This window comes from Perca fluviatilis, chromosome 12 (assembly GCF_010015445.1).
Source record: "Perca fluviatilis chromosome 12, GENO_Pfluv_1.0, whole genome shotgun sequence".
NCBI lineage: Eukaryota > Metazoa > Chordata > Actinopteri > Perciformes > Percidae > Perca > Perca fluviatilis.
Window position 1 is genome coordinate 11,545,078 of NC_053123.1, and position 144,179 is coordinate 11,689,256.

At 40.1% G+C, this 144,179-nt stretch overlaps 5 protein-coding genes and 2 long non-coding RNA genes across 10 annotated transcripts in view; 5 read left to right on the forward strand and 2 right to left on the reverse strand.

The window, feature by feature from the left end:
• Positions 1-1,225, forward strand: part of LOC120569661 (C-X-C chemokine receptor type 4-like) — a 1,695-nt gene extending 470 nt beyond the window's left edge. The window contains exon 2 of the mRNA XM_039817658.1: positions 1-1,225. This exon is cut by the window's left edge and continues 2 nt beyond it. Within this exon, the coding sequence (XP_039673592.1) occupies positions 1-1,120 (1,120 nt within the window). The 3' untranslated portion in view covers positions 1,121-1,225.
• Positions 1,226-5,837: 4,612 nt separating this feature from the next.
• Positions 5,838-36,276, forward strand: dars1 (aspartyl-tRNA synthetase 1). Of its 2 annotated transcripts, none has more exons than XM_039817659.1 (18): positions 5,838-5,994; positions 9,478-9,580; positions 11,530-11,559; positions 11,918-11,975; positions 13,412-13,504; positions 14,757-14,859; positions 19,334-19,436; positions 20,047-20,127; positions 24,086-24,145; positions 27,009-27,120; positions 28,748-28,882; positions 30,299-30,446; positions 31,759-31,905; positions 32,175-32,217; positions 32,801-32,881; positions 35,180-35,291; positions 35,489-35,560; positions 35,723-36,276. In XM_039817659.1, exons 1-18 carry the CDS (start codon positions 5,972-5,974, stop codon positions 35,812-35,814), a joined length of 1,596 nt encoding a protein of 531 aa, XP_039673593.1. In that variant the 5' UTR covers positions 5,838-5,971; the 3' UTR covers positions 35,815-36,276. The 2 variants fall into 2 exon arrangements, with proteins under 2 accessions (XP_039673593.1, XP_039673594.1); XM_039817660.1 differs by lacking the exon at positions 5,838-5,994 and adding an exon at positions 7,628-7,646.
• LOC120569666 (protein lifeguard 3-like) lies at positions 35,953-41,996 on the reverse strand. The gene is made up of 13 exons (XM_039817662.1): positions 41,925-41,996; positions 40,772-40,949; positions 40,118-40,399; positions 39,955-40,022; positions 39,752-39,816; positions 39,591-39,644; positions 39,377-39,427; positions 39,195-39,234; positions 38,967-39,004; positions 38,755-38,842; positions 38,302-38,397; positions 38,107-38,160; positions 35,953-36,847 (listed from the first exon to the last, which is right to left on the reverse strand). Exons 3-13 carry the CDS (start codon positions 40,389-40,391, stop codon positions 36,698-36,700), a joined length of 978 nt encoding a protein of 325 aa, XP_039673596.1. The 5' UTR covers positions 40,392-40,399; positions 40,772-40,949; positions 41,925-41,996; the 3' UTR covers positions 35,953-36,697.
• Positions 41,931-50,430, forward strand: pnkd (PNKD metallo-beta-lactamase domain containing). The gene is made up of 9 exons (XM_039817661.1): positions 41,931-42,130; positions 42,679-42,794; positions 43,076-43,188; positions 43,950-44,008; positions 45,848-45,940; positions 46,467-46,630; positions 47,112-47,198; positions 47,441-47,556; positions 48,577-50,430. The coding sequence occupies exons 1-9, from the start codon at positions 41,970-41,972 to the stop codon at positions 48,748-48,750; spliced, it is 1,083 nt and encodes a 360-aa protein (XP_039673595.1). The 5' UTR covers positions 41,931-41,969; the 3' UTR covers positions 48,751-50,430.
• LOC120569667 lies at positions 48,104-51,629 on the reverse strand. Its single transcript, XR_005640938.1, has 2 exons — positions 51,328-51,629; positions 48,104-48,714 (listed from the first exon to the last, which is right to left on the reverse strand). It is a non-coding gene; the product is annotated as an uncharacterized LOC120569667 (long non-coding RNA).
• A 1,167-nt stretch (positions 51,630-52,796) lies between these two features.
• On the forward strand, positions 52,797-63,000 carry gmppaa (GDP-mannose pyrophosphorylase Aa). Of its 2 annotated transcripts, XM_039818729.1 has the most exons (13): positions 52,797-52,948; positions 53,889-53,986; positions 54,367-54,470; positions 54,802-54,994; positions 55,494-55,553; positions 55,640-55,770; positions 55,903-55,917; positions 59,160-59,294; positions 59,574-59,671; positions 59,757-59,803; positions 59,882-59,974; positions 60,805-60,973; positions 61,280-63,000. In XM_039818729.1, the coding sequence occupies exons 1-13, from the start codon at positions 52,909-52,911 to the stop codon at positions 61,378-61,380; spliced, it is 1,284 nt and encodes a 427-aa protein (XP_039674663.1). In that variant the 5' UTR covers positions 52,797-52,908; the 3' UTR covers positions 61,381-63,000. The 2 variants fall into 2 exon arrangements, with proteins under 2 accessions (XP_039674663.1, XP_039674664.1); XM_039818730.1 differs by lacking the exon at positions 55,903-55,917.
• A 10,518-nt stretch (positions 63,001-73,518) lies between these two features.
• LOC120570367 lies at positions 73,519-89,715 on the forward strand. Of its 2 annotated transcripts, none has more exons than XR_005641051.1 (3): positions 73,519-73,551; positions 76,794-76,872; positions 81,323-81,457. It is a non-coding gene; the product is annotated as an uncharacterized LOC120570367 (long non-coding RNA). The 2 variants fall into 2 exon arrangements; XR_005641050.1 differs by lacking the exon at positions 81,323-81,457 and adding an exon at positions 89,364-89,715 and having other exon boundaries at positions 73,530-73,551.
• Positions 89,716-144,179: the final 54,464 nt, after the last annotated feature.

A 144,179-nucleotide genomic window follows, 5' to 3' on the forward strand; every position in this document is an offset into this window, starting at 1 on the left:
TGATGTTACATACACCTTTGACAACAGCACTGACAACATGTCAGAGGAGTCTGGAGACTTTGACCTGGACTTCCAGGAGCCATGTGGCAGAGTGCTCAGCACTGAATTCAACAAGATCTTCCTACCGACAGTTTACGGAATTATATTTATTCTGGGAGTCATTGGCAATGGATTAGTCGTTGTTGTCATGGGCTACCAGAAAAAGGTCAAGACGATGACGGACAAGTACCGGCTCCATCTCTCCGTGGCTGACCTCCTCTTCGTCCTCACCCTGCCCTTCTGGGCCGTTGATGCTGCCAAATCCTGGTACTTTGGGGGTTTTCTCTGTGTCTCTGTGCACATGATCTACACAGTGAACCTGTACAGCAGCGTGTTGATCCTGGCCTTCATCAGTCTGGACAGATACTTGGCAGTTGTGCGAGCCACCAACAGCCAAGCCACAAGGAAGCTGCTTGCGAGCAGAGTGATCTATGTGGGTGTGTGGCTGCCCGCCGCTGTGCTGACTGTACCTGACCTGGTGTTTGCCAGGGTGCAGGACAAAGGCTCTTCAAACTTCCTCTTTTTTGACGATAGCATGAAGACTGGAGACTCCAGGATCATCTGCCAGCGCATCTACCCGCAGGAAACCAGTCTCATATGGACTGTCGTTTTCCGCTTCCAGCACATCCTGGTGGGCTTCATACTGCCCGGTCTGGTCATCCTTGTCTGCTACTGCATCATCATCGCCAAGCTGTCGCGAGGCGCCAAGGGCCAGGCTCTGAAGAAGAAAGCGCTGAAGACCACGGTCATCCTCATCCTTTGTTTTTTCTCCTGCTGGCTGCCCTACTGTGTTGGCATCTTTTTGGACAACCTGATGATGCTGAACGTGGTCTCTCAGTCTTGCGAATTGCAACAAGCGGTGGAGACGTGGATTTCTATCACAGAGGCGCTGGCCTATTTTCACTGCTGCCTCAACCCCATCCTCTATGCCTTCCTGGGAGTTAAGTTCAAGAAATCAGCAAAGAGTGCACTGACAGCCGGCAGCAGATCAAGTCAGAAAGTGACCCTCATGACAAAAAAGAGAGGGGCAATTTCATCGGTGTCAACTGAGTCCGAGTCCTCAAGTGTTTTGTCAAGTTAACAAACATTCGAACCCAGAGTCTGTGACTTGATAGCATGAGGAGAGAAAAAAAAACTAAGCTTCAATTTCAAAGAACTTACTACATTTTGTACAGATGTAAAAAAAGAAGAGTTTTTTTTTTTATACTTTTTGATTTGTTTGCCTTGTTTACTGCAATTGTATGTCATCTGATGTTTTTTTATTGCAATTTTAGCAACTTCAATGATCCTCAAAGCAGATTGTGTCCTCAGGCAGTGCCTCATTTCCACTCATTCAGCTTCACAATCAAGATCCATTTTCTCTGTTTTCATCTTTACAATCTGTGTTGCTGCATCAAAGCTCAGGCATACAATGCCTTATTCTGTTTTCATGGATGGTAGCTGCTCTTGTAAACCTGTACATAGTTTGTAGCATTTGTGTGTTCGCACTTAAGTTGTGTGGTTTTCTGAAAGCTATTATTTATTGCTGTCATTCACACTGGAAGTTCTGTAAAAGAAAGAAACTGCATGCTGCTTTTTTTTACCATTTTATATGTGTGTTTTTGTATGTAAAAAATAAAAAACTCAATGCTTCTCATAATGACTGTGTGGTGTGCATTTTCACCTAAAACCAGCTCCTCCTTCCCTCAGGGGCTGGGGGATGAGGTGTGTGTTGGAGGAGGGGCGGTCTCTTAACACAAATGTCTCCACCTGATCTGGCTAGAAAGCAGAGGGAGGACTAAGCAGGCAGGCCCTGTAATTGCAAGAACATCTGTGCACTTTTACATCTTAAGCAGCCATGACACAAAAGCTAAAATCTTTGGTTATAATTAGCACCCATATGGCTCTTCAACAAAGAAAATAGCATGTGAAGGTCCCCTTTGACTCATTTTCTTTCTTTTCAGTTTGCAAGATATACTGCCTTCATTATGTTTGGCTTGTAAACAAGTGTTATCCTCATTCACTTCACAGAGTGGGTCAATGGGTCAATATAGTTATTTCCCAGCTCACAAAACAAAATATAATAGTATTCAGGACAAAGGTTATATATTCTGAAGATGCAAATAGGCAGACATAGTCTTTGTTGAGCTGTCATGCAACATATCATTGGCAATAAATCTGTTTTATTTATTTATTATATAGTGACAAGATAAGACATATAAATGACAATTGCTGAACACACGCTGACATCAATCTTTCTGTGGGCTCTTCTATCTTTAACACAAACAGTACGAGAGATTTAATCTAGGTAGACTGGTGACAGGGTGATGTTCAAATTGGAGACCAAAGGAAGCTGTCGTCAAAATGTCGTCAAATGGCCGCTGTGCAATGTAATGCTGGCATCCATGCAGGACTCCAACGGAGACACATTTCCATTTCTTTACATGTAAAAAAGGTGCAAAGTGCCCCCATCAAGCCACAAGGTTAATGGATATTTTGGGGCTCTACTCTCTCTCAGTGAAACAGGATAAAACAAAAGGAGCTGTTTTCAGTTGGAAATTATACCACATGATTCAGAATTAGCATATGAGCTACGCTGCCTCATCCTGTGCAGGGACAGATCTGTGGTTAACACTTCAAGTGTTCAGATGCATCCTCTTCATTTGCTTCTTTCACCATCATCAGGAAAGGTTGTATGTCTTGGATGCATGGGTAGCTCACCTGGTAGAGCAGGCGCCCATATAGAGGTTTACTTCTCAACACAGCGGCTGAGGGTTTGACTCCAACCTGCGGCCCTTTGCTGCATGTCATTCCCCCTTTCAAGTCTTCATCTGTCCTATGAAATTTCTACTTGTATGTCTACAATGCCCCAAAAAATTATCTTTAAAAATCATATCAACTCTACCATATATACAGAATTGTTGTTGATGTGCACATTTTAGGGTTACAAAGTAAACTGAGATATTGACCTATATTACATGTAAGATATACAAAAAAAAATTATTTTAAACAAGGAAATGGTTCAAATGCACCGATATTATGACAAAATCTTTACGGTTGCCAACTTCAATCCAACAACAGGGTTTAAAGATTATACAGAATAAACCCTCAAATTTCTCAACAAAGTCCCCCGTGATAAATAAAGTTTATCTTATGATTTCAATACTTTGACATAATTTACTCAAAACAGAGGCTGTGTAGCCACAGGAGGAACATGGGTCACAAATACACAACAAGATGAATATTCTTTTAATACTACATGACCTGAGAGTTCACAAAAAAGTGTTTGACGAATTTTACGGATTGTTTGGCTCCCATGGTATATTGCATACCATTTTCAAAATACTTAACCATTATCACCATAACAAAACATAATGCTTTTATCCAAAATGTCCAAAGTGGCCACTTAAAGGAACACGCCGACTTATTGGGAATTTAGCTTATTCACCGCAACCCCCAGAGTAAGACAAGTCGATACATACCCTTCTCATCTCCGTGCGTGCTGTAACGCTGTCTGACGCACCCATCGCTAGTCTAGCTTAGCACAGATCCTGGAGGTAACTGGTTCCAACTAGCCTACTGCTCCGAATTGTGACAAAAGTGACAAAATAATGCCAACATGTTCCTATTTACATGTTGTGATTTGTAGAGTCACAGCGTGTACAAAAAACAGCATAATATGAGACACAGCCATCTTCTTTCTGTAAACAAACCGGGAACTTTATTCTCAGACAGGCTTGCTGCGAGCATATCACTCCGCCCAAGTACTATATTCTTCCGCCTGAGAATATAGTTCCCGGTTTGTTTACGGTTAGAAGATGGCTGTGTCTCATGTTACGTTGTTTCACCATTCACCTGCCTGTTCTGTGCTGGGCTGATGCCGCTGGAGACGTCAGACAGCTTTACAGCACGTACGGAGATGACAAGGGTATGTATCGACTTGTCTAATTTTGGGGGTTACGGTGAATAAGCTAAATTCCCAATAAGTTGGCTTGTTCCTTTAAGTGCACCAACAGTACTCAGGGCCCCTTTGGGAACAAACCCTCGGGTGCAAGAAGGTGTCCTTTCATTCATAATTAAAGCTTTTGCTCTCTCTCTGTGTGATGAGAAAATATACACTGCTCAACAACATACACATCTAAATCCATATACTGCCTCTTCTGTACAATCAAGAAGTGTTTATTTTAGAATGACTAGGCTTTTCTAACATGATAACATTCTCATGATACTGTGGTCATCATATCTTGCAATACATCAATATCAACTTCCTGTGCAATGTTGCAAAAATCCAACCTTTCGGACGTCTATTATATTAGTCAAAACAAACTCATTTGTGTATGTTGAAGTAGTGAAGAGTTCCTTGTTTGCTTAATGGGTTAAAGGGCAAAGCTGTTGAAATGGACAGGAAATACCTTCGACTGGTGATTCATTACCACTGTGCATCTAAGTTTCTGCAACTTGACACCATTGCCATTATGTGTAGGGCCTCGTTTAAGTTTTGCTGTTGAGATGTATTAAACTAATGAGTGACAGTAAGTACCAGTAAGTTCAGATATTATTTGAAAGGGCTGTTGCAAACTAGGAATGAAAGGAACACAAATACCACAGGTTCCTTTTGGGCAGTGGCCTGCTCCATTATTGGTTACATTGTTTTAGTTGGAAAGTGAGCAGGAGGAAGGCTGTTTCCTGCATCAGGAGCTCCTGTGGTCAACAGCCTGAGAAAAGCTTTGATGACCCCCCACTGTATTCAAACCACCATCACTCGCTGTGCTTGACCATTCTTGCAAAGGTCACTGGATACCTGGATGCACTCAGTGCACTCGACCAAAGGCGTGAAAGCAATTTCATGGAGAGTGTCACTTTTACCACATGACCACACGTGGTGATGGATGTGTGCATGTTGTTGTAGTTGTGAAATGTTGATTTATTTACTTCAGATATTTTAAAATGTAATTTTCTTTGTCTTGTACACACCCATTCCTATTGTCGTGGGTAAAGCATATAGTTATAAGGGGTTTCTGGATTAAGGAACCTTCTAATTAAAATCCTTTAGACCACACACTACAATTTGCATAAAGTGATGGTGAACTAATAGCTCTTCCTATTATTTTACTGCCATGCATCTCTGTATCTGAAACATAAATACCCACACAATACTGTACCTCTATATACACTGCCATAGGGTGCATCTCAGTCTACAATACATCATTCATTATCATGCATTACAGTTTTACCTTTGTATTCAATTCACATGCAGTCTGTTGCCTACTTATTTCTAATTGGCATAATATGATAAAATAAGATAATCCATTATTAGTCCCACAGCGGGTAAAGATATAAAAACATATACGTAAACAGTAAAAAACAAACAAAAAACCCAGTTAAACAAAAACAAACAGTAAAAAAAGCAGTAAACACTAAAGGCAAAAAATATAATAAGTAAACAGACTAAAAGGTTGAATACACAGTATTTAAAGTATTGCACGGAGGAAATATTGATATTGATATTGCACAGTTAAGTAAACATCGGTATTGCATTTAAGCGAGTTGTCAGTTTTGGAATGTAGTCTACTTGGAGGTTACTTGGAGCAGTGTTGATTGTAAAGTCCGACAGCAGCAGGAAGAAAGGACCTGAGGTATTTCTGATTTATCCCATTTCGTAGCAGTATCTATGATTATGAACAAGTTGACCCTTGACTCAAAGCCCTTCTCCATTAGGTGTTGCCATTATTTTGTCTACTTCTATTTTGCAGACCTGACAATAAGTCAGTCGGAACTACACTTCATGTCATTTGTTTCTAGCCGGAACCCAAAGCATCCGGTATGCGGTGCTCCGTCAAAACAAGTCCTTCCTTCCTATGTCCGTCCATGCTTTGAACAGCTGATGGTGCTTCTCTCTGTCAGACAGCCGTGAAACGTTTTGTCCTCATTCTCCAAGAATATATAGCTCGCCATGACTAAAGAGGAAGTCCAGGGGTAAGAATGGTGTGAAAGTTGTGCGTGTCATAACTAACGTCTAACAGCCAAGCTATAACTAGCGTGTGCTAGCAGCTAGTAACGTTGCGGATAGCAACTAACGTTAACGTTAGCCAGCATTACCTAAATATGCTGCAGATTGCATCAGCAGACATACATACATAATAAAGTTTTACCCGTGTGAGCAAAATGTTTAAATAGCAAGAAATATAAGGCTAAACACAAGATAAGCCCATATACCGGCTAATTTATTAACGTTACGTTAAATAATCGCTCACTTCATGATGACCTTGCTTAATGTGCGATTTACATAGCTATAGATATGTGACAAGATGTTACATGTCTATTAGGTGTCTGGTGAATTCGTCGTGTAATAACTTGGTTAATATGAAGAAGAAAAAATGTCAGCCTTTATACTTGGTCCACTTTGCATAGATGCAGAACTGAAATCTGGCTTCTTATGGATCCGATACAATTTTGAAGTCCTCTTCCTCCACACTAACTGGTCCACAACATACAACAACCCAACCTGCCAGGTCGTGTTCATGCACATTCCGCTGCCTCTGGTCATGGGCCTACCCTGTCAACAACAACACACATCATTCTTTTTTAAAGTAACTTGTAAAATGATAGGACTCCTGCATTGAATTCTATTTTAATGTAAAGAGCTTTCAAATGCAACTTAGGATGACTAAGCCTGATATAAGGACTGATAACAGGGTCTTTTTAAATGTGCAACTGTTCTAGCCATTTATTGTCTTTTATGATACATCTGACCGTAAAGGCAGTTTATTGTTTTTTTGGTGTCAGTTGCCAAATGGGATAAGCTGTTTATGTTTAACTTTGCAACATATAATCATTTGTTTGGAATTAAATTTGCATCAAAAAGTATGGACAGCCGCAAAGCTTGTCTGTGTATTGTCTGTGTGTAGACAGTACATTGCAAGCGTCTGTTGACAGCTGCGCCAGACAGCCAGACTCATCTCACTTGCCTAAGGGTTAAAAAGATTGTTGTTCCAGTTTAACACAACCAGCTGGTTGGTGGACATATTATAAATATCAGCCAGAGTGCATTATTAATCTACTTCCTTAATCTACCTGTAGTCCAGGTTCATAACACTGCTATAACACAAGGTAGCATTAGGCTACTCGTATGTATGTTTTAGGTTGTTAAAGAAATGCAGAACCTTTGCTTTTTTTTTAAACTGTGAAGGAGCAGACCCATTACAAAAGAAATAACCCAAATTTTGTTTTAGGTGTTAGAGATAAATATATGCAGTGCTGCAATTTATATATACATTAAAAAATGATTTTAATGGGAAATCATAAAAGATTTGCAGGTCGTTGGAACAGTGTTAGTTTTACATTTGGCAGTAAGGGAAGTATTAGGGCTGCACAATTAATCAAATTTTAATCACGATCACGATTTTGGCTTCCCACGATCAAATTTGTGTGATCGAGCGATATTTAAAATGCGTCATTCCCTTCATAGAACAGTTTTTGCAAAGCCAATCTAGCGCTCCATAAACCACTGTCTGATCACATGTCTCCATGAGCCAATCAGAGCTGTTCCCTGCCTGCACCGCGCAGCTTAGTTTCTAGATGTAGACAGTCACAGAGGACAGAGTAACGTGAGGAAAATTCCACAACAGGTAACAGTCGGTCATCATAAGCCGGTCACGATGTTTACCAGTTTACCAGTAAACGCAACGTTTTGTCCCGGCTGTGTTGTTTTTCAGACAACAGCAGTGACCATAGTGCTAGTTTGTGTCTTTTAGCTCATAGCTTTAGCAGCAGACTGTTGGACGTCCCGCTGTTGGAAACCTACAGTGAAATACAGACACACTACACTGTTTAGCAGTCAGCATTTTAGCCGTGTTTAATCCAGTTACTACTGTGGCTAACGGTAGGCTAACGCTACCTGCTGTATAACGTGTCATTAGTGTTTACTAGCGTGACATTCAGCGATGTTTATGTTGCCTCTAACGTGGGTTTCGGAGCATCAGAGCGCAACGCAGACATGTAAGTGGCAGTGTAATGAGCCACAGAAATCCGCGTAGCTATTTCGTCTGGTAGATACCAGGCACCACATGCGCCGTTAACGTGAACAGAAAATTGCGTTGCCTGTATCTTTCACAGCAAACATGCATGTGTGGAAAGCGGTCGCACAACAGCAACAGCATACTCCTTCACAGTATCCTTCAATAAAGGAGGAATGTAGCACAATATGGATGTATTAGTAGGAATGTAGCACAATATGGATGTAAAAGCAGTTATAATTATATAATAAAATTTGTTTTGGCTAAAATCAACAAATAATCGTGATAATTAATCGTGATCTCAATATTGATCAAAATAATCGTGCTTATCATTTTGGCCATAATCGTGCAGCCCTAGGAAGTATAACACCTGTTCTGAAGTCCCCCCCGCCCCCCCGGAAGACAAGGTCATCATCATCTGTTGTGATTTTTGTTTCTTGTTTAGACTTTATTTGCTATGTATAGTTGGTCTTTGGTCCTTGTTATTTCCTGTGACTAAATAGGAGCAGCTCCCGTTTTGCTCATATGCTTCCTTCAGGTCCAGACATCTGGTCATTGGGGAGACCAAACAGCCTTCTCTCATTCACCTGCAATCTTAGCACACTTTTATAACCGTGAATAATGTATGTCTGATTTGAAAGAGTACAACGTTCAGACTGTTTATAATATCAAGATCACCTGATTTATTGCAGCTTTTTTTCTTTTACAGCCTTTTATTATTTGACCTTAAACATTGGCATATCACTTCCCGTCTAACCCCCAGATACTGCCCTACTTTTGCACTGATGTAGGCCAGCATAAATCACTTGCTCTAGTTTTCAGTTTAAAAGGCAGTATTTTTAATTAACTAAATATAAAGGTAAGCATTTTTTAAAATCAACTACATCAGATCCATGCTTATTTCTGCATTTTGTATTGTGACCTATTTATTACATGTACATGTGTAGTGTATTCAGTCTACTGTCCCGTTGCTGCAAACAAAACAAACTTTACTTTATAGGCAAATGTCACACGCTTAGCACTGACATGGTGCTGTGTAGTCTGGCATTGGCTTTTAGCAAATAAAGACACCTTTACGTTCAGATAAAACTAAATGTTATCATAATCGGATAATCTGCATTCTTCACAAATTCTATAATGGATTAGAAAGTGCTGCTGAGACTAGTGTCCTCTTAAAGCTGTAGTGTTTATCTAGCTAATCTTACTTTCTGACATCTCTGCTTTTAGCCACTCTCCTAACTCCCACCTCTCCATTCACATAGGCTACAGCTGTTTTGTTTGAAGTAACAATGGGATTAAAGGCAGCACAGACTTCGAAGCTGGAGGTGGCGATGGCTCAGAATTCATTTTCCCAGGCGGTCAACAACTTCCTGATGGGATGCAGGAGAAATAGAAGGTGGAAGTTGACTTAAATGTTTATGTTGTGTACCTCTTCCTGTTTCAGGGCGACGGAGGAGGAGCAGCAGGCTCAGTCAAAGAAAGGCCTGAAGAAACAGCAGAAGGAAGCGGAGAAAGCAGCAAAGAAGGCTGAGAAACAGGCCAAGCTGGTCAGTGTTGTTTTTTTTTTTTTTCGGGCTTGTTGTTTCACATCCGTCGCCCCCTCTTACAGCTGGTAAGGCTGTGACGTGCAGTTCTGCAGGGCATTGTGGGTCCAGGAGGGTCGGTTAGCCGCAGGGGGGGCGAGAGTATCCATTGTTTAAGTATTCCTGTCATTTTGGCTTTGTTTATGTCCACCCAAACAAAGTGCTATTTTCCTCTACACTGAGTGCACAACATGGACGTTAAACCTTTTAAACAGTAAGGGTCACGCTCACTACAACGACAGTCTCGTGGAGAAGTGTGTTGGGTCATAATCTGTGATGGTGAAATAACAAAAAATCCCACCAAATTTGTACACACTTTATTATTAATGTTTTGGTCGTCAGAACTTTTATCGGGTAAAATTTAACCTGATGTGTTATTGTCATTAATAAAGTGAGTAAAAAAAAGAGATCAAGATTGCGCAGGATTCTCTGGTCTGGCCTTTTGTACAGTAACGATCTCAAGAGTCCTTCAGGACGCCATGTCATTTCATGAATTCATCCGGTCAGCATGTGTCATGGAAGGAGCAGGCGTTGTCAGCGTTTTAGACGATGGTTACTGCTACCTAGGGTTGCACGATATTGACAAAATGTGATGTTGCGGTATCGATTATCAATATTGCGATATCAATATTAATTTTGATATTTTTAAACATATGTAAAATTATAAAAGTAACGGGAAAACGCATCAAAATAGATTCATAACAAATTTTTCTTACAACACAAGGTTTATTTCCACTGACTGGTCCAACATGAATAAATAAATAAATAAGGACCATGTCTCCAGAACAGGACATGTTTTACTGTTTGGACAGTATAAAATAAATAAATAAAGAGAACAGGACACGACTTTTCTTTCTCTTCTCTGATTCGTTCCGTTTAGTTGTCTCTATCTATTTCTTCACTTACACTGTCACTCTGTTGAAATATGCACACGTCACGTGGTACGCTCCATAGGGTTTGTCACGTAGTGGACCCGTGCGCTGAAGTGCACTAACGTGCAAGTGGCGTCGGTAACTGGCCAATGAAACATGACTATTATAGCGTTTCAAGCTCTAAATCAAACACAACTAAGCCACACAGCCAACGGACGGGACGCAGCGCTCCACAAAATAAACAAAATATTGCATACTTATCGCGACACTTTCGATATATTGCGATAACGATAATTGAGTCAATATATCTTGCGCCCCTACTGCGACCTAAATCAGTGTGGCATAGTAAGCCTTGCCGAGGGGAAGACCTGAAAGCTGAGTTGAATGTTCATTGTGTGAGTGTTAGCTTTGTTATTGGCCGCTGTGTACTTTTTGTGCTGACACTTGTCACGTTAGTGGCCCCGGTGTGGGTCGGTTGCTTCACGGCTGTAGCAGGCCTAAATCTAGTTGATCATCAGCTGCAATATCATCCATCATGTGACTGGATTATCATATCAAGGATGGGCGATTGCAATTCACTCCACCGCCACAAGCCATTTCCATACACCAATATCAATTTGCATAGGAAATGGAATTGTAACTTTGCCAAGACTCGATCTCATCGCACTCTGGGAGTCATTTGCCTAGAAGTCAGTGCAGAGATAAAGAATCTGTCCACTTAGGCTTTTTCTATTACAAAGCAATACCTCCTCCTGCCATTACTCATTGTCTATGATGTGTTAGGGCAATGGGAGCTGTGCAATCCAAGGATCTAAAGCTTGGCTCCACAAGCTATGATATATTAATTGTATTCAAATCCCTGATAGCACAAGATGAAAACACAATTTACATGACTCCTGTAGCAAAACGTTTTAAGTTGCTCCATTTGAAGTTAAATGGTTTTTAAAAAAATGTTATGTTTGAATTGAATAGATAGTCCTCTTGTTACTTCCTGGCTTTTTGCAATGCCCTTTAAATCCCTGTCGCCTGTTTGTGTTTCAGGCTGCCGAACAGCAAAGCACAGAGGAAGATGTAAGTATCCCCTACAGACCACAGTACTCATCCTCCAAGACCAATTCTCTCTGACTTTGATTCTACCTCTTTCGCTCGTTTGCAGCAGTTTGTATGCAAATGTCTGCACGCTCAACTCCATGTCTCTTTTCCGTTCGACAATTTTCTCCGAAGATCGTGATAAGCCTCATTATCTGTTCTGTCTGTTATCTCAGATGTGGTAGACAGTCTGACGCTTATGAAATCAAAGTAGAAGAGTTGCCTTTAAGAACAATGGAGAGTTGGCACCCAATACGCTACAAGTGATGTGATGTTTTGTTTAGCTGTGTGATGAAATGGCTGATATCAACTGCTAAGATTCATGCTTTTGTTCTTTCAGGACTTTGCCAAAGACAGATACGGTGTGTCGGCTATGGTCCAGTCCCAACAGAAACTGGGTTAGTATGAAAGTTACTTCCTTTACTCATCAGCCAACCAAACACCCTCTCATTGCTGAAAACACCGAAAAGGTTTTTGCTCTTAAGAGTAGTTGAATAGAGTTTTTATTTGGTAGAGTTAACATTTTGGCCTGCTCTTGTCACAATTCATTACATTTGACTGATCACTCTCGTTAGATATTTTATATCGGATATCGGAGTAGAGTGTTTTTGTTTTTCTTATCTGTGTGCTGCATTATTCTCAATTTCCTGTCAATCGTCTGACACCTACCAGAAGTGGAAGTCTCTTAAAAACTCACAGTTCTACAAGCTGCTGTGTCTTTTTATTTGTATATCTATTTGGCTCTGCCAATAGGATAGTCATTAATTTAAAGATTTAACTAACAATCTACTTTATTTATTTGAAATTGAGTTAATGTCTTAGGGCTAGGGTGGCAAAGTTGACTCAAGATCACTCCGTCCTTCTTCTTGGGGTAAAGGCAAAAGGACACTACAAGTCAGTAATATGAAAGTCACACATGCATCAGCCCCGTTTTGGGAAACGCAGGTTGAACGTGGATACTTTGGTGCAAAGGGTTAAAAGGCGTATTTGACCTGAACATCCACACGCGAGGCGAGGAAATAAACATTATTAGAAAATATGGCATCCTCCTGGAATGGAGAACGTGCAGCGACTCTCAAATGGTATGTTTTGATACAAGAAGACACCCTGATTCAGAACTTCTCAGATTACCTTAGTCTGGCTGTCAAAAGTTACAGATAACACGATTACAACTGATAAACATCATGAAAAATGCTACTGGTCTCTTCTCTCAGCACCACTGCAGCAGTGATAGTTGCACTAACTAATAGTGTGTGATAGCTCCTGGATGAGAGTAGCAGCAGACGGGCCTGTCGAGATTGTCCATCTGTCTGGAGGCTCTTTTGGCTCCAGTGGCAGCAAACAAACTAGGGCCTCCCTCACCTGCATGCCAAGCCTAGCCATGAGGACGGGGTGGGGCGGTTGGGACGGGGGGGGGGGGCTTTCATGTGGGTTGACGCCGAGTTCTCAGCCAAAAGGGCGACTCTGTTTTCTCTGGTGTAGCCTCAGTGTCTGCTTCTTCTGCTCACTGATAATAAGGAGAAAACATGCCCCTGAGTGACACAGGTGAAACTAGAGTCAATTTGTCATATAGCCCACAGAGAATGGCTGAGTTAGACAGCTTTTCAGCAGCCCTCCTAGTGTGTCTTATTTATTAGGCACATCTGTAATTTGAGCATTTTATTGTGTGTACGTCTGTACACGCACATACTTGCTTATTCATTTTTTTCTGCCTTTGGGAGTGTGCAGGGGGGGAGTAGGAGGGGTGTTAGATTCTTTACACAGAGGTGAGGATAGAGGCAAAAAAAAAGTCCTTTGAAGTAATAAATTGTCTGTGTGTGTCTGTGTGAGCCAGACAGGGTGTTGGTGCGCGTCCAAGACCTTACTCCTGAGAATGCTGACCAGCTGATCTGGCTGCGTGCCCGAGTCCACACCAGCAGAGCCAAAGGTGAGATCACCCTCCCATCTTTGTTCACCTTTTTTCAGCTTACAGTCACTTTCTTTGTGCAAAAAGCACAAACCGCCAAGATTAGATGACCCCTGTGCTAATCCTTGGTGTACTGCAGTGAAATGTCTAAAACATCTGCCCTTGGGCCAGCTCTTCACGTCACTCCCTTTCTCTTCAAGACCAAACCGCAATGCTGGTTGCCTTCGACTTGCTTTTAGATTTCCCATGACGTAGCTGACTGATATTACTCTCTTAAGGCTGATCAACACTAAAGTTGAGAAACTACAAAGAGACTGGCAGCTTTTATTGCCAAAATCAATAATAAACTGTACCCCCGTATGAACGAACAAACAAGATCTTCCCCCATTTTCTGCAATATTATTCCTCTGTGGGATTGTGCAGACACTTGCAGGGCAGTTTTTCCCCCATTCCTTCCATGTTTAGCAAAGTTTGACAACCTGCGGGTGTTTTTGATATCATTGTCAGACTGGCATGTCACCGCCAACTGGAAGCTCAGATAACCTCTATTTGCCGGGTTCCAGCTACTTGCAGCCACAAAGTTGCTCTATTTGAATACAATGAACCTACTCAGCCTTGCCCAGTTATTACATCTCTGTATGTAAAACAAAGCCTTTTTTTTGCTGCTGTGCTAAACTTGTGATTGCAAACAAACTGAAGGTCTCAATGATTATATTCTAGTCATTTCCCTTCAAGATAACTTCCAGAGTCAAGAGTCACTTCCCCACTCCACTTGCGTCTTCATTCTCTCTGCTCGCTGTAAGGATTTCCGTGTGAGCACAACAATATCCTCATTTGGTCTAGGATGAGCTGCATCTGTTGGTGGGATTTTGGCATTGCTATGATCCCCACCACCCACCCCCTTCTCACAGGCAACAAACATCAAAGTGCCTGGGTGGTCTGCTGCCCTGAATTTTTGTTGGCTAACTTGTTTACACTCTTCCTAGGTGTGCGTGCCTGTTTGTGTTTGTTAGGAAGGTAGCAATCACCCTTTCTCCACACAGTGCTCTTCAAAGAGAAGACTCCGTTCACAAATGTTTGACACTTTACCTGCAGATGACGTCCTTACAGCTGGGGGAAACCTTCTTCATCTGGAGTCACACGTAGACTTTTGACTAGACAAATGCACATTGCGTCAGAGAAGAGCGGCCAAGCTTTTATTGTGACAAGCCTGTTAAGCTTGCATTATAAAGATCTTAACTGCCCGGCACTATCTGTTTTGTTTTGTTTTCAGGGAAGCAATGCTTCTTGGTCCTGCGTCAACAGCAGTTCAACGTGCAGGCACTGGTCGCAGTGGGAGATCGTGCCAGCAAGCAGATGGTCAAGTTCGCCGCAAAGTGAGTACCGAGACTGCTCTTCCTGTCAGAGAGGGCACAAACAATGGTGGGAAAATCCTGGGCCCTAATCGTCCACCAAACCATTTTCACACATTCTGAGTGAGGTGGAGGGTGGGGGAATCAATCATTTTTCACTTGACAACAAAAGCTGTCTGTTAACAGGGCGGGATACAACAGCGTTTTAATGGAACGGTTCCTGTCGAGATGGCAGATACAGCAGCTAGGATCAGAGGAGGAAGAAATGTTTAAGAGCCAAGCATCATTATTCATGTTAGCAGCCAAATTGTAGCCCATTACTGGTAGTCTATGAATGAACATGACTATCAGCGGATATGCACTTTATTAAAAGGGCTAAAGGGGGAGGGCTGATAATAATGCCACTTTAGGCGGTTCTTTTGTAAAATAATTCTAAAATTGGACTTTAGGCATAACATAACATCATTCATGTAATGTAAAATGCTCATCAGATGGTTGGAAGCATCTGTTTTCCATTACTACCATTGTTCGATGAATTTAATATATTTGTAAATGGGGAAGACCATAATTATCGTGTATTACTTAACAGGCACCTCTGCAGACATTGCTAAATTAGGCAAAGGGCAACACCCACACGTGTAATCTGCCAGACCAAAATGGCAGTTAAGACATTGAATAATAAAGAAGCAATGCAATGTTAAGCAATGCAGAGATTGCAGCTGTATTTACCACAAGCCTCCTATAAAGTAGCAGCTATAATAGCCTTATAGCCTCACAAAAAGCTATCAGTTAAGACTGAAGAAGAAACTAGTGTCTGCGGTTTCATCCTCCCAGAGAATCTTACAAAAAGTTGAAAGAAAGCGGTTTGAGGGCACTGTGGGTTGACGAGTGTCCCCAGCTTCTCACTTCCCCTGATCATTTAGGACTGAGCGACAAAACGGGTAAATTAGACGGCATCTACAGCTAGACATAGTACAGCCAGATTCATTCAAAAAACATGAAGGACTTAATAAAATAAGTAACTGATGAATGATGGAGTTCATGTACACACCTGCTTGAGTCCTATGTAAACAAGTCCGAGCTACTAAAGGCGCATAAATTACCATTTTACACGCATTCATTCTGCTCCTGTTTCATCAGTGAGACCCTAGGAGCCTCTTGGCGGTTTGTTGCAGTATGTTGAGGTTTACAGGAAAACTCAACCGAAACACAGGTACACGTTTCTAATGAGGGCGAGGTCACTGCTGCTCAGACCCGAGTCTTGACCTCTGCTGCCTGAACACACTGACCCCACTTTGTTAGAAGTGTCAGAATCCCCTGACCGCGGCCGTACTTCCCCCTCAGTCACTCAGCTGACCTGCTCCCAGATGTTTTTGAGATTCAGCTTCAGTTTCGGTTATCCTGCAGTGCTTTTGTAGCTTTGACACAGCCATAGAAAGGACCATTGATTTCAAGTTGTGTGTTATTATATATTATATTTTGTTTAGGACGTCGTACATACATTTCAATATATTTTTGTAACTCTCGGATGATTTGTTTTATCCATAGCAGTTTCTCAATCTGGTTCTGCAATGTTAGCGGTTGGGCGGTTAGATTGTTGTGCAAAAACAGTCACCTAACAACGGAGTAAGTGAAAGTGATGACACGCTTGCCAAGGGAACATGGTCTTAAAACAACACTCAAAAACAGCTAAGTCACGCTAACGATTTACCAAGAGGTTTTCTGAGCATTGCTGCTAGGATCAAAATGTTCTTTTTTTATTTTATATTAAACATTTTCAGAACAGGTGGCAATGTCAGTTCCTGTGGCTTTCTGGCTCACGTCTGGTTTCACACACTGTGGTGTGATGATTGACAAGCTGAGTAAGACCCTGGATTACAAGTAAATCCTCTCATAATCACGCCGAGGGCAGTGATGACATTGCTGGGGAAGTCTTCTTTCATATATTGTATGCCAAAGTCATCCTCCTCTCACTCACACATTTCAATTAAGGGATCTTCAGGCTCTGCAACCTTTGCTCCACTTAAGTACCTCAGGAGTGTCGAGTGTAAAGCACAAGGGAGCTGTGGCCGATTTGGCTCCTAAAACTGGAATGATTTGATTCAATCCTGACTCACCTGATTCAGTCCAAGCGTCTTGAAGAATTTGATGATTTGGATCATTTGGACCCATTTGAAATAATGGCATGCCCTGTGATGTTCGCCTGTGTGTGCGAGACCATCACTAGTCAGTGAGAGCAGCAGCCCTACCACTGTATAACATGTAAGTAGTTTAAAAGGTTTATAAACGAAAAACATGTAGTCTCACGTACCTCTACTGGAATGTAGCCATGCGGATTTGTTGTTGTTTATGTGGAGATTTTGAGATATCTGGCTCCACTCCAACACAAATGGAGGTGAATGAAAAGGCCTGTTTTTGCAGCCTTGGTTTCTTGTCTTTTTAGTTGCCTCAGCGATAAAGCAGTCAAACGTCTTGCTGGGTAATGAGAGTTTGAGTGAGATCTCAGGTGCTGAGGGTAAGGTTGGCACCGGTACTTGTTTGTGGGCTTCGAGGACCAAAAGCGACAGGATGGTGAAAACAGCCACGATGTGTAGCGTCTTTCACCTTTTGAAATTGGGAAGTCAGTCTGGTGAGCTCTGCTTGCCAATTATGTAATGTAGTGATGCATTAGCAGCTGAAGTTATGGCCGTATGTGTCTTTCGTGGCCAGAGTGTTGTGTTCCTGGGACTTTGATTCAGTATGAAAGCAGTCTCTCTCCCTTTTTCTCGTATTTCTCTATGTGACATTGTCAACACTCCGTCTCGAGGTAATCACTCTATTTCCCTCGGTGTGTGCTAAACGTTTTGTCGCCAGCCTCTGGGCCATGCAGCGGAGGTTATTAATGTGGAGGTTTGTTTATCTAACTGATCTCCTACTTTGGGGGGAAGGACTATGGTGGCGGCAGCTGTCGTGGGGCTAAAGGGACAGAAGGACCCCAGTGTTCAGGCCCTCATTACTGCTTTTTTAATGAGGAGGAGCGAAGGATTACAGAGGGTTTCCCATCTGGCCTTGCGCTGCATGACAGTCAGTGTTGTTCCTCTTATCTCTTCTGGGTTTCAGTGAGAAACTTGTGTAGGAAGATGCTGCATTGTTTAAAAAAAAACATGGGGACAAAATAAGAAATGGGTCCCCTTGACATGCTGTAGTTAACTTTATAAACTGTATAATAGGGGAATTCTTACCCCTGGGCTCAACATCAAACTGTTTTTGTAGTAGAGCTTGGTACTTTCCGGGAGCTGTAAAATGATGTAAGCTGCAACTCTTTTGCCAAACGTTTTCTAAAAACACAATCACACTCTTAACTTGCCTGCTTCTGTTTATTTACATCTCCTTTTTGACTGATATAAAAATAATAAGGTGAACAATGTGATTATGCACATTGCTGTAATGTACACAGAAAGGTGCAAAGCAATGATTTTCAAAAATTATATGAAAGAAGGGCATTAACAGCTGTGTGTGTGTGTGTGGGGGGGGGGGGTGTAAGCTGGTGTGTGTGTGTGTAGGTGTATTTTTATGTATTTATGTGTGTTTATATGTATAGTAGATATATAGGCTATATATAATAAGATAATTGTGAATATGACGTAAATATGTGTTAAATTAAATGCAAATTACAATAGTTTGAGTTATGGAAAAGGGTTAGGATTTAATAAGTGTATATTTCCTCCTACTCCTTTTCAGACATGTCTATGTTGGTTTTATTTTTTATTTTTTGTGTAATGTTTTGTTTGGATTATTTTGATATGTCTGAAATACATTTCTTCATTCATTCATTCATTCATTCATTCATTCATGTATCCTGTTATCTGCCTTAAAATTAGCTGGTGCTAATTTAATTGCACATATCCAATTTGATAGACCGTTGGGTCAAGTAGGGCCTTTATACCTCTTAAAATCCTAGTGTGATACCACCGGATGCAGAGATTTATCTAAAAGCAAAAACTAAAATGTGCTCCTTTTTTGAAAGAATAATATGGTGACAGGAATCATTTTAGGGTCCCAGAGTAAAATTGTGGCTGTCTAAAATGAATGTGAGGAAATGGTGAAAGATTTTCTACCCTGCTGCATCCTGTTTATTTGAGCCTTACGTAAGTAGAGGCATATTTGTGTCAAGCAGAGAAATGAGAATAGCGGTTTTCTTTTGAAAGCCACAAACTTGTGGTATCTCAACTTGCCCCTTTCCCCGTTAGCTAATGTCATGTATTTTTAGAATTTGTAGTGATTTTGGAAGAAAAACGGCTTCTCGTTGTCACCCCACCAGCCAACTCAAAACCACTCAACCCTATCCCACGCTACCCCCTGCACATCACACCGTGAAAAATTAAAATGCTTGTCTGAATGCATCAGTCACAGTTTAATGGAAATATTGTTCTCAGGCTGTTAGCCTCCCACACAGATGAGTTTGTTTTCTAAGTGCTAGCCGTTGTTTACACTCCACGCTCCCAACTGTCTCCACCAGCATCACCAAGGAAAGCATCGTAGACGTGGAGGCGTTGGTGAGGAAAGTGGAGCAGAAGATCGAAAGCTGCTCCCAGCAGGACGTGGAGCTGCACATCGAGAGGGTGGGCATACTTTTCACTGCATTCATCAAACACGCACAGAGTTCTTAACACACACCTAAACTCTTCACTCAACACAGTTCGTGATCATTAGTTACTCCAAAACTTTGCATGTGTGTTTATGTTGAAATTGGGACACTATACTAGTTGCATGTAAGCTAGTGAATACCTAGAATTTGAGGGATGGAGGACAACATTTTCAGCACACACTCCAATAGAACACCACAAACCTTTTTTTTTTTTTTTTTTTTTTTAAGATTATTTTTTTGGCCATTTTTAGGCCTTTATTGACAGGACAGCTGAAGACATGAAAGGGGAGAGACGTTGTCTTTAAGACATTGTCTATATGTAAGTATTGCAGGGCTCAGCGAATGTATCGACCAACTGTACATGATCCTTAGCAGCACGTAAACACACATAGTCAATCACACATAAATTGTTGTCACTCATAAATGTTTTTTACACCTTTTGAGGCTGTCAGTGTCTTTCTCTTTGCTTTTCATGCCTGTATGTGGACTCCAGGTACTTTCCATTGTCAGCACATCTAATGGAAATGTTTGTGGTTTGTCACCCTCTGAATTGTTTTTTGCTTTTTGTTTCTTTCCCCTCTCAGATTTTTGTCATCAGCCAGGCAGAGCCTCGTCTCCCCCTGCAGTTGGAGGATGCCGTCAGGCCTGACGGAGAGGGGGAAGAGGTATGGATGGATGGATGGATGGATGGATGGATGGATGGATGGATGGATGGATGGATCGGATGGATGGAAAGCATACTTGGCCCAGAATTCCCACTACTGACACTCCAGTGCTTTTCTCTACTGTGCCTACTAATGTGAATTATTGGCTGACACCCAAGGCTGAGCTTATTCGTTCTTTTCAATGAAGCAATTCACACCGATTGTATGACATTAGGCAGGTGATTAATGGAAGGTCCACTATGTGTTGTGGTTTGGCTGAAAAAGAGGAAATCCAACCACCAACAAGTTAGGACACTTGGAATGGAATAGCAAGTGTGGTACATTCTCAAGGTTTTCATTTTTTTTTTTTTTTCATTTTTTATTTATTAAACAGGAAAAGATTAAAGACAATCGGGCCCGACTCAGTGTAAAACTGATTTTCAGCAGGTTCCTGCTCTGCAGAACATAAACACCATATACACAACAAAAACTCCTAGACAAAAACAGTCACAAACACACAGACCAGGAGAATGAGCAACAGGGCAAAGCCATAAAGCTGACTTAATGGTCGCAGGTAAACCTCTCCATTAAATAGCGAACAAATGTTAATTTAAATGATGTTATTGACGTTAAGGTTCTGATGTGCTGTGGAATGTCATTCCAGACTTTAGTGAGCACATAGAAAAAAGATCTCTGTCCATAACAGTTTCTAAAAGCCGGTAAAGGCAGAAGTCCATTTGTTGCAGATCTCGTAATACGCTTGGACCTTGAACTAGGTTTTGGAACCAACGTAGACAGAGCAGCTACAGTGTGACCATTTAAAATTTGATAATACAGTTTTATCCCAAGGCTTAATTTATAATTCTCAAATGTCAAGGCATTACAGAGAGAGAGTGCAGTACAGTGGTGAGTCCATACAGGAAGCCTAACATGTAGCTTATAGGCTTTGTTATAGAGTCTTATTACTGGTTCGAGAATCTCATTTGTTGTAAGTGACCAAACAGGTAAACAATACGACAAAGTGGACATAATGATGGCATGAAGATACGTCTTTGAAACAGAAAGCAGCAAATATGGTCTAATTTTACTATAAACAAATAACTTTTGGTTTAACTTACTGGTTAGGCTTCGGACATGCTCACAATAAGTAAGATGTGAGTCAAGAGAGACTCCAAGATACTTATAAGTGGATACAACTGAAAGTTTTTGATTAAAAAACATGATGGGATTAGTTATGGATAAATGTCTCCTAGGTGAATAGAAGTACATGCATTCTGTTTTCTTGGTATTAAGTGTTAAATGATTCTCTTCCAACCAGTTATGTAAAAGCTGGAGATCTGTATTAAGTTTGTGATTAATTGTATCAATATTTGAGCCTGAAAAAAAAAATAACAGTGTCATCCGCATATAGCAGAGAGCTAGAAAAATTAAACACATAAGGAAGATCATTAATATACATAAGGAAAAGTAAAGGACCCAAAATACTGCCCTGTGGAACTCCCGTGGAACACACTCGTGGCTGTGATGTTACTAAACCGATTTTCACAGTCTGAGACCTATCACTTAAATATGATCTAAATATATCTATTGTAGAGGAGGACAAATGAAAAGTAGGAAGTTTATTTAACAAAATTTGATGATTAACTGTATCGAAAGCTTTTCGAAAATCTATGTATACAGCTCCAGTAATCTGGCCCTTATTTAAGGACGCACGTATCTGCTCAGTGAAAAGCAGCAGAGCCGACATAGTTGACCGCATAGGTCGAAAGCCATGCTGGTGATCACTGAGCAGCTTCTTGTCTTCAAGGTAATTGACCAGTTGATTATATATGGCTTTTTCAAGTAACTTGGAGATAGTTGGGAGAATTGCAATTGGTCGGTGAAACTTTTTCCTGTCAGGTGAAAAGAATCAGCAAGACTGCTCACTCTCAACCAGACAAAAAACACAGACCCTGTTGACTCTCCTCCAAACTGTGCTTTAATTAAAAGAAATATCTTACATCAACTTTTCAGTGTTAGAAACAAGAACTGACTGTGAGAGAGTCCACTGTAAGCCTTAATGCATCTGTATACTTTTAATTGAAAGCCAAATTCTAGCATATCCATGGGTGAACTTTGTCCGTCACAGAGAGAAGACATTGTCAGTAAGATAGAAGAGAATCGTGTTTTTGGCAGGGTCAAGGATTGGTTTAATTAAACCTGGTTAAATAAAACAAGATGATGAGCAGAATGGCTCGCATTGAGTAACATCACATTCAGTGAGTAACATTACTTTGTTAGACTCGCCCCCAAGTGGTGTTTATAAGAGCTGGCGGGCAGGGTTTAGGGTGCCTACTGAATTCCAATTAAGGGAGATTAGTGCATCGATGCTGAATAATCTTAAAGAACCGTGGTGCATTTAAGAAGTCATTATATTTCCCACCCACAGTTGAGCTGGTTATTAAACTTTATCGCTGGCTTAACAGCAAGTCAGTTTGATACAAGTGTTATTGGTTGGTGATTCGATTCAAGAAACGTAGGTTTTGTTTATTTTGAACCAGTATGTGTAATCACGACATGTATAACCATTAGATAATTATAGATCTGTGCAAATACCTACTACAGTACGCTCTTTGTCTTGTCAAACATGTTGACAACATTGGCAGGTTAGGAGAATTAGCTGCAGAAGTTGCCAGTGGAAATGATGTGTCCCTTAAACAGGTGTTTGGATGCTTTAGTAGTCTTTCTGCAGTACTTGAGTGCAGCTTTATGAACTTTATATACAGCAGAAATGACATGAAGCTGTCCATCTTTGGGAAACTGAAATGTTGCTATTATTCTGACTTACGGTTGAAGAAACATAAAACATGTGGTTGCTCTCATTGGCTGACATGCTTGTTACTAAAATGCAGCTTTACGTTAAATTCTGGTATAGTGACTGTGTAAATAAAAATAGCTGATGACAGATATTGAGCTGCATTTGAGGGAAAATACATGTTTTTCTTAAGAATCTTCATTTGCTCAATTCAAAATAGTTACATAGTGATTAACAATAATGTTGCAGCCACAGCCGCAAACCTTTCTATCCACAGGTTGAAGCTGTCGAAATCAACATCATTTTAAATAGGTGCAGTGAAAGCATCGCCACACCCCAATAGCTATTGTTTTTCTATACCTGTGGATCTACCTTATTCAATATCAAATGTTATATTATCATATTACTTTATATATGTATCATGAGCAAATCAATATATGGGTGTCACTATACCAGTGACAGCTGAGAGCCGGTCCGTGTTTTTCCAGTAAGCCGATCTCTGCAGCTGCAGCAGCATCCCAGGTGCTTTCTGCTGGGATTCAGCATGTCAGTCACACACTGGTAGCAGCACCTGTCTTCCCCAGAGACACGGGCCTTAACAGGCCTGTCTACCCGACTGTATGCCCGTCTAACCTTTTGTCCCTCCGCATGGGGCTGTTTGGAGCAGGATGTGGCTACACAGGCTATTAGCTCAAACCCCAGCGGATCCTAAGGGAAGTCTGACATCCATGACCCTGGAAGCAGTGGTTCCTCCTGTGATGAAACATTTATTCTTTCATTTGTTTTTTTTATTCTTTTCTCTTTTTATTGCCCTGCTGTCCCACGTTGCAGATGTCTCTTGTTGCAGTTGAACCAGTAATGGTTGCTGCAAGGAACAAAGCAGCTGTAAATGTTTTACTTGTTGGTTTAAACTGTATAAGCATTGTCGTTGTAAAGTGTTTCATTAGGTAAAATAAATAGCGTGTGGATTATTAGTTTTGCAGGGTGATATTCTGGCAATAGTTGATAGGTGAACTAGGAATTTTATACAGAACAGGACCGTCTTCCTTTTGAGATTTTAAAAGCCTCTTAAAAGCATTTACACTGGCCACAAACACAAAGAACAAAACAGGAGCTGGGCAGTTCCATTACATTTCATAGTCTTGAGGGTTTTTGGTGATGTGATATTTTTTTGTTTGCCCCCAGGAAGGCAGAGCCACAGTCAACCAGGACACCAAGCTGGACAACAGGGTGATTGATCTCAGGGTAAGTTGCTACCAGAGCTGAGGAAAAACAAGTGGACAAAACACTGAATTTGTGACACAGCCTGCAGAGGATCTGTCTCAATGTATCTAATCTCGCAAGAGACATGTTCACATTTGAGGGTTGAGTGGTTGTCTGGTAGGACGAAAAAAAAATATATAGATATATGAAGCCACACCTATTTTAAATAAGCCTTTTCAGGGCTAGTATTTCTGTCCATTTCTTTAGTTTTATAAATCCTTTTTTATTTTTTTTATTTACAAATGTTACAAAGTCAATCAAATTGTATCTAGTAATATAGTCAACTTGTAAGAGATGTAAAGGATTTGTCCACATTAAAGGGACCTTATAAGCTACTATCTAGAGCTGGGCAATATATCAATATTATATCGATATCGTGATATGAGACAAGATATCATCTTAGATTTTTGATATTGTAATATAGCACGTGTTGTCCTTTCCAGGTTTTAAAGGCTGCATTACAGTAAAGTGATGTCATTTTCTGAACTTACCAGACAGTGGTAACTGTTCTGTTATTTCCCTTTACATACTTATTCATTATATCCGCATCACTGATGATTATTAATCAAAAATCTCATTGTGTAAATATTTTAAAAGCACCAATATCAACACTACAATATCGTTGCAGTATCGATATCGAGGTATTTGGTCAAAAATATCGTGAGATTTGATTTTCTCCATATCGCCCAGCCCTACTTCTATCAGCATTTCAAAATGCAAAGCAAACCACTTCACCTCTAAAGTGAAAAAGAGATAGTCTGTGATTTAGTGGGCTGATGCTCCCCATCTCGCAGTGGGGGAGATGTGCTAAACCAATGCCAGCAGCAGTAGCGACTAAGCCACAAAGCGTCTCATTGTTTTGATCAGCGCCTCCCACGTGTGTGATGCAGCAGGCAGGAAGGCGCTAACACCACAGCACAGAGCCGCGTAGCTCACAAGCCTCACAACAACACCTGTTTGTGTAACACTATGCACTTTGAGCTCAGTGACTCGGGTCTGTCATCAGTTTTGCACTTTAGAGCCCAGTGAAGCTATAAAGTGGTTCCCACACTGGCTGACAGACACTCCAAAAGGTAACCGTAACCCCTCCCCTAATAATAATTTAGTTCCTACGGAACTCCCCTTGTAACCTGACCATCGATAAACATAAGGCGCTAAAACACAGTATAAAAGTTAAATTGAATTTAGTTTGCAGAAGTCAGCTGCACTCACAGGTAGAATTATTTTGGGAAGTCACCCTGACTAGTTAATTGGTGTTGAATAGAGTTGAGGCAAATCCCCAGAAGTGCCAAGTGTTTTTATGTTTAAAAAAAGGATCTTACTTTTTAATAGAAAGGTCGACTTCCTTAGAAATCCTTTCCTGTCCGACACTTAGAATATTAATCTGAGCCTGTCAGTGGCAAAACGAGCACTTTTGTAAAGGTAAATACAAGCTGGACAATTGCCCTATTAACTTACATTGTAGCTTGTTTCGCCGCAGCCGACTGCAGCGATCTCACTTAATACTGGACCAGTGTCAAAGATTCTTGTTACCATCAGTCACTTAGACACACATAGGGAAATAGGTTGAAAAAAAACGGTATCTACCCTTTAAGTTCTGCCATATCGCCACTGGTTACTGTTATCACATTAGACAAACAGAGAAGCTTGACCCTCAAATCGTTCAACTGTTGTTAAAAAAAAAAATACCAAGTGGACGTATTACTAAAAAGAACACAGGTGAGCCCAGGAGTGAAATCAGCCAAACATTTGAAACTGCTTTTGAAACTTGCCTGTGGTGGATCATCACCACAGGCAGGTTTTAAGCTAGCAATATGTGCCACTGAGAGGTATGTCAGGTTTAGGTCTGTTTCATAAAGTTCCCACACTAGAAGGACACCATCAAACGAAGTGCCAGTTTGGGAGTACACTAACCGCTACCCACCCACTTTCACACCTACTCAGTACAGACGCTACAGGAAGTGCTTTCTAATTTGTGAACACGGTCCTGCATGGACTGGTTTTAAGTTGGGGTTCCCAGGTTTAACACGGGCCACAGCCCCAACGTGTAATACAGTACATGACACAAATGAGTCATGTGAGCTCAGCTTGGTTCATTTGGTTCACTGCTTTTTTTTAAAGGTTTGGGTAAAGGTGGTTTTCAAGCAGAAAAGTTTGATGTCTTTCCCCACTTCTTCATTTTTCTTCAGATTTCAGATAGGAACTGAAGGAAAAGTTCTAGCCAGACAGCCCTGAAGCATTGTGTGCAGATTAATGAGCTTGCCAGTATTTGGACATTATCACCTTTCCATTCTGCAAACTGGTTGTCAGACGAGGCCTATTCAGGACTGGACAGGCTCTAGTAATTGAAATGAGGGAGGAGTGAAACCTTTTAATTAACGCAGACCTGTGCATGCCGTTGAAAGGACCAGGGTCTGTCTTCATTAAGGTGTATAATAACTAAAGTTTAAAGCCAGTAAAGCTCAATTGTAGAAATCGTGTGGTCATTTCAGATGAGTCAGTCAATTGAAGGGAGTGTTCCCTGTTGCAGTTTTGGGGCTTAGGTTTTTACCGTAATCTCTTGGTTTAGTTTGAGCTATTTCTCTCCCCGCCTTTGTTTCAGCATTTACATTTATAATGACAGGTTTAAAGTACCTGGGGCTCTCGCTGGCTTTGAATGCATGTCTTGCCCTTGCCAGCAAATTAGAGGTTTCACCCTTCATGTCGAGTGGAGTTGCACGAACAGAAGTTGGCAGTCTTGTTTTCACACATCTGTTATGATGATAATGTGTAATAAATCCAATGGATCACGCTAAGTGTGGTAACGTCTCTCCGTGTGTGGCTGCGTGTTTTTATCCTCCCAAAGACGACCACCAGCCAGGCCATATTTCGCCTGCAGTCCGGAGTGTGCCAGCTCTTCAGGGACACCCTCACCAAAAAGGGCTTTGTGGAGATCCAGACCCCTAAAATCATATCAGGTACAACACACACTCTCTGACCCATTGATCCTGCCCCATGGGAAAACTAAGACTAACACGGCATTGAATCCCACTTGATTAGAAGTTTCAGTAGAGGCACGTCCTATCACCCACCCACAGGTGTCCCGTGAGTCATCATGTGACAGTTGTAAGGCTGACTTCCTGTATGCACTGTCCATTTTTTTTTTTTTTGTTCCCAGACTGCAATTCATATGAAACTTGAAGTTCAGTTGAAGCTCACAAAACGGTTTCAGTGAGTAACGGAGAGTTTCTGAACCCAAACACAGTCACTTGCATCTATGTTCAAGCAAACAACAGACAAGAAGGTATAAACCTTCAACCTATCAAGAATTGAATCCAGCCCTCTGGGAATTTTGATGCATCAACCAATTCTCACATCAGCTCCTCTACTCTCACATTTCCACACAATGCCTTTTTTGACTTGACAGGAGAGGCCTTCCTTAAGCTTGCTCCCAAAAGACCTTATCCCACATCAGTAAAAGAAAGGAGGACTGGAAAAAAAACAACTTAAGATTCAAACAGAAATCTTCCCACTGACGTTTAAAAGACAGCTATTTTGAGCTTTTCCTTGCAAAGTGTCTCTCTTATCCTGGTATCTGTTTCTTAACATCAGGTGTGAGAGATGACTTGGTATTCTACATGTTTACAATTTACCTTGTGAAAAACCCTTTCTACTTTTCAGCTGAAATTCATTTATTGTATGCAGCCTGGAGAAAATGCTCAGGAAGGTATATCATTTATAATGAAAGCTGTACATGGGAACGGGGTTTGATCTAAAAACATCAATTTACAGTAAGCTTGAGTCCAAATAGATGAAAATTATTTGTTTTTCTTCCAACAAAGTATGTTGTCTCGTACACTGATCTCCCGTCCTCGGCCTCTCACGTGCCTCTGAAATTTTAAATGAAGTGTGGCGAAACCTCTCACTTCCTTTTTTCTTCAAGGGCCAATGATATCGCAGTTGCCTGGCACGACTAAATTCAAAACTGCCGCTCTTTTGTTTTGGCGGCATGTAAACCAACGCTGTGCTTTCTGCAAAAAACCGCATGTCCCTGCCTGCCAACACCCAAAGTACAGTTTGTGCTGTTTGAACCCCCACCCTACTGTTGACGACATGAGAATATCAGCTAGTGCCCTCTGACGTGTTTGTGTGATATAGGGAACCACAGATGTGTTATCTCAGTCTGGCCAGAATGAGGCCCGTGTTTTTTTTTGTTTGAAAAACGTGCGAGGCACCTGTCTGTGGTTTTTATCAGATGAGTGTTGAAAATGAATACTTTTATTGACTATTGACTATCAGCATCCAAACAATTGCCATCAAAAAGTCTGTGGCATAGTTTCTGTTGTCGCTAAGCAGTCATATGTACAGTTATTATAAAAATAAAAGACAAATTACAATTAGTTCTAACTGAAATGTCTACTGAAAAGGCAATATATGTATCATCATTAGGTGGGGGGTGTCTGAGTTTGTGAAGTGAGAAACCCCAGTTTCCTACTAAATGTCTGTTTGTCAAAACCTATATCTGCCCTTGCAGTTAATGGGCCTTTTGTGCTGTGGGGCAGTAAAACCCCCTCACTTCTAAAAGTTGTCTTTGTCCACTTCTAGCTGCCAGCGAAGGTGGAGCGAATGTCTTCACTGTATCTTACTTTAAAACCAGCGCCTACCTGGCCCAGTCTCCCCAGCTCTACAAGCAGATGTGCATCTGTGCTGACTTTGACAAGGTCTTCTGTGTGGGTCCAGGTAAGAATGCCCCCACCCCTGACCGTCCACTCATACATTTTCATTCACTTTTTTGGCCAACAGCGAAATGAGCAGCTAGAGTGTCATGAAAACCGTAGACCCTATTAACTGAGACGACAGTTTGATAATAACTGCAAATGCATTTAGATTGTTACGGTTTAAGAGACCTTCCTCTGTTGCTTTCACTGTGGAAAGAGCTGCTGTTAGTGACAAAATGGGACTTGTAATAGACTTTATGGGTAAGCAAACACTGCCACCATCTGATTGAATACATGCAGTATGTAACAACATGCATGAATACAAAACAAACTATACACAACTTCCTTTTGAAATTGCAACTTACATGTGATTTTAAGATGGAACACGATTCTCCAACCAGATAAATTAAACATTTGAGAGAAGGATGCTCATTCAGTATTCTACAGACTGGACCGAGGTCTTTGTTTGCTTCTCTGTAGCTCCACTGGAGAAATCAAAGGGCTTAAGGTCATCAGTGCTTCTAAGGAAACATTGTACTCGCCACTGTTGCCTTAGTTACAGTCGCACCAATTCAGCGAGTAAGGAGAATTGGGATCAACTCTGTCTCGAAATCCCAGCAGCCAGAAGTACTGTGTTTTTCAATGTTGCTTCCACGGCTGTGGGTGCCAATATCTGAAATCGGCTAAAGAGGCTCATCAGCGGGTAAACCGATGTAAACACTAGGCTTAAAAGTATCGAGCAGCAGATGTCGTGTTAGCTATGTTTGGAGTGGTTTCGGTAAATGTATGCAGGGGTCAGATGCATACAACTGTGTAGGTTCTAGACTAAAACTCTTTGTGCATACAAAAGCATAAATATGCATATACCGATTTATAAAGCCATACATATGCACGTATGTCTTTTGGTGAATCTCAATCATTGTGAAATTGTGTGCATGTGCACATACCTGACTTCCATTCCATTCAGCCGTATGTGCGATGTAGACACACCTTTTAATTAACTGCTTACAGTCTGAAGACCTGTCAAATAGAAGAACCCTAAGAAACATTAGTTAGGCACTCCAATTCTGAACTACCATAATGAACACATCTCTTGCTAATTATATGTAGCGCGCATGTTATTCATTTCTCATAAAAGTATCTGCGATCAGTGATGATTTAGTGTCTAGCATTCATCACACAGAGTTAACAAAGTGCTTCACAATAAAGGATACAATGAAATGAGATTAGCATTATAACCACATTCCTAGTAAAATACTACAGGTTTTAATTTAGATGAATGTACTTCTGGCTCGTGACCTGGTCAGGTGCACATTTAAGGACTCGGTGCACCCTGGATAAGATGACGACACGAAATAAAAGGTGTTGCCACCTGTCACTTTTCCTCTACTTGCGTTTACTTTGTTTAGACGTTGATATAAAATCTGCATCATTTCAGTTTTCAGGGCGGAGGACTCCAACACCCACCGTCACTTGACTGAGTTTGTGGGTCTGGATATTGAGATGGCCTTCAGCTACCATTACCACGAAGTGATTGACTCCATCACTGACACCATGGTGCAGATCTTCAAGGGCCTGAGAGACAAGTAAGATTAGGATTCATACAGTAAAGCTCAAACTAAGAGGTTGACATTTTTGTTTTGACTCTACAAATTCTCATGGTAATTTGTTTCACTCAAACTTTCTCTGAGGTGAGGTGAGGTGACGATTGCACCAGCAATTGATGCAAATTACATCCAATAGAGGCTCAAGTCTTGTTTTCCTACACAAGAGGTGAATTTTGACAGGATCTATTCCTCAGGTGGAAATTCAGTGGATGGTAAAAATATAAAAAAACAATTTTGGATGTTGAATCCACATTCAGTGGTGTCAGCCACTGCTGCTGTTGGAACGTTTGTTGATGTGGCCTTATTGCCACCTAGTGGTGTGAATCAGTGCAGCATGTGTAGATAGCTGTTGAATCAGAAAGAATGGATAAATGAAAACTGGGTAAAGCTCTTCTGGCATTCCCGTAGTTTTTGTTTAGTTTTGTTCCAACCCACCATCGTGGCAGCACTGCTGAAGAACAGCATTGTCTGAAATCGACATCGAGCAGGGAGAGCCTTCTTGGCTGCTATACAGGTTGCATAAATGATGGATTTTAAAACTTATTCTGTATTTCAGTTTATCCATATCCATTTTTAATTCTTTTTTTGTTAACATGCTGAGGATTCTGTAGCTATACTGATGTGCTAGAACATTTATTATAAGAAAAGAAAAAGAGGCTTCACGTTGGATAGACACAGGGCACAACTCAATGTCTTTACCACTTCATTAAAAAGCAAAAAAACAAGCCCCCTTTAAATGACAGTCGCTGTTCCTCTTTCTCAGGACAGTTTCACTGTTTATCTTTTCTCATGACTTTCCACACTGTCCCCCGCCTTGACGTAATAAATCAATTTGCATGTACGTTTGACTGATGTTCCAGCACGTCATGCAAGGATGACCTGGCTTCCCGTGGAGACTTCGTGTTGCTTTGAAAACGTATCCGAATACTTGTTGGATGTCTTTTAAAAAATGTTAAATAATGCTTTTTGACATTCAGTCAAATCTCACTTCCCTTTGTAGTAATGTTTCTAATTGTGAATTAGTTAGCATTGTCACTTTTGCATTTAAATGTATTTTTTTTAAGTATTTTGCTCTCCTTCACTCTGCTTATAGTACATATAGGGTGGCCAGCAGGGACAACGTTTGAAAATCAAAATCTGTACAAAACTGTAAGAGAGGCCTATCTTCTATTACCTTACAAAGTTACTGACCAGTGTGGCAAATTTGTGTGGCATCTGGCTGTGTGTGGGCAGGAACTGCGAACTTTGGTTAGTAGTTTTTAATGTGTGTGTCTGTCTGTGTCTGCATCAGCTTTCAGACAGAGATCCAGACGGTGAACAAGCAGTACCCCAGTGAGCCTTTCAAATTCCTGGAGCCCACTCTGAGGCTGGAGTACACCGAGGCCTTGGCCATGCTGCGCGAGGCCGGGGTGGAGATGGGTGACGAGGACGACCTCAGGTCAGAATACATCCTACTCATTTTGTCAGATGATTTCATTTGACAAAAGGGGAAATAAATTTAGACATTAATATTGAAGTAATTCTTGTGACCAGTGCTGTTTTATTTAACTATTTACACAATTGAGAAATGCATAGAAACAGTTCTTTGTCATGCTGTTGGTGTAAAATCACGACAAGATAATTAAATCATTTTTTATAATATTCCCTTTCAGGCAAGTTACAGGTAACAATGTGACACAATGTAATGTCTTTTTGGTTCTTCTGTAGCACGCCCAATGAAAAGCTGCTTGGACGTCTTGTCAAGGAAAAGGTATGTCCAAATGTTGGTTGGTTTTCATTTAATGTATGATTTAGTGTAAATTTATTTGAAAATTGGTTGGACACTGACTGTAGAAAATTGCGCCAGCAGATTTGGGAAAACAAAAAGTGATTTGGATCTGTGTGAGTTTGGATTAAAAGTTTGAATGGGTTCATACTTGCAATGGGTTGCAGCATTAAAATCGGCACTTATCGGCTGCCTTCATCAGTGTTCCAAAAACATCTAGTCGTCAAGTCATAACACCTGAGCCACAGTGAGCGTTCCCAGAATTTCCCCCTCTAGGTGGAGTTAAAAATACTAAAGATACACGGCATATGACAGAAAGAACCCAGCAGTGTTGGCAAAGTCAGACCGATTTTACAGAACTTTCAAAAGTAACCGAAACATCAGAACCCTTTTATCCTGTAGTGTGGAGGAAGATGTTGTTATAATGCAGAACTCGGTAGCAACTTACAACTATAACAGGAAGTATCTCAAGGTGCAATGTTACATTATACAAAGAAAAGGAAAGATATAATTGTCTGGAATAATTCATGTGTACCTGTTGTTTGCATCAACTCTTTTTTTCCCTCAGTATGACACTGACTTCTATGTGCTGGATAAGTACCCACTGGCTGTTAGACCCTTCTACACAATGCCGGATCCAAACAACCCTGTAAGTCTCTCACTTACTCATACCCACATACAGTATAATAATAAAGCTTTATTGCAGACCCAAGTCCATATAGCACATAATACAGTATACATAGTATAAACATATAAAAAGATACAACAATACATAATAATTACATATTAGCCTATAGCAATATAACAATAATACATAAAAAATTGCAAATTAACCTATAAGATATACAGACTATTGCACCAATGCTGTCTTAACCTAGAAGTGTATCTGTAACAGCTTTTCACAGGGCTGACTAGAACTTCAATTATGTGGTTCTCTGACTTGTCCAGGCGACACATGAAACTAAACATCAGTTGTCTTAAGAGTGCCTCACAGGTTGGCACTCTAGTGGACACGAACAAATGGCTGGCACTATGCCACCTAGGGACATGGAGCAGCAGCCTCATTGCATCATTATATGCAACCTTGAGCCTCTGCATACTCTTTTTCTTATAGTTAGACCACAGTTGAGCAGTATATAGCGGTGTGATGTAAGTTCTAAACAGAGAACACTTCACAGAGTCAGAGCACATGGAAAACTTCCTTATAAGCATGTTAGCAAAATTTTACAGCGCTGTCGGTAGAGGTCTTTGTCATCTGTCCAGTCATCAGATATGACATGACCTAAATATTAAATTTTCTCGCACACAGCAAGAGGACTATCTGACAAATAAAAGTTCGGAAAAGTTGATTTCCTGTCCTCGTCGCTTCTAACTATCATTATGTGACTTTTCTTAGCGTTATACTTTGTCATAATCAAGGCCATACTGAGAGCACACCTTCAGCATCTGTTGCAGCCCAACACTATATGGACAGAGCAGGACCAGCATACATAAGTCGTCTGCATACATAAGATGATTCACAATAGTGTTGCCCACTAGACAGCCGGTTTTTGACCTATTTAGCTGATTTGATAATTCATCCATATAAACATAAAATAAAATAGGAGACAGAATTCCTCCTTGCCGCACTCCGTTACTCACACAGAATGGAGCAGATACAACATTGTCCCATTTAACCTGAAACGTTTGGTGGGCATACCAAAACGCTAAAATTCTTACTAAAAATTTAGGGGCACCTCTATCTAGCAATTTTACGAACAATCGTTCATGATTAATTCTATCAAATGCCTTAGACGCATCAATAAAGCATAGGAATACAGATGAATTTAAGCTTGTGTACCTGGACACAATCTCTTTAAGAGCATAGATACACAGGTCAGTTCCATGTTTTCTTTTGAACCCAAACTGATTGTCAGTAGTAAGGACATACATTTCTAGCTTTGTTAGCAATATTCTCTCCAGTACTTTCGACAAGATACTGGCTAATGCAATTGGTCGATAATTGTCAATTTCTGCTGAGAAATCAATATGTTCATGATTGATTCTAACTGAATTACTTTTAAGACAATTAAAAAGGTCACTGTAGTGCTTACACCAAAGCTCAGCTATTTTTTCTGGGCCACCAACCCCTTCAATATCAACCGGTAAGGTTGTTTTATTATTATTCATTACTTTAACCTCCTTCCAAAAGTCAGTAACGTTTTTATTCTGTAGCTTTCTAGCTAGCGAGTCAGCTCTCATCGTGTTTTCATTTTTCTTAATAAAACGGAGTGCATACTTAACTTTAGCATTTGTCAATTTTTTCCTATCCAACAATACCCCATGTCTAGGCCTACCTGCCTCTGACCAGAGTCTAAAGGCCTCTCTTGCCTCAGCATACTGCTCAGCCACAAACTCATTCCACCCAGGTCTGATGTTAAGTACCTTACATTTACTTTTACAGAAGGGTTCACTGGAAGCATTAAGACATTTCACAATAACATCATACATGGCACAAAGTTTTTTAACATGTTGCACATCCTTACAATTCATATCTGAACACATTAGGGCCTCATGAGGCAGGGCAATATTATTTAAGAGACTTTCCGTTCGCAGTGTGTATCCAGCCACCACCTCTTTGCTCAGTTTTGACCAGTCCAGTTTACTTGAGGAAGCAACATTATTATTTCTGGACAGCAGGGGAACCTATATGTCTAGTACGAGTTTGTCAACCAGTTTAGGTGGACAGATTCATCTTCAGTCTTAACATGGTTTCTGCTGTTTCTGGAGTCCCAACGTAGTCCTGTGTTGATGCAGCAGTCTAAAAGTTAAAAGAAAAGGACCGCAGCAGTCCTTTCTTTTAACTTTCAACTTTCCAAGTCTTTATGTTTTGTCTGCCACGGTCTTTTCCTCTCTTTCATTTAACAGATTCTTGACCTCATAGGTGATGTTTGTTTTTTTTGTCCAGAAATACTCCAACTCCTATGACATGTTCATGAGGGGAGAGGAGATCCTGTCTGGAGCTCAGAGAGTCCACGACGCTCAGATGCTGACTGACCGGGCCATCCATCACCAGATTGGTAAGGGGAGAGAGCGAGAGGGTGGAGCTGCCTCTGATAAAGGGGCATTGAGTTATTTACACATAATATCTGTCTCCCTCTATTTGTGACTACTTTTAAATACAACGCCAGCAAATTTGTTAGCTCGATGATTTGTAAAAGTTAATACGACTTTATTTTTTTTAGCAACCTCTTTTTTATTTTTTACAAAACTACAGATCTGGAGAAGATCAAGGCATACATCGACTCCTTCCGGTATGGAGCCCCCCCACATGGCGGTGGAGGCATTGGTAAGGAATATTTGGGGGGGGGGGGTTGTTTTCTGTTTTACTGAACCTTTTTTAAAAGAGTATTATCAGAACACACTGTACGTTACGTGAACATGGTTCTAAGTAGTTTTTTTTTAATGGCAGATATAATTTGTTGAGTGTCTGGACTGTCTTTCCTTCCAGGCCTGGAGAGAGTCTGCATGCTGTACCTGGGGCTCCACAACGTGCGTCAGACCTCCATGTTCCCACGTGACCCGAAGCGCCTGACGCCTTGAATCCTCCACCACGTAGACAAAGCAGATGCTGGCGATGGGAAACGATACTAATCCACAACACAGAAAGGGGGAGAGTATAGGAGCTAGTGCCACACTAACGTGCCACTACGATTAACAATTAAGATGAGAGAATGAAGCTTTTGCAACAGTAGGGTTTACTTTATTGATTGGTGTATAACATACATAACAGAGAAAAGGGAGTTGGCCAGGAATTTAAGGGCGTTCCTGTAAAGCTGGCCCGCACTTAATCCATCTTTTATTCAAGTCAGTGTTCGTCTTTAAATTCTTTTCTATGGAGATGTTAAAAAACAAACTCTTAATACCGATCGGAGTCCCTCCTACTACCAGCACAGACTAAAGACTATTGATTGTGGTCTCCAGCAGTATGACTCTAACTACAGGTGTTTGTATATCATTAGAGGACTAAACACAAACAATAATAAAAACTTCTAAAACAATCAATCCTTTACTTGTTTCCCATTGTTTTGAATTATGTGTTTTTGTGTTTGCACTGCTTCCAAATTCATTACTGGTAACGTTTGATACAAGTAATAGTTCACAGACTAATGCATTGTTTTTTACACATGCACATTTTTGTATCACTTCCAGTATAGGCTCAATGTAATCTCTCATGGCTACATGATCTACTAAAATACCACTTGCTGAAACAAAAAGGCAAGACACAATATTAAAAAAACAACAACCGTAAATATGCTTTAGTTTCTCTCCTCATTCACAGTTGGGTAAGTGAAAGACTTAATTCACTGCCCTGCTTCATACATTGCAAGAATAAATCAAAGTGCTCAAGTGTTACCGACTTAAAAACGTATATATAGTTAAATGAATAGTTTGGAATTTTCAGAGAACAAGATGTGGTCTGGGCTTAATCAGTGGCAGCTCCGCTGACTTGAAGGATGAAGAGGAAGATGTGAACAATGTCAATGTAGAGCGAGAGAGCTCCGTAGATGTACTCCTCTGGGCTGATGGCCAACTCCCTGTTTCCAATAAGAAGCTGGGTGTTGTATACTAAAAACTAACACGGAGAAAGAGAAGGCAGATCAAAGTAAAGTCATATAAAGAAGGAATATGGGTTAGTCTACTTCACTTGTCTTTGTTGAGTGCAGGATGGAGATTTTGACAACAGCTGGCAAAACTGTCATATACTTTTCTTTTTTTCCCCCTGATAACCTCAAACATAGTCATAAACATTAAATTGCATTCAAAAATCATAATGTGTAGATATGTAGCTGTTTTAGCACTGTTGCTGAATGAATCCTAATGTTATTGTGACCCTTGACATTTCCTTGAGTACTATCAGGCCAAAGTTTCCACCTGTACACAAAGAAGAGCCTACCGCCACACTAGTGCCTCTGTGAGGCAGTGCCTTGAGCTAAGTGCTAACATGCTAATGCTTACTATGTTTACCATTTAAGCATGTACACATACTTATATTTGCTAGTACACAAAGTACACCTAAGTCTGATGGGAATGCCGTTATTTTTAAAGGTATTTGGTCATAAACCGTAGGCCTATAGAATAAATAAACATTTGCATGCTAGAGAAAAAGTCAGAGGATCACCCAAGTTATTACAAATCATCATGAGGGTCAACACATCCAATACTTGTTGAGACATTTCACTTAAAATCACCACTAAAGTGAACCACAAGTCAAGAGACCACCACATGTAGATACGTCCTCTGGGAACATTGACATGACATGTCTTTTAGTGCCAACCAATAAACTGGATGTTGAGATCTTTTACTGAACTGTCATTTGGGATACACTGCCCAGGAACCTTAAATGTCTGTTCTAAATTTGACAGCAATCCATCCAATAGTTGTTGAGCTATTGCATTCTGGACCAAAGTGGTGGACAGAGCGACGACAACATCCCTAGAGTCATGCCTCAAACACGGCTAAAAAAAATATCAAAGTCCAGTAGTAAATTTGCCATTAAAAGTACTGATCATGTTCAATATCCCCAGAGATTCCACCCTTTCCATTTTACACCACTATGAGACCAAAACATAGGCAGATTGCTGTGACATTTCCTGAGCACCTTCATGGTCCTATGGCAATAATTCATTTAGATTTCACTGATGGCCTTTCCTCTTGTGCCAACATCAAAACAAATCTGATGGATACAAATATCAAATTATGTTGCTAGGTCTAGCGAACAACTATGTATTTTGCGGTGTAAGGACCATTACGCCTCTTGTTATTCGACAATAACCTTGTCATAAATACCAGGCTCAAATGCTCTCCTTGAAATTCATGTGAGAGTAGACTCACCAGAGTGTAAACGATGGCTCCAATTGCCGCGTAGAGCATATGCAGCCAAGGGATCTGTTGAGTGACACAAAGAAAGGCATCTGAATGTGAAATCAGTCACAAAGAGCTGCTACTCCACTGAGAAACACCAGTAGAGAGAGAGAGAGAAAGAGAGAGAATAAATTAAATTAAATTAAATTAAAGAAGAGTCCTCACATAGTGGAAGGAGAGGACGATGGCCGTAACAATTCCAATGATCATGAGCACAACGGAAGCAATGCAGAGAAGTCCCCCGCAGGAGGTGAAGTCCACCTGTGATGAGAAACAAGTCATTAGTGGGATGAAAGTGAAGTTAATATGCTTCAAGGCACATGAAAGAGCAGTCAAGATAATTTGAAAGAGAATCAGAATGAGGTAAAAAAAATAAATAAAAGGAAGTTGGGTAAATGTGTCATCTTCCAGCCGAAAAATGTAACTTATTCGTCTTGAGTTGCATCAGACAGAGAAGTTGGATTCACTTCTTATCCCAAAATGTTATAAATATTTAAAGGAACTCAGTGCACCATTGTAATGTGAGACAAAGGCGTTCTTTTCCACTGACAACAAAGACATGCACTGACAAGCCACAGGCTACTGAGCTACAGAGACACAGTTTACGTCTCCATCTACCTTGGTTTGGAAGCAGAAGATTGTGACAGCTATACAAACTAATGCTGTTATTCCCATGGCGAGCAACACTGCTTTTGTTTCATAATAGCTGTAAAAGATACATAGAGTGATTAAAACAAAAACATAAACGATCACAGGGTGTAAGACATCTTCATCAAAATGTACTATATTCGTGTATTGTGGTGTATTATAAGTTGGAGCCAAAAACACACCTCGAAATTGTTCCAGACATGTAAGACAAGGCGACAGTCTGCAAGATAAAACATGAAAACAATGAGGCTTTGAACCTTTTTCATTTTTTTTTTAATCTTTATTACTGGCTGTCTTTGTTTTATTTTTATTATTCCTTACAATATGTTCTCAGTTGGGCCATATGGATCTAGTGGATCATACCCAATATTACTGACCCATGCAGTACTCGTAACGTAAAGAATACTTACAAATACTCCTAGCAGCACAAGATTCCATGGGAAACGCCTCCTGAACACAAATTACAAATTGTGATGAATATTTTAAAATGTATACAAACAGAAGTATCATTATTGCTTATGAATATTTACATAGACATAACATTATCAGTAGTAAAACTGTTTTCTAATTTATTCAGAAAGGCCATGCTTACCTCGGCTCTTTGCAGCAGACGAGAATGCAGTAAACCACAAAATAAACCACACTATGGAAATATAAATCACAATGGTTGTTACTGTTTACAACAGCATGCCATGACAATAATAGCACTAAGAATATTGTGGATTTTGGGGAGTTGCTCTGTATGTTTTTTTAAATCTAATTGCACTGAAAATATGTTTTGGTTTTGTTCCTAGTGTGCAACTCACAAAGATGCCCAGTAGATGCCAGGGTATCTGATGACAAACAGCCTCACTGGCTCACTATGAAAGCACAGACAAAAGGGATCACTTGGAGTAAACTGTTCCTCACCCTCCATCAGATACATTAAGCTATGGAATATTAGACTGGGATGAACAGGGACACTTACACAAATGTAAAGACAGCAACAACTGAAAAGGTGACGGCAAGCTGTGCTGTTAAAATTAAGTAAACCTGCCCACAAACACAAAACCAAGCAGTTCTGTTGAGCACACAAGTGTACATTTCAGTGGCTGTACAGGATCGTCATTGTCATGTTGAACAACAAAAAGACCCACAGGAAACTGTGTGACCAATGATGAAAATCCTTACCTTTCGAATGAAGGCATGCCGAACAGATGTGCTTTCCCACTGGGTGCTCAAAAAATCTTCCATGACTCCTGCACAATTGGGAATAGCGAAGTGATAATTAAAACGTATTGGACTTGGAAGCTAATCTAAATATAATGCAAGTCTTGTATCATTTTCTCAGAACCTTGGTTGGATGCAGGCACTCCAGCAGACAAAGTGGGTATTGTGGTGGGCATCCCAGATGGAGAGAAGCCAGGGGCTGCCCACATCCCAGCTTGCGGGTAGACACTCTCATGGCCCCAGTAGCCAGGCGGGCCGGCGCACATGCCCGGACTGGGGCTGTAAGATGGAGGTGGTGGAAGAGGGAAGCCATGTTGTGGCTGGTGGGGGTAGTTTTCATACTTAGGATGGTGCAGTGCATCCTCGTAGGTTGGAGGATTATCAGTTTTAGACGTCATGATCTTACCTTAAAGAGAGGACAAGTGGTGATGAGCTACATTAGACTTAAACTATACGATACACGTAATGTACTGACACATTGACAAGATAACAAAAGTTAAACATGCTCAGAACATCCAATTTCACTACTCATGTCTGGTCAGTATGGTATACACAGTTATCCAATTACTAAATAAAATCTGGTTGTTGTGCAAAAACTACAATTAAAACCACCTTCTAATAAAAGTAACAATCCAAATTTCTATATTAGTTATCTGCTGGAAAAAGCTATGTCTGTGCACAAATAAATACACCATAAAAAAATAACCTAGTCTAGAAATGTCAGAACAATGACAGAAATAAGAACATTACCAAAAACAAAGAAAGAAAGTGTACTCACCCGGTGGCTTTAGCCTGAGATGGGAGCACTGTTGATCCCTTCTGTCCTCTCTCTTTGGAGGTTTGCAGACTTACACCACAGGAGGTTGTCATCCTTGTAATAGGATATGTTCACTGAAACTTACACTGGTACTGTCTCAGAAAGAATGTAGGCTACTCTGGTTGCCAAGGGCAGGCTCCTATTTAAAATTATAAAAAAATACAATTGAAAAACAAACCCAACACACTGTTGTGTCACACATTTAGTTAGATGTTAGGTACTACTTCCAACGTTGAGTTGATTTTATTTCTTTAAGCAGTCATCCTGAGAATATTTTATTTTCCAAGGCCTATTAAATCTCCCTCTAAATTGACCCAAATGTTATCATTATACAGCCTATATTGTCACACACAGCTATAGGCTAATGTTAATCAATGTCCCAGCAGGACAGTTAGACGTCGCTAAATTATTTCGATTATTATTATTTATTTAGAATTCTCCATTGAAACTTGGCTCGATTCCATTTTGGCCTTGACGCCATATATATAATTCATAAATTAAGTTGGAATTAAGTCGTAGGTCTACATGACACATAGATAAATCAGGGTACAACTTATGAATTTGTTTTTGCGGTGTAATTAACTTTGAATGGGAATAATTTGAGCTTAAAATAACGTCTAAACCTAAAATGAAGTTAAATTCAAGCCATGAAACTACTTTCATTGACACAAAATTTAAGTTTACATTTCTGGAAAAAACTGTTGTAGAAAGAAGTGGCTGATCTTTAATGCATTGCCCATTATCAGCAACCATTCATGCAATTTTCCAAAGGAAACATTCTGTTTACTAATCTGATATCATTTTAAAAGGCTAACTGAGAAAACATTGGAAAACCCTTTTGCTATTATGTAAGCACATAATGTAATCTGAAAACTGCTGCCCTGGATAAAAAAAAACAATGCAACTGATCTCAGCTGGTATTCTGTCTGGGATGGAGTGGAATAGAAATTTCTAAGTGACTCCAAACTTTTGACCGAGTTTTTTTTTTTGTGTGTGTTTGTGTTTTTGTGTGTGTGTGTGTGTGTGTGTGTGTGTGTGTGTGTGTGTGTATGTATGTATGTATGTGTATATATATATATATATATATATATATATATATATAATATAAAATCACCTCGCTTCCGGGGTTGCTACGTCATTACGTTTCGCTGCAGAGGCTATGGCGCTTCCTGAGTCGATGATAACGCTGGTTGCCACGGTTGCCACCGCATCTTTCTTCTGTTTCTTCTGTTTATGTGTTCGCTACAGACGCAAAGTGCTCTGGAGAAAATTGTTGAGCAAAATAATGGCCCGCACGGAGAAGCCGTTGTTCCGAATCGCGTGAGTATATGACCTTCCTTAATCAAACAACACTGTGTTGTCATCGCGGTGATTCGCGATAGCCGAGCAACATCTATCCATTGGTATTAAGAGAGAGAGGCCGTCCCACCAAACTGTTATCCAAATATCTTCCAGTTTTAAGTTGCTTTGCTAGTCGACAAAAGAACTATCCCTGACATTAGGGTCTAGCTAAAGCCTTTCCTAAAACGATAATAGTCACTGTTTTAGCCGACATACACATACGAGCCATGAACATATATTTTGACGACCAGTTTATTTTACGAGACGTTGTTGTTAATAATGACATGATGCCATCGTAATTAGTGCTGCATGGTGGAACACATTTTTCGAATCGAAAAAAAAGCCTTGTGATATTTTAACCAATGTAGCTAGCTGATTAGCACTTTGGCCATGCTACATTTGCAGATGTTTCACTTGAGTAGGCGTGACCCCCTTTGAAACATGGTGACTAGCTACATGGTGGGGTTAACATGGTCAACCTCTGCCACCACACAGAATGTTTCCTAGCCTTTTGAATTGTTTCCCAGGTACACGCTCTACACGAGGACCAGACTCGGCTACATGTTCTACAAGAGACAAATGAGAAAAGCGCGAGAAAATTTCCCTGCTGGACATTCCACAGCTCAGGCCATGGAGTTCAATGGTATGTAGCAGTTTACAGTTGTTCATACAGCGTTGCTCAATGGCTCCTCTGTTTTTGTGGGGTGATGCTGAGTGCCATCCATACAAACAGAGGCCCTGTTGGTTGGGTCAAACATAGTGCATATGTTGTTATTTTTATTACCATCATTGCAAAGGTGCTATCATCTCAAGACATACTGTGAACATTACCTTTTAATACTACATGGCTGCTTATAACATTCTGAATGAAAAAGTGTAATATTGTCCTGAATAATTCATTTATTATTCTTTGTCTACCCACAGGTATTAAAATAATTCCCATCCCGGTGCTGTCTGACAACTACAGCTATCTTGTAATTGACACAGCCTCCAGTGTTGCGGTTGTTGTAGACCCTGCAGACCCTCAAACAGTGCAGGTGAATGCCTCTGTTGTCAATTGTGTGTGTGTTGTGTCTAGATATCTTTTCGTTTCGATATTTTTCGTTCAGATCTATGTTACTATGCAGATGATGTGCAATTAGCCCTCTTTGTTGCAAGAGGGGATAGCTTGACTTGGCTTGTTCAACAACACATTGCTGCAGAAAAAGTTGAGACACGCCAAATATTTGCCAGATCTCTTTGCACCACCATCTGGGTTAAACATAAATGGTTGCTTTGACTCTATTTCAGTAACATTTTGTCGGTGTCCCACGCCTCTAAAGTGCTGGCAATGGTTGGATATCAATTTTACCTGAAAGAGACCAAATATAAACTAATATCAATATGTGAGACAATATACGATTATGAGATATGGCATGGTTCCATGGATGCTCTATCAATTTGGTTATATTTCAAAAAATGGTTTGTTGAAAAGGACCCCTAACACATTGCAAGTAGATAGGTACGATAAGAATGGAAAATTGGCGTTATGTGTGTGTGATTGTCATTCTTGACCACAAACCACTTTTATCAAGCTCACAAACCCAAAGTGACAATTATGCCTTTCTCTTATTTAGTCAGGTATCGTAAAATGACTCCTCTTATTTTTATTTTTCAGCATCACTTTCATTGCACTTCCATTTTATATTGCCTCACAATTGCATGTATTTTGCAGCTCAGTGGGCTTTTGAATAAAATGCTGCTGAAGTGTTGTTTTATATGGAGATTGATAGTTGTAACAGCACTTGTACATTTTCAGGAAGTTCTCAAGGCAGAGGGAGTGACTTTAGAAGCAATACTCTGTACACACAAGCATTGGTGAGTTTTTTTAGTTTTTCTACATGTATATTATTTTGATGTGTGGTTCGTTATTACATTTTTATGTATAAAAAAACATGAGGAGATGGGGCTAAATATACCAAGTATGACAGATTATAAAAACTTTAGTAGGGGTGCATGATATATCGACTTAATATCGTTATTGCGATATCACGATGCGCAATATTATATCGAAAGTGTCGCGATAAGTATGCAATATTTTGTTTATTTTGTGGAGCGCTGCGTCCTGTCCGTTGGCTGTGTGGCTTAGTTGTGTTTGATTTAGAGCTTGAAACGCTATAATAGTCATGTTTCATTGGCCAGTTACCGACGCCACTTGCACGTTAGTGCACGTCAGCGCACGGGTCCACTACGTGACAAACCCTATGGAGCGTACCATGTGACGTGTGTGCATATTTCGACAGAGTGACAGTGTAAGTGAAGAAATAGATAGAGACAACTAAACGGAACGAATCAGAGAAGCGAAAGAAAAGTTGTGTCCTGTTCTCTTTATTTATTTATTTTCTACTGTACGACCAGTAAAACATGTCCCGTTCTGGAGACATGGTCCTTATTTATTTATTCATGTTGGACCAGTCCAATATGACAGTTAGTTGAAATGAACCTTGTGTTGTAAAAAAAAAACTTTTTTAATTTGTTATGAATCTATTTTTATCAGTTTCCCATAATTTTTTTAATTTTACAGATGTTTAAAAATATCTAAATTAATATCAATATCGCAATATTCATATCAATATCACAATTTCACATTTTGTCAATATCGTGCAACCCTAAACTATACTGTGTTAAAGGTACATTGTGTAGCAATTTCTCCCATCAAGCGGTGAAATTGTATTTTGCATTCAAACGAATAGTGCTCTCTGGCGCCTCGCTTTTTCCAATGCGTGTTGCAACTACGGTAGCCGTTATGTACCGAGAAGCTATTCATCAAGTTTTCTTTCGGGTGATGAGGTTTGTTATTTCAAACAAACTGCAAACTGCATTGAATCATTAGTGTGAGTGGATAAGTAATCACCCTTGTAATTTTGACTTACCTGTCGAGAAGAAAGCCGGCAACTTCAGCGTCCCTTTTGAAAGTCTTTCTCCTTCAGTAGCTCTTTCCACCTGGGAAAGGCTACCCCGATGTTTACCCTCGTGTTTTGAATTCGCCGGTCACGTTGCCTTTTTAATTCCCTTTTTTCGCTTTCTTTGGCGACGAGGACTCCTTCTCCTCATAAGTATGATCCTCCATTATGAACTAAAGTGCAGTGCAGGCTTTCAAATTTGCCGGGGCAGTGACAAGCGCCTCTCACTGATCTCCTTCTCCGTTTCAGCTGCTTTCAGTCACGTGACGCTGACTCTGAACGAAAACGCATTGCTAGTGCTTTAATGTCCCTCTCAGCGATTATAGTTTTTCGACATGGAAGCCTCCTTGGGCTTACCCGTCCAATGTAAATACAGATAAGAAATTCTTCGCTTAAGAGGATAAGTCAGATGATTGGCAGAGGTCATTTTACACCAACGAGGACATATTTATGAATGAAGACATTGCTTTTAGCTAATAAAATACTTATACTACACAGCGTACCTTTTTAAGTGAATATAGTTAAACATGGTGTTCTCATGCACACAATTGCTTGTGTTCCTATTTTAACATGTGTTATACCTAATGAAAGAGAAAAACACCCACAGTAATGTGAATACATTTGAAAATGACATTTATACTATCCAGGCTCAAATGAAGGGTATGTGGTTGAAAATGCTGAGGCAAAAATAAATGCGCAGTTTTCTGTTGTGTCCACAATACTTGCAAGCCTCTGCTTTCTGTTCCATTTACAGGGATCACAGCGGGGGAAACAAAGGGTTGAAAAGACTTCACAGCTCATGCAGAGTTTATGGAAACGCAGCCGATAACATTCCTGGCCTCACGCAGTAAGTCGCTGCTCGCACAGTATAGCACACTGCTTCCCACAGAATCAGTCGGGCTGTACTGAGTCCTGTCTAGTTCCCTCTGTCAGCACTAGTAGCAGCTGACTGCACGGTACATTATCATGGTATGATAAACTGTTCCAATATGCCTCGGGGGGATTATGACCTAAGAACGGGGCCATCCTAAGCTAGACATCATCCAAACCACTGGACTAAAGTCTATTAACCAAAATGTTGACGATCGACATTACAACTTAAACCAGAAAACTAGTTGTTGCCCCATTTGTTTAGATTGGAAAGTACATTTTAAGGTCAACATCATTTTAAAGAAGAGGTATATTTTAGGGATACTGCACACATATATATATTTTTTTTAGATCTATTTTTTTGTTCAGACTAAATCAGTTAGCTCCGAGTTCAGCCATTAACTTCCCAATGGCCCTTTTCACTTATTAGGTAACCTGCTGTCATAAAAACTCTACATCTTACATTCTCCTTATAGCACTTTTATTTTTGTGTGTGTACCCAGCCCTCTCTCACACAAGGAGTCAGTCACAGTTGGCTGTATGCACTTTAAGGCCCTCTTCACTCCTGGACACACAGTGGGCCACATGATCTACCTCCTGGATGGCCGGGCGCTCGACGCCCCCTCCAGCCTCTTCTCTGGTGACCTGGTGTTCCTCTCAGGTTGTGGTGAGTTACAACAGAACGGGCGCCATAGAAATGATCATATAGAACTGACACGTGGTTCAAAGCAACTATTGCTTAAACAAAGAAGACACAGCAAAAAACACAACAACCGAGGCCTCTGTGATGTGTCATGTGAAGTCATTCTAGACATAATGTTGGTCTTTGTACCCCCTAAGCCTGCATTCACACTGCCTGCGTCAGCCATCAGACGCTGCGGCAAAAACGCAGATCTGCCCATTCATTTTGAATGGGGGTAGTGCGTTTTAGGCTGCGGCGGGGGGTGCTAATGTGCTCTTTTTTTTTTTTACTTCTCATGTGCAATATGAAGTAAGAACTTCCATGACCTCTGAATCAGAAATGGGTTGTATTTCTTAGCAATTGACCACTTTAATGTATTTTAATTTAATATCTAATTGTTTATTTTTTACCTTCTAGAACTTGCAGATATCCAGAGTTGAGTAAAACCTGTTCTTGGTGTTTTCAGGGAGGGTGTTTGAAGGCAGTGCCACAACAATGCTGTCCTCTCTGGACACAGTCGCCTCCCTAAGTGATGATACTTTATTATGGCCTGGTAGGAAAATCTTCACGTTTTTAGAGTCAAACAATGTGTGTCAGTGTTGTGTGATGTTGATGTTGATGTGGTGGTGGTATGAATGTGTTGCTGTGGCTTGATTTCTGTACTTTGATAGACATACTGCAGCACCAAAGTCTCATAAGAGGGGACTTCTATAGAGTGTACGCCTTTTTTATTTTTTAGGGTGGTTATGCGTGTGAACATGCTTTTTAAAAAAAAAAATGTATTCCATCCATCAGGTCATGAGTATGCAGAGGACAACCTACTGTTTGCTGCTGAAGTTGAGCCTCGCAACGCTGCCAGGGAAAGCAAATCTCAGTGGGTGCTGCAGCAGCGAGGCCAGAAGCTGTGCACGGTGAGAAATGATCTATCGCCATTGTTATGCCTCTGTAGCACGCCATTCCAGAGAGGATTCATGTTGTCCAGCACCTGGGAAGAAGGGTTTATCACCTGCCTACAGTGAATGCGTTGTCAGTGCCCGAGCGCTCCTCTTCCAGGCTCTCAACAGTCGAGTCTCATCTGTGATACAGTCTGCAGCAGAGCAAAGGTTCACTGTCGAGTGAAGTGCCTATCCGGAATTTAGATGAGTTTCTATCTGCCATCTATACAACATGGCACTAGAGCCAGTTTCACACACATTTGCAACAATAGGGCTTTTTTACAACATATATTTTGCCTAGTCACAGCAGGGAAAGCACAGGTGTTACTGGTAACATTAACAATAGCTCTGTTCTATATGTTTTATATCTATGGTAACAGTGAGCCAGCATGCACAGTGCGAGGACACTGAAACTGAAGCAGCTAAATGGAAGTCAGCCATTATTAGTTTTATTATTTACACGTGTGCTTTCTCCCACAGTGACCTGTCTAAGCAAATTAGCAACTATAGTGGTTTATCTGGCTTGTTGTGATACTACCTCATCTAGCTTTTTGACAGTGCTTCTTTTGCTGGATATCCATTAGCTACATATTTTAATGTGTTCTGTATGTGGTGGCGAAAGAGAGCTTTACATTAAACAATACAATAGCAGAAATTCACATCGACACTTGAGCTCCTTGTTTTAGTTGCTTTTAAATTCTGTGGTCCAGGGGCTTGACGTCTGGATTGGCAATCAATGTGGATTATGCCCAATTAAATGCATGAAACTAGCTAAAAGGGGATTTATTGTTGACGATGAGACGTTTTTCTGCATTTCAATTCGGGGCAAAGATGCAGAAGTTCAAAGCCGTGTCGGTTTAAGTTGGCAGGGATCACTTGTTACCCATAATTCTGTTCCGTAAATAAAGGGCATGTGTATCACTGTGACTGCTAGAGTGAGACTGTTTACATCCACTTTTGAGGAGGGCTGCCTTTTGACGTGCTCTTCATTTTCAGTGTCCCTCCACTGTCGGAGAAGAGAGGCAGTACAATCCTTTCCTGCGCAGCCACTCTGCAGACCTCCATCTGGCCCTGGGCGTCGAGCAGTTCCAGGACGAAGACTGGACCCAGTTCAGGGCTCGGGTGCTGGAGGAGCTGCGAAAACGCAAAGACCTCTTTAACAGGAGATAGTACTGGAAACACGTAGGCCAGCTAAACACTGGCAAACAGAGGAGCGAGCTCACCTGTACTGGACAGTGGTACATTGTAAAACAAAGATGAGCAGAGCTCTTAGGTACGAAATGAAAGTCTGTTCAAAGAAACCGGTTTTGTAAAAAAGGGGTATTAAGTCATTTTTGACCATGAGGAACATAGTGGTAACTTCATTATTACATGATACTGATCAATAAGCCTATTACCTCTCCACACACTGTAGAGTATCTCATGCTAATTTTAATAATAAATGATTGCCTCTTTAACTTCGAGACATGAACAATAACATAGATCTGCATGTGTAACTTTCTGTTATTTTAGGTACAGGCTAATTTCTGATCCTGGTGTGTGAAGCAGAACAGGTCTGCACACTACATGGGTTAATTAAGCATGTTAGGTACTGTATTGTTATTGCGTAGTCTGGTTCATTGTTAAGGTAAGAAATACATTGTTTAAAAAAACTGACTTGAAAATCTTTGGTATGCTGGATTTACTTTTACAGTGTTGCTGAAGAGTAATTAACTTCTCCATGGCAGTTGTGATTTTTGGACTTGAGTTATTGATTGTAAATATTTGATTTATTTAGTTATATTATTTTCAACAATATATTGGTACGATAATTTAACAAATCACAAACACTCTTCGCTGTCCGTACTTTGTGCCAGCACAATGTATGGGGGAATGTCTGTACACTAGCCTTTCATGTGGATTTTTATTTGCTGAATCTAAGAGCCAATTAAGTATTGATGTAAAAGAGATTTTGCTTACGTTAGTTCTTTACGATGCATGTGATTGAGCCCTGTTTTGCTTTTTGCCCCCTAAGTTTCATTTTGTAATTCACTATATCATGTTTTGATTCACTGGGACCCACAGGTATTGGAGGTGGAACACATTTTTTTTCTAGTTGCACAGCATGAGCGTGAACGTGAACAACAACACGTGTGAAGGATTAGACTGGTAGCGCATTGCCATGTATGAGACGTGACTGAATCGCTGTTGAAGGGATGATGGAAATAATTTAACGACGTACAGGGTGATGTTGAATCAAGCAATCTGAACGCACACACTATGTTTTGCAATAACTTTTTTTACTTTTGTTTAAAATGTGTTAATATTTAAGAGTAAGATGGTGATGGAAATATTTCTAATTTTCTTTTCCTAATATGAGAATACAATGTGACATTGACTGCAATACTCTTTAACATTTCAGAAGGAATGTTTTATAGCCAATTTGAAAACTTTGGAAACCAAAATTTTATATATTTTTTAATATATTGAAGAATTTATTATACTGCGACAATACAATGGATGCACATTATTTCAGTATAATAAAAAATCTTCCCACGCACATATGAATAGTTTTCTTGTGTATGTTTTCATGCAAAGGAAATGTAACTCAGATGGAGATGGGCCAGAATGCAAAGGAGCTATATACACTCTTCAGATGCCTCCATTCCTCCTGCAGTAGGGCTTGTATCAAAGCACCTTGTCCCCTGGTGGTTGTTGACTAAAATGTTATTCTGTTTGTTTGATGCAGATTCCCATCTTATTTGCATATGTTTGAGTTATGAATACCACCACATGGGAGACATGTTTTGTGATGTTTTACTTCAGGTTACGTTTTAATGAGGAAATGTGAAAGTAAACTTTCATTCATTAGAGCTGTGTATGTGTTATTTGTTGTATTTATAAGTGTTCAGAACTGACAGCTGAGTTATTTTTCCAACCGCTAGAACTTCCCTAAACTCAAATAAGAGAGTAACCTACTTTATGCACACGCAAAAGATTCTCTAGACAAGAAAAAAAGTGAACTGAACTTTGTGTTGACATATAGCGGTGTAATAAAACAGAACAAGCAGTAGGATTACAAACCAATTTGTTGTGTCTTGGGTCCACCTCAGGTGCTAGATTTTAAGTCTTCTGTATAAATCAGAGGAGAATTTTTTTTCCGACATTATAATGCTTCCATTCCATTTAACTGCAATCAGCAATCGTTAATGTTAATAACTCCTGTCCTTTTATGTCATTAAGAGTCAAAGCGGCTGCTGTGAAAAAGGCCTATTACAGAGGCACTTTTTTGACATCGTGATCATGAATAACTGTACAAAGGATAGGACAAACATATATAACTTGACAACTCAACTCAAAGCTATTAATTGCAATTTCAATAACGAGGGATTGTTTTATGTTTTGTTATAATCTTAGATAAAGTTATCAGTTATCATGTTATCACACCCGCGATACATGTTCAGAGCATTTTTCACAGGACCACATTCAGTAGCTATAAACACGACAATGGTTATCCTAATAAACTCCGCAAACAAAGAAACGCCCCTTTTTCAGGACACTGTATTTTAAAGATGCTTTTGTAAAAAATCTAATTAACTTTAGAGATCTTCATTGTAAAGGGTTTAAACAATGTTTTCCATGCTTGTTCAATAAACCATAAACAATTAATGAACATGCACCTGTTGAACGGTTAAAAAGACAGTAACGGCTTTCAGGCGGTCGGCAATTAAGGTCACAGTTAAAAGAAAATTAGGAAAGTATACAGACCTTTCTCCTGACTCTGAAAAACACCAAAAGAAAGACGGCCAGGGTCCCTGCTAATCTGCGTGAACGTGCCTTAGTGCAAGGAGGCATGAGGACAGCAGATGTGGCCAGGGCAATACATTGCAATGTCCCTACTGTGAGACACTAGGCTACAGCGAGACAGGAAGAACAGCTGATCGTCCTCGCAGTGGCAGACCACTTGTAAACCTGCACAGGATCGGTACATCCGAATATCACACCTGCGGGACAGGTACAGGATGGCAACAACAACCGCAGGAACTGGCCAGTCTGGTGCAGTACATGAGGAGGAGATGGGCTGCAGTACTTAATGCACCTGGTGGCCACACAAGATACTGTGTTTGAACCCCCCCCCCCCCGCCTTTGTTCGGGGACACATTATTCCATTTCTGTTAGTCACATGTCTGTGAAAATTGTTCAGTCCATGCAAATATTTGCATATGTTAAGTTTGCTTGAAAGTGACAGGACGTTTCTTTTTTTGCTGAGTATATTATTGGTCTTTTTGTATATGTTAAGTTGATTGGTTGTAAGGTTTCAAAACAAAAGGGGAACATTTAAAATGACCTTTTATAAAACGATATCAATAAATTCATTCAGCTTTTTGTTTTGTATTATCAATTCACCTGGATAGTTGTCATGGTGGTTTCGTCTGAAAGTTAAGTCTCCTTTTTAGACGATGCATTTGTTTTGCATTGATATTTTCATATGGGATGCCTTTGCTTTTTTATCATACAATACAGATTGATAGTAGCCTGGGTAAACCCTGACGAACTTCCGGCAAATTTGAGATTTGCTCTGCAAGCCACTCTCAGTTACAACTGATCTGAGGGTCTGGTGTCAACCAGGCTAAATTGATACAGCATAGGCCTATCCCTTAAATCCTTAAAAAGGAATATTCAACAGGGGGTCTGGGACCCCTAGGAGCTCCTCAGAGTCAAGGCAGGGGGGCCTCCAAATTATTGTTAATTAATTATAATAAATAAAAAAGTCTTAACATGAATTTAAAGTAGTATTAGCAAATATAAATCCCCACTGCTTACTGGCCTATAGGTAAGGTAGTCACTAAGGCCATCCACAGATACACTCTAAGGATTCACTGTGCCACATGTATGTTGTAATATTAAAAGGTGATTTATAAAATCACACAATTATTAGGCTATTTTTAATAGCTTAGTATTCTATGCAGTAAAAGGTAGGCCTATGGCTTAGTCCTACACTTTATTGTAGGCCCAGTTATATGCAACTTCATTTTATACAATATATAGCTAGTAGTAGGGGGTCCCTGATCCGTCTGTCTTTCAGTTAAGGGGTCCTTGGCTTAAAAAACGTTGAAGACCCCTGCCTTAAATAACACCCACTGCGATGCCTGTTCTTGTGTCATGTCCGAGCCACCGTCTTTAGAAGCTCCTCCACTCCGTTTCACTAACTGCACTCCGCTCCGTGTTTTTATTCTGATCTGGTCTACGTCACAAGTAGGAAGTGGATACGGAAATGCTTAACAAACAGCTACAGGTGTAGTATTCAAGGCGAACCTGCTCGTCACAAGTCACAGCTTTTCGGTCAAGATGTTGAAGGCGGTTATTTTAATTGGAGGCCCCCAGAAAGGTGAGAATAAAGTGTGTCCTTGTCATGTTTTCAGAGTCCGATGTGCTTGGTTAAAGCGGAGCTAGGTTGCTAACGCTAACAACACTTCTAAAGACCCGCTGGACTTGTTTATAAAACTGACGTGGCATAATGAGGGGACACCACACACACAGAACATTTAAGACTTAATTTTATGACCATAATACTAACTGACAACTTGTAAATAAGAGGTAGTGTTAACAGTTCTATAATCGTTTTTAACCTGCCTATTATTATTGGCTCATTTAATTTCCTATTAGACCCAATTTTCTCTCGTATTAAGTAAACGTACCTCAATTGAAAAAAAATAGATGTTTTCAGATGGTTGTACACATGGTTGTAACTACAGGAATAAGTTATACGTTTAATCGTGGCGTTAGGACACACTCTTCAGTTCTATCAGTCCACTATGCAGTTCATAAATATGATCACTTATACATGCTTAACCCTTGTGTGGTCCTTCGGGTCCCAGTGACCCGAAGGACCACACAAGGATTATGTACTTCCCTTTACTTGGTTGAGAATTGCTCTCTAAACCCTGTTTCTTGTAAAGTAAGTAAGTAAAGTTTATTTCTAGAACACATTTAAACACAGTTTAAGCTGACCAAAATGCTGTACAAACAAGAACTAAGGTGCTGTATTAACCCTTGTTTAGAGAGCAATTCTCAACAAAGTAAACGGAAGTACATAATCCTTGTGTTGTCCTTCGGGTCACTGGGACCCGAAGGGCAACACAAGGGTTAATGTACCTCTAGTGCTTTTTTGTCCATAAAATACCAAATTTCTGAAATGACTTTTCTTTTTATATAAGAGATCACATAATGTAGGGTTGTGTTTAGTTTTGGTGCATGCTAGAAACATGAGGAAATAGTGATCTGCATTGTAATCTGATTTGCAAGTAATCACTGACATTGCTTTGCAGGCACAAGGTTCAGACCGCTGTCATTTGAAGTGCCCAAACCCTTGTTTCCAGTAGCTGGTGTGCCCATGCTGCAGCATCACATCGAAGCATGTGCCAAGGTGAGTGCCACTGCAATGCTATCATTTTGCAGCCGAGTATTAGAAAAATTTAGTATACAGTGTAGGGTAATTGTGGAAGGTGAAGTAGATTGTTTAAAGGTAACATCAAGTTAGAGATTGTATTTAGTTAGTAAACCGGTCTTAGTTTAAACTTGAATCAATCCAAAAATAAATAAAATTTAAGTTTAATTAGTCTGTACTAGCCTAATGTGGTGTTAAAATAGTTAAGATCATGTCGGCCCAGTTGCTGGTTGGTGTTCATAATTTCTTTCCCTGTGTGTGTGTGTGTGTGTGTGTGTGTGTGTGTGTGTGTGTGTGTGTGTGTTGTGATGCAGACAATAGCCCTTCAGTCCAATAATGAACATCTTTTGTGTTACAAGGTACCAAATATGAAGGAGATTTTGCTCATTGGCTTTTATCAGCCAAATGAAGAACTGACCAGATTCCTGTTTAATGCACAGCAGGAGTTCAAAATTTCCATCAGGTAAACAGCAGCGCTCATAGCTACCTCACTAAACCAGTACAGACATACCATAAAGACATTTTCACAGTACAAGAACTTCTTTCTTTTCTTAATTACACTTCATTCAGTAAAGAATAGACACTAGTTGTAAAATTGGTTCTATTTCTTAGATGCCCCGAACTGTCATCATATTTGAAAACCTTTCTTTGTTGAACGTGTTATTCACAGAAATACTTAATATATTGCTTCATCTTGTAAAGTTAATGTTAAGTGGTGGTACTTTTCTGGCTGTGGTGCACTGCCACTGCTGACTGACTGCAGATATGCTGTTCTTCCTGACTCTGCACCTCAGGTATTTGCAGGAGTATGCAGCCCTGGGCACCGGAGGGGGCATCTATCACTTCAGAGATCAGATTGTGTCCGGCAGTCCAGAGGCTTTCTTTGTTCTGAATGCTGATGTTTGCTCAGCATTTCCTCTCGCAGAGATGCTCAGCTTCCAGAAGGAACACGGAGAACCAAACAGCTTTGTTATCCTTGGGACAACGGTGAGGTGTCACTATTGATGGTTGTTACTTTCTTTAATAGAACTTGTAAAAGGTAGTCAAAGTAAAACTCCAAGAAGTTTATTGTGTTTAGCGTTCAGTATCCTTATCACAGGGGGGAGGCAATATTTGTTAAAGGCAACATATGTGTCAAACCATTCTGAATTTAGTATTGTGGTGCTCCAGAAACGTCCCAGCCTACAAATCGTATTCTACAGACTAAAGAAAAAATGTTTGTTTGGTAAATCACACTATAATCATTTAACATTTTTAAAATTGTAATATTTTTCAATGAAAATGAGAATAATGATACAAAAATGATCATTCCTTCCAATATTGTGAATCATAACGCACTCTCACTATCAGTCAAAATAATGGCAATTATATATTTTCTCTCATATCGTGTAGCCCTAATGCTGAATATAATGAAATATCAGGTGTCAGCTCTTTGATGTCAAAATTTGATGTATCTTAAACTGTACTGCCGTTTTTCTCTTATCAGGCAAACCGAAAGCAATCCATGAATTATGGCTGTATTGTTGAAAACGAGGAAACAAATGAGGTATTTCACTTTTCCTATGTTGTTTCCCTAAATAGTCACAAATTACTATTTCACCTTGAAATAACAACAGCTGTTTTTTTATCCAGGTCTTGCATTATGTGGAAAAGCCAAGCACATTTGTCAGCGATATCATAAACTGTGGAATATACCTCTTTAAACCAGACATCTTCCAGCACATCGGCGCCGTCTTCCAGAAGAACCAACAGGACATGTTGCTGTGAGTTGAAGCTCTTTCTCACGGGAATGCATGTGAATACCATTTATTCCATTTCTTTGGTTCTCTTCATTTGTCCTTTTTCCTTCCCTTCTCCTCCCTGCCATGTTTTCTGTTTGCTCGCACAATCATCAGAAATCCATACGATGGGTAAGTCGGTACATTTAGGCTGCACGGTGTAGTTGTAGAGCACTTAGTGTATGGTGTGAGCTGTAGAAAGATAACCCATGATGAGGCTGGGATTGCTCAGGCTGCTTTGTGAATGTTGCCTGTGCCCTTTTTCGACCAATTATGCACCTCCTGTTTTGCAAAAAGCTTGTTTATATTTATTTATTTATTTTATGCATTTATTTATTTATTCCGCTAATGGCAAATGTTGTCCTCGAAACGGGCACTACAGGGTCTTTGTCAGAGATTAAAGGAATCGTTTAACATTTTGGCAAACATGCTTATTTACTATGGAGGATATATTTATTCATAATTAAAATTGAAAGACCTCTAGCTCACCCAGTAAGAGCGTTCGCCCCATGTTGGCTGAGTCCTGCAGTGGCGCAGGGTTCGAATCCGACCTGCTGCCCTTTGCTGCGTGTCATCTCCCATCTTGCTCCCCCTTTCATGTCTATCCACTTTCAAAATAAAGGGAAAGGCCCCAAAAAATTATCTTTAAAACAACAAGTCAAACTTAAAATGCAAAGCTTAAATATAAATGCTTAAACTGAAATCTTTGAAATCTTTTATTGATTGAAAATCGCAATGGAAATAAGAAAAGAGAAACATCAAATATGAAACTCAAAATGTGAAATGGAAAAGCTTAAATGGAAATACATAAATTAAAATCTCAAACTGAAAAAAATAAGTTTTATTTTAGCCTTTGCACATTATAATTTTCAATTTATCTTTTGAATTTTACATTTGGCAATTGGCCTTTTGACATTTTAAGATTCACCTTTTCCATTTTGATTTAACATTTGGCTTTTCCATTTGGACTTGACAGATGTCAAAAGCATATGTAAATGAAGGCTGGTGGGAGAGTCTGAAACGAAAAAGGTGCAGAGGCACCTTATGGACAGCAGGGCGAGCTGACTGCTGGGAAGCACACTGAGTTGAGGAGCATCTCGCTGTAGCCCGCGGGAAGGCAGGGCTTGACATCAAACCAGCCTGGTAGTGAAGCTGATATAGCCTCTTGTTTCACATTACATGATAGAAACTGATGATGTAGGCTAAACACAAACAACATTTCATGCAACAACAGTGAAGTTTTCATGTAGTTACTTTAATTCGGCCCGTGTACTTTTTCGTTCATTTGATTTCCAATTTTTAAACGATATCCAAATTAGAAAAATGGGTCATTTTAAACCTTGTTAATATTGATGACAATGTGTTCAAACGGAAAATGCCATATTTCAGGAAATAAACTTGTCCATGATTCTATTGAGAGACTTCCAGTTGACAGCGGGGTCTGTGAGCATCACTGGCCGGCCAATGAGCAAGCGATCCCGGGCGCCACCAGCTGGCTGTCACGTCAGACTGGAGCTTCTCAAGTCCGACAACATTGGAGCAAATGTGCAATTGGCCATCAATTTTTGAAAAACTGCCCATATTCAAACTCTACACAGTTGATTTATTGCATAAAAAAGTCTCATAAGTGAATTTAGTGGCGAAATAACAGACAAAAATTCTATAGGTAAATAAACATTGTTTGTCTCGTATTAGGTTCAACTTTTGTTCAGAAAAATTGTCCCAATCTTAGCTTGCTCTCCTGAGTGTCAAACACTGCATTCTGCAATTGTTTGCAATGGTCAGTTTATCTTCTTCAGGGCAAGCACTTAACTGACTTCCTCACGTCTGTTACTTTTAAGTTGTCCCTGTTGTTTCTTTAGGTTAGCTAGCAAAGACTAATTGGGTAGCTTGCATTTGGTGAAACTTTGTTACACAGTTGCCAGTGAGAATATAAAAGGGTATTGTGTCTTATCTTGTGTACAGTATTTTGTATTTTGTGTTCTCTAATTCTTGCTCTATTTGTTATTTAGTTGTTAGTTTCTCCTGAACATTAGAAAAAGCTTCCTTTCTCATCATGGCCTATAAATGTGCACATGGAGAGACTGCACCCTGGTCATTCACAGAAGCCTTTATAACACATGGGATAAATATATGGATTTGTCTTTCTATCTTTTACATTTTTGGAGATTTAACACATTTTTCACTTTCTGTGTTTTCAAATGTTCACTGTAGCAGACCCAACATTTGGCACCCCAGGGACACTTGGAAATGTATTACCAAAGGTCAAACCGCGCTGTGCATAATTCACCTGCGAACATCAATAGCACTTAAATCAAGCTGGGCACTGAATCAGCAAAACTGTTGAACACTTCCGAGATACTTGATAGAAATGAGATGGGTTATACTGCAAAATCTCTAGGGGAGCACTTTGCCTCAAACCACATCCTCTCCGTTTTGGTAAAATTTCGATTATGGGTGCAATCCTTTAAAATATTCTTTTCATCAATATTTAACACTCTGTTTCATCTTGGGGCTCTCACAATACACTATGCCAGAGACCCTGATTAATATGGAACACATATACTCTTCTCCTTAAGTTTTGGATCACTATTAGGTAATCAGCCTTGGTTTAAACCAAGCACTGATACCATCAAAGTTAGTAACATTGATGCATTTTAAACCGATGCGCTCATTTTATCCTAGGGGCTGGGTTGTAGGGCGATAAATTCATGTTTTGGCTTTAAGAAAACTTTGGAGGTAATGATGCCACTGGATTAATTTTGCAATTTTAAAGTGTGGCAAAGAACGCATCCTCAATTCTTAGATTTCTTTTCCTTTTTCTGGCACAATTTCTAGTACAAGGAAATTATAATATACAACACATTCTGTATATTTAAATTGCCCATTAGGTAGTCCGGGAGAATGCTAAAGTTGGTCAACAGAGACTTAAAAAGGTTATGTTGGGACTGTCAGTGCTCTTGGTTGCAGAGGGAGAACCCATGCCTGCAGTGTCTCATCATCTGCTTAGTATTTAGATTATCATATAGTACACCCACTTTAGGGCCATGACTTTTGGGAAATTGGGTGCCTCCATTTAAAAAATAAATAAATAAAAAAAAGTTATGTTTCACTTGGTTCTTCAAAATAATAGGGAGAGAGAAAATCTTGATGTAATGACAACCATACCCCGATAGAGGCGGAGTTTAGTTTTGATTTTGCAGTGAAAATTGAACTAAATAAATGCCATTTTCACCTTTGCTGTTTATATCCTAACTTTTTCATGGAGTTCATTTTAACCCCTAACTTTGTGCACAAGATTGTATTTTAATAAATGAGGCCCCTGGCCCTGGTTTGTAACTCAGGGCCATAAACTGATGGTCTGTCTCTTGCAGAGAGGAGCCAACCAACGGCTGGCACCGAGCAGAGGCCATCAGGCTAGAGCAGGACATTTTCACTGCCCTGGCAGGACAGGGCAAACTCTACGTCTATAAAACCCTCGGCTTTTGGAGCCAGATTAAATCTGCGGGGTGAGTGCACATGTCATACATTGTCACATTCAACTGGACATACACTTCTCTTAGTGACAACTCTGTAGCCTGTAGAAAGGTTGAAGGAAAGGAGAGACATTGAACTGTTCAGATTAAACACAGTTGGACACACTTGACATTCTTTCAGAAACAAACCTCAATTAACATTTCAAATGTGCTTTGAACGTCAAAACCATGCCATTACTGCCCCAATCAAAAATAAACGGTGTCATATTGATAGTATAGATATCAATAATAATCCTGTAATCTTTTCCTCAGGTCTGCAATTTATGCCAGTCGGTTGTACCTCAACCAGTATCACACAACTCATCCTGAAAGACTGGCCTCAAATAAGGAGGGAGGGCCCAAAATAAGTGGTATGATTCATTAGTCTTCTGTAGCTGCTTTGTTCCATTTTGATACTGGAGACCCATCCATTCATACTTTCTCATATCTCCCTAGGTAATGTCTATATTCATCCTACAGCCAACATTGACCCCACTGCTATGGTAAGCATCTTTTCCTATGGTGTTGCACTTTACAAATGTGTTACAAAATACTACAGATGTATCTTACTTTTGTTCCAGTTGGGTCCCAATGTCTCTATTGGCACTGGAGTCACTATTGGTGCTGGGGTCAGAGTTCGAGAATCCATCATCCTTCATGGTGCAACTCTACAGGTGAGCCCCTGTGAAACCGCTTTCTATCACTGCCCAAAAAAAAGAGGAGCAGCCAGAGCTTGTTGCAACACAGAGCTCCCATTTTATACGCAAACTAGAGCCAGCAAGGTGCACTATAATGCACAGTATACTGTCTGACATGAACTGATGATGCCATTTTCAATGGATTGCCACATAAATAGGTGAAGTGTTAAATTTAAAGGTAGATTCAAGGTTTTGTTAAGTAAGAGCAGCCTTTGCTGAGATTATTAACTTCACTCACAGTGTTATAACCTCTAAGTTTGGAATTAAACTGGAACTCAAACGGAGTAAGCTGAAGGCAAATGTATCTGCCCATTCACTGCTGGTGACATTTTAACATTTTATTAGAAACATTATCCACACTTTAACAGTGACTTGTCTAAAATTTATCTTTAAGCTCTACTGTCACACCAGAAATATTGTTGCCTGTGCCTCTCACAAAGATGTCATTTTTAATGGTTTGGAGGCTGTCATAATTTAATCCCATGTCTCCAGTGATGACTCGGGTGCCTCCAAAATGAATTTAGATTGCGGGTGACTTATTGGCTTTCATTGCATACTGCCTACAAGGACAATTTGTTAGATGAGCTATACTTCTAAATAAAAACACTACCTGTTTTTAATGTGAAGTTTATAAGTAATGTGATTTGGCCATGCTCACTGTGTTTTCGTATGTAGGAACAGTATCTAACACAGCACATATGGATAACTGAAGCCCTTTTGATTTCTACAGTCATTGTACAGTTATCTACTGCTGAATGCTTGAATATCTAAAAACAATGTTTTTTGTCATGTCGTTTTTGCTATAGGATCACTGCTGTGTTTTGAACAGCATTGTGGGATGGGACAGCACCATTGGCAAGTGGGCAAGAGTAGAAGGAACCCCAAGTGACCCAAACCCCAACGATCCCTTCGCAAAGATTGATAGCGAGACCCTCTTTAGAGAAGGAAAACTCACACCTTCAATTACTATTCTCGGTAAGCGTGCTCTGACCTTAATGAAACTTGCAATCCTCAGAGGCATTGTTAAATATTCATTTTATTCAATATTGTAATTGTATTTTTCTCATGAGCATTGTTTTTTTTTTTTTTAAGTTCTTCTCTTAAATGAAAAGTTAGTTGACTAATGAGGGAAATGATTCCATTTTCTAATATTTGGTTGCTTAGATAAGGGTTTTCTATAGCTTTATATTACAGTTGTATATAACTGAAATATAATGGCTTATGTCCTCTGTACTGTACTACACTGCACAGACTAAATACAGCCTTGCCTTTTCTCCTCAGGTTGTAACGTGACCATCCCTTCTGAGGTGATTATACTCAACTCGATCGTCCTCCCGCACAAAGACCTCAACCGCAGCTTCAAAAACCAAATTATTCTCTAGTTAATCTTCCTCGCGCTTCTGTCCACTTACTGTCACTGATAAAGGATGCAGCTGGGCGCACGCCGGCACTGCCTCTGAGTTACTGTATATAAGATGTCAAAAATGAAGATGTGCGGCATTCATTAAATAGTTTTGAAAGATAGATTTTTATATATTTGTCCTCAAGCCTTTATGCATCATTGGGTGTCAGCAACATTAGAGAGAGGCTAATCACGCATGTTGATTCACCTTGAAAAGTGCTGTCATGCCAGAGGTTTATATTATTTTTTTTATTAACTTCACCGAACTGTAAAATTACTGCAAACACTAGTGTAATATATTTGGTTGGATGTAATATGACGTAAAAAAAAGGGCTTTCTCAAGGGCATCCTTGACAAGGGTTGATACCTGTAGCTTCAGCGTGAGAAGTTATTAGAAAATAAAAAAATCCCTGTCTAATGACTGCTGTTAATTTTTTTTATTGCTGATTATTTGTGTGGAGCTCTGATTAAAACCGTTAAGTATCTTCCCGGTTAGTCTCAAAAATTGACTACCACCTAAATCAGCGGGCTTGAGATTTACATTGCAATCAAGTAACGTTGCCTTTTTAAAATGTGAACCTAGCAGGGGGGCCTTGAGACCGTGCCATACAAGCAGCAACAGCAGATGCTTAAATTGTGCATTTGCAATCACTGGAGGAACTGTTCCAATTTATGGATACAGCACATTAACATTTACTTATTAAGCCCTCGAGCACTCATGATCACTTCAGCACTTTTGTTCCAATTATTGCAAAGAGAGTGTCTATTAAGTTGTGATGTAAATTGTCATACAGGAACTGCAGCATAATATATTGTAATCAAAGTCTCTTCAATGCTACCCTCCAGTGCAATGGGAAAACAAGTCTATGTACATCTTTTTTTAATGTAGTTTATTTCAGGTTTTACTTGTAGGTGCCTGTACCATTGTTTATTCAGGTGCCTTACCGTTTCAAAAGAACTGCCTCATGCCAGTCTAAGGCCTGTCATTACAGTGTTTTTATCTAGGTGGGATGTTCATCAATTGGGTCTACCCCCACGCTCTTCACACGAAAGGCAATCCTAAAATTCATTAGAACAAATATGCGTTCCACTCACAGATTTTACTCTGCTCCTTTAGTTTTTGTTAAAGCTTTTTTTGTGTTGTGTTTGTTTTTTTGCAAAGGTTTCATCGATTTCCTAATTGTAGGTTGTCTGTATGTTACATTCATTGTTTTCACCTGACAACATTTAGAGGTTCACCGAAACAGTTATTCATTAATATTATCATTAAAAGAAAAAAAAAAAGTCTTTACAGTGTGACATAACAGTGGTGCAAGGCTATGTCTTGAATAAGGGATGTGATAGAGATCAGGGAAGTAGAAAGGTTGAATTTCTTATAGTGAGTATTTATATGTATTAACAGCATAGACAATGGTAACAAACCTCTTTGTAATGTGAAGTCACCAGCTGATGGAAAATGAAAAGAAATGTCATCCTTGTCTAGTACGCAGTGTTTATCTAATTAAACAGTGTTGTACATGATGTCAGGTGATGGAAGCTTAGGATGTCAACGAAATACCTGAATCCAGAGTGGACTGCATAATAAAAGTTCAAAACCCCATTTGTGCTGTTATTATCGTGATATCCTTATTTCCCCTACACTATATTTTTGTGTAATGTGTTACAGAGCTGGTCGCTACGCATCTGCACAGGAAACACTGCCAGAAACCTGTTAAACTGAGACGCAATCAACTCAATAAAATGCTCATGAGATGTCGCAGTTCAGCAAAATTCAAAAACAAATGCAAATTGTTGGGCCTCCTGTGCTACTTCTGCAAACGACTCAATCATCTTTCTTCTCTGATATACAAACTGGGGTCACTTGCACACTGTACTCTCGGAGGTTAAATTGGATGGAACTAGTCAACATCTAACAAACTACACAGCAAGTGAAAGACCTCACTGATGCTGAAGCCTTTCTGCAGAGATTTTCCAGGCAACATCCAAATGGTGTTTGATTAAATATCTTGCTCATTCATAGTTCAAAGGTCAGTGTAATGCTTAGCCGTTCAATTTTCTAAGCACAAACGGACATTTGGAAAAACAGAAAAATGGGTTCAAATATCCAATTTTTCATTTTTTTCCACCTTGACAAATTAAAAAATTGGATCTTTAAACTGTTTTTCCAATTTTCTGTTTTTATTCAGAGGATCAGAAATTTAGAAAATTACAAAATTGCGTCTGGGCTCCAATTATTCAATACTGCAATGGTATTCTCTTCCTCTACTTTGCGGAATATGCAGGTCATTAACTGCATATGGACCAAAAAAAATAAAAAAAACGATAGATTTTGCGGAATGAGGGAGAGAATACCGTTGCAGTATTGAATAATTGGAGCCCAGACGCAATTTTGTTATTTTTTATAAATTTCTGATCCTCCTGAAACAGAAAATTGAAAAAATCAAATCCAATTTTTTTATTTGTCAAGTCGGAAAAAACATTTTTCTGTTTTTCCAAATGTCCGTTTGTGCTTAGAAAATGGAACTGATAAGCGTTACACTGACCTTCAAAGATTATTGTTTGTGTCTCTAACAATGAAACCAATAGAAGACTCCTTTAGTTGCACAAGGGGAGTCTGGTCTATTTGACACACAAAACCACACCATTTGTATAAAAAGCTATAAAAAAAAAATCATTTGTTGAAGGGCAACTGGATCAGGCTGAATTATACTGAAGGTGTTGTATTCCCATGACATTAGCTCCTCATTTCAGGTCCTTTGCACTAACCGCTTCAATAATCTAACAAGTCATTGTTATGCCAGGGGTTGTGTTTAACACAGGGCAGTCAGTACAATATAACAGGTCTTGTGTAAATGAAGCGTGAGAAAAGCCAAAGTGTCTATATTATCCTCTGGAAAGTCCCTAGTGGCTGGATGTGTTTGGTTTTTAACAGGAATCCCTGGTGAGGACACATTAGAGTTATGAGTTGATCAGAGGGCAATAAGATATGACAGTACAGGCATTCTGTAACTATGGGAAATGAGGGTACCGAGCTAGCCAAGGTGCTTGTTAATTTTCACATCAGTGCCAATTTGGTAAACTAGAGCTGCTGGACATGTCAGGGTGTAGTCCTACAACAATGGAAAAACATACGCATCTACATAGGATAAGTCAAAGCATGCGCATACATTGGCTACCAGGTGACATGCTCCCAAGGTTAGTGTATACATGCAAAATGTTCTAGCTCAAACTTATCATGCTATAGGAATGCCAATGTGTAGGGAAATATTGAATTTTGATTGATTGAGTTGTGTCTACTGAATTGTGACATTTTAAACAGGAAATAATCTTAAAGGATGACATTAAGTACGTCACTTACCATCAACTGGGCTCTCCATTTCAAGGCAAAAAGTTGAACAATTTTTAATAGAAACTCCCACCCTTGTATCTATTGTCCAATAGATTTGAAATCAATCAATTACTGTATAAGGCCTCACTACAAATTGCTTTGAGGCCATGTGGAGCAGGTGTTGAAGGTTGTTGGCCGGTGAGAGGCTAAAGTTCCTCTGAAGGCTGTAAGATACTGCATCCAAAAAGGGCTTGGTGTTTGTCATATTAGCATACCAAGGCTTAGATAAGGGTATGTTTATCTTGATAGACAGGTCTCTTGAGCTTCAGCTTTGAGCTCTTATGTTTGCCACTTGCTAGCTCCACCTCAGCACCATTCCACTTCTTTTTTCATTTGCCCAAAATGTTTTTTTGTTGTTGCTCCAACCCCTGAAAATATTGAGGTTACTGGTGAACTTAAATTCCAGACTTCAAAAAGTCACATCAAAAATATCTGCAGACATTACGTCACTGTCATTGTTGTATTTGCTCTTGATGACTGTTTAAAATGGGCTGTGAGGCAGTTCTGGTGCTTCATTCTCCACTTGGGAGTGAGGTGATTAGACAGCCTAAAAGCTTTATGTAATCAAAATTGAAAATCTGTATTCTTTTTGTGTGTGCTTTGACATCTTAAGTCTTTGATGAGAGGCTCCTGTAGAATCTCTAAAGCAATCCTTGCCAAAGCCACATAAAACAAAAGTCCACTTTTCTGAGCATAAACAATACGCCTCATTCCTCAGCTGCTCCCCTTGACGTTCTCTGTGAACTCTTTCCTCAAATATAAAGGCAAGGGGACAAGGAACAGGAGGAGATCAGACACTATAATAGTTCTCATACTTTAAATCTAACCTCTTCTTGATTTTATTCACACATTCACCTATCAAGAGTGATTAGCAATAGTGTCATTATAACAGTGTTTGATTATACTCAAGTCTGGATTTGAGATTCTTTATTTCCTTATAGAAAAAAGTTAAAACATCCCAGTCAGTTAAACTAAACTAATTTTCTCTTTTTAACAGTAAATAAATAGTTATACTAACTTCCAAGCTTCCAAAAGCACTAAAAATCACTCACTACTATGTGAGAAAAGTTGTATAAAGCCTTTTGTGGCTCCAGAGGAAGCTGAGTGAAGTCTGATAAATTTGTCGCTAGTCAATTAAAAGAACTCTGGGGGTGTGGAGTTACCAGAGTTACCATCAAGAAGTGATGTTACCAGACCCCCTGTAGCCTGCTTCTCATCTGTGCTTGAGGCTACATTAGCCACTGTCACTAACCGATCCATACCAGATTTGTTTTAACCCATCCCCTGGTGGCTTGTGGCTCGGAGGTAGAATGGTCGCCCCATAACCACAAGGTTGACGGATTACTCCCAGGCTAAATGTCAAAGTGTCCCTGAGCAAGAAACTGAACCCCAAGTTACTCCCCGGACACTGGATATACAGTATATCCTAATACTTAGGATGGGTTAAATGCAGTAATAGAATTTCACTACATTGTACTGTGTGTAAGTGACAAATAAGGAATAAAGTTTGACTAATGGGCTATCCTGACCCTAACCATTCAAAATCATTGCCTAATCTCAACCACTTTCACACAGGCATAGAACAAATCGGATCTTTATCTGACAACATCAGTGGAGTACTCCTGTCTGGTGTTGTGATCAAACAAACAGACACTATCACAGGCATCTTTCCTGCCTTGGTAGCTTGAATGCACAGACGTTGACGATGATCATTTCGAACTGAACCATGACCATGAACAAACAGATTACAAGGTTAGGTTTGAAAAAGCAAAGGAGCCTTTTCAAACTACTCATATTAACGGAATAAACACAATTAAAACAGGTGCAATGGCCATTGTTTCCTCTCAGCTACTGTGCTTGAGTGTGTGTGTGTGTGTGTGTGGTGTGTGTGTGCCCAGTGTAAGTGTGTGTGGAGTTCTGGCAGCACAGGCCAGACTGACTACGGGCGACGGTCCAGGGATGTTTCCACGTGAGAGGACAAGGAGGGTTTGTACACCAAAGGGATGATGCCTTCTAGAAGCCTAAAGGACTGACAAATGACCTGTTAAATAGAAACTGACATCTCACACTGCACAGATTCTTACAGTAAGGAAAAATAGCATTTTGTCTGTCATGCATCACCAGTGAATACTAATGTTCTAAACTGTGCTCTGAAACATCTTAGTGCCAGTTCCCTAGTTCCCTATAGAGGTGTAAAGCTGGTGTTTTTGTTCCTCACTCAGCAGATGTGCTGTGTTCCAAAAATGTAAGTCAGACTTTTTGACTTGAAAATGCAACGTAATGCCCCCTGAAACACAAACGCCTACTAGACGACAAACTTGTCTCAACACTGAGGATTTTTAAGTTGCATTTATGCCACCAACATGGCAGCACATTCTGTCAACACTGTGCAGAAATATGTATTTTAACTTGTTTATAAGCCTTAAAATACAGGTTTACTTTTACCTGACACATATATATATATATATATATATATATAAATCTGTGTTTTCTTTTACTGTCTATCTTTGAGGTGTCAGTGTATGTGTTTGGAGTGGAAAGGACATGACTTTACATAAATAATTTTCCATGATCTTTCAGTGAAATACAGGATATTAATAAAAGAAGAAAACTGAATTGTACAGCAAAAAGGTATTGTATTATTGTATCATAAATGTGAAGTTGCAAACAAGAAGCAACTTAAATAAGTCTGAATTTGTCAATAAATTGTCTTATATTTTTTATTCACAAGATTATGTATATTAGCACCATCTGCATTTCAGCCACCGCAGGCCATACTGAGTCAAGGTTTAGCAAGATGGCAGGATGACTTTGTGCAATGGCGCAAACTCAACCACCTACAACTCAACACTTCTAAGACCAAGGAGATGGTGGTGGATTTCTGTAGGTCTAAGCCCGCTCTTCTGCCAGTCTCCATTGAGGGGGTCAACGTGGAGGTGGTAAACACTTACAAGTATCTGGGAATACACCTGGACAATAAACTGGACTGGTCAGCCAACACTGAAGCACTCTACAAGAAAGGGCAGAGCCGGCTGTACTTTCTGAGGAGGCTGCGGTCCTTTAATGTCTGCAGCAAGCTCCTCTGGATGTTTTACCAGTCTGTTGTTGCCAGCATCCTCTTCTATGCTGTGGTATGCTGGGGAGGAAGCACTACGAAGAGGGATGCTGGGCGACTGGACAGGCTGGTAAGGAAAGCTGGCTCTGTCGTGGGCGCTGAACTGGAGTGCATCACTTCAATATCAGATAAAAGTAAAGGACCCTGAACAAACTGCTCAACATTTTGGACAATGACTGTCATCCACTCCACTGCACTTTCACAAAGCAGAAGAGCATGATCAGCTCAAGACTACGCACACTGCCATGCACAACTGACAGACTGAGAAAGCCATTTGTCCACAGGGCCATACAACTCTACAATGCTTCACAAAAAGGAAGAGGAGAGATAGACCTCTCTGCATAGTCTGCCTCTCCTCCCTCTCCACCACTTCCACTACCTCCTATAACAACAGCTATGTACTGACTGTCCACTGGCTGTTTACCTGCTTACACTGCTTACACTGTTTACTGGCTATATTAGCCCATATGCACAACCCCTCCCTCCCTCCTTCCCCCAGCATGGACTGAGGTCTAACTTAATACTTGAACAATAGCTGTAACCCTATTACTTCAAACCTCTAACACTGACAGTTGATTTGTGTCTATCCTATCCTATCCTGTCTACTTTATTCCCTTATAATGTCCATATTTAATGCTTAATGCTTATAATGCCCATATTTAATGCTGTCTTTTTAAACTTTATCCTTGCACTGCTATAGTTTTTATATTACTATGTTTACATTATTCTCTTATACTGTCCATATTTAATGCTGGTCTCTAGACTTTATCCTTGCACTATTGGACCTATTTACACTACCACCATGACACACACTCTCATAGAGCGTTACCATACATACTGAATCACAGGGTCAGTCCCTGCCCTGTCACTGCAAGCGTCTCATGCTTATACATCCCTTAGTACATTCATGTGGATTTTTAATTTTTATTTTATTTAGTATTTATTATTTTATTGTCCATGCTATTCATATGGATTTGCTTTTTTTTATCATCCTGTTTGTGATGTATGTGAATGTTGTGTGTGATGTCTGTAAGCTACTGGGACCTTGAATTTTTCCTAGGGGATCAATAAAGTATCTATCTATCTATCTAAGGTAAATACAGCACTGTCACATTTTGTCTGACTAATATCACTGTGAATTTAAAACTTCATAGCATTAAATACCAGCTTTTAAAATAAAAACCTGTGTGCGTTTGTAGTGATTCTACCAGTTGGCAATTTTCATCTGACTTTGAATGTAGCATTAGTTACAGTTCTTGAAATATGAAGTCATGAAGTTGCCATGCAGTTTGATTAAAACCCAATTTTCGTGTTTTGTACCTCCATTTGTGTTTTTGTGCCTTTCGCTGTATGCTTTAGCAAGTTTAATACTGAGGAGCTAAGCCAAGTCAGAATCCCCACATTGAAAACAGTCTTAGTTCCACTTCTCAGCAGACTGAACTTCAGCTGCTCTCGCTGGTCAAATACGTCTTAGCACAGGATTTAACACAAACAATGAGAGAAATCATTAAATGTGGAGCAGTACGACTGCATGAACGTGAAATTGTGTAAACTTTTTTTTAAATTGAAATGCACCATGATGTGATAAACTGTAGTTTGTCACCTCCGCTCCTTTTGAAACTGCTGCCTTGGGCTCCTAGAAACATCGTACAACGATTCATAAGCGGACAAACTATTCTAGGGTTTGATGCTCCTAAAAACTGTACAGTCAATCAGTAAATCAAATGGCGGTTTAACTTACAACACTTCACACAACAATGCAATGGCAATGGTTATGGTTTTACCCTAGCAGGCGTTGTAATTGCTGTGATTACATTATACTCTGGTGATTAGGATCAACCTAAATATCCACATTTGCTACTGGACTACAAAGTACAGAGGGAATTAATGTCTGGAATTTGGCAAATTCTAAAGTCATCATGTAATATCAATCATATGTCAACACATACGATATAAATAAATTTGATTTATTTGACAGGGACCATGCATATTTATGAACATAGTTGTATAAAAACACCATGTAAATATGCCAGTATTAGTTAAAATAACTACTTTCCATCTGCAGTCCCTAGGCAGGTAACATAAGACTAACAAAGACAACCAGCAGTCATACAGCGCTCATTCACTACATTACATTAAAAGGTAGACATAGTAGTGACATAGACAAAACAAAAATGCATGATGCATGATACATGACAAAGACATTATTCTTCCACCTCTATACTGCATTCGATTTACCAGTTAAAGTGTATGATTAAAGAAATGTGTGACTGTTAAAAATGAGTGCATCTCTGGTTTTCTAGAAGCCACTGTTTTAAATGAGTTTTAAAGGTGTTGAATGTAGGACACTCTCTTATTATGAGGGGCAAACTATTCCAGAGTTTACCTCCTATTATTGACAATATGTTTTGTCCAAAAGTGGTGCGTCTAAATGGTATCACACAGTCCCCTTTTACAGAGGCCCGTGTACTTCCTCCGCTTTCAAGTCTCCGGATGAAGTCACGCAGCGGAGGGGGGGCAAGATCATATAACACTTTATATATCAAACAAGCATACCTAAAATGTTTAAAATTTTCAAAACTTAAAAATTTATATAGTAATTTAGAACTCCTCTAAGCATATTTTTTTGTATTTAAATGGAATTCAATGTAGCACTGGAAATCAACACATCAATCAGCAGCTTAGCAGCTTGGTGCACTAAGTGCACCAGGCTGCACATAGTTGCCGTTTATTGCCTATGTAGTTGAGTCCCACCCTCCTCTGATATAAAAACATAGCTGCTCCTGGGAACAAGTTTGTGCAAGCAGAGCTCACTGTGTACAATTTCAAACAGTGGAGAATCAGAGTAAACAATTGGCTGATGAAGAGAGTCAAACATTTAGCTGGTCATGATATTTTCCACAAAAGGTGGTGGATCAAAGAGCCAAAACAGCAATTATCCTTAGACTAATGTTTGACAGATAGTACATGTAGCTGGAAAGACCACTCAAATGGGATGTTTGTGTTGTTTCTGTAAGTAAGTAACTAAGTCAAAAAAGCACTCGAGAAGTCAATACACAGGCTCTGTTGCTGTGCGTTTTGTATCAACTTAAAGAAGGTATTCTTATTTTTTGCACTTATTCCTCATCAGTTTGGAAGGTGTATCCTGTGGATTCCCTGTATCACAATATAATGTAGACCTTTGTTCTGTGCTTTTTTTCATTTCCCTCTAATTGGATAAATGTTTTCTTGGCCTGTAAAGCACACTGAGACATTGTATGTGCTACAGCTTGATTGAAGACGTCTGAATCATTATATCCACCTATTATTTCATATATGGCATAATAATTAAGTGAAATGAAATGGCAGTTCAGTCTGGTTGTATCAGGCCTTGTGATAATGAGCTATCAATTATGGTGTTGTTCTACTTTACATACAGTTTGTGTGGCATAATGCTGCTTATCCTCTATTCCCAGGTTTAGAATCTGTGTCCAGGTCCAATTTAACTAGAAATCAGAAATGAAACCTCTGTAGAGTAATTTATATAATAACCTAGTTGATGCATAATGACATTTTGCTATCTTACTATAGTATGTCTTGGTGTCTATGCAATAATTGTTGTGTTCTAGGAACATAATCGTTGCTGTTGCTGATGAGTGTAAAAAAGAACTCATGAGTGACTGACAACCAGTTGGAAAAAATAGACATTTCAGTAATTAATCACAAAGGACATTTGATGTGTTTTTTTTTTTTTTTTGCAAGAGGGCAATGAATCTATTACAGTTTACTGCTCTTGTGCAGAGTGAAATCAACTCCCTTCTGATTAGCCAATGGAGACTTCTGCCCATCATTCAGACAAGCGATGTATTTGCAGTCATGGACCAGAAACCACCACACATCAGCTGCATCTACAATTGTTGGAAAACCAAGAGGGTGCCAAAGTCTTAGCCTGCCCTCAGGTTAAAAAAATACTCAAATTGCTTACTTCTACTTGAATGGTGAAGTTTTTAACTATGGACTAGCACACATCAAGCAGTGATGCAGTGCAAAAATGATAAAAAAAAAAAAATGGCACGACACACCAGAAGATGACAGCTGCCATATTAGCTTTGTCAATAATATGTTTCAATGGACTTCTTACCCCGGAGGGAAAAAAAAGTTAACTTCATATACTTGTCTACTTTTGATAAATAATAATAAATCCAATCCAATATTCTAGCCCTGCAGAAATGTGATGTAAGAGCATACAGTACAGGTGAAAACCAGCTTTGCTATTTGACAGCCTCACCATGATATCCAGGCTGCCTGAGTTTTGAAGTACTTTTTATATCCACATCCACCTCTGTGGGTTACTGCTGGGCCCAACCTCAGCCCTTTCTCTGCCCAACTCCCATTTTCTCCCTACATAAAACGAAATTATTGATGACTTTGCATTGACTTTGACTGAGTCGAAATTGTTGGTGATTTTGACATTCATGTTGACAACTCCCAGGAAAGCAGCTCTAAAGAACTGTGTTCTGGATAACTATGGACTGACTCAGCGTGTGACAGAGCCAATGAGGGGCACACTTTGGACACAGGTGGAGAAAAACAAATCTCCAGGTGTACAGATCTTGTTTGCTACGGTTTACAGGCGGACATTCCCTCCCGTGTCAGTAGCCTCTGAACGGCTATGCACTTCTAAGTCTGCAACGGATTTGCCTCCTGCTTCACACACACAATTCTGACAATTATACAAGCCGTCAGTACCTTCATATCAGCTATTGGTTCTGTATTGCATTCACTTAAAACCAATTAGCATGACACCATTTGATCCGATCAACTATGAAACCTTGGAAGACATTGTGCAACATCCAAAATCCTACAGGCTTTTTCAAAATGTTTTCAATTGCATGGCATCATATCCTCAGCAAATAGCCAACAAGTCTCTACTGTCATTTCCACAGGCCCAGAAGACTAGGCTACTCTTAAAAGATTGGTTCTGTATTTGACTTTATTGAATGTATAGATGCCCCTTTTGTGCTATCTTAAACAAAAAAATTAAATAAAATTTTAAAATTTAAAATTTTATTTTATACATCATGAACAACTTTCACAACTACTAAGAATTTGCATTTAAAAAAAAAAAATACTTTTGATTAGTTTGATTAAATGTTATGTTTGAATATTGTTTTTGTTATTGACAAAAAAAAACAACAACATACAAAACTCTCGTTGGGGAAAGGATATACATGCGTATACAATACAAATGTTGTCTATGTACAAGAAATAATTACCTGAGCAAAAGAAACAACAAAGAACAAAACAAAAAGGGGGAGCTACTTAAAAAAAAACACAAGTCAAAAGCAAAAAGGCTAGAGAAAGTAAAATTAACATTTAGAGCGGCTCACAAGGGGTCAACCCTATATACTGTCTATGGATCAAACACACTTCTTGGCTAGGTCAGAGAATGTCTAATAAGGGGAGAACTTCCACTCTCGGGAAAATTCCGGGTTGGTACAATGGGGCTAATAGGGAGTGAGATAGGGAGTGAACAGGCTCTCCATGCTCTGGCTAGGTGAAGTTTGTAAATTGCTCCTTAGGCGCCTTAATGTGACGTCCCGTTTTTCTGACTTATGTGCACTGATCGCGTGCAGCAGGAGGAATCATCCCACCCGAATAAAGGAAAAGTAAGTGTTGTCAAACGACGACTTGTGAGTTGTTTTTCCAGAGTTGGGTGTTGAGAAAGCCTCTGTGACTGCATATAAAATCAATGGAAACATTCCCAGCGTAAAATAAAAAAAAGACGATTTTGATGTTAGCGTCAGGGAGAGAGACAATTGTAGCTAAATGTTGAATGCTAGCAACCACATACAAACACATAGCTAATGATATAAATACGGGTATACTTATTAAACGGCACGGTCTCTTTAACTAAAAATTTGACCAAAAACATTTGTCTGCAGCAGTTGTGATTTAACTAGTTAGTAAAAAGTAAAAAATAACTTCAAAGAGGAAAAAAAAAAACTCTAATTAGCTTAGGCTACTGTTATTCGGTGTTGTTAAACAGGTAACATGTCATAGCGTAAACACAGGTGTAATTGGCATCATTACTAATTGGCTCACTGGCTAACGGGGACTAATGTTATTAGTTACACCTGTGCTTTTTTTTTTTTGCTGAGACAAATTATGCTCCCATGAAAAAGGCAGATGAATCATTTTGAAATGTATTGTAGGCTATAGCTTTGTGGTTTGTGCCTTACTAAATAGGTTTTAACCTGCTAATTTTGAGAGAAGCAGAGCATTTGGTGGAAAAAGGTAAATAAAAGTGAAATGTTATATAGCATCCTGCTAACTAGCATGTCAGCAGTTATGATAAGTCAGTTTTTTTGAAAATTACAAACATTTTATGGGGGAGAACCTCCAGTCCCTATACTCATAGCTATTCTACTCAGTCATTAACTTACTCTTATGTAGGCTACATGATAAAAGCGAATAAAAAATTCAACCAACTATTGAACTTCATGTAGTGTGGTGTAGACCCCAATCCACAGAAAGTGTAGAAAAACATGGGGTTATAGTCACACAGATGTTTATGAGTAACCACTGACAGTTGCTGGAGAGCAGAAGGGCAAAGCGGCCATGCAGCTAAGCGGAGCCTTGATAATGTGGGGCTGGAAAGCTTCTTGATTTATGCAGTGGGGTAGATGGTCCAAATGTATCCTCCTGCAATATTTATTAGACATGCACACCATCACTCTGCATTCTGAATGCAATCGTGGTAGGTGGACAGAGCTCTATGCATTGCATTGCATAATGCAGGGCTGTCACATACCCATAATGGAGGATGGCAGTGTGATTATTTGCATCGTTTCCATAAGATCATAATTTTGCACATTCTGTACATCTAAGATTAAAGCGTCTGAGGAACACTCTGTCCTGGGGGGTGTTTGCTTCTGCTGTGCTGGCAGCATCTGTCAGACAGCTACTGCATTAAAATAGACTTATGTATATTGATGTCTTGTCAAAGTATAGTTATGTTCACTAACACATCAGCTTCCTTTCCTCTGAGTGAGCTGGTTACTCAACTAGAATGGACCACACATTGTGCAGTCAGAATATGTTCTTTGCTATTGCCTAATGCCTACCAGTACTGTGTTATTACTTACTGTATTTTGTTTAATATCCCATTATGTTCGAAAAAGGGTTTTTAACTACTTGCCTTATTGAATCAAACCAGAACTATCTGTGACTGTAAAAGTCTTTCAATGGTCCGACTTCTGGAATAGAAAGAAACCTCCAGATGAGGTTTGGTTTGCTCCAAACTAGAGCAGGCAAGTGTAATTGACACTATCCAAAACTTGCCAACATTAAGCTCAGGCTGAAGTTAATTTCCCAACATTGTCTGCTGAAACAGACTCAAATACACATTAACTAGTTAGTAATAGTTAGTCCTGCGGTAGCTGTGTGTAGTAGTTAAGTCCAACCATTGTACATTTTACATGACTGCACAAACTGAGCTTTGCTGATAAACCAATATTACAACTAGAGATGCACCAATTGACCGGCCGGTGACCAGAATTGGCCGATTTTCACGTGATCGGCAATGACCGGCGACCGGCAGGTCAGTCTGACATATGCGGATTTTATGCCGGTCAAATGCACTCGGGCGCAGCATGATTAACATTGTACAACATCAGCGCACCGCCGCTCAATCACCTCTTCTAAAGTCGTAATTATACACGGCTCTGCAGAGCAGTCTGCTCTACTGATCTCAGCCGCTCTCTCTCTCTCTCTCTCTCTCTCTCTCTCTCTCTCTCTCTCTCTCTCTCTCCCCTCTGAGGCTGAATAACTGGAACTCCGCACTCACGCGGGTCCCGTGAAATATCACAGCTACAGTTTATCGGAAAATAGCGTTGGGCCCAGAGGGAAAAAATGGCATTTTAAAAGTAGCCTACATTTACGGTAGCTAGCTAACGGTAGACTACGGAGAGAGTGTGATATTTTTACGTCCGTTTCGGAGTGTGTACAAAAACCTGTCTATCAGCAGTGATTGTAGAGTGCATGTCGGAGAACACCGCGAGCAGGTACGTACTAGGCAGAAAAGGGAGAAAGGAAAAAAAAAAAAGAGTCTGCCGCTGTCCGGAGCGACAGAGGGAAAATATTTTAGTCGGAACCGAAATGAGGAACTGAAATTTGGGTTCTGATCCGGTCCAAATACTACCCTTTGCGTAGGAACCAGTTCCATAGTGGAACCGGGTTTTGGTACCCAACCCTAACGGTCCCTCTGCCTCTGATGCCCCGCTGCAAGAAATGCTGTATTAAAAAAAAAAGAAATAAAAAAAAAAAAAAAGAAAGAGAGATGCTGTATTAACGTTACTGTTTAAAACCTTTTCCAGGTTAGTGGGGATGCATACCGCTCAAAACCAACATTAAAAATGCAGTAATCTTCCTCCAGCGTTTAGTTTGTTGCTAAACTGTGTGTAAAATGAGCGGTGACGTTTATGTTTTCAGGTAACGAAATGGTTCTTCCATAACATTGCACTTTAGATGTGTGTAAATTTCCCACACCAGGAGTAATTTATATGGTTCTATTTTTTAGCGATCTATTTTTCTATTCTAGCGATCTATTTTTTATCTATTTAAAAAATCTGTTCTATGTAAAATGTTCTATTAAAGAAAAAATAGAAAATAAATATTTGTGTGTGCTGTAAAGTGGTTAGAAAATATGAAATCGAAATCGGCTAAAATCGGTATCGGCAGGTCAAACGCAATGAAAAATCGGGAATCGGCCTAGACAGTTGTAATCGGTGCATTTCTAATTACAACAATATTTCCTACTGAACTCTGTTGAGATTGCTTTAAAAAAAAAGTATACTATAAATGTATACAATAAATTAGATTACCTTGATTTTTTTTTTTTTTTTAACAGATCTCTAGAGGCTCACCATCCAGTTAAGTTCTACACCAATTGCTCAGTGTGGCTGAGGCAAAGGCCAGTGCAATTACAGGTAGGAACAACATTTCATTTTTTATTGATGTGAACACCTGTTTCCTAAACTGGGACTCCTGTTCAGCATTACTCTAGTCAAAGATGACGTTGAAGGGTGCATTTCCCTGTCTCCAGTAGAGGGCACTGTGGGTGTTTATTAAGGCCAGACATGTCTTGTGTGTCTGTGTGTGACACCACACACACACACAATGATTACAGTGTTTGAGCAAAGCTATTGTATTTGGTTGACTTTATGGCACTCTGTAAATAAGATGCAGGGTGGCATTAGAGGCTGTTCCCCCTTTACTTACTTCTAAGTTCTAGCATTCCCTGTGTACCTGTAAGGTCAGCAAAACGCACAAAATTAAAATAAATCACAGTTCTTATTGATCTAACAAACCTTTGCAGCAGATTAGAAGGTTGGGATCCCACTGCTAGATGCAGATGCATGCCCAAGCCTAAAATCAGTTGTTTGTTTAGTGTAATATTCATGAGGACATTTAGTTTTACCACTGGGATGTTGATTCGGACATGTAAACTTAAATATCTCATCATGACTCATGCTACTGGCTTTTCTAAGAAACTATGCAGTGTTGTGCCATTCAAGCTCATAGCAAACATTTGTTTAAAAATTTCTTTACAAAATTTTAATTTATAGTATAAGTCTACATACTGTGATGAAAATGAGAATTGATACATCAGAGAAAAAGAATGATTTGAAATCTTGCAGGTGAGTCTACACTCTACTAGCACTTTCTTCATCCAGCCTTTTTACTTTCAGCATCGTACCACCCGTTACTCTTCTCCTATTGCACATGAACACACACACACAACACACACACACACACACACACACACACACACACACACACACACACACACACACACACACACACACACACACACACACTTTTTAATTATTGGTGTCCTCTCCAGTATCTTCAGCTGTCATTTCCTGTGTATATAATCTTACCGTGATTATAGAAATAGTTTTGCTCTCTAAATGAAATGCTGTTGCCGAGCCCTGTTGGTTTATAAAAAACAAAACAAACGTGTCATTCGGATGGGGACAGTCATGCAGAATCTGTTACGCTCTTGGCTGTACAAAACATTGTGTATAAAACACTCAAAATTCTCAGCAGGCAGCAATAAGACATTCTGTTTACTTGGCACGTTCATCTAAATGAAATGGGGTTTATCTATATGAGACGTAAACTGACATTGCCGTTAATTGTCCTCTTTGCTGCAGTTAAGTCTTGATAGAAAAATATTTGTTCACAAATTGGTTTACTCTGCATCTTTACCAGAGACTGTAAACTGGGAATCAGATAATTGACATCATGTTGGCTGTATTATCTTGCCTCATATTACGAAGATGACATTAATCTGTAGTTGTTTTTACATTAGGGCAGCCTCGCACACAGGTTCCTTAATTTTTTTAAAAGATGCCCTTACTTTGTTTATTGAACTCTCAAAGGAGAATCACAATGGCAAATTTACAAGAATACATAATCTGTAAGATCTGTGTGCTGATAACTGTGTTGATTCACCACAATGAAAAAAGATACTGTGTGACACATGGTCTTGCGAGCTGCTCTTTCACCTGCTTTCAGTGAGCTTCACCAGGAAAGCTTTCCCCTCTCTATTCCCCTCACAAGTGCCCCCACCAATGCAGTAGGCAAACACAGAACATAAGCCATGGCTGGATTCCCAACCGTGAACACGACCAGTCACACCTACCACAACCAGGATATAAACTCTTGATGGTGGGTGCCCCCTCCACCAAATCTTTTTGACTTGTAGAGATTCACTTTTAAAGGTCTCAATGTCAGAGAAATTCTTAGAAATTCTGTTATCTTTTTTCATTTTTTAAAGCTATGTACTGGCAGCATGGTAATTACTCATGATCTTAAATTGGTATCTTCTTTTTCTTTTTAACTGAACAGTAAACATGGCGCAATTGTCATAAAGTGTAAAGACAGGGCATGGTAACATTCAGCAGTGCTAGAAAACAGATTACAACCACAGTAATTGTGATAAACTGCGGTTCAGTCTACCAGCCAGTCAGCCCTCAGGTCACTCATGCCTTTACCTTAAAACATTTTCAGTTAAATTCCTTACCAACACATTGTGCAGGTGACTGTTAATGGCAGCCTCACTTGTAGAGTGTGACATTATTTCACAAGACAAAAAGGACTTTGGGAGTGAATTCATTGAAAATCATCAGTGAAATCATATTGGTTTTCCTCCTGAAAACTCTTTATTTCCTAAAATCATTCAATTTGATCTAGTCTGATCTGATTTAGAGAGTGACTCTGGGCAATCCACCACAGGTTATATGGCCATTGTAGTCAGGTATGGGATAAAATAACCCTAGGACTTTACAGTTAAAATATAGTAGTTAACTTCATACTTTACTTGAAAGATGTAGACAGAAACAAGTGGGGACAAAATTCTCAGGGTCCAGATCCAAAACTGACTAAAAATGTCACAGGACCTCCTCTGAGGAATGCAACTCAGTGAGCGTTTAAGACTGTTTTAACAATAGCAGTATGGGTCACATCACATCAAACTCAATTTAGGACCAAAGGCTTTTTTTGATCACAAAAACACTGCACTTTGCCAACAGAAATTCAATTAGTACAGTACTTTGATAAACACTGCAAGTCCTTGAAACATTGATTTGTGTGTGTGTGTGTGTGTGTGTGTGTGTGTGTGCGCGGCGTGTGTGTGTGTGTGTGTGTGTGTGTGTGTGTGCGCGCGTGCGCACATCTTGAATTTTTTGCAGCACTATTATGAAGGCAGTGGGTTATAAGCAGTGAGGTGAAAGTGTGGCACTCCAGATTCCTCTGGGAGCCATTACTGGCATCGCTGATGCAGGAAATAGATTCAATGTAGAAAATAATACCCTTGAATAATTAATTAGATGAGTTTTAAATCAACAGCAAACACACTGACTGCACAAAGGGAGCAGGTAAAATAAATTCCAACTGTTCTTTAAGAATAGTGTTAGATGCTTGTGAAACGTAGACAATCAATAAAAAGATGACGGTATGTGGTTAAGCTTAATGGTACACTTTTAAAGTCTTTAATTCATGTTCCCTACTGCATTTGCTTCACAGTAAAGGCCATAGCTATTCACCAAAATAAGCTCATTGTGCATTTAGAGGTTCAACACTGTTAAGTTTTGAGTTACAGGAAATAAGCAGGTTAAACATAAAATTAAAGCTTAAAATAGTATATCTTTCTAAAAACTAAAATGCACATTTCTCTTGCCTTTTCCTCCTTTGTCTTTTTCCATTCAGTGAAAGAAAGTAGCTTATTTTAGTTATGCTAATATTTTGAATCTCTGATTCAGTACAACTATTTATTTTTTTGTATCATCATTTGAGCAACGTCTTTGTTATCACTTCCTCTGTTTCACAAACCGTAACATAACATGCATTATTAAGTTAGCTGGCTATGCTAAACCTAACTTTGATCCCAGAAAAATGCAGGTTATCCGCTGTCTCTGGAAGTCCTACATTTTTCAATTTAGATGAATCACATTAAACAGCCAAATGTTTAAAGCGCCCATATTATGCTCATTTTCAGGTTCATAACTGTATTTTAAGGTTGTACCAGAATAGGTTTACATGGTTTAATTTTCAAAAAACACCATATTTTTGTTGTACTGCACAGCTCTCTCTCACTGCTGCAGATCCTCTTTTCACCTGGTTTCTGTTTTAGCTACAGAGTGAGACCTCTTTTCATCTTCTTCTTCTGTACTATCTTTGATTGCACTCGCACATGCTCAGTAGTTCAGATGTAGATCATGTCAGCTAGCTAACTCTAGAGACAGTAAAAGAGAGCCTGTTTCTCCAACTTTGGTCAGTTACAAGGCAGGATTAGCTGGGAGACTTCTAAATGAGGGCACACATGTAAGTAGTTCTTTTGTAGATTATGGTGAACTTGTGTGTGTTGTAGCAGTGCTTTGCTATTGAGAACGACGTAGCATGCTAGCGTTAGCATTAGCGTTAGCATGCTAATGCTCAAGTTTGTATGTGTGTGGAAGCACTAGAAGTGATTTTTTCATAATATGGGCACTTCAAATGAATTGCCAATCTCATGTACAGTATCAGACAGACAGACAAGAGGATTGCATTTAAAGAGATACTTTGCAAATATTTAACCAACTTTGTATCATAATAATGTTGGTAACTACGTTAATTACGTCATTTTACCAGTGCTCAGATCTCCCTAATTGCAGGCTAGCAGAAAAACTTCCAAGTGACGCGTTTGACAGAAAACGTTAAAAACAAACAAAAATAAACTTAGCACAAAAAGTAAGGAAATTTGTGTTTGGTAGATTATCTGTGGTAACAATGCTTTTTGGCTAAAAATCTTATACTGTTGGAAAGCCTGTTTAGTTCCCTTTCAAATGGTGCCCCATTTGTAAGGAACATGCATTTGTTTGGGGTTTATCGGAGGCTACCTCTAGAATGTGGGAGTGGAGAGGATGGAATGACCTGCCAGCAGTCCTGACCTCAACCCCATTGAACACCCATTGATCAGCTTGGGCATGCTGTTCGTGCCAGAGTGACCAACACATCCACGTTGGCTGACTTGTGACAAATGCTTGTTGAAGAATGGGATGCCATCCCACAGCAGTGTGTGACCAGGCTGGTGACCAGCATGAGGAGGAGGTGCCAGGCTGTTGTGGCTGTGTATGGTTCTTCCACACGCTACTTAGGCTCCTGTTTGTGAAATAAATAAATTGGTAAATTGGCAATATGTCTTGTTTCTTCAAACTTCAATCATCCAATCCAAACGAGTCAATGGCAGAATAAGCTGTTTGGCATTGGCAGAGAAGATTGGGCAAATTTTTCATGGGCGCAACCCACATACTCAGCACTGCTGCTCATCCCACAAATGCATGTTCCTTACAAATGGGGCACCATTTGAAAGGGAACTAAACAGGCTTTCCAACGGTATAAGATTTATTGCCAAAAAGCATTGTTACCATGGATAAATAATCTTCCAAACACAAATTTCCTTACTTTTTGTGCTAAGTTTAGTTTATATTTTAACATCACATACCCTGCAACTAGTCAGTAAGGCTGTCCAAAAATGTACAAATAAAATCCACTTATTTAAGCAATGAAGTATTTTTTCCCACTCATCATAGCTTCATCACTTCTGTTGAGTAGTAAGGAAACCTCAACATTTTTTTAATTATTTTTTTTAAAGATAATTTGTTGGGCTTTTCTGCCTTTTTAATTTTTGACAGGTCAGCTAGGTGAGAAAGGGGGAAGAGAGAGGGGGAAGAACTGCAGGAAATCGTCACATGTCGGATTCGAACCCTGGACCTCTGCATCAAAGCATAAACCTCTCAGTATATGTGCGCCTGTTCTACCACTGACCAACCCGACCACAAAACGCTCAACATTTAATCAAGTGCTGTTAGATTTATTATTATACACCTATTGAGTATGTTGAATACATATGTTTTAGATTTTACTACCCAGATAAAATGAAACTGGACATATGGTCAGTCTTTGTTTGATAGAACACTGAAAGACTTTGAAGGTCAAACAGAATTAGTCAATCCCCTCCGGAGATTTTGATGCTTTACTACTTCTCTTTGTTCATCTGAGTAATTTTTGCAATACCAGGTCTCAGTGCTTAGGGACAGGGAGGTTCACTGGGGTTGGGGATTGAATGAAGAAAACAACTGGACTGAATGACTGATTCTTTTCTAACCAGCAGCTTGAGAAACCGTTGTAATCTTTGTTGAATATTGAATAGCGAGCAAGTGATGGTACGTATATTAATGACTTATGAGAATAGTCAGTTTGACAGTATTCTGAGGCAGTCACATCTACTTACACAGTAGTAATTTAGTGCTTTATATATACTATATGAATGTGATTGATGACAGTGATGATGTGACATTTACAATAAACAATACAAAGAAAATTGAATACATGTTATTCCAAAATATACCATGGCATATAGACCGAATCACCGTGGCGACGCGCTAACACAAAAATCCCTTCCGGATAGACAAATGGCAAATTTGTTTATTTCTTTTGTCATTGTCAACTGTCCCTGTAACATTTAAAGATATAGAGTTAAACACAGAGGTCCGACCTATTTGATGTTACTGCTGTGCTTATTTTTTGTACTGTGTTGCTTTGCTAGCGTCTTTGATAAACCAAATCTAGTGTTACGAACAGCGACATCTCACTGCTGGTCGGACTGATGACAAGTTTGGGTGGCGTCATTTTCTTTAGTCTGTGGCCCAACAGGTAAATTAGTTCTCCAACCTAATGTTAGTGAAAGTGTTGACATATGAAAGCATCAAACATGCATTTTAGATGAATGAGATGAACGTATATCCAGTTCCTCGTCCGTTTTCTCAGCGCTGTTAAACTGAATGTATGGGACTCAATCAATCAATCAATCAATCAATCAATCAATCAATCAATCAATCAATCAATCAACATTTATTTGTATAGCGCTTTACAACAACCAGCATGTATCCAAAGTGTTTCACATCAAGAACTAAGAATAGAACAACATATCTTGCAATAAGAAGAATGAAAGAAAACAGGAAAATCATAAAAGGTTACATAGAAACAGGAAGAGGAAATTGTCACACCACTACTGAGTATTATAAGCCATTCTATACAGGTAGGTTTTGAGTTTAGACCTGAAAAGAGCAACATCTGTAGTTGTCGTTTGTACCTTGACCTTGGGACTTCTAAAACCAGTTGGTTGGAAGACCGCAAAGACCGGCTGTGCTCACGCAGGGTTAAAATCTTGGATAAGTACTCTGGGGCCAGGCCATTAAGGGCCTTTTAAAAACAAACAATAAGATCTTAAAATCTATTCTAAAACGCACAGGGAGCCAATGTAGGGTGTAAAGAACGGGAGTGATATGTGCACGTCTAGATGTATTTGTTAAAAACCGAGCAGCAGCATTTTGCACAAGTTGAAGGCGTGAGATGGAGGTTTGATTCAAACCAACATAGAGAGCATTACAGTAATCCAACCTTGAACTAATAAAAGCATGGATTGCCTTTTCTAGATCATGCCTGTTAAGGAATGGCTTAACTTTAGCTAGGAGACGGAGCTGGAAAAGCTCATTCTCACAACATTGCTGATTTGCTTGTCAAATTTCATGTTTCATTCAAAAGTAACCCCCAAATTTCTGACAGCTGGCTTAAAGTATGAAGCCAGTGCTCCAAACCTACGATGGGACGTGTTTGTCGTACTGAAGTACTGAAGATGATACACTCCGTTTTATCTTCGTTCAAGTTAAGAAAGTTTTGTGACAGCCACAACTTAATATCATTAATACAATTAAGCAGGGAGTGTAGTGCGACACTGTCATTCGGTTTCATAGGCAAATAAATTTGCAAATCATCTGCATAACAGTGAAAAGACAGGTTGTGCTTTCCTATAATAGCCCCTAACGGCAACATATATAAAGAAAACAGGATTGGGCCATTGAAGTGCCGAGCCTCGGATTCCTACACACTGATCAAGGCGAGAGAGGAAGACTGCATGGTCTAATGTATCAAATGCCGCTGTGAGGTCCAATAGCACTAAAACAGTAGGATTCCCGGCATCTACAGACAGGGCAATATCGTTGTGCACTCTAAGCAGTGCAGACTCAGTGCTATGACGTGATCTGAAACTAGACTGAAATTTTTCAAGCACAGAGTTCATTTGCAAAAAGGCTTGTAACTGTATAAAAACAACTTTTTCCAAAACCTTTGACAAAAAAGGCAGATGAGAGACTGGTCTAAAATTGGACAACACTGTAGGGTCAAGATGAGGCTTCTTAAGTAGGGGCCTGACCACAGCATGTTTAAAGGCAGCTGGGACAGAACCTAAACTAAGACAAGAATTAAAAAAAGTGAGTAGACTCGGCCTAATGGGGTTATTAAAAACCTCCTTCACTATCCTGGTGGGGACAATGTCTAATGGTCTCAAGGGTTTTCTACCCAGAAATGATTGTAAACAAACATTGTGATTGGGTCTACACAAGTACAATCTGTCCACACAAATACATTAGTTTTTGTATTGTAGAGCTATTCTTTTCCGGCGTTGGCTTGTGATATAATTATGGTTTGGTGTAGTCTAGTGCAGATGCTACTACAGTGTCGGTCTTGTAGTCTTTAGACACCTCTCCATATATAGCCTACTGTAATGAACTCTCAAGACTCTCAAGAGTCTGCTACCTTTTTTAGAGGAGCTCAAAACCGCTTGCGTTAGAATGTATAAGTTAGGATCTTGACCAGGGATGTCACAATACCAAAAATCTACTAGTCGGTACCGATACCACCAAAAGTACACAATACTGAAAGTCGATATCACGATGTGTAAAAAATAAATAGTAAAAAAAAGTCATTGATACCAATACCAGTGAAATTTCATGATTCTTGATCTCCAATTTGATACCACGATAAAAAACTAAAATAAAATCCCATGTCCCCCTCTATTATAACGTGTATTTTAGGATAACAAGATGTCACTGTTTTGTCAGTGTCTTTCTCTCAACTTTCTGTTACTGTTTTGGTGTGGAGTGGAGGGGGCAAGGCGAGCAAGATTTACATGTAATTCTGGACCCACAGTCCGCTGCTTTGAAGCCTGGCATCACCACACAGCCAGCGTACAGTAACATCTTCCACGAGTTCACCTGGAACTCCCAGACAGCAAGCATGTTTAGTTGGTCTGTTTCTCTCTGCCGTTGTTGTTTTTCACATGGGCTGGTCAAAATTAACTAAACCAACGTTATAGAGGTCCGCTAATGTTAGCTAATGTCCGCTATCAGAGCTAACGTTGGGCTGTAAAAGACAACAGCTGAGAGAAACAGATTTACTTTCTGTTTGGGAGTTCCAGGTGAAGTTGTGAAAGCCGTTGCTGTAGGTGTACGGTAAAGCCAGAGGCTGACTGCGGTCGGGTCAAGCCGTCAGTGAGCAACGTGCATGGACATGAGGCGCTCTGTTTTTCTCAAGGGGGTAAGCCTCTCTGCACAACCCGTAGCATTCCTTTGACTGCCATTCATTTTGACGTCACTTTGACAGTGAATAACTTTACATCTGAAGCGTTTTAAGACTTTATTTGTCCATTGTTTATTTCTAAAGAAACACAACAATAGAGCTCAACAGTCCCACCCCTCCTCTGAGAGACCTTGGGTTCCAGAAGTAAATTTCCCATTCATTTCTCCCATTGACGTCTGGAAAAAGCCGTACATAGAGTTTTAGACCATGCCTTAGGCTAACCAGATTGTACGTGACTCTTAAGCATGCAACGTACCATTTCGAGTGAAAAAACAAACAGAAAATCCAAAAAAGTCAAAGGTACAAGACTGTGTACATATAGTCATATCATCCCATAAACCACCACGCACCACTGAATAAAGGAAGCTACGTTAGTTTAGCTAACAGCTTATTTGGCTAACCGCTAGCTGAGACAGCATGTAATAACTTTAAAAGACCCTCAAAATAAAACCTGAAAATAACCGCTAAAATATATAACGGCTGTTACATCAGCTGTAGCCTGCTTTCCCCAGTGTCTAGTTTGAGTTAACGTTATTATATGGTGCTTTTCCATTACATGGTACCTGCTCTACTCGCCTCGACTCTACTCGCCTTTTTTGGTTTTCCATTACGAAAAAAAGTCCCTGGTACCTGCTAACAGGTACTTTTTTTAGTATCACCTCAGTCGAGGTTCCAAGCGAGCTGAGGCGATACTAAACGGTGACGTGAAAACCTGCAGACTACAGATTGGTTGGAAAGAATAATCACTGATCATTGCGTCATCATTGCTAGCGACAGACGGGGGTGTTCTGAACAAACCCAGCATTTTTAAATAGTTTAGCCAGCTCTGTTTTTTTTGCTGCGTCCAGCTTCTTTTGAAACAAAGTTTTTCTCGGTCCTGCGGAGGCTCCACGCAGAGCTTTCTCCGTAGCATACAAGTGGCCTGATGTTTACTTCTGTGTGTGTGTGTGTGTGTGTGTGTGTGTGTGTGTGTGTGTGTGTGTGTGTGTGTGTGTGTGTGTGTGTGTGTGTGTGTGTGTGTGTGTGTGTGTGTGTGTGTGTGTGTGTGTGTGTGTGTGTGTGTGTGAGATAAAGCGAGGGATCAGTGAGAGAGTGACGGCGATTAGCTCTGGAGCGAGTAGTGACTCTAGAGTCATATATGTGAGAGAAACAAAGTGTCTCCCCTGTTCTTTCTGACCACGGTGGGAAATCTGGAGCAGGAAAAGTTAAACCTCTCCGTGATTTCATGTTGTTTATGGAGAAGGAGAACCAGGAAATAAGTCGGGGGGAAATGCAACGCTACCAAGCCACGCCCACGGCAGTCGCTATGACGTCCAGCCACGCTGAGGCGGTACTAAAATCTGCAATGGAAAGCGGACGCACAGTGCGTCGAGTTGAGGCGAGTAGAGTCGAGGCGAGTCGAGCAGGTACCATTCAATGGAAAAACGCCATTAGACCGAATCAAGCTGTCAGCTAGTGGTTAGCCGAATTAGCTGTTAGTTAAACTAACGTTAGCTTCCCAGCGGAGGCTAACGGCAGAAGCGTGGAACATATCGTGATTCGTGCAGTGTCGTAAATCCTTGTGATGGATCGTGCAGGCAGCTCCCCCTCCTCACCAGCATGAGTTCCACCAATCAGAGGCATCACTGTGGGATTGTTCAGGATTGTGGGTAATGAAGTACTTATCCATGACATCGCGAATAAAGGACGTTTATCTCAAAACAAGGTTGGTGCCCCATGATTTTTGGCGTCTATATGAGCATATAGAATCGCTTAGTCACGTCGGCATGCTGGTTTTAAGTCTATCATCGACGGTTACCATTTTATGGCTTATACTCCAATTTTCAATGGAGAAATTGCATTGTATTTTTACTTCCGGAACCTGCTCTGGGCGGGACTGTTGAGCTCTATGTATAAAAGGCTCCATTACCTTGTATCTCACGTTATGGCTCCGTAGTAGACGATTGTGTCATAACCACGCGACTTACTGTAGCATAGTAGAGGAATTACCGTATAGCACAGGAGAAGCTCGCAGGCAGTTTTGACTTACATTAGCTGTTTAAGTTTAATTACTAATGTTAACTAGCATTTTAGTTAGCAATAATTAGCCTGTGCATATGTCATCTCCTTACATATACCTACGCTCTCCGTCTCTGCAAGATTCGTAATGATTGAGATTTCTCTTGGCACAGCTACCAGATGACTTACAACTTTCAGACAGGTTGCTCACGTCACATCTACGTCTTCAAGCTCAGTCGGAGGCTGCTCAGTAACGTTCAGCCCTCACCGGAAAAGTGCTTCTGACATCATTCAGTGGTCTCCGTCCAGAGCAACGGGATCCGTTGGTCCATTTCTTTAACGGTTTCTTCTTCTTCTCCGGCATTTAGCGGCAAACTAGAACACGTAGGCATATACGTCAGGTCTGGAAGGATTGCATCCCTTGTACCTACGGTACTGTAGAAAAACGAGTACCGTCACATTTTCAGAATTTTGGTACCAAAGGACCGGTTCTCGTGACATCCCTAATCCTGACTGGCCAAGGAGTAGGACGTTTTCCTCCAGCATGTAATTCACAAATATTGGCAGATATACTATCGATACCTGGTGATGGAGATAGGAACTCATCGTTCCATGGCTTTCAACCCTCATCCCTAATTTACAATTTTCTACAGTGTTTCCTCACCAAGACATCTATCAAAGTATTGCGATTCTAGAAGTATTGCGATTTGATAGTATTGTGATTTTCTTTTTCTTCTTTTACAAAATCAAAAGTTTTATACTACAGTTCTAGAGACAACATATCATGAGACATTTCTAAAAACAAATTGTTGTCTAAAAAGAATGCACATCAGTACGCAGTCAGTCAGTCTAATTTGTAAAGAAGCACACAATGTTTTTTCTGCTTTGGTTATGTTTTGCTGGAAACGCATATGATGTAGTTGCCGTCAGCAGTACCGTATAAACAGAAAATATTTAGGTGAATCATTGGTAAAAAATAAATAAAAATAAAAATCGATTCTAGGAAAAATAATCACTTTAAAAAAAAAGAATTTCCCCACCCCTAATAGGCAATTGAAGTCAAGAATGTTATGATTACACTATAATGCTATTAAACTTCCACAACTAATACAATTTTGACAAACTTGGTACCAGGGCTACACGATTTGGAGAAAAAGTCAAAATATTGTGATATAATCGTATGAGTCTACTTGCTTGATTATTGAACAATAAATAAGAAAAATGCTAATTCTTATTAAAATAATACATTTTGTATTCCCTTCTAAACAATGACATTTAAGATGGGTGTTATATAATGACTAGTGATTTAAGTTACAAAATATAAATTGTACAACCTCTTCTTGTAGTCTGCATGTTTTGAAATCCTCTACACTTCTGATACTCACCATACGTGACCAACCCAGTCTCACGCCAGGTCGTGAAATAGTCACGTTATTTTGATTTATTGATTTGTGTACAGGTCACGATTTTCGAACCTGCTCTGGGGGACGCAACAACGGGGAAAGGACGGACCGCCACATGTGGGACGCGATCCCCGGGCGCAGAAACTGGGAAACGAAATGCCACACGCCTGCCACAACAACGGGACGGGCCGCCACTTTCGGGACGCGAACCCTGGGCGCAGAAACGGGGAAATGAAACGCCACAACAACGGGACAGTTCTGGTTAGGAAAAGAAGAACGGGGAAAGCAACCGTCATAAGTGGGACACGCCAACAACAGCGGGACGTTTGTGGTTAGGAAGAGAATAACGAGGAAAGGAACTGCAACACGCGGGACGTGATCCCCGGTCTCCGGGGTGAAAGTCCTGTGTTGTTTGACCCAACCACCACCCCGACCAACCTCCCTGCGCGGACTTTTGCCTTATCAATACTACTTGCTACCGTCATCGTTCTGTGATCACGAAATATGCTTCCCATTGAAATACATTGCTTTAAAATTCGTAATCGCCACAGAAAAAAATAACATTATCGTGTCCTGTCCACGACTTATTAGATTCAATAACGTGACCATATCACAAACTGCCATGAGACCGGGCTGTAGGCTACGTGACACACGCGCTACTGGTCATGTCTTTTGTGGACGTTGTTACAAGGGTAACACATCCACGGGGAAGCGTAATTCAGAGGGAAGCTTCAACGTATAGATTCAAACACAGAGCTATAAATCAGGCATTAGTGAGTGAAAATGGCAGGTGCTGATGATTGACGTCAGTGTCTGAGTGGTGAGACGGTGAGCGGTGTCGGACTTAGCGTAGTGGCTGTGTAAGGGAAAAGTGAGGAAAAAGAGACCGCTAAGATGATGGAAAGTAAATTAACAGTAAACGATAGAACAACAACCTTCATAAGACACGGTGGCTTCATCTGTTAATACTGTTGGTAAAGTGAAGGTTGTTACAATGTGGAGACCGCAGTGCACACAGACGAGTGTCACGCACACAGCACATCTTTTTGTTAACTTAATTTGCAAGAATTTTGCGGTTATGTAATTGCACAGAGTGACATCGCGATTGCGATTAGATTAGTAATGCAGCCCTACTTGGTACACATGCCAAATTCACATTGGCTGTTTTTTGTAAATCAGTTTTTTTCTCAGGGGCTTGTTAATTTGTTTATTTTGATACATATTGAGATGGGCTTGACATATACCTTGTAATTAATGTTTTAGTTAAACAGTAATAAACATGTCTGAGTGAATACACATTAGACCTGTTTGAATGAATTCTGAAAGTCGAATATAATTTGAATAGTAAAAAAATCAATACTTTTTGAATGCTGAAATTACTAATCGAATGTGATTTATTTATTTTTTTAATAAATAATTTGACTAACGTGTGTGACTAATGTCACGTCTGATGAACAATAAGTTACGGGAGTGAGAAACAAGACATTGTGAGCTAATGTTACGTACCGAGTACCATTACAGGGGGGAGTGACAGGCTGCGGCTGGAAATCAGAAGGATGAGAAATAGTTTTAACATGACCTTTAAAATCGACATCTAAAATGCTTATGTTATCAATAGTTGGCTGGTTCTGGCTTCCTAACTGCGTCGCGAGTTATAAGAGCTTAGCTGGGTGCTTCATGAAGACAGCTCGCTAAAGTTAATGTTAACAGCCCTACAGCTGTCAGAGTTAGCTTCGACTTCATATTACCTTCTAACAGCTGTATTCTCAGTAACGTGACAATCTACAAGAAACAGGTTGCTTATAAATCACTACAATAGTAGTGGCAGCAACGTTTGCCTTAGTTATCAATTCTGTTAGCATAATTTCGTAACATGATTTCCTTGTGCTAACTGTGCAAGGTTAGCCTTTACAACGGAGTTGCTTCAATACACTTGCAGGGCTCGACTTTAAGGCTTGTCCGCTTGTCCGGGACAAGTGGATTTTTTTGTAGGGCAAGTGGAAGAGAAATTTACTTGCCCCCCTGGACAAGTTAAAACTCAAATAAAACAAAATAAAATGCCATGTTACTTCACATTATGTGCCACTCATTATGTCTATGTTACCGATTTGAAACCAATGCATTTTTTTCTCTACAATCCGGGGCAGTGGACCGCTAATGTTAGACCCAGCGGCAGTGGGATAGCGGACCTCTAACGTTAGACCCAGCGGCAGTGGATCAGTGGACTGTTAACGTCAGACGGACCACTAGCTAGCTGTTCAGCTCATTCTCTGTATGCGATGCATCATAAAAGCACGGCGGAACCAGCAAGCCAACCAGCCGGTTTTAGTTAGCTAATGTTAGCTTGCTAACTCCGCCTTCAAGGTCCCATGGCATGAAAATTTCACTTTATGAGGTTTTTTAACATTAATATGAGTTCCCCCAGCCTGCCTATGGTCCCCAATTGGCTTGAAATGGTGATAGGTGTAAACCGAGCCCTGGGTATCCTACTCTGCCTTTGAGAAAATGAAAGCTCAGATGAGTTACCGCCCCTTTCTCTGCTTTGCCCGCCCAGAGAATTTGGCCCACCCATGGGAGAGAGACATCATGGCTTTCAAACGAGAAAAGTTTGCCCCGCCCTCTCTCCTCCTCAATAGCTAGAGACACAAAAATGGCACATACTAAGGAAAGCTCATTGTGGGACTGGCTCTAGTGGCTGTAATTCTGCACCAAGGCTGAATTTCCGGAAAGAGACTTCAGCTACAGTATTAGGGGACCACTAAGGTCTATATAAAAGCATCCAAAGAGCACCATGTCATGGGACCTTTAACGTTACCCCGTCGCCACATCGTTCACAGAAAACGATCCGGATAAAGCTGCCCAGCTAACAATTTTTGGTTCCCAGAACGTTCTGTGTTAGTGGGGTGTCACTCGTGGCAATAGCAGTGTGCTTTGTGTGGATGAAGCATGAAGTTAATTTGACTCATTTAGCGGCTGGCTCTCTGCCTCGTAGCGTTACTACTCCACTGCTTGTTTTTCCGTCAGTTATTGTAAAACCTCAGCTCCGCGGCTTGCCGGATTAAATATCAGGTAATAATCAACTGTAAAGTAGCTACACCTTTTGAAGGATCCCTTGGTAAGTCAGCCTCTGCCGGGTAGAAAGTGAAATTGTAAAAAAACGTTAACACCAACATTTAGTATATATATATATATATATATATATATATATATAGTGTAAATTCAAGTCACCACTACCTCTGGTGATACACTGCACACCTGCGTGAAACGTATTACTTTGTATTATGGAGTTTGGAGATCCTTTTTTCTTGTTGAATGGAACTATAGCCCAATACAACAAATGAATAAGTGCATTGAACAAATTAATGACTGGATGTGCCAGAACTTTCTTAAATTAAATGAAGAAAAAACTGAGGTGGTTGTTTTTGGAGCTAATGAGGAACGATTAAAAGTCAGCGCTCAGCTTCAAACGACAATGTTAAAAACAACAGACAAAGCCAGAAATCTTGGTGTAGTCATGGACTCAGACCTGAATTTTAAAAGCCACATTAAGACAATTACAAAATCAGCCTATTATCACCTTAAAAATATATCAAGGGTTAAAGGACTTATGTCTCAGCAGGATTTGGAAAAACTTGTCCATGCTTTTGTCTTCAGTAGACTTGACTTCTGTAACGGTGTCCTTACAGGTCTCCCTAAAAAATAAATCGGACAACTGCAGCTGATTCAGAACGCTGCTGCCTGAGTCCTCACTAAAACCAGGAAAGTGGATCACATCACTCCAGTACTGAAGTCTCTACACTGGCTTCCAGTGCCTCAAAGAATTGATTTCAAAATACTTTTGCTGGTTTATAAATCACTAAACGGGTTAGGGCCAAAATACATTTCTGATCTGCTACTACACTATGAGCCACCCAGACCTCTCAGGTTGTCTGGGACAGGTCTACTTGTTGTCCCCAGAGTAAGAACTAAACAGGGGGAAGCAGCGTTCAGTTTTTATGCTCCACATATCTGGAAAAAACTCCCAGAAAACTGCAGGTCCGCTTCAACTCTCAGTTCTTTTAAATCAAGGCTGAAGACCTATCTTTTTGATCTTGCCTTTCTTTAAATAACCTTTTTTATCTGCTTTTAAAAGTTTAACTGTTTTAATGTTTTACCTAACAGTACCTAATATTGCCTAACAGGGCTTAATAGTACCTAGAACAGTGCCTAACAGTGCATAGCAGTGCCTACCTAACAGTGCTTAAACTGCACTGTAAATTTTATTCTTGTCTTTTATGTTTTTAAATTGTTTTAAATTGTTTTCTGAATGCTCTTTCATGTTTTATGTAAAGCACTTTGAATTGCCCTGTTGCTGAAATGTGCTATATAAATAAAGCTGCCTTGCCTTGCCTATTGTTGGGACACGTTTGTTTCTACTGTTTCAACTGAATTTTATTAATGTTGATAGTGTTTCGATGCTTTCAACAGTTTGTTCAAATTCTGCATTAGCAAAACACACAACAAAATTATAAAATGATAAATCTTTAACGGGACAAGTGACTTTTGTGCATGGACAAGTGAAACGTAAATGTACTTGTCCAAAGGACAAGTGCCTCAAAAAGTTAATGTTATTTGAATATTAAAAAAATAAAATTTGAATGGTATTATAGAGGAAGACTGACAGCTCTAATATACATTACAGTGGATGTAGCTAAATACTGTTTACTTACTTTACTAATTTGCCATAGTGACATTTCAGTGGCAGTGTGGAAATACTATTCACATAGCCCCATAGGATACCTTAATTAAGACAATAAGTGCCAAAGGTAATTTGACCCCTAATAAAATGCCTCTATGGGGGCTTGTGGTGGCGTTGGGACTGTTCAGAGAGGTCAAACATTAAATGAGATCTAATCATTTGATGTTTGACACAATGTGAAAAACACTAGAACGAAAACCCTTGTAAAGTTTTGCCTGCTTTTGGTAAGTTCTAATGCATCCTACGAATAAATGTGCCGTTATAGTCATAGTGGAGATTACCCAGTTTTCCATACAGCAAGTCAGTACGGCTGCATACAGATGGTGGTGCAGTTTAATGAGGGAGGGACCTCTGTATCATGGATATATGAGTCCCCCACTCACAAAGCACAAGAAATAACTAAAGCTGACAGATTTAAAGATGCAGTGGGTAGAATGCAGAAAAACTAACTCAAAAATAAAGTGCCTACCGCGGCTTTAACTGATAAGATCTGAATACAAATCTGGAGGTAGCAATTTTGGAAAAAGACCAAGGAAACAGGAAAGTCATTGCCAACATTACTACCTATTAAACCACCATTTTGTCATCCAAAATAAGCCATAGATGTGGGTTGTAGGAAATACTATTGTATTTGTATTCATCATCTTTTGCGCTTCCAGTAACTTGTAGGTTTCAATAAAGTCTTTACCATAAAAGTACATAGAAAGCAAATTCATGAATGTATTTTCAAATAATTTTAACCTCCTTAAATGGTCTCAAAATGTGCCTCTCTTTGCAGATATTTATAGTATTTTAAACTTAGTCTTGCAGGGGCAATGTAATTCATCAAATACATCATTTTATTACTGTGAATAGACATGAAAATATTAATTAGCTGGGTGTTAAAATGTTGTGAAACTAATTATATACACAGAACATGGTTTTCCAGTCTATTTGTGATGATAAGAGTTAAAACCATGATTGCTTCTGCTCGGCTACTTCAGGGTAATTTTGGAGCATTATTGAAAAAAACTCAAATCAAGTGAGATTAAAAAAATCATTATCACTGTTTAATGAGCATCCATTGTCATCCTGTGATTTTAATATTTATACATTGCAGCAATAATAAACAACCACTAAGAAATTACAGATGATTATTTTTGCTATCTGTGTCTAACGGACTGTTATAGTGTATGCTCATGACCACTGATAGCTTGACATTATTGAATAACTGATACAATGGAATGTAATAATGTAGCTGCACATACTGTCTATTCACAGATATGCTGTGATGTGACTTACTTGCCTCCGGAAAAAAAGAAGTGATAATCATGTTGGTGAATAAGCTGATATCAGTAATGGCATGGCAATGATGCAGCTGTCAGTCAAGTGACACATAATATAAAGAAATAATGATAATTAAAAAGTTTTAAGTGAAAATATTTATCCTAGACTTTTAATATGTTTTAAAACTCACTGATTTGGTCTGAAAGAGAGCCTATCCCTAAAGAAGAATTGACATGTCATCTAGATGTAAGTGGGCGGTTCAGTTGGTGTTTGTAGGCAAGAGAGTTAAATCCCTAATCTGTGATGACACTGAGAGATAGCCTGGGGCTTTATCAGGAACAATTAGAAGGGGACTGAACTTTCTTAACTCAATTAACAACTCTGAAATTAGTACAGCAGAAAGTGTATTTTAACAAATTTAGTTAACATACCAAGATAAATGTTTGAACTGCATGTGAAGTTTTCAGTTTGATTGTTTTAAAGGAAACTGTAAAAGGTGATTGTGTAGGGCTTTGGGGATTTTAAAAATAATTTACACAAAACGTGCTGTGGACATTGAAGTTATGTTGATTATTTTCATTGCAGCAATGACCAGTGAAGTAGGAAGCACGCCTTATTATGCATTCAGTTCACTCTGTTGCAAGTTCTTTCAAGTCATATGGATGGTTCGGATTTCTGGAAGTGGGGTAGTATGAGGTACTATGTGACAGTCGGTGCGGCTCAGTTTGAAAAGCAGGCAGGAGGACAGGCACAGAAGCAATGTACTGCTGTAGCTATGGGATGCAACTAAATGTATTTTAGCCACCCAAAGTGTCAGTTTTAGCAAACGCTATATTCAGCATTCAAAAATAGTAATTGTACCTTGCAGAACACAGGAGGTGCTAGTCTACCGCTGCCTCGATTGGTTGGTTTGTTTTAGTATTGTTAGTTTCGAACCCTTTTGAAACACCAAAGTCACACCTTTGCTCCCTTTTCTGTAGTATTTACATGTGGCCTCGTCATGTCTTTCGGGTCCTCTCTTTTGTCGGCTTTGGCATAGTTTTAGTTTTCTGAAAGACTGCCTGCAGCGAAGACAGTGGCGTTGGCAGTTCATTTCTGACCGCAGTAGAAGGCTCCGCTGATCTTGACACAAATGCTTGAGGAAATATAGCTTATGTGGATGAGACCGCACTACTTAAAGTGATGGTTCAGAGTAATTTCACCTTAGGGTCCTTTGCACCTTGACCTCAAACCAAACAACCCTCCAGAAGCTTTTTTCAGCTGGGTCTAACATTGGACGACTTAGTGTGATAAGCTGAATAGCTTAGTGCAGGCGCTAATGGTTCCAACTGTGTATCTCGTAAATGACCCCACAAATAATGCCCGAAATTATACCAAACTTCTACAGTAGTACAAATAGGTTATGCACTCATAAAACGATGGATTGGAAAGTGTGTAAGTACACCAGGAGTTTATTTAAATAACACTTGCCTGTTGGCTTCTGCTCTCTGCTGCTACTGCTACCGGCAGTAAGACGAGTGCTTAGGGACGTCTACAAATTACAACACCGAAAAGAGAGACAACAAAAATATTTATTAATTTAACTTATTTTTTAAAAGTAAGTGCTAGCAGGAGAAAAGTTATAATTGAGGTAAGTTTGGAGACATCATTAAATTAATAAATATTTTTGTTGTATTTCTTTTCGGTGTTCTAATTTGTAGACGTCCCTAAGCACTCGTCTTACTGCCGGTAGCAGTATTTTATTAGTGGTTATCAAATAATGACAAAATCTGAAGTAATTTGTTATAGTAAATCTTAATTTACAATGTATAAACACTACATGAAAAGTGTCATAGATGAGTTAAAGTTCATTTTAAAATATATAAAATCTAATAGGTACCCTCATTTTTAATAAAGCTCTAGCATTAGTAGCTTCACTGTGGGTAGGCAACCATAATATAAAATATTGTAGGTGTTATGGGTCCTGCGTGTGGTCACAGATTATGCTAAAAGTTGTCAACAGTAACATTATCTAAGTGTGTTGTTCCATTGCAAATATTCTTAAAAGCACCCTATTCAGCTCAGGATATTGTGCCCTTTCTCTCACAGAGAGTTATATTTCAGTCATTGGACCAGAATAAAAATCGGTTTTACAACTGTAAGTCCATTCAGCTTGACCGATATCACACAGTGCTATACACAATTCCAGATAAATTTTGCAATGTGCATCCTAGATCACATTTTCACTCACTATGACCACTTCTACTGTCATTACCAAACATTCAGCCAAAATATGAACAATAACGTTGCCATCAGTGGGCTTAATTGCTAGCTAACCACCGCTAAGGGAAATTCCAGCAAATAGACAGTACCTTAGAATGTTACATGAAAGAGGAAATATAACGTTACCGCTCATTTTACATACAGTTTAGCAACAAAACGAAATGCTGAGGGGACATTAATAATTTTTTTTTCATGTTTACATTTAGCAAACATTGTAAACCAACTTTTAGTATTGTGATGCTTAATGTAGGAGCATAAGGCGTGAGAGAAGTTGCTTAACTGCACTGTTCCCCTAGCAGGTGCCGTCGCAGGCAGGCAGGCAGGCAGGCAGGCAGGCAGGCAGGCAGGCAGGCAGGCAGGCAGGCAGGCAGGCAGGCAGGCACGCACGCACGCACGCACGCACGCAGGCAGGCAGGCAGGCAGGCGCACACACGCACGCATTGGTGTTTTTTTTTTTTTTTAATTTTAATGCATTTTTAGTACTCTACACTATCAAGCCAGAGTCATACTGTCATTGTTTCAGAGTAAACAATTACATCACAAATTTGTTTTGCTGCAGTGCTTTCAAGCTACTATTTTGAATCCTCTAAAATATATTGCTGCCATGGCAGAGAAATTAAACTTAATTGTAGCTCAGTGAACCTTTTGTCATGCCTTTTTTTTATTAAGACCAATGGAAACAAGTTTTATTAGAAATTCCTCACTCTCACTCAGACAAAAAGCTTTTAATGGTAGCTTTCATTTACTTCAATTTTGCAGGAGTTTGCTTTTATTTTTTCATAATGGTCTACATGGATTTGAACTTGGCTTCCTGTTTGTGTGAGATGGATAGTTGATAAAAAAAAAGGTTTTCTTATAGATAAAGGTAATGTATTTGAACTCTCTCCTCCTACGCATTAAACGCCTTACCCATTGTTTTCTATAAAAGCCCTTGGATTCCATTTTAGTTTTGTTAGATGATTATGTGCTGCACAATAACGTGTGGCCTGGGGTGAAACTGACCCAGTGTCACCCCCTGCCCCAACCATTCCCTTATTAATCCAAAGGAAGGGAGTTTGCAGCAGTTTGGGTTAGTTTGTTGCATGTCGTCAACAAGGGATCCTCTCGAGTCTAGCAGGACCTTTGCTTTCATTGGGTGTCTCAACTTCATCATCTACCATAGCGTTAGTATATAAATCCTCTTAGAAAGTCTACACTCACTGCCTGTGACATAGAATATCTGAGGATGATATGGCATATACCTGCAGAGCATACAGAGAACATCACAAGTCCTATGTTTGAGGTGAATAGGAAAAGTTTCAAATACCTCAATAGGACCAAAGCAGAGCTACCATGCTGTGGCCAGTTTGACTGGAAATGCTGTACGACCGTTCAGCTAACCGCCTGTGGGACATGGTGAAGTCTTGTCGCTTTAAGAAGGCCCACTGCACGGCTGAAGACTGAGTCTGTGAGTAATTTTCTCGCTTGCCTTTGAACTTAATCCTTTCAGCAGAGGTTTTGGCCTTAAGGCTCTGACAGTTGTATGGGAGATATGAATAAACCAAGAAATATGCATATAAACCACAGTGTATTGAAGAATCAAAGCCTTCCTCCCTTATATCTTTTTTTTACCTGGTTTCAGAGTGTGATTGGTTTCATAGGAGCTGGACAATGGAGTTTATATATATATATATTCTCCTAGTTTGCACATTACCTCATTTTGGAAAAAATCATTAGGATCTATTTAATCTATGAAGACAGTAACTGACATCAAAGCCAAAAAGTTTTCTATTTGATGTCCATGCCTTACTGATGAATTTCTGCATCAATTCATTGTATGTTTAGCTAGTAGTCTTACACATGTGTATGTGTGTATATCTGTGATTTTAGTTTATTTTAGTGTATCATAGTTACTTAGCAAACTTACCTTGCTACCCGACAAAACATTTACAAAGCTTCTTTTTTTTTTTTGCTTCATGCATTCTGTGCTGAGAGATGTGCATGATAGTTATCATCAAACAGGCGCGCAAACCTGGGAGTGCAATTGGCTTGTCATCTGTGGCGCATCTTTCATGAAATCACTAAAATGCCCTTCTATTCTCTAGTTGGACAATGTTTAAATTTGGACAACCGAAACAATTTGGAAATGTTTATGTGTAGGAAGATTTTAGTTTGACACTTATTATGGTAGTCAATGACTAACAGTGAACCAATTTAAACCAATTAATCTTGATTGTTGTTCTTACGTACAGTATATGAGCTAATATAATGGAATTGCACTATATCAGAGTTGCATTCTAAATAAATATCCACATTTTACTTTGGTCATTGTTTTGCATTATGGTTTGTAGTCTGATGTGTATTAACAAATATTCTTATTTGTGATTTGTTTTGTAGATCTATTTGTTAGAGTATAGGAAATATTTGGATGGAGAATGGCAAATTACCTTCAGACTGAAAAAGCAAATTGCAATTTTATGATTTGATACTATAAATAAATTGAATTAAACGTAATTTTATGTAAAATTTGGCCTGATGTTCTCACAAGTATTTACTACACATACTGTATGTTAAAAAAAGAAGTATTTTTCTGTTTATAAACGCCAGAAGTCATCTGACTGAGTTGGGAAGATTATTCTGTGGTATTTACAATTTCTTTGTATTTGATTAGATATCTAAGGGCATCAAGGCAGATTAACTCTGCCCCTATGGTGTAAATAACCTCAACAATCTCTTTACATCCATGGCAGCATCTCACAAGGTATTAAGTTGTGAAGACTTTATCGATAGCTCTTGTGTTTGGGGGTTTAATTAAAACCCTGCTCACTCAGAAGGCAGTGTCACTGCACTGAGATATATTCCACAAAAAAAGGCCATGTGTTATCATAATGTTTGTCAGAACCTGGTGTTAATATACTGACAGCCATATTTTAGAAATATTGCAAACATTGTAAAGCTCACATCCAATATTCTGCCAGTGAGCAGTGAGCAAACACTAAAGTTTCACTAAAACCCTACTGAGTTTCTGGCATACTTTCCCAAATAACGATAATAATGTGACTGAAGTTTGAGCAACACAGTACCATCAGCAGATGGTCAAGACCAGCTTGTACATTGATGTGCTGAGGTATCTTGAGGCTGTCCAGTATTAGGTAGAAAACTTGAAGTGATTGATTTCCTCTAGAATGTACACCTATATGTGGCCCTGGGGTTAGAGGGAGCATGCTGCTCGACACTTCCCATGTTCCAAAGAGTTTGCTTCTCTGACCTTGTGGTCTAAAATAGTGTAATTGCATTATTAATGTAATTACCATTCTATTCATTAAGCTCATCATATAAATAATGCATTGAGAAAAACTAGTGTTTACCAATTAAAATGTTGAAAACAATATTTGTTATTGCCTTTAAAATTGCATTTTCTATGCAGCATTAGGGGACATATATAATGGACTTTCAAAGTTTTGTCAATTTTTGCCTTCTGCTCTTTGTGTTAACCTCTGGTACTGCCAATCACTTGGCAACAGAATCCTTGTTGAAATGACAAGGTGCTCACATTTAATGAGCGAAGATATTTAGAACGATTATTTAGTGATAATTTGATTGCATTCTTATGTCTATGAAGCTGAATGAATTGTCTGTAATCTGAATCCTGAAGTATGTCTTAAACTGCTCGCTAGTTGAGCTGGTAGTAAATCGCTATACAATGACTTCAATTCAGTTACATTGGGTCACTTATGAGTTACTGATGACTTTTGACACAATTTAGGGATTAACACCTGGGGGGGGGGGGTTACATCTAAGCAATATGTAACACTAGGAATTGTGATTTACTACATAATAAATTACTTAAAACAAGGCACACAAATTTGCTACTGCAAGAAAATCTAAAAGAAGTGTGACAGGAGAACATGAAAGTGCTGTTATTGGAAGAACAAACTTTGGCTTTGAGATGCCATCTGTGGTGGTAAATTAATTATTTACAACCATTGAAAATCTAATCTTTTAAAGGGGTGATAGAATGATTATATAGGGTATTTCACACTGTTCCTTAAGGTCTCCTAATGGGGTATGTAACATTGGTTGGGCTGAAAATGGCCTGGTTGATATTTTATTGGCCCTTATGCATCCCTGTGTTTTGGCCCTATTTGTAACAAGAGCTTTTCTTCCAAATATGGTGTGCTCATGAATATTTAGATGAGCTGCACGCTGATTGGTTGAGCGAATCCCCATACACACACATTAGAGACGAGACAGCAGGTCTCATATTCCAGACACTGCAATGTTTCGTTACCAAATTCACTTCTGAGACTTTTCTCTGCGAGAGATCAACTATATAAAGCTCAGATATGGGCCGTTTTATGAAAATTGATGGCTAATTGCAAATTTGGTAAGACGTGTGGGACTTTAGGAGCTCCACACAGTCTGACGAGAAAGCGGCAGCCTGCTGGGCTCCATACCCAGGGCAAAGTCACCCTTTGTGGATTACTGCACTACCAGGGCTCTTCGGCCGGCTGCCGGCATAACTGTAATATATTTACAGTTTGAATTTCGTCACGGCACTTATATTACAGGTTCCCCAAGGTCTTATAAAGCTAACAGTTGTGTCCGATTTCAATTTAAGGCTGTTTTGTGAACATCAGGGGTCTTGTTAGGAGGAGCAGCTAGCTAGCTATGTGTCCCATTCAATAAAATGGGAAAAGATCGTGGCTAGCTAGCTACACTTTCGGCATAACTATAGTATATTTACAGTTTGAACTTCGTCACGGCACTTATATTACAGGTTCCCCAAGGTCTTACAAAGCTTAGCTAACACTTGTCCGATTTCAATTTAATGCATTTTTGTGAATGTCAGAGGTCTCATTAGGAGGAGGCTAGCTTGCTCTCATTGATGGACTCCAGCTCACCGCGGGCTCTATCAATGAGACTCGCGGACAAGAGGCGTTTCTTTCCCCGATCGTTTTAAATAACTCAACACACATATCCATTATAAGATTAACTGGAACCTGCGGTAAGAGATTGTGGGCGTAACAAGCTCGCTGACCACGCTCTCAGTCACACACCGGCCATTTAGCAGGAAGAGGGGAGGGAGAACAGCGAGCTGCAGGCCCTGGAGCTCTGTCAGGGCAGCGGCGTTTGGTAGTCCAGTCACCCAGAAAGGGTGAGTTTGCGCGGGTATTGAGCACCGCAGGCTGCTGGCCATGACGGAGCTCAATCTAGCTCACAGCAGGCGGGGTCTGTGAAGGAGGACAGGCAGAGCGGCGATGTAGCAACCCAGGCAGCACCGGCCACTGAACTCCGACACACAGTTGGACAAAATTTGCAATTAGCCATTAATTTTCATAAAAATGCCCATATTTGAGCTTTACATAGTTGATTTCTGGCATAAAAAAGTTTCAGAAGTGAATTTTGTAATGGAATAGCAGAGATCTGCGTGACCTACATTCAGAAGACTAGCTACCTGATCTCAGGTCAGTTGTGTAGCCTATGTAAATGTTGGGGCGTGACAAAGCGAGAGACTAGAGCCAAATGAGGAGGAGCCACCGAGTTGACGTCAACTAGGTGGCTCGTTGAGATTCGCCCGTTTTCAGAGGCAGTTTCAAATTGTGAGATTTACAGAGGAAAGAGGTGTCAATGGGTTTTTGGGGTTCTATGTATGTCCTATTTACCCACCAAACTGTCGTTTTTCAACTATGAGAAGGTAAAATCGGTTTTGCATTCTATCACCCATTTAAATAATTTAGAAATGTTTAGTTAAAGGTGCTCTAAGCAATGTTGGGTGACAGCACTTCTTGTTGACGTTCAAAGTATTTTCAAACAAAACAAGGCTAACTCGCCCCTCCCTCATCCCGTCCCCTCTCCCTCCCTTCTGTGCTGCCGAGCACTAACCCCCCTGTCCAGACTACTCTGAGTCTGGACAACGACTGTTTTGTAAGTTTTGTCAACATACTGTTGACTGGACCCGCAAAGACACATGTAACGACCATTTGAAATCAAAAGCTCATCTCGAGAACAAAGCTAAATCTACAGCGGGAAAATCCCTCCAGGTTACCATTGAGGCAATGACTAAATCAGTAGATGCAAGGCGTGAGTTTGTGGAAGATTTTGTTGCAATGTGTGCTGAAGCTGACATACTGCTAGAGAAAATGAAGAGGATACATCCGTTTCTTGTTAAACATTGCAAGCAGGGAGGCGCGCTTCCAGAAAACGCCAGCGGCCTCAGGCAGACCCACCTGCCGCGGGTCTTTGACCAGCACATGCAAGAAGTGCTGCAAGAGATCCGTGGAAAGACAATCTTCATTGTTGTCAACAAAACCTCTGACAACCGAGATCGCAGTGTCCTCAACATTGTTATAGGTGAGCATCCAATTAGCTTCTATTTAGGTAATTTTGAATGTGCTTTGCTGAATATATTAACAGTTTAAATAAAAAAGCTGAATTGTGAGTTTGTGTCACTGAGTTTTTAAAGGTCAGTACTGCGTAGAAGAGAAAAGAAAACAAGCAAATCTGAAACTGCTAAAAATAAATCAGAAAAAGCGGAATTTGAAAAAAAAGAAAAAAACTGATTTCATAGGGCCCTAGTATATGGAGCAAACATTCTGAGGATTTTTCACAGAGCTGAACATCTATTGTACTGGAACAGTTTTGGCACTGGTAAAAATCTCTGAACCCCTGGGCAGTGGATTGAGAGGTGCACTTGATTTTGAAGTTACTTAAAACAATGACCTCCACAAAAAAAAGTGGCAAGTGAAGTCTCAAAGTTTGCGTCATCAGCCTTTTTTGCTTTTGGTTTTGCTATCATCGGTTGTGGCTTTGTTGATAGGGAAATTTTGTTACTCACTAGGGATTCTAATTTAGATTTTTAGATTCAAAACATGCAATACATAGGCACTTAATACAAGACAAACAAAGCAATTAAATGGGGGATATTAATGTGAATGGTAAGGATGCAAATTTAGATTTTTTTTCTTGCTGATAGCCATCCCGCATTAACTGATCGATAACTCTTAACCAATAAGCAGGCAACTAAGTCCCAGTTCACATGTCCGGGAGGCTTGGGCAATTTCGTGTTCAGCGTCCTCTGACAGCTACAGACTTTTACCAGTTGTTCAGCCATGATGTTGCGTGCATTGTGTGGAAAAATGGAGCCACTTTCCCACTATGGAACTGCTTGTGCGTCCAGTTGCTACTAGACCGCAGCTGTCCGGACACTGAACGTATGTCCGTGCCTGTCTCCATCGCATCAATTAGTGTAGCAGAGATGTTGTCAGCTGTGTGTCTGCCTGGCATACTCTGTGTATAGGATGGCTGATTTAACTCGCTAGTCCTCATCTTTATAGTGGCATGTGTCACATAGAGCTCCGCTGTGAGAATGCACCGTTCAGCAGAGATCCAGGAAACTTAGCAGAAAAAAGAGCTTATAAAATGCAAATTTTGCACTAGCAAGTTAACTACCAGTTAAGAAATAGATTGTATAGCTTATTTTTCTTTTTACCTTGCAACAGATGTTTAGTTTAAATATTGTTTTTAACTTTTTAAATGACAGCATTAATGGCTCAAAAATGTATTGTCAGTTAACGGTTAAACTGTTAATTGTCAACATCCCAATTACACACAGTGACCAGAACTTTACTGCATTTAACTATAAATTAACTGGATTTACAAATAGCTTTGCTTTACATTATGTTCTTATCCTACCTGGAGAACCTGGCAGTAAAAATCACATGTCTTCTGTGCAATTATATACAATAACACAAAGTGAAATATCCTGCAAATTCAACTAGTTTATCTTGTAGGATATTTAGGAGAAATTCATGAGTCCAACTTTACCCACAGGAAGATTTAATGAATACATTTAAGATGTTGTCATGTAGGGTAAGCATCTCCATTTCCTGCTCAGCAAGTATCCATGGCAACTCCAATTGTGAGGGAGGGCCAGATCACTGGTGGTAATTGCTTCAAACCAATGCATACTTTTACCAAATTGACCTTTATCAAAACCTTGAGCCATATTAATCATTTGTTTAGTCTCCTTTTAGGCTCTGTTCTGACTTTGTCGAGTCATATTGATTTATAAAGCCGTCTGCATGGAGGCACCAGACAACAGCTTTCCAAATAGGGCTGAATGGCGCCATTTCATACTGTATGTCAGGTTGAAAAGATACATAAATCTGTAACATCATAACAGACTTTACTATAACGGTTTTTCTGTGTCGCTTTAAGTCATACAGGCTCCACGGACTTCACATGGTGGCCTTTTGGCTTCCCTTTTCATTTTTTCCCCATTTTTATTTTTTTTTTCTGAGACATTGTTAGCTCAGATGAAAGTTGAGTCATCAGGGATCTTGGAAGAAAGTTGGGAACATAATGTGCTTAGCCAGCTATGTTATGGTAGACATACACACTAATACCACTGGTTATACAGAATGAAATCCTTAATCTTGTTTTGGAAATGCAAGAGAGTGGAGGAACAGTAGAACAATTACATTTTTGTTTTAAAGATGCATGTCACATGAGCTCATTTTAAACTCCGACATTGTGGTGCTATGCATCATCTTTCCATTCAAGTTGCATGGCCATGAAGATCTTTACTTATTTGCATGTAACTATGCCTTGCTCTGTAACTATATTGTTTAATTGCTTAACACGAATCACTGGTTTGCGTTGCACAGCTCATTGGATGTTCTAATTTAGTAATTTGGTTTTTTTTTGTAACCCGGGAGATGCATCTTCTCAAAGGCACAACGCAGACCATCCGATGTCCACTGCTGTTCTCTGTGTATAATTAGATTCAAATCCTGTTCTCTGATCGTTGACAACACATTATCCTCTCTCATTCCCACTAGCCCTATTAGGGTGAGTGGCCTTGCTTCATTTGCCTCTCTTTTTTTTCTTCGTCTTTAGCTGTGACCCCAAAGCTGTTTGCTGAGCAGAGGAATCAAGAAAGGATTCACTTAGATGAAATGACAGGCTAATAGCATTTAATAAGCTGTTTCTGCATGAGGTCGTCCTCCAGAGCTTGTTTGCAGAGCAAGGCTATCTGACACTGCCCATCTGCAACCTCCAACTGTGTGTATGTGCATCGCTAGCAAACATATGTGGCTTTGTATGTGTTTGTGCTATGTTTTTGTGTATGTGTGTGGCTGTGATCAGAGAGCGACAGGGTGACACAACTAATGGAAAGAGATGTACAGTAGGCAGACCTGGCAGCGCACAAGGGGCTTTCAGCTCCTTAGCCTTGATTCAGAAACTCAGGAACAGTGATGGTTTGAGAAGACCCCAGCTATACTAAAATCCCTGGCAGGATAAGAGCTCTAAATGTGTTTCCAAGAGGAAAGATGTCATTTGAGTGGGGTAGTTATTAACCGAGATGAGAAGCAAACCTCCCACACATATCCCAGCAAAAGCCCAGCAAGTGCCGAGAGGTCATTAAACTTGGATATGCATATGTACCGTACTACTGAAAGATCCACTTCTTATCTTAAATGGATGATCCGTCATTTTTCACACAAGGCACAACGACTGTACAGGTTTGTGTGCATTTTCAAAGGTTTAAAGAGTTTGCCATTTAAATGATATGCCCTGATGGAATTCCATCCCAGGTCTTAGATGCATGCTATAGATCAGCTGTTACAGTGGTTTACTGGCACTTTTTTTTTCATAAGCTACTGACATTTTCTTTGAAGAACTATTCTTGTACCTGTAGCCAATAAAACACCAGTAGCATGTCTAAATGAGATAGGATAAGGTAATGGTAATAAGGTAAAACTCTACCTAAAGCACTGTGTAATAATTGTTGATTATAGTGTTTACAATATACATGTTGTTGGAAAATATTAAGTCCAAGGATAAAGATGGGCAGATAAAGACTCTTTATTTGACCTTAAAAACATACTGTTTTTCAGCCAGATTCTGCACAGTTAAGAAAAACAAGTTAAACTGTGTGATGGTGAGCCACAGTACATAGAGCAGGAGTGGCTACACAAAAGTTTCTGCCTTTTAAGAAACCAGTAAGTAACAATTTTATGCCGTTTGAAGTACATACGGGAATTTGGCTTTCAGTCCTGAAAAAGACAAGACACGGTTACAGTAAATGGTTATGCACTGAATATGAATGAATTTCTCATCTGCAGTAAACATTCACTGATTAAGCTTGAGGTGCTGTGGACCTCGCTGAGCGTGCAAAACTCAACAGCAACCCTCAGTGTTACAGTATAAAAAATGATAATAATGCAGTGTTGGTGTTTTATATTAGCTTATCTACTGGGATAATTCGGTTTGTCATGCATTTAAGGAAGTCGTGCATACCTAAATGTTACAGAAAGGTATGCTCACTGCTTAAAATTAATTTCCACAACCACAGTGAACTTTGAATTTAATAAGCTATTATCACATAATCTGTATTATAGTTAAATGCAATAACTACTGCAGACGCACACTCACAAAAGGAAAGCCTAATGAGGTTTGCATGACTTATTGTCTGTCTTGCAGTCAGCTTCATTTATAGCCATGCTAAATTGATTTGGAAAATATTATTAAACCTACTGAACCGTCCTTTCTCTAATTATTACAGAGCGACCTCAACATTTATATTACTATATATATATATACACTCACAGTGAAGCTGTTTCTTTCTGCAACTCAAACTAAACCTTTTGAGCCCCTCTCTCATCTCTGTGCTGCTGCATGCCTAGAATGTTAAACTGCTAAAGAATACAGCCTATTTCTAAGACTTCCTCCTACCTTGTGTTTAAACTGGAAAATCACCCACCTTTGGTTGATGTCTGTGTGTTGATGTCTGTGTTGAGCAGCTAAATGGATTAAAGTCCTGCAGCTTAGACATCCAGTGCCATTATATTTTTTCTTTTGCAAGACTGTTGTCAATATGAGCCCCCAAAAAGAAGAATTATGACATTTTGATGCATAGATTAATCTTGTTTTTTGTGTTCAATCTTGACATTGTGTTGTGTTCAATCTTGACATTCTGCCCTGTGGCCTCTTGAGTTTGATTTTAATATGTTGTAATTGTAAGCAAACTCCATCACTCCATCATCATAATTTCATCACCACTGTTCACAAAGAGGTGTAAACCTCTAGAGGTGTTGGTAACTTTGTATCAGATTACCAGATTACTCCTGGTCGAATGATAGGTGTATTGTATCCTCCTTATAGTTGAAATAGACTTTGCGGTCGTGGTGCGCTGATAATGGCAGATAAGGCACAGGTTGGCTCAGTAATTCAAGAGGATGGACGCTAATTTACACTAAAAGACACAAGCTGTGATTTTTTTCCTCTTATCTATATGGATGGCTGTCTGCATGTTGTGCACTATAACTGGCGCTGCTGCCATCATTACCGCTGCTATGGAGACAGGAGGGCGGACAGGGTCTCATCCAAATCCATCAGCAAGTCTGAGTTATTCAGACCTGCCCTGCTCTGGACAGGCTCATACGTAGAGTTCATACCAAGGGAGGGGCATGAGGGCTGCTAAATCATTCTACACCAGACGGCAGCTTTAGAAAATCAATGCTTCTTCGTTTTTTCCTGCAGACAGAAGTGCATGGGGTGAGGAGAGGATGATGCAGAGTAGAGAAGGAATAGTGTCTGTCTGTGTGCAAAGGGTGGATATCAACTTAATGTTAATGAAGATAAAGGGGTCATGGAGGCAGTGACGGTAAGCAGGCGCCAAGTACAGATAGCTAAGGCCTCATCAGCGGGGGCTACTGTACCATGTAGTAATAGTACACACGGTGATCACACAGGGACGGTATCACATCGAGCCAGTGCTTCATAAAGCAAGCCCAGTGTGGTCACAGTTACATGAGTAGGGTCATGCTGAGCCAAGCCTGAACTATGACCTTGGAGCCAATGGAAAAACCAATACAGCCTGTTGTGTGGCTTAAAACACCCACCTGTCCACATCTACTCACCAGCTAAGGATGAAGTGGAAGCCTGTGACACAGAGACTAATTGACAAATGTTTTCATATTTTCTTTCTTGAATTTGACCTCAAAAGTAAATAACCAAAACAAATAAGATAAACATGAGCTGAGCACACATACCTGAAAGTGTAGGTAAATCACTTTTGATCTTAAATAAGATGTGCATTCCTGGCAATGTATCTATAAATGGCAGGATAATCCTATATGAGGGCAGCATTCCTCCATCCCCTCTGTGTACATAAACCGAGCCAGTCACCAGCTCCAAACTGTATGTGTGGAAGTTTAAAAGAAGTAGTTTGATTCGAAAAACGATAAACATCTGTCAGCTGCCAGGCATAGAGGGGCCATGGGAGGGGACAGGCAGTTCCCGAACAACTGAAATGGATGAGTGCATTGGATCTGTAATTGGAGAGACTGGACTTTTGGCCCTGCAGTCTCAAGTGTCACAGGACAGTGAACTGTAGGGACAGGAGAACATCCCACTAAGGCTAAACATTCATATATGTACATTCATTCATTCATACATATACATTCATAGATAGATAGATAGATAGAGAGTACTATGCAAAAGTCTTTGGCAGGTGTGGAAAAAATGCTGTAAACTAAGAATGCTTTCAAAAATATAAATATTGTTTATTTTCATCAATTTACAGAATGCAAAGTGAGCGACCAAAAAAAACATCTAAATCACATCAATATTTAGTGTTACTACCCTTTGCCTTCAAACCAGCATAAATTCTTACAGGTACACTTGCAAAAAGTCAGGGAACGTTGAAGATCATAGACGCAGTGGTCGGCCAAGGAAACTTGCAGCAGATGAAAAACACATCAAGCTTATTTCCTTTCGAAATCGGAAGATGTCCAGCAGTGCCATCAGCTCAGAAGTGACAGAAACCAGTGGGACCCAGGTACACCCATCTACTGTCCGGAGAAGTCTGGCCAGAAGTGGTCTTCATGGAAGAGTTGCTGTCAAAAAGCCATACCTCCGACATAAAAACAAGGCCAAGCGACTCAACTATGCACGAAAACATAGGAATTGAAATATTTGGCTGTAGCATAAGGCAGGTTGTTCGCCAAAGGGCTGTAGAGCGGTACAATAATGAGTGTCTGCAGGCCACAGTGAAGCATGGTGGAGGTTCCTTGCAAGTTTGCGGCTGCATTTCTACAAATGGAGTTGGAGATTTGGTCAGGATTAATGGTGTCCTCAATGCTAAGAAATACTGGCAGATACTTATCCATCATCAATACCATCAGGGAGGCGTATGATTGGCCCCAAATTTATTCAGCAGCAGGACAACAACACCAAACATACAGCCAGGGTCTTTAAGAACTATCTTCAGTGTTAAGAAGATAAGAAGTCCTGGAAGTGATGGCATGGTCCCCACAGAGCCCTGATCTCAGCATCATCAAGTCTGTCTGGGATAACCTGAAGAGACAGAAGGATTTGAGAAAGCCTACATCCATAGAACTCCATCCATAAAACTTTTGCACAGTTGTGTGTGTGTGTGTGTGTATATATATATATATATATATATATATATATACATACAGTACAGGCCAAAAGTTTGGACACACCTTCTCATTCAATGCGTTTCCTTTATTTTCATGACTATTTACATTGTAGATTCTCACTGAAGGCATCAAAACTATGAATAAACACGTGGAATTATGTACTTAACATAAAAGTGTGAAATAACTGAAAACATGTCTTATATTCTAGTTTCTTCAAAGTAGCCACCCTTTGCTCTGATTACTGCTTTGCACACTCTTGGCATTCTCTTGATGAGCTTCAAGAGGTAGTCACTTGAAATGGTTTTCCAACAGTCTTGAAGGAGTTCCCAGAGATGCTTAGCACTTGTTGGCCCTTTTGCCTTCACTCTGTGGACCAGCTCACCCCAAAACATCTCGATTGGGTTCAGGTGCGGTGACTGTGGAGGCCAGGTCATCTTGCGCCGCACTACATCACCGTCCTTCTTGGTCAAATAGCCCTTACACAGCCTGGAGGTGTGTTTGGGGTCATTGTCCTGTTGAAAAATAAATTATGGTCCAACTAAATGCAAACCGGATGGGATGTCGCTGCAGGATGCTGTGGTAGCCATGCTGGTTCAGTATGCCTTCAATTTTGAATAAATCCCCAACAGTGTCACCAGCAAAGCATCCCCACACCATCACACCTCCTCCTCCATGCTTCACGGTGGGAACCAGGCATGTAGAATCCATCCGTTCACCTTTTCTGCGTTGCATAAAGACATGGCGGTTGGAACCAAAGATCTCAAATTTGGACTCATCAGACCAAAGCACAGATTTCCACTGGTCTAATGTCCATTCCTTGTGTTTCTTGGCCCAAACAAATCTCTTCTGCTTGTTGCCTCTCCTTAGCAGTGGTTTCCTAGCAGCTACTTGACCATGAAGGCCTGATTCGCGCAGTCTCCTCTTAACAGTTGTTCTAGAAATGTGTGCTAGAACTCTGTGTGGCATTCATCTGGTCTCTAATCTGAGCTGCTGTTAACTTGCGATTTCTGAGGCTGGTGACTTGGATGAACTTATCCTCAGCAGCAGAGGTGACTCTTGGTCTTCCTTTAGTTAATAAGGGAAAAAATTCCACTAATTAACCCTGACAAGGCACACCTGTGAAGTGAAAACCATTTCAGGTGACTACCTCATGAAGCTCATTGAGAGAACACCAAGGGTTTGCAGCGCTATCAAAAAAGCAAAGGGTGGCTACTTTGAGGAATCTAAAATATATGACATGTTTTTGACACACTTTTTTGTTAAGTACATAATTCCATATATGTTCAATCATAGTTTTGATGCCTTCAGTGAGAATCTATGTAAATAGTCATGAAAATAAAGAAAACGCATTAAATGAGGTATGTCCAAACTTTGGCCTGTACTGTGTGTGTGTGTATTTTTTATATATAATTGATTCCAATTCCATGATTCTTTTTTAACTTAAATTGTTCATTGTTCTATTCTTTAATTTCAGAGTACAATAAGACATTGTGTGTGTGTGTGTGTGTGTGTGTGTGTGTGTGTGTGTGTGTGTGTGTGTGTGTGTGTGTGTGTGTGTGTGCGCGCGCACGCACACACACACTCACACACTACCGGTCAAAAGAACACCCCAATTTTTCCAGGTTTTTATTGAAATTCATGCAGTTCAATGTCTTATTGTACTCTGAAATGAAAGAATAGATAAAAAATGAACAATTTCAGTTAAAAAAGAAATCATGGAATCAATTTATAAACCAAAATGTATTCTAAAATTTTGCTGAACACACTCGTGGCATTCTTTCTACAATGGAAATCAAATATTCTTCAGAAAGTTCTTCCCAACTATGTTGCAGAAGTTCCCATAAATGTGTGGCAATTGTAGGTTGCTTTGCTTTCACTTTTCTGTCCAGTTCATCCCAAACCAGCTCAATGGGGTTTAAGTCTGGTGACTGTGCTGGCCACTCCATGTTTTTAAGCTTACCATCTTGTTCTTTTTTCCTAAGGTAGTTCTGGCATAGCTTGGACTTATGTTTTGGGTCATTATCTTGCTGTAGGATGAACCCCTGACCAACTAGGCGCATACCAGAGGGTACTGCATGGCGCTGCAAAATGCTGTGGTAGCCATTTTGGTTCAGGGTGCCTTTCACTCTGTACAAATAACCGACCCTGGATCCAGCAAAACAGCCCCAGACCATCACGCTTCCTCCTCCATGTTTGACAGTTTATGTCACTGAGGAACCATTCTTTCACCTACTCGACGGCGTACAAAAATCCTGCGTGATGAACCGAAGATTTCAAATTTTGATTCATTAGTCCATAACACATTCTTCCAGTGTTCAGTAGTCCATTGACGATGTTTCTTGGCCCAGGCAAGCCTCTTTTTCTTATTCTGACGTCTTAGCAATGGCTTTCTTGCTGCAACTCAAACTATCAAACCTGCAGCTCGAAGTCTTCTCTTTACAGTTGAAACTGAGACTTACTTATTACGACCACTATTAAGCTGTGCTTGAAGCTGTTGTCCTGTGAGCCGCCTATCACGCAAGCTGTTGACTCTCAGAAATTTGTCTTCTGATTCTGTTGTGGCTTTGGGTCTGCCAGACCTCTTCCTGTCAGAGTTTCCCCAAGTTTCTAAGTGCCTTTTGATGGTGAAGAATACTGTACTCACTGACACCTTGACTTTCTTCGCAATTTCTCTGTAGGAAAGACCAACATTCTTAAGTGTTATGATGGTCTGTCTCTCTTCAATTGTTAATTGCCTTTTTCCCGCCATTTTAATGCTAATACACTACTTTCTGCAGTACAATACTGTTCAAATAATGCTCACGAGGGTACGGTACCACAGTGTGTTCCAACAATACTTTTATACAAACAGAGGGGGTTGTAAGTAATCCAGACAAGTTGGAACACCTGTGGGAATTGGTAGCACCATCTTTCAAAGCTTGATCAACCTCCATTGCTGCAGAACAGCTTTATTTTGTTAACCCATTTCTTGTTCCCTGAAAAAGGCCTTTTTGTAAAATTCTGAAATTATTTTTCAGTTTTGGGTAAACTTACTTTTTTTTTTTTAACCTCAGGCAGTTCACCACCTACCTTTGTACCATTTCAAGCTATTCATTGGACTTGAACTGCAAAAATGTCAAACAAAAAAAATTGGGGTGTTCTAAAACTTTTGACCGGTAGTGTGTGTGTGTATGTGTGTGTGTATGTATGTATGTATGTATGTATGTATGTATGTATGTATGTATGTATGTATGTGTATATATATATATATATATACACACTGTATATCTATCTATGTATCTATCTATAAAACCAACTGTACCAAAACACAGAAAAGGACTACTATTTACACGACTACGAGACGTTTTTAACCGGTCAATGTAACACTGATGCAGCTGCTAAAGCAGCTGCTTCTCACTGCGCTGCTGGTCTCCAGGGCAGCGAGGTCACCGGGAGAGTGAGGTACAGCCTCACTTTGCTAACAGAGATCCCATAGGGCTAGCTTCACAGCGGAGTGTTCAGTTCCAATCAAAACAATGCAGCTTAGCGCCAGCCACATGTGTAAAACATAGCAGCTATAGATGAGAGGGAGACAGCTGAAAAACAGCTGGCTATAAACCTCTTTGGGGGGCACCAAAACTTTTATTTTTTTAAACTATTTCTATGAACTAAAACAAAGCTGTTTATTTACTGCTGCTCATCATTACATTTTTGCTTTACTAATGTCAGGAAAATTACCAATTGGTATGATTTAGACAATAGGTAATGTTTCTAAGCTAAATGACAAATATCTTAAAAACCAAAAAATTTTAAAAAGCAGTAACACTATTAGAATATTTTATTATTTGCATTATTTACTATTATTTCGAATATCCGGTTCAGCACATGCTTAAAAACTTCAGTGATTGCATTATGTGTGTTACAAGTTGTGCTGTCCATTTCACAGATAAAAGTTCTTAAAACATATAAGAACTTTGTATCTGAACTGTTGGAAAAACTTTCCACCATTACCTGTTCTCTCAGTCGTCTGTGTTATTAGTATCACATCGCTCACCTTGTCTGCCACAGCTCAGTAGTAGATTTATATCCTTGGTTTGGTGCTCAGGCCTTCTCAGGTGAGTGAAGGTATTGGCTATAGTCTTAGTAGTGGAGGCAGTAAGCAAGAGAAATAATGGACTGGAAATGGTTTTCTGCATCAGATCATGAGTGATGGCACTTATTCCCTGGATAGACAGGCCTCTACAGTGGCTTTCATACTAATTGTTTTTGTTGAAATCTTAGAAACGTAGACAAAAACAACAAAGCCATTGTGTTAAATTTTCTATGTGATCCAAAAGAGGTGTCTAAGTGCGTACTACTTTAATCTAATAGAAACATTTTGATCAAGCATCTTTAGGGATCTCTTTAACTTTGAAAGATTTTGGTCAGTTGAATGGAGAGTTTCACAAGGAGCTACAGTAAAACTTACCGCATTTGTTTACACACTTTCCATTTCCATGCTCTTTTCACTTCAACCGTCTAATCGGATGGATGAGCAGTGCTTTTAGCAAGTCCTGGATCAAGTCAAATGTGTAGGATATCGCAGACGATGTCTGAACATTAAAACCAATACCATAGTCAGTATCTCCAGCTGAGCTGTGTTTCAAGTTATGCACTTAATGGAAGTTGTTTATATTATATATATATATATCGTTTATATATCGTTTATATATATATATATCGTTTATATATCGTTTATATTCTGTCTCAAGATATTTTGTTATTAATTGTGTAAACAATGCATTTGCATTGACTTTTGAAAGTGTTGGACTAGAGGTGATGGTTGATTTGTATATACCTCCAAATTGGAGGGAAAAGCTAATTATTTATCTGAAGTGTTACTAAACATGCTGATTTTCTTTGTTGATCTTTTTTTAAATACCAGTCAATAAAATCAAAAAGTCATTATCCAGCTAATTTGCATTAGAAATAGCATGCTTGCATATAGAGTCTTGAAATGCAGGGCCCTGTGAACCCTCAGGGCATATACAGTGAATGCTTTATAGTTAATGCATGTAACAAAGCCCTTCTCTGGTGACCTCATCACCTCACTCAGATTTCTAAGCTTTTCTGAAGCCCATCTGAGCAGCAATGTATAATTACCTCAACAAGTCACCTCTTCAGTTGGGTGTTTTATTTAGCAGCAGAACGGCTGGGAAGTAATGCACATGTTGAAACTTGAAGGAATCTGTAATAATTGTATTGATATTTCACAGAATGCTGTGTACATATGCTTTCCCTGTTATTTTGTCTTGAATCAATCATTTTTATTTTTAATACCACAATATAATACCACACAATAGTGCGTTTATATCTACAGATTTGTTCCTAGGTGTGAAGAAATTGAGGCTTTGATTTACAGCGAAAGGGGCAGTGATTTACAGGAAATGGAAGGCCAGCTGGTTTAAGGCAGACGAGATAGCAGGAAAATTCACATCTGCACACAAACTCGCATCTTTCATATAGCAGGATGTAAATATCAGCCTATTTTGAAACCTCACAAATCAACTCATTAATTGGTCACAGACTGAGCAACCTTTTTTTTTAAAAGTGACTTGTGCATCAGTTGTTTCCCCATATAGAATGTTTTCTCATGGTGGCCTGCCACAATTATAAATGATCTGTCACTGCAAAATTAGTTTAAAAATTTTCTAAGATTAAAATGATCTCACTTGGTAGTCTTGCCCGTGTTGTGGACCTTTTGGAGCATCCGTGACACAATTATTGGCCTCATAAAACTTGTCTTACAGACCCCTTTTTTCTCCTTCCTGTTGAGTGTGTCAGCTGTGTGGAAGCTGCAGACTCCTGCAATACAGGCATGTCTTTGATTTTCTCAGATTAGACAGCTATCCATCAAAAAATGAACAGGAAAGAGAGAAGGTAATTTTCACTGATTAACTGTGATCAAAGTTAGCTTTAAAAAAACTCAGTAATGATCTGACAGCAGGGGTGGACTGGCCATCTGGAGTAGTGGGATTTCCTCTGTAGGCTGGTCGACCTGTGGGTCGACAGTGAATCTGGCAACACTGACACAAACAGAAAATTGTCACAAAGTGTTTCATAGTCCTGGATCAGACTGGTGAGTGGCTTCATATACTTAGAGTACTAAAGAAGTAATTTAGAGGGTCTTTTTAAAAAAAAAAAAAAAAACTTGAGATGACTTACCATCTCCAACAGAAAACAGTGTTCACAAACTGCTCCAAACAGCTCTATTGTAGTCCAGCCTTTACTTCCGTGACAAATGTGCGTCACTTTGTAACACAAGTTATAATGCTCGCCTAGCTCCTAGCATGACACTCCCTCATGCTCTGCAACTGACTAGCTAGCAGTACTTACTGCGCATGTGTGACTCCCAACAAAGATGGTTAATAGGTGAGATGCCTCACTCTGTAGCGAAAACAGAGAGCTCAACACACAGGGTGAAAAGAGGAGCTGCAGCAATGTGCAGTACAACAAAAATATGGTGTTTTAATTAAACCACATAAACCTATTCTGGTACAACCTCTTAATACAATTATGAACCTGAAAATGAGCATAATATGGGCACTTTTAAAGTGCCCATATTATGAAAAAATCACTTTTTCTGGGATTTGGGGTGTTCTTTTGTGTCTCTGGTGCTTCCACACACATACAAACTTTGAAAAAAATCCATCCATACTGTTTTGAGTGAGATACAGTTTCTGAATGTGTCCTGCCTTCAGTCTCCTAGTGAGCTGTTCAAAATCGGCTCGGACTGTGACGTCACAGTCCGAAATGAGCTGGCTAACCACAACCGTTGGCTCGTTAGCATGCTAACCGTTAGCATTAGCATGCTAACGCTAGCATGCTACGTCGTTCTCAATAGCAAAGCACTGCTACAACACACACAAGTTCACCATAATCTACAAAAGAACTACTTACATGTGCGCCCTCATTTAGAAGTCTCCCAGCTAATCCTGCCTTGTAACTGACCAAAGTTGGAGAAACAGGCTCTCTTTACTGTCTCTAGAGTTAGCTAGCTGACGCAATCTACATCTGAACTACTGAGCAGTGCGAAAGTGCAATCAAAGATAGTACAGAAGAAGAAGATGAAAAGAGGTCTCACTCTGTAGCTAAAACAGAAACCAGGTGAAAAGAGGATCTACAGCAGTGAGAGAGAGCTGTGCAGTACAACAACAATATGGTGTTTTTTGAAAATTAAACCATGTAAACCTATTCTGGTACAACCTTAAAATACAGTTATGAACCTGAAAATGAGCATAATATGGGCGCTTTAAGTAAAAGTATTAAAAGTAAAAGTACTCAAAAACTCCTCACACTTTAGAAACTGGAAACCATCGAAACAGTTCTGTCAATCAACTAAGTGTTTAATCGTGTCATTTCAGCTGAACTTGTAGGCTGGGTACTTGTATTGTTGGGTAGTTTAATTTATAATAAAACATCATATTTTATCAACTGTTTGCAAAAATCTTAATGTGTAAAGTAAATAGTAACTAAAGCTGTCAGATTAATGTAGTAAAAAAGTACAATATTTCTCTCTGAAATGTAGTGGAGTAGAAGTAGAAAGTGGCATAAAAAGAAAAGACTCAAGTAAAGAACAAGTACCTCAAATTCTCCATTGTTTACACACAGCTGTTCTAGCCACTCCAATATTAACTTTGGTCTTGTTGCTTTGCCTGTCGTGTTGTCGTTTTAATTTTCTTTTTCGCTTCCCTGGCGAGTAATCTCCCCCTGGCATTCGTCACGGTGCGGGGTGCCACTGAGTGTAAAAGGGCGAAAGGCGGAGGTATGTCCCTCTTTGGCTAATGTTTTTTAAAGATGGAGGCGCAACATGCTGGCCGTCATTCGAGCGACTCGCCCGTATGTATTCTGAATGATTCTGAGTGGCAGATTCTACACTTACGATAGAGCTTCGTTGGGGCCCAAAAAATCAAGCCCGACCCAGCCCGAGCCCGTGCACGTTGTGTCCGAGCCTGGCCCGGCCCGACACATTAACTGGAATTATGAGCCCGAGCCCGATTTCAACCCGACACTTTTTTAATCCGTGGGCCGTTATAACTGACGTTCTCAACTACAATTCAGAGTTGTTTCAACTGCAAAAATCTGTTTAAAATTATCTTAATGAATAATGCAACAGGAGCGAAGCATGTAAACTGCGCTGTTTGTTTATTCAGAATGGAACGGTTCGCAAATGGATCTGAATGAAGAAACGTAAAAAACTCAACGTATTTCTCTGTGAGGGCTTGCCCGCTTGCCTAGCCCTCAGGGGTAGCCTATGCTTGGAGAACTAACAAAAGAGGACGTTGAAGGCTGACTATCATCTTTTCTGCCTTGGCGAGCCTGCTTCATGTGTCTGTTCATCATCCAAGTCCCCGTTTTATTTGCTGTCATAGGCGAACAGCGGCCGCACTTAAAGTGCCCATATTATGAAAAAAACACTTTTTCTGGGATTTGGGGTGTTCTTTTGTGTCTCTGGTGCTTCCACACACATACAAACTTTGAAAAAAATCCATCCATGCTGTTTTGAGTGAGATACGGTTTCTGAATGTGTCCTGCCTTCAGTCTCCTAGTGAGCTGTTCAAAATCGGCCTCGGACTGTGACGTCACAGTCCGAAATGAGCTGGCTAACCACAACCGTTAGCTCGTAGCGTTAGCGTTAGCCGGCTAATGCTAGCGTTAGCCGGCTAATGCTAACGCTAGCATGCTACGTCGTTCTCAATAGCAAAGCACTGCTACAACACACACAAGTTCACCATAATCTACAAAAGAACTACTTACATGTGCGCCCTCATTTAGAAGTCTACCAGCTAATCCTGCCTTGTAACTGACCAAAGTTGAAGAAACAGGCTTTCTTTTACTGTCTCTAGAGTTAGCTAGCTGACATGCTTTACATCTGAGCTACTGCGCATGTGCGAGTGCAATCAAAGATAGTACAGAAGAAGAAGATGAAAAGAGGTCTCAAAATTAAACCATGTAAACCTATTCTGGTACAACCTTAAAATACAGTTATGAACCTGAAAATGAGCATAATATGGGCGCTTTAATGCACTCAACAAAGCCAACACATATGTTGTCACTGCCCACGACTTGTTTAAAATGGCTCCATACCTCCGACTTTCCTCCAAACTTGCTCAAAGGTAATTCTCCCGCTTTTCTTTTTTTCTTTACATCCTCAAGCTCCATGTTGCACTTAAGCTCCACAATACAGCCCGCAGCCCCGGTGTGATGCGTGCGAGAGGAGGAGACTCCGCGCATGACACATGTTGCATTTTGTAACTGTAGTCCAACTTGTGTAACTTTTTGGACACATTTGTTACTTTGGCCTAAATAGATAATAGCTCTGATTATGGCATAGCTTTCTCCCCACCCAATTAGGCTAAAGTAATGATTAAAAAAACACTGCTTGATCAAGGGTCCGGCCCGGCCCGAGGATATTGGCGGAAAATAACGGGCTCGGGCAGAGAATCTAAACTCTAACTTACGAGAATACTTTGATTAGTTGGTGGAAGTAATTACACATGAATGAGCACATATTTGTGAAAGAACAAAAGGGGTTTTTGCTAAGAATGATCTAAAAAAATTACACAATGTAGGTGTTAGGCTGGGCTGTTCGGATCCAAGAGCAGACACAGAAAAAGGTCGGAACAGGTATTTGAGGTTTATTGAACAAAAAAATGAGTAATGCAGGTGCTGGATATCCTCTGGGGCTGAGAGCGGGCAGACAGGTGAGAAGCAGGTTCCAATAAAAAAACAAGTTGGCTCAGGCAGGCAGACTGGGCTTCCAGGGCTGTAGTAGGAATCTGGACACAAAAAGAAAACACAAAGTCAAAACCAGGCTTGCAACAGGGATACAAAAAAACACGAAACCACTGAGGCTGGCCGTATGGGATTTCACTTGGGTGAACGGACGATCTGGCCGAGACTGGTTGGAAGGCCGGGGTTTAAGACAGGAGTGGTGATTGCTGGATGTGATTCAGGTGAGCAGGAAGCCACAGGTGTCCTGACGAGGAGGGAGAGAGAGCCAGGAGCGCCATACCTCAATATCGATATTGTGGCGATATTCTAGGGTTGACAATTGGTTTTTAACAAAATATCTTCACACTTAGATTTTAGATAAATAATCATCAGTAATGTGGACATAATGTGTAAGTGGAAAAAAGGCAAATAATAGAACAGCTTAAACAGTCTGGGAAGTTCAGAAAAGTACATCACTTTACTGTAATGCAGCCTTTAAAACCAGGAAAAGACAACACGTGTGTCATATCACGATAATTACGATATCCAAAATCTAAGACGATATCTAGTCTCATATCACCATATCGATTTAATATCGATATATTGCCCAGCCCTATTAAGTACAGTACTTGAGTAAATGAACTTAGTTACATTCCACCACTGGACGTAAGGCGAGCTCTTTTATATTGACACAGAATGGAGGCCGACTGGTAACAATCTCGTATAACTGAATCTTGGTTTGTATTTTATGTTTATATTTCCGTCACTGCCTTGTTTTACAGTTTCGTTTGAGAAAGAGAGAGAGATGGGCAGCTGTCTCTCTCGATCTGCTTCTATACTGTTACAGTCTGTAGTTGAAGCAACAGCCCTTGGCCAGCAGCAAACCTGCAAGTGACACGTTTTGCATCAAAAACGTCTCTTGGAGGTTTTTCTTCTGGCCTGTGAGTAGGGAGATCTGGGCACTGCTAAGATGGAGGGAAGTGCAACATAGTTCATTTACACGGACTACCAACATTATTATGATACAAAGCTGGTTGAACATTGGCAGTGTATCCCTTCAACTTTACCAGGTTTTAACACTGTCAAAAGCACTGGCATAGACTCACTTCCCCTCAGCAAGGCTTCTGGGCGACAGAGGAGAAGAGCATAAATCACTTGTGCATAACATTGTCATAGAGGTCAAAGGTCACAAAATGAAAAAGACAAAACAAAAGATCCCACAAATTATATGCAGAGACAGCAGCATGTATAAATATGGTAACTAAATATATACAGAAAGGAAAGGGGGATTTCTGCAGTTGTGCTCATAAAGCGCAAGCTGTATAACATGGAGCGGTTTCTGTATCCGACGTACTCTACAGGCAGTGTATGATACTCAAAAGATGGGTGAGTACTATAGTTAGTATACAGCAAATAAGGCTTAATTATTAAAAAAAAACGTAACATGTCGGTGGATGACCACAGCTCACATACTGTATACTACATTGTCTCTTCTCTTTCCCTTTCTGGTCAACACATCTCTCTTGGTTCCCTCCAGAGCTGCTGGGCTGATGGGGGATACTCTGGTGTTAGGACATTATCCGTCCCCCTGCTTTGCCCCAACCCTCGACCTCTGTCACTTTGACAGATGTTTACATAAGTCAAATGTGAGGGAGTACATTGGGCCAGAAACCCTGCCTGTTGCCACACACCTCCCATGATCACAGCCTTATTTACAGTCATCTCCCACAAGCCTTGATTGATGGCAGCCATCTCATTAACGCCATAGCAGTCCAAGGCCTCCTAACATGTCCGATCGGCACGTCCTCCCTCACTCAGGCTGCTGCACTGCAATTAAAAATCCCCTGGAAACCAACTGTACTCCAGAGAAAGAGAAATGAACCATACTGTAGCTATTACTTTGCAGCTTTGATATGGTTTGGGAAAGCAGGAGAGAAAATGCAAAGAGGCAAGTACAGAATGGGGCAAAGGAGTTTGGAAGGAGGGTTGTTGGTGTGATGTGAATGATTTATTAGTGTAGCTGGACACTTAATAATTACTTAACACACACACACACATAGATCACCTTTACAGTATTTCTGTCAGGCGACGGTGCGAGAATGGAAATGATATGTGATTGATACCAGGAAGCATAGGCACGGCCCAAGGGGAAAGCAGTGCAAGGTCTTACTTATAAAAACATCAATCAGAGAGCATGGTCTGTAAAGCCATGGGTTGTGAAACACCAGAGGACCACCACCCCCACTCCTCACGCTGTGAACAAGACTTGCCTCAGAGGGAGTCGGTTCCTTCGCTCGGGTAATGAAGACACTGATGCCGTGCATGCCTACTACATACAGAAGTAACGTATCACAATGCTGTCATCATGCAAACCAGAGCACAACCTTTTGCTGTGTACCAGAGCTGCAAACAAACATGCACCACACAATGGAGTCGGCCACATACTCTACAGCTACAACACAATTAAAAATTAACAGTAATGCTGCCGTGTAACTGGATATGTACTGTCTTAAATGAAAAGTTTAAATAAGTGATTATTTTTTAGATCAGTCTTAACAATTGTAATGCTCTCTGTGGCTGCACCAAAACACATTTTATCTTGGCCGTAGGAGGGGAGACAGTTCATTAGGCCTATTTCAAATGGGATTGGATTGCAATAAATAAATCTGCAATGAACCCCCCCCCCCCCAATGAAGTCCTTATACTGGCACATCTGTTTTGCACAATGACCCTACATCTCAATTGATTTATTAACATTGTCATAATGACTTTATGGCTCAATCACTGTTTTAAGTCTTCTTCAATACAGCATGGTGTTTATTTTGTAAATTTATTATAGATGACAAAGCAGGGCATGCTTTTGGTCGTAGCTATGCGCCAAAATATCAATCAGTGTATATGCTTAGCAATGCTAACCATGGCCCTGTGTACATTAAAATAACTAAACTTTTTTTTTTTCTTAAACTTTGACTCTTTCACTGAGTGTTTTCACTTGATGAAAGTTATTTGGAACCTTTTGGTTGCCTAAAAATGTCTTGTTCCGCATTCAGTAGCACCTTGCCAACCAAGCTAGCTAGCATTAGCTGGTAACGTAAGGGAAAGTCTGCCAAATTTTAACCAGCGCTGTCCGTTCATCAAAACTGTAGTCCACAAACTTAATAGGTGATGTCAATGCAACGTTAAATGTGCAAATACCTTTTAGTCTATGGTATTAACTTAAAAATGCCTTGCATTACTTTTGATGGTATTAGATTCAGTGCTGCCTCAAGTCATGAAACCTTTGTGTTACAACTGTTTACCAGGCACTATTCTGCTCATTATTTTTACCTTCAGAAAGGTCATTTGTCAAGCCTCTTTTAATTGGGTTATTTTTCGTTGGGCAAACACAGCCCTCTGGAGAGTATTTCATTTAAAATGTTGATAAGTACCTGATTGTTTCTGTGCCTGTCATCTGCATGATGTTATGCTACAGTATAACATGGGGGCAGTGGTGAACTTGGGATTTGGAATTATGCTAATTATCATGTTTATGCTCTGATGCAGATGAAATTGACATGTTTCTTTAGCAGAGAAAAAGAAACTTGTGGTAGGGCCACATTCTTTTCCATGTGTTTCTTTATAATTATGAACACTTAATAACAAGCATAATTGAACAGCAGTGTTTTTGCCATCTGTGAGGACATTTGTGAAGTTATTTTTGATTGTTTTGTTTTTTCTTTTTCTGTTCTGGCCATTTAATTTGAGATTTCCTTGAGGGAAATGTGAAAGCACTTCAGTTCCCCCCTGCTACCTATTTGCATTGCATTATGGTGCAGGTGCAGTGGCTAGGGAAGGGTCTGGAACCATGCTAATGAACAACCTTGTTTTAATTAACTTCAAGTTAAAATGGCGTGAAATTGAAAATGATTATTGCCAAAGTAAACATGCCTAATTAGGATATAAGGGGTGTAAGTAAATTATTTGATAACTATTGTTTATTTGGAGTTGTGCATCACCTGGTTTGAGTTAGGAATTAATCTGCACAGCACAAACTGAGTGAACGATGGCAGACATCTATTTTCCTATTAGTGGTAAAATTATCAGTACGGCTGTTATTATAAAGTAAAGCTCTTTTACACTTTAGCTTCCTAATACATATTCTGTTCCTAATGATGGTAACAGGTTGTGGAGGACAAGAATATAGCAAGTAGGAGAGCTGTATTGGCCATGGCCTGTGCTCATCTGCCCAAATAAATGAGATAAGATAATCATTAAGATAAGTCAAATAAATAGCATTGTGTATTAATTCTATGCTTTGCCCTTGTCAGTGCTTCTACAGTCATAATTGACAACTGAAACAGTTAATCTGTACAGTGTTTCTTTATTTCTTATGCTTTTAGAATCATAACTGAGACTAAATATTAAGAGGCTTTTTTTTTAAATGAAGTTTTATTCTGAGCTCTTTGTAAAAGTCTCAATACCTAATCTAAACAATACTTTCATATCTCAATCAGTGCAGCTCAGCAGAACAGGTTGAGTAGCTGGCACTGACGGGAAGGAATCTGCCATTGGGTGATGAACGAGCTTGTCAGATTAGGGACAATTTGATCATGTCTATTGACTCCAAGTTTAATTTCACTGATCGCAACATGAGCAATGATGCATGTAAAGACATATGCTCACTCATTACAACTTGGACTGGCAAGACCCTCCTTGCTTCCTTATGATTTCCATTCTAACATTTTGTATTGACATTACTGGTGTGTTGTGTGGTGTTAACTGTGGCTACTGTTGTACGATTTAAGACTCATTTGGATGGGCTGTTGCATGCACTGGTCAGTGATTTTAATCCTGTCCAGAAAAAAGCAACTGCAAAATCCATCCACGCGCAAGGTTGTGCTTTTGTATGTTTATGACCATGGCTCATTCCCCGCTTAATCTAGAATAATGTGGTGAGAGCTTGTTTGCAGTTTTTGTCGAAATAGTTCTAAAAATAAATGCCCATGGTCAAGTCCATTAACCTTGATCATCTACCATGCTAGAATTAAATGCGCTGCAGACCATAATTCAATGCAAAAAAATTTTTTTATAATTCTGATAAAAACAAAATATTAAAGGACTTCAAAAAGATATTGTAATGACTATTGTTAGCTGAGAAAAATTAAACGTATACCCAGGTCCTCTTTTATGTGACTTTGGCAGCATAAAACTTTCAGGGACAATGCAAATAGACACAATAGGGCATGGATCACACAAAGAAATTAAATTAAAAAGCATAAGATACCTAAAACAATTTTTTTTTTTTTTAAATAAGTGGCACCAGTAAATAGTGATCCCTAACTGCAGCCGTTGTTTCAGCTTGGCAGTTAGTCATTTGGCGGAAGTGGGCACTAAATACTACATGACTTTTTCACATCTTCAAACTCCTCTGAGTAGCTATATAGCTCACTGTGTTTGGCAAGCTGAACAAGCTCTTTACCCACATAATATAGTCATCTGGGGTCTCATTTGTAAAACTGTGCGTAGGATCTTTACTAAAAGTGTACGTACGCCCAAAAGCCCAAAATGGCGTATGGCAAAAAAAGGTCAGATTTATAAAACCGTGTGTACGCGCACCTGTAAGCAATGTTCCCTTTATAAATCAGAGATTACCTACAAGTGTGCGTACGTGGATCAGCCTCTTATCCCGCCCTGTACACGCCCATTTTTAACCATAAATAGTCAATGCATGACGACTGGCGGAGACAAAGCAAAATACCTCTCAGACGCTCAGGAATTGCTGCCAACTGAATTATAATTTCGGCCTGTTGTCGCACAGTGTAGGGAAACCGGATCTATAGACTACCTTTATTATTATTATAGTTATCTTCCAAAATGGCAGGCATTACGGCACTCAGGGACAGCTTCGATATACCAGACCTATATGATAAGATTTAACAGAACTATAAATTATATCCAAACAAGCCTTAGTGATAAAGGTGAATATTATATACAATATTTATATATAAAAAAACACTTAGCTGTCTGACATTTCCCTCTGGAAACAGCTGGTTGCCCCCAGAATGGCGAGTACTTGTATTTGGACCGGGATGGCACGGTTCCGGCATGTTGCCCTCTCTACTGGACCCAATTCACTACATGGATCCAAGAGCTCAGCTTTAGGGAATTTAAATCGGCATATTAGCCAGTTGTCGTCATGGTCCCTGAAGTTTCTCTCCTGATTCTTCCATTGGGGGTTAGTCCTCCTGCAGGGCCAGCAGTGGTAGTGGTAGCAGTATAACTAGTGGTACCCCCCATGACGAAAGTCTAATATGCAAACACACTTTTCTTCATGCAGGCTTTGTTATGAACAGTATTAAAGTTCGGACCGATAACGAGGACATTAAGTGTAACGATTGCACGAGAGCTTAACAGCTGTATTTCCAGACTTTGACATTTGATTATATATGTACAGTTTTAAAGATTGATATTTAGTTATTTACACTGTGTTCTGCCAAAGCACAAAGCACTTTCGAAAATAACACCCATAGCGTTTAGACATGTTGCAAAGTGGTGGCTTTTACAGAGTCTGCTAACCCAGGCCTTTTCTGTGAAAATGTTGAGAACGCTGATCACTGTTAAGATAACTAAGTAGTTCTTATTGATTACATTAAATCCTTATCAGCACTAACAAACGTGATTGGTGCGTCGCTGCTTATCAACATAAAGAATAAAAAGTAGGAATAAAAGAATTAAAGCTTCCTTGTTTACAAAGTAACTTTATTGCTGACCACCAATTGTACAGAGAGCGAAAACAGTCATTGTATCTTTCAGCCACTGCCACTTACAAGCCAACAAGCTAACAACATAAACAAATAAAATATGCTAACTATACTTAACATTGTGATACGTCTGCTAGTCGCCAATTTTGGTGCACAACTGAGTCTGGGTCTGGGCTTGACCACTCCAATGTATCTAGCCATCTTCATGCCACTGCTTTTTCACCGGTCAACCTATTGCAAGCAGTGGAGGTGGGCGCAACGCATTATGTGGGAGAAAGAGTAGATCTGGGAAACCCATGTTAAACAAAATATGAATCATTGCAAAGTACATACTTTTTAACGTTTCTGATTGCAAATTGAATTGAAAAAGCTTGGTTCACCCATGTGTCATTGAACATGAATCCTCAATGCATAATGTTTGAAACTATTATTAAGCTTTTCTTGAAAAACATAAATAATAAAATGACAAACTTCCCAGGGTCTTCCTAAAGTGGTCTTCCTCCCCAATTTAAAATAGTGTACTGTATATAATTGTGTTAAAATAATTGGGATCTGTATTTGGAGGGAACTCTGTCAGAGGGAAGGCCAAATACATATCTTTTCAGCACTAAAGTATTTTAGTTTACTATCGTTGCATCAGGATGCAGCCTTAAACAACCTTAAACTATGACCATGTGAATAGCACAAAATAGGCTGTAAAATAGACAGCACTTAGAAGACAACCGAAGGAAGATGTTGATAGATAAAAATCTGCATTAGACTCCTATTTGTTTGAGCAATTTCACAATAATTTGCTGTGCAGAAAATATTTGTCCTGTTTGTGCTCTCGGTTCAATGGTTGTCCTGACAGCTTTCCTGAATAAAAAAAACCTGCTTTTTGGTGTTTCTTTAATGTGTTTAGTCAACACAAGATGCATGTTCTTTTTGGTCCATTCTAGTTAGTGACGCCCTTTGCTAACAGTAGGTTGTTGTTGACTGTTCATACACTCCAGAATTCTTGTGCATTTGGTCTTCACAAAATATGCACATTACATTTCCCAGCTGCTGGGGAATGCAGCAATCACAGCCAAGGCAATGGAAACATGCCATTGGGAGCAGCCCAAAGAAAAACCTATACGGTTCTCTAAAATTCAGAATAGCTGTCTATGATTTCAGAAAATACAGCTCAGGGACAGTCACATTTTATTAGCATCATGCAGAGCAGTTATGTCTGTTCAGATCGGCTGTCTGTAGCAGTATAATATGAAGTGTTTTTTATCTGTTTATTTGGCTTTTGTCACAGTTGCAAACAGTACACACAGTAAACATGAATATAAAGACCTGTGGTTAAAGGAAAACCAACCCACTACACTACATTTTCTCCCAAACTTCACCAACCCATGTGTCTCCAAATAACGCAACTCAACACCTGAGGCAAGTATCAAAAGGTCGTTTTAGATCTCTTTGAGCTAACTGACTTGGATGCCATTTGTGCTCTTAAGTGTATTGACTTCCAGGAAAAAAAAACATGATATCTGATCAAAAGTTTAAAATGTCTCTAATAAAAACAGTGGGCATACTTTTAGTATGTATTTAATCCTATTGAGTCTAAAAAGATTTAATCACATTCTTCCCATGCAGTGATAGAAGAGAGTGTAAAAGCTTTCATTGAAGTAATCGCTAATCATCAATCCTGTTGGCAGTGAAACAAATCTAGCAAAACTGTCATTCATTTTTCATACAATCAACTTTCTTCCTGACGTTAGAACTCTTGTTTTGAAACCAGATTGGACAAATGGTTGTGCTATAAATGAAATGTTGATTGCTCTGTGCCCATTATTGCTCGTCAAGTTATTGTAAATGCAATTATTTAGTCTGTGTCCATCCTGTAAAAAGAAGTGTGATCAAGGCTTTAACCTCCAAGATAGCTGGCTCTGCTGATTTTGCTTTGTGGTACCAGGTACAATACTATGTCTGACCAAAGTGTGTTTATTAGAGGAAGAAACATCACTGTCATTTTGCAGTTCACAAAACGAATAGTTTTGAGTCTAGCTTTAGTTCAGTGTTTTACGTTAAAGCTGCTGTAGGTAAGATTGTGAAGATCCAGGACTTTGCCAACAAATTTGAACATCGACAACTTCTCAGTCCCTCCCCCCTTTCTGCTGCAGCCCAAACCGTCTCCTAAGCCCCTCCCACACAAGGGAGTGTGACAGAACTAATGGCATGTCAGACAACATTTTCAATAACTAAACACCAACACAATGTTAACTTTACTCACCAACAGTAAAACGATGCTAACTAGCAAGCTAACGTTAGCCATTTCAGCATCATATCAGACCGACCACTGTGCAGACATTACTATCATGCTCACCAACGTAGCTTTGTGGACTTTTGACTACTAATAACCAGTGAAAGATAAATCATTCATGGTAATTATGTTACCTGTCAAGAAGAAATGTGGCTACATCTGCATCGTTCTTCAGATTTTTAAAATCCCGGAGCTCACGCCACCTCTGAAAAGCCACTCCAATATTCACCCGAGTTTTGGGAAATCTTTCTGAAGCTTGTGCGCGGGGAGGGGAGAACGCTATAAATGCGTGTACGTGCCTGAGCAGTGATTGACAGGCAGATAGACACCCCCTGTGGCCCTGATTGGAGAAAATCGACCGGGAGTGGTGGAATTTTGCCAATCGCACTACAGGCTGTAGGTGGTGCCAGAGGAGCTGGATGTTTTTTATATTACATAATTCATGTAGTTCTACTGGAACATAGGGTCAGTTTCAGCAAATATGACAGAAAGTTAGTTTTATAAGACTTACCTACTGCATCTTTAAATGATTGTGTCTCTTTATTTTACAGCCTAATAGCCAGCTGGATTGTAAGTGAGTGAGTTTAAATGACCGAGAACTCCTTTGTTAGCATGTAGCTAGTTAGCTAAATCACTTGTAGTTGTTGCATAGTGGTAGGGATGAGAGGGGAGAGCAGGAGGAAACAGAATACAATAGTCATCCAAATGTTTTGGTCCAGGATGTTTTGACCGTGGTAATTGTGGGTTGCCTCTGGTTATGTGAAGCGTCTGCTAAAGAAATAAGCTCATCAAACTCCAATGTATTGCAGCAGTAGCACATACTCATTGAGTCACTTTGACATCTTTTATCAGATATTTTATTAGCCTTATTCAAATGAACCCTAAAGATGTATACTTATTTCTGAACAAGAAGTACTTTTCAGTTCTACATAATACAATAAAGCTTCCTCTCAAACAATCTAATCATTGAGTGCACACATAACCAACTTATATAACCTACCATTCCAATATAAATAAGTGGTTAGTTGTAGGTGTAGTGAGCGATGTTAATCCAATACACTTTTTGTCAAATTCAATGGATATCCCCTCACGGTCATCTTGCTCTCTATTTTCTGTGTGCGCTGAAAAAAAAAAATCTGTTGTTCCTACACAGCCCTGGCTCTGTGAATGGAAAACAAACAGAAAGGTGCGCAAGAGCCACGAAACACTATTCCAGACAATCAGCAACAGGTGGTGCAAGTTGCTCGCTCGTGCAAGGGAGTGATGGGGGGGTGGAGGAGGGAGGCAGCATGTGAATGTGCCATCCGGGCCAGGAGTTATCAACAAGAAGAGTTTGCAGAGAATCAGCAAAAGAGGAAAAGGACTCTAGAATATAAATTAAAAAAGAAGTTGTATTACTGGGAAAGGAGGGAGAGCCTTGTTAACAATGGTGAGGCGTTTCAACGCTGCAGAAACCTCTGTGATTTTAGAGGAATGAAAACTGATGAGGGCTCTCGTCGTTGTGGACAAGTGAGTGAGGTTAGCTTCGCTGTTTCACTGTTTGCTGTTTTCAATAGGTCAGTTTAACCTCGTCGGTTTGCTATTGTTTGTGATGGCTGCTACCAACTGGTTGGCTTTACAGCAGTAGCAGTGTTTCCCACACATAGACTAATTTGTGGCGGTGCGCCGCACTATTGACACCTGCCGCCGCACATTGCATTTCGTTATAATTTTTTTTTTTAACGCTATTTAACAGCTTATTAGTTCAGCTGCATTTCCTTTCCCTGCTCTCCTCCGCCTCTCTGTCACTTGCGTCTCGCTCACACACACACACACACACACACACACACACACACACACACACACACACACACACACACACACACACACACACACACAGCCCCTTCCCCCCCCTGTGCATACAGCGTCTGTCTCCATGACAGGAGAAACAGGAGAAGACAAAATTAAGAAATTCACAAGTTCATGAAAGGTTTCGAAATAGATTTGTTAGGCATTGAAGAAAGAGTAGGAGAGGAGGACAGCATCCAACAGCATGTCCTCCTCAGTTTTTGATATTTGATTGTATGAAAATAGAAATTATCTACACCCCACCCCCCCGGTGTGGCACAGGATGACCAACCCCCCCAAACTGTAGCTTCTCTATTTTGCACTAACTGCAGTGTCCATCTTTCTGAGTTGCATCAAGCACATATTTAAAAACATGGAGACGCTGGAGAACCCCCATCTGCTTTTAATAAAATGCTGTGATTCCAGACCAAAGAATCTGTCTGCCTTCTCTTTCAAACCTGAATAACGGTAGCTGCCACCAAGTTTCACAATACCCAATTTTGCATATCAATCAGTGAAGCACTGAGCATAGAGCTTGTCAAACTGTTGCACTGCTCATTAAAACCACATTTTTCCTAGCTTTCATTTTGCAAAAATAAACAGCCATGCTTTAAAAATCTGGAGCTCTGACCAAATCTGATTTTAGTTGTTGGTAAAAAGTTGAAGGAGCACTCACATCACTCATTTGTGACTAGCCATTTTTATACTCACTAGAATATTAAACACCAAGTAATTAGGGTGCTCTAAGTAAGTGTAGCACTTGATTACTTCTTTTAAGGGCAAAATCTGTAAACTCAAGATTTTCAGTCCCCATTAGCTCCTTTCATCTCCTTCCCTTGATCCTTAAAGTGCATAAATTCACCTTTTTCTTAAATATTATTTTTATGGCTGGCTGTTTTTTAATTGGCTTCTTTTTTTTTTTTAAATAAACATAAAAACATTTCTGCATCCACTCAATACTTATAAAATAAATGGGTAAAGCAATTAAGCACTAAGTGATGGCCTTACATTTGAGGCTGCAGGGTTACAGGAGGTTAACCTGGGAGAAGTCAGTTCATTTTTCCCACTGCAATGCGGTTGAGCTCAACTCCACGAAGGGCAGATCTCTGTGGAAAATGCTCCAATTTAAATGAAAGAGAAAGTACTGACAAAAGCAGGAAGAAAAGCAACCCCAGTGTGCAGTAAATTGTGACAGAGGGAGACTTCTAATGTTTAGTTTATTTTCAGTGTCACAGAAGGCACTCCTTATATACAAGAATGGATCATTTTAAAAAGTGAGCTTCAAATGAAATGGCACACTTGATTTTAAGTATGTGAAACTTTCTTTGTTTATTCCTTTTTTTATGGGTGTGTGCAAGGTACCTTCCTTGCGTACCTTCTAACATACAGTATAATGTGGCATTCTTAAATAGCAAATGGTAAACATGTCATCACATCCAGTGTTATGTTTATACAGTTGAAGTCAGTATTACATTGAGTAATTTCCTATAATAAGGATTAGGGGTGTCACGATTCTCCAAATCCTCGATTCCATTACATTTTCGATTCTAAGGTCACGATTCAATTCTCGATTTTTACATTGTTTTTTTTAAAAGCACAGGTTGCTATGCCACTTTTAGACTAGACTTTTATGCAATATAATATCTGACCTTTGTTCGCAATGTACCACGCTACATTGTCAAATTTAAAACATTTATTAACAACATAATGTAACAATAACTTATATCTTTAACCTGCCATCTAGTTTCTTTTGTAACTGCAGTCTTTTTAACAGAAGATGACATTCAAGTTCACAACAAAACAAACAAACAACAATAAAACAGCCATGTCCTTAGTCTTCTCTGAACAATTAAATGTCTGAACAAACTATTTCCGAAGATTTGAACATATACTGCAAAAGACAAATTCTTCATCGGCAGCAGGAAGAAAGATTTCACTCCTAGGCTTGGCGTGAAGGTGTACTCAGCTTTGTTGAGATCCTGATTTTCTTGATGATCACCCAATCCTTCTGTGCAGCTGTGACTTGTATCCTGAGACAGGAAGAGGCGGAGCCGTACCGCTTGTCCATGTCCTGAATTGACCGAAGAGCTGGTTAATTAACCTGAGTAGTGTCACTCAACCGGGAGAATTAACTGAGTCACTCTTGTTTTTTTTACCTCATTCGTGCCGGCAGCGCTTCGCTCAAGCTGAATGCGATCGGTGTATGCTCCGTTGTGTGCATAGACAGTGGCTGTGTCTCAAACCGCACACTTCTGTCAGTATACTGCTAATGTGCACTGACCACTTACTGCCGTAGTGCCCACTTTGGATGGTTAGTGTTGTCCCAAATGGAACACTTATGTTAAAACACTTACCGGAAATGACGAGCGGTCGGCTCGCCCATCTGCCTCTGAAAATCTGACGAAAATCTCTTAAACTGACCTTTGTTGATCTGAAATGAAGACAGATTCAGCAACTGCATGGCCTATTTCTCCCTTAAAATGTTTTCAGAAACACGTTTTGGTTAATTATTTTTGTAAAATTCAAGATCGTATTCTGAACGAGCCGCCATTATGCTCTGTTGTGAAATCCGGGAGAAGCCAGACCCATGTGACGCGTTCGTCCAATCAGCTGCCGGTCGACGTCCCTGGTCCCTCCCCTTTCCACTGCGTAGTCAAGATGGCGCCCATTTAGTGCACGTAGTGTCCATCGTTCCACACTGAACTTTTTGACCGTTTTTAGGGGGTCATCCGGGTACTTTCAGTGCACTGACTTTTTGCGTTATCTACACTATATACTTAAAACTAAGTGCTTGAAGTGTGCAAGTAGGCGGTTTGAGACACAGCCAGTGTGTAGCTGGTCTTCTTCTGCTACTGTGTGTAGTAATCTAGCTCCTCAGCGCCTCTACTGGAGTGGTGGTAGAATCAATCAGGAAATGGACTACCTCGAGCAAGCAACACGTGTTTTTTTTTCTGTTTTTTTCCCGCTTGGCAAGCTGACTGGCTTTTTTTATTTAAAATTTGAGATTGTGACTTAATTTCGGTGACACCCTCAATGAGGATAGCGTTAAACAAATTGATTAAATTATAGTTTACCTGATTGGCCAATTCTCAAATTATTATCCAAAGATATACCTAGTTAGCAGGCTCTACTCCGAGTCAGCAGCTGCAGTAGCCGCATATGCTACCCTACTGTTGTACGAATCAGACCACAAAAAAAACAACGCATAAACATTGGTCACTGCCAGTGGTGAATGCCATATTATTTGCCGATAGGCCGATGGCACTCAACGAGTCAAATGTCGGCCGATGCTAATGTTCTGTCGAGTAATCGGTGCATCTCAACCTCTTATCAAGGTCAAGGTCAAAATTATTGTTTGTTATAAAAATAACATCCACAACTTCTATGGTGTACTTTAAATAATTTCCTTCTATAACATTCTGTCTGCAAAAAATACAAAAATAAGTGTGGCACCATCCCTTAAATAATAAACTATTTGTACAGAGACATTGTTCAAATAGTGGATCTCCTCAGTATCACACAGCTTGTCTTTCTCCATTTTTTTCACTCATGACATTTTGAACACTTCCCCCCCCCCCCGACTGATTAGCGCCATACAATAGCTGCTGCTGATGTGTTCAAATCAATGACTCCAGAAACACAGTGAGGAAACAAATCAATTATTGTTTGAACACAACAAGGCTCCGATGTCCAGGAATCAATAGATGATGCATTACATTGCAGACAGTCTTTAGAGGTTTGAGAGTCTTTTTTTTCTTTTTCTTTTTTTAAAATTTATTTTTCCCTTTGAGAGCAAAATCACATGGAGCTCTTTGTCATCTGTGACCCAGTTAGAATCACTGCTTCCATTATGTTACTACCATTACCTAGAGTAATGAAATGTGGACTTCAGTTATCAAAATGTTATTTAGTAAGAGAACAATCTGACAATGCTACACAGTATACTCAAGATGGCGCCGCAGACGGTCAACTTGGTGTGTTTGTGTGCGTTGTTTTGTTTTGTGTTGGTACCCGGTTCTCTTCCTCCAGAGAAGAGCTGTTGAACATCAGGGGAACAACGCCAGAGGACTTATTTCCTACTTTTCTTTCGTTCTAGTCAAAGGTGCGCTCACCTTTGCTCACGCAGCGAAATGCCGGAGGAGAGGGAAACGGGCTGGTGCGCAGGTGCATCTCCACCAGCGAGGATTACACACACCATTACCGGGCATAATTCTCTCTAACGTGCGTTCACTGCCCAACAAACTGGAGGAATTACAACTGCTGTTGGGAAAAAAAACAGGGACTTTTCTTCATCTACGGTTTTGTGCTTCATTGAGACGTGGCTCTGTGGATTAATTCCGGACTTTGCGCTGCAGCTGGCAGGCTTCCAACTCTACAGCGCGGACAGAGACACAGACCTCTCCGGCAAAACTAAAGGTGGAGGAATCTGTTTCTACATCAACAGCGATTGGTGCAATGACGTGACAGTGATCCAGCAGCATTGTTCTCCTTGACCTGGAATCTTTCATCATAAACTGTGTTTTTTTTTTATTCACCCCGTGAGTTCCATTCATTCATTCTGGTCGGGTTTTACATCCCGCGGCAGGCCAACGTGCAGGTCGCACAGTGCATGCTTGCCAACCAAATATTATGTGTGGAGCGGACCAACCCGGACTCCTTAGTAATTGTCCTTGGAGACTTTAACAAAGGAAACCTCACTCACGTACTACCTAAATACAACCAGCATATTAAATGCCCGACCAGAGAGGAGAACATTCTGGATCACTGTTACACCACAGTCAGGGATGCTTATCACGCCATCCCCCGTGCTGCACTGGGACTCTCTGACCACGTCATGGTCCACCTGATCCCTGCGTAGAGGCAGAAATTAAAGCTCTGCAAACCTGTAGTGAGGACATCAAGGAAGGATCTCCAGACGTGCTTGGACTCTACTGACTGGGACATATTCAGGACTGCTACCAACAGTCTGGATGAGTACACAGAGGCAGTGATGTCATCCATCAGCTTCTGTGAGGACTGCTGTGTTCCATCATGCACCAGAGTGAGTTTCAACAATGACAAACCCTGGTTCTCAGCTAAACTCAGAAGGCTAAGGTTGGATAAGGCAGAGGCGTTCAGGAGTGGGGACAAAGACAGACTTAAAGAAGCAAAGTACAAGTTTAGCAAGGCGGTGAAAGAGGCAAAACCAGTTCTCCGCAAACGACTCTGCTTCTGTCTGGAGAGGGCTCAAACAGATCACCAGCTACAAGCCCATAGCCCCCCACTCCACCAACGACCGACGCCTAGCCAACAACCTTAACAAGTTCTACTGTCGCTTTGATAGACAATGGGTCAGTCCTGTAACCATCCCCCTCAACACCTCCTAACAAATACCATCCCCCGCGACACCTCCCAACAGCTGCAGCTACAGTGCATCACCTCCACCTCCCCCACCTTAAAGGTCCCCCCCCGCCACCCACATCAGTGACGACTCTCTCCATCAATGAGAAAGACGTCAACAGACTGTTCAGGAGACAGAACCCCAGGAAAGCTGCAGGACCGGATGCTGTCTCCCAATCCAGCTTGAAGCACTGCGCTAACCAGCTGTCTCCAGTGTTCAGACATTTTCAACACCTCGCTGAAGACGTGTCACGTGCCAGCCTGCTTCAAGTCCTCAACCATCATCCCTGTTCCCAAAACGCCAAGGACCACAGGACTTAACGACTTCAGACCCGTCGCCCTCACCTCTGTGGTTATGAAGTCCTTTGAGCGTCTTTTGCTTTCACACCCCAAAGACATCACCGACCCCCTTCTGGATCCCCCGCAGTTTGCCTACAGAGCCAATAGGTCTGTAGACGATGCAGTCAACCTGGCCCTCCACTACATCCTCCAGCACCTGGACTCCGCAGGAAACAATGCCAGGATCCTGTTTGTGGACTTCAGCTCTGCCTTTAATACCATCAGCCCGGCTCTACTCCAGGAGAAACTCTCCCAGCTTGGTGTTCCTGACTCCACCTGCAGGTGGATCACTGACTTCCTGTCTGACAGCAAGCAGCATGTGAAGCTGGGGAAAGACATCTCCGACTCACAGACCATCAGCACCGGACCCCCTCAGGGTTGTGTTCTTTCTCCTCTGCTCTTCGCCCTGTACACCAACAGTTGCACCTCCAGTCACCAGTCCGTCAAGCTTCTGAAGTTCGCGGACGACACCTCCCTCATCGGACTCATCTCCAGAGGTGTATAGTCCAGGTGCCAGAAAGTAGAAATCCTGTCCAGCAGCTGTCCCAACATCACTAAACCAGCTCCTCTACCAGGTAGATGAGCTCGTTAGTGAAAACACCTGTTCTAGATGTAGAGGCAGATCCAAAAACATGGCAGGATTTTTTCTTTCTGGCACCTGAACTATACGATCTGGTTTGAATATTTGTGATGGTAGTTTTGTAAAGTAGATTAGAATTGTATTCTAAAGTACAGTTGCTGATATTTTAATTTGAAAAGTCTGTGTAGTGCATCCATGTCTCGTTTGGAAACTACTGTATACCGTCTAAGATGTGTTGGCTGCTGAACAGACGTGTATAGTCCAGGTGCCAGAAAGTAAAAATCCTGCCATGTTTTTGGATCTGCCTCTACATCTAGAACAGGTGTTTTCACTAACGAGCTCATCTACCTGGTACAGGAGCTGGTTTAGTGATGGTTGGGACAGCTGCTGGACAGGATTTCTACTTTCTGGCACCTGGACTATACACCTCTGCTCATCTCTGATGGTGACGAGTCTGCCTACAGGTCGGAGGCTGACCACCTGGTGAAGTGGTGCAAGCAAAACAACCTAGAGCTCAATACTCTAAAGACAGTGGACATGGTTGTGGACTTCAGGAAGAATTCAGCCCCACCTGCTCCCATCACTCTATGTGACTGCACAATTGACATTAGCCTCTTTCCAACCAAGTAGTTACAGGAACGTAGTTATAGGAACAGTCCACTTCTAAACAGATCTACTAACTACTCTCCCCCAAAACCGTTTTTTCCATTTGCATTCACACTGGCCAAGTGGCCATAGGGACTGACCTTTTGTTATTTTAATCACAGCCATCTAACCACCATTGTGCGGAAAAGCGAAAAGGGAAAAGACCCTGCCCTGAAGTAGGAGAGTTACAGGAACTGCGGCCAGAGGAACTTAAAAATCCCCAAATTGGTCCAATCGGAACAGGAGAAAAAAGGGTTCTAGGAACGTTATATTCTAGGAACTGCAAAAATCCCTCCGGTCGGAAAGCGGCTATTGTGGAGTCTTTCCGCTTCCTGGGAACTATCATCTCCCAGGACGTCAAGTGGGAGCTGAACATCATCCCGGAACCCACCCTGACTCTCTCCACACCCCAATTCTTTTTGTTTTTTATTGAAATTTTAGCAGTTCAAGTCCAATCCAAATGGATTATTTACAACCCCCTCTGTTTGTATAAAAGTATTGTTGGAACACACTGTGGTACCATACCTTCGTGGGCATTATTTGAACAGTATTGTACTGCAGAAAGTAGTGTGTTGCCATAAAAGTGGTGGGAAAAAGGCAATTAACAGTTGAAGAGAGTCTGACCATCATAACACTTAAGAATGTTGGTCTTTCCTACAGAGAAATTGCGAAGAAAGTCAAGGTGTCAGTGAGTACAGTATTCTTCACCATCAAAAGGCACTTAGAAACCGGGGGAAACTCTGACAGGATGAGGTCTGGCAGACCCAAAGCCACAACAGAATCAGAAGACAAGTTTCTGAGAGTCAACAGCTTGCGTGATAGGCGGCTCACAGGACAACAGCTTCAAGCACAGCTTAATAGTGGTCGTAATAAGTAAGTCTCAGTTTCAACTGTAAAGAGAAGACTTCGAGCTGCAGGTTTGATAGTTTGAGTTGCAGCAAGAAAGCCATTGCTAGGACGTCAGAATAAGAAAAAGAGGCTTGCCTGGGCCAAGAAACATCGTCAATGGACTACTGAAGACTGGAAGAAGGTGTTATGGACTAATGAATCAAAATTTGAAATCTTCGGTTCATCACGCAGGATTTTTGTACGCCGTCGAGTAGGTGAAAGAATGGTTCCTCAGTGTGTGACATAAACTGTCAAACATGGAGGAGGAAGCGTGATGGTCTGGGGCTGTTTTGCTGGATCCATGGTCGGTTATTTGTACAGAGTGAAAGGCACCCTGAACCAAAATGGCTACCACAGTATTTTGCAGCGCCATGCAGTACCCTCTGGTATGCGCCTAGTTGGTCAGGGGTTCATCCTACAGCAAGATAATGACCCAAAACATAAGTCCAAGCTATGCCAGAACTACCTTAGCAAAACAGAACAAGATGGTAAGCTTAAAAACATGGAGTGGCCAGCACAGTCACCAGACTTAAACCCCATTGAGCTGGTTTGGGATGAACTGGACAGAAAAGTGAAAGCAAAGCAACCTACAATTGCCACACATTTATGGGAACTTCTGCAACATAGTTGGGAAGAACTTTCTGAAGAATATTTGATTTCCATTGTAGAAAGAATGCCACGAGTGTGTTCAGCTGTTATATCTGCCAAAGGAGGCTATTTTGATGAGTCAAAAATTTAGAATACATTTTGGTTTATAAATTGATTCCATGATTTCTTTTTTAAGTTAAATTGTTCATTTGTTCTATTTCAATAAAAACCTGGAAAAATTGTGGTGTTCTAAAACTTTTGACTGTGTGTATGTATGTATGTATGTATGTATATAAACACCAAAACAAATTCCATTGTATGTATTGTATTACATTGTATGTGTAAAAAACGTACTTGGCAATAAAGCTTTTCTGATTCTGATCACATATTACCAGGGTATCACCACATGTCCCTGTTGAATAGGTACATGGGATCTCTTTTGTTTGGGTTTTCATTCTGGAAACATACATTATATATGTCTGGTGGAATGATTTTTTTTATTGTTCTAAAATATATAGCAATATTGTTATTGATTCAGTGATTAATAATATGTTATATGTCCAAAATTGTGTGCAACATATCCTCTTTGTAACTCAACTTAGCTTATGATCTTTCAAGTCGTTACTTATTTTGTCTAGCATATAGAGGTGTTGAAATTAATCAAATAATCGATGCATCGAGATGCGGACATGGACGATGCTGCATCGAAGCAGTGGCCGACCATAATCGATTATAACGCAATGATGTCGCTCGTTAATTTTCCGGTCGCGGCAAAAACATTCAAATGAAAAATAACATTCTCAGTAGCCTAACCCGTTTCATCTAGACCTATGATAGACTCTAGTCCAGGGGTGGGCAATTCATTTTCACAAGGGGCCACATGAGAAACAGGGACTGTTGTGGAGGGCCAGACCAATAGGCTAAATTCAATTCTGCTCAATATTAATTTTATGTCAGGCGGCACATAAAAAAGAATGTGCTGCCTGGAAAGCGTTCTCTGGGCATATTAGCGCAGCAGAGTCCACCAAACACTCTTTAATAAACTCCCCTTCAGAAAATGGCTTACTGTTTTTGGCTATTTTGTGGGATATCACAAAGTTGGTCTTGACGGTTGTTAAAAAAGCCTTGTTGCTTTTGAAGCTTAACTAGCAAAGCTTCAGATATCCGTGCCCGCTCTGCATCAGTCAAGTTGTATTTCTCTGCGTGTTTAGTATTGTAGTGGCGATTAAAATTCTAATCCTTTAACACAGTGATCTGTTCTCCGCAAACTAAGCACACTGCTTTACCTTTGACTTCAGTAAATAAATACTTAGAAGTCCATGTTTGCGGGGCGACCTCTAGCTCACCCAGTAAGAGCGTGCGCCCCATCTAGGCTGAGGCATTTGCAGCGGCCCGGGTTCGAATCCGACCTGCGGCCCTTTGCTGCGTGTCATCCCCCATCTCTCTCCCACCTTTCCTGTCTATCCTCTCACTCTGAAATAAAGGGGAAAAAGAACATAAAAAAGAAGTCCATGTTTGGTTAAAAACTTTGCACTCTGTATCGACCTTTCTTTCTTTCCCATGAGCTGACATTTTTTAGGGATAACAGCTCATTCACGTCCATGCTAACGTCTCTCATGAGCTCAGTTCGCGGCTCGCCGACACATGGGTCTGACACATTGCAGTTCTTCTTCTACTTTTTAATTGCGACTTGCAACCAGAGAAGAAGAAGCTGCATATGCAATGCAGTTGCATTACATGCATTTACACTACGTTTGGTTGCTAACTTCCCATTGACTTGACCTTGTGATGCATCGAGATATTGAATCGCTGACATGATAATCGTAATCGAATTGGGAGATCAGTGAAGATTCACCCCTCTACTAGCATAACTACATAAGCAGTCATACACTTTTTTTTTTTGTGCTGGAGTAAGTGGAGTTTACTCCAGATATTTTAATACTTTAAAGGTGCTCTAAGCGATGTTGGATGACGTTATTCTTGTTGACGTTCAAAGTATTTACCAACAAAACGAGACTAGCTCGCCCCTCCCTCCTCTCCTTCTCCCCTCCCCCAACCGCCACCCCAATTTCTCCTTGTCGGTTATTGGCTGAACGCTGGAAGACTGTTTATGTTGTATGGTGCAGGTTGGTGCAGTTTGTTTTTTGTTTGTGGAGCCTGGGCTGTCTACAGGGACCGTGTTTTTTTACAGTGTGTTCAGGGGACAGGCAGCTCGCGGATAGTGAGGAGAGGTTTGCTGTATGTCACAAAAAATGTTGTAGCCTAAAAAACGTGTGACATCGCTTAGAGTACCTATAAGCACTTTATAGATGGACTGTTTTCCCTGATTTAATATGTAAACATACTTTTTTGTTTTTGAAGTGCGTTTTGCATTTAAGCAGTTTCAGGGCAATGTGTCTAATTGCTGTTAGTTGCTTGTACATTTCATCTTTCAGAGGGGCTATTATTTGAAAAATCTACTTTTTTTTTTGCCTGAAGAAGACTAGGGCTGCAACAACTAATCAATAAAATTCGATTATTAAAAAAGTTGCCAAGGAATTTCATTATCGATTCGTTGTGTCGCGCAACTATTATGCCACTCAGTCACGGAGATAAACAAATTGAGTTGAGCGCTGAGCGGAGCAGCGCGGAGCGAAAGAAAAGAAAAAAAGAGCAGAGCGGGGGTAGAGGAAATACGGAGAGAGACCGGATAGACCCATAACGTTATTCTGAAACACATGGCGGAGGCAGAGAAATCAGTACGACCTAAGTCATCCAAGGTGTGGGAGCATTTCACACTAAATAAATTGAAAACGTGTTAATTGCAAGATAAGCAAAAGCGACACGGCATGGCACGGGCGCACCACGGTGATGATTCAGCACCTAAAACGTAAACATGTTGGAGTCCTTGATGAGGAGGAAGGGCGTTCAACAGCAGGATAAAGTCACTTCACAATCCTACTTCTGTTCCGTTTTGAAGTGAGGAACGTACCGTCCCTCCAGTAGCTCTTCTGGTGTGGTGTTTACTCGTTATCCAGCTGACTAGCATGACAAGCTAGCTTTAGCTCGTTAAACAGTAGTAAAGGAAGACTAAAGCCACTGTTTTATTCACTCGCCTTTTTTTGCCCATTCATTTTTTAATCTGTTGTCATGTATATATTCTGTGCTTTGTCCCATATCAGTTATTGGGTGAATACTCGATTCTGATTGGCTGCAGGGTGTTTCGGTGAAACTGTTTACTTTCTAAATGAATGCGCTACATTAAAACAAAAAGGAAATGTGAATCTCTTATGTCCAACTCATCCTCTGAACACCACAGGATGGCGCTAACACACAGGCTGCAAGAAGTAAGTTATACTTCCTCTCTGGACTGACTTTGTTTCACATCGAATAACGTTATCTCACATCCCGCTCACTGTTCTACTGCGGCCAGGCTGCGGCCGACCGTAACGTTACACATTGCGGATAAAATTGTTCGTAAAAGTCGTTATATTGTTTTGGGGATAATGACATGGCTGGATAGCTAGCTTGTTTTGTTGTTCAACATAGTGTCAAATTATTTTTACTGATTGTCAACTGTACACAATGTTATTGACTTTGGATCTCGCTAGCATAGCGTTAGCTTTCTGGCTACTAGCTGAGGCAAGTCATATCTAAGATTCTTCCTATTTCCTGGAGGAGTGAACGTTTGCATTGCATAAGAACCTTATAGGATGGGAATGATTGTTCCAGGTATTAGTCAAACCGTCAGGCGTAACCAGGGAAATGGTTATTGTTTGTAAAAACTTTAGATTTCGATTATAAATTGAGTTGGTTGTAATAAACCTTGTGACTAATTAATTTGTCCAGAAGTGGGCTTTCATTTGCGTGAAAAAAATATAATGTCCACAACACTGCTTTAAGTACGGGTTAATGCCCTTCGAGGTGTCCATTGTCAGGTATTAAGGGACTTCGGACGGTTCACGCCTCGCCGTCGTCCATTAATACCTGACAATGGACACCTCGTCGGGCATTAACCCTTACTTAAAGCAGTGTTGTGGACATTATATTTTTTTCACGCAAATGAAAGCCCACTTCTGGACAAATTAATTAGTCACAAGGTTTATTACAACCAATTTGACAAGAGAGCGTCTGTGTGATTGTGGCATTTATGAATAAATTGATATGAATAAAGAGACTCACATTGACTATT

Excerpts from the sequence above, each read along its gene's own strand:
- dars1 (XM_039817659.1), top strand. The coding sequence starts at position 5,972 with ATGACTAAAGAGGAAGTCCAGGG. Across the intron at positions 19,437-20,046 it reads TGGAGCTGCACATCGAGAGG|ATTTTTGTCATCAGCCAGGC; the intron begins GTGGGCATACTT and ends TTCCCCTCTCAG. Across the intron at positions 28,883-30,298 it reads GGTCTTCTGTGTGGGTCCAG|TTTTCAGGGCGGAGGACTCC; the intron begins GTAAGAATGCCC and ends GCATCATTTCAG.
- LOC120569666 (XM_039817662.1), bottom strand. The coding sequence starts at position 40,391 with ATGACGTCTAAAACTGATAATCCTCCAACCTACGAGGATGCACTGCAC. Across the intron at positions 39,817-39,954 it reads GGCATGCCTTCATTCGAAAG|GTTTACTTAATTTTAACAGC; the intron begins GTAAGGATTTTC and ends GTTTGTGGGCAG. Across the intron at positions 38,161-38,301 it reads TCGTCCTCTCCTTCCACTAT|ATCCCTTGGCTGCATATGCT; the intron begins GTGAGGACTCTT and ends GTCACTCAACAG.
- gmppaa (XM_039818729.1), top strand. The coding sequence starts at position 52,909 with ATGTTGAAGGCGGTTATTTTAATTGGAGGCCCCCAGAAAG. Across the intron at positions 55,554-55,639 it reads AAAACGAGGAAACAAATGAG|GTCTTGCATTATGTGGAAAA; the intron begins GTATTTCACTTT and ends TTTTTTATCCAG. Across the intron at positions 60,974-61,279 it reads ACCTTCAATTACTATTCTCG|GTTGTAACGTGACCATCCCT; the intron begins GTAAGCGTGCTC and ends TTTTCTCCTCAG.
- pnkd (XM_039817661.1), top strand. The coding sequence starts at position 41,970 with ATGGCGCTTCCTGAGTCGATGATAACGCTGGTTGCCACGGTTGCCACC. Across the intron at positions 42,131-42,678 it reads AAGCCGTTGTTCCGAATCGC|GTACACGCTCTACACGAGGA; the intron begins GTGAGTATATGA and ends ATTGTTTCCCAG. Across the intron at positions 47,557-48,576 it reads GAGGCCAGAAGCTGTGCACG|TGTCCCTCCACTGTCGGAGA; the intron begins GTGAGAAATGAT and ends CTTCATTTTCAG.